Here is a 144,179-nt window from a genome sequence, read left to right on the forward strand (position 1 = left end):
AAAATAAAAAAAAGAGAGATAGCCATTGCAACAATAATAATTAAAAACCTATGCTTTTTAAGTAATAGGTAGAACATGTATCCACAAAATTGTCAAGTATATAGAATACTCTACAGATCAATACTGTTCATCAGCTAGGTCTGAGATATCTTAGACCCTTCCCTCTCACAATAGAATACCTATTCTCAAGCGCACATTGAGTGTTTGCCAGTAGAGACCATACATTTTAGGCCTAAAATAATGTATTTTTAAAGACTGAAATTACATAGTACATTCTCTGACCAAAATGAAATGAAAGTAGAAATCAATAACAGAAGGAAATTTGAAAGCTTCACAAATATCTTGAAATTAAGCATCACACTCCCAAATAACCAGTAACAGGAAAAAAAAATCACAAGGAAAAATATTTTGAGATGAATGAAAATGAAAGCACAGAATACCCAAAGGACATGCAGTTGAAGCAGTGCCAGAAAGAAATGTGTTGCTGTAAATGCCTAAAACATAAAAGAAGACACCTCTCAAATCAATAACTTTCCACCTTAAGAAACTTGGAGGGGAAGGAAGCAAACTAAACTGAAAGCAAGCAGAAAAAAGGAAATAATAGAATACAAGGAAAATAATGAAATGGAGAACAGGAAAAGAAATAATAGAAAACACCAGTCAAAACAAAAGTTTGTTCTTTGAAAAGACCAATAAAATTGACAAATTCTTAGCTAGTTTGACCAAGCAACAGATAAATCTTAAATTATAAAAGCAAATGATTAGAAAGGAGACACTACTACTATTTTACAGAAATAAAAACAATTGTATGGGGAATACTATGAACAATGTTATGTCGATAAATTAGGTTAGGTTACTTAATTTATTGACATAAAATCAACTTCATTACTGGAAGATAGGCAGCAAGAGTCAACAGAAGCTTAATGGTTAGCTGACCCCCAATGGTCAGGAGGGTTAGCCAGTGTGCCCCTCATTGTACTGTAGTGGAGGACACTCTGAAGTACACATTGCCCTGGGGGCACCTGGAATCGCTGAGCCACAGCATAGTAGGACATGCTCTTCTAGGAGGGACTTCTATAAAGCCTGAGCTATTCCAGCCAGTTACCCCTTGTCGAGGGCATTGTATTGCAAGCATATTCTATATTTTGTGAATTACAAGTGAGAAAAAGGAGGAGGAGCTGAGTCACCATGGCTACCTGGGGACTTATCTTGCAGAAGTATAACAAAAGATTGAATTTGTTGTTTAAAAACTTCCCACTAAAACAACCCCAGTCCCAGATGATCTTTACTGGTGAATTCTACCTAGTGCATAGAGAAGAATTGACACCGATAATTCACAATCTTTTCAAAAATAGAAAGGAGAAAACACTCAGAGGCCAAAATTACCCTTCATCTTCAACCAGATGAAGACATCATGAGAAAACAAACTACAGACTAATGTTCCTTATGAGCATAAATCCAAAAATCCTCATTTAAGTACTAGAAACTGACTCCAGCAACATATAAGATGGCTATAAAACATAACCAAGAGGGACTTACCCTGGGAATGTAAGGTTTTTCAACATAAGAAAATCAATCTGTGTAATATGCTATATTAATAGAATAAAGGACAAAACCCACACAATTAATGGGCATGGAAATGGCATTTGACGAAATCCAACATGATTTCATGATTAAAAACACTCATCAAACTGAATAGAGGAGAACTTCCTCAAACTGATGATGGGAACCCATGAAAAATCTTTATCAACCATCATACTTAATTGTAAAGACTAAACCTCGCCTTAAAGTTCAGAAACAAGACAAAGATGTCTCTGCTTACCATTTCTTTCTAATGTAAAAAAGATATGAAAACATTCTAATTGGGAAGGAAGAAGTAAAACTAATTCTATTTGCAAATGACATGCTTTTGTATATAGAAAATTATAAGGAATACATTAAAAACTGCTAAAAAGCAAATGAATGAATTCATCAAGTTTGCATGATATATGAATAAAGTTATTAAACAAAATCAATTGTATTTCTGTACACTAACAATGAACAATCTGAAAATGAAGTTTAAAAAATCAATAACATTTATAGCAGCACCAAAATAATAAGATACTTTGAAATAAATTCAAAGATGTGCAAGATTTTATTTTGAAAGAAGTTGAAGACCTAAGTAAATAAAAAGATTCTTCTTAAGGCTTAGTATTATTAAAATGGCAACACTCTTCAATTTCATTTAGATACAATCTCTATCAGTTCTCCAAACTAACTTGTTGCAGAAATGGACAAGCTGATCATAAAATTAATATGGAAGTGCAAAAGGTCTGGGAAAAACCAAAGTCGGAGTATTATTTACAGTTTTAAAACTTACTATAAAACTGCAGTAATGAAGACAGTATGGTAGTGGCTTATAGGTCAGTAAAACATTCTAATACAATTGAGAGTCTAGAAATTTAACTCTTACACTTATGAATTTTTAATAAAGGAGCCAATGGGATAAAAAATAAACTTTTCAACAAATTGTGCTGGTGCAATTAGATATTCACATAGTAAAGAGAGAAGTTAGGTTCCTTTGCTCACAGCACAAACAAAAATGGTCAAAAGACCCAAATGAAAGAGATAAACTATAAAGTCTTAGAAGAAAACATACGTCTAAATCCTTATGATCTTGGATTAGTCAATAAAAAGGCAAATAACCAAATTAAAAATGGGCAAAGGATTTGAATAGATATTTCTAGAAATATGCCCAATTAGCATAAGAAAGATAGTCAACATCCATAATCATAGAGAAAGGCAAGTCAAAACCACATGAGAGATGGCTATGATTGAGAAGTGCAGTCGTGACAAATGCGGGGAAGCATGTGGAGAAAAGGAAACCCTCAGACATGGCTGGCAAGAGTAAAAAGCACAGCTGCCCCTTCAGAGACAGCGACAGAGTCCCAAAGGGGACTGCATACGACCCAGCAGTTCCATTCTTAAGTCGTGCCTGAAAGAACTATAAAAATATGGCTCCACAAAACTTGTACACAAATATTCACCAGAGCCTTATCATATTTGCCTCCTAATGAAAACACCAAAGTCCATCAGCGGTGAGTGGATAGACAAAATGTTCTGTAATCACACAACGGAATGTTATTTGTCAATAAAAAGGAATACAATACCTGACACATGCCTCAACTTGGAGGAACCTGGAACACATCGGGCTCCAGGAAAGAAACCGGACACCAAAGACTTTGTATTATGTAATTCCATTTATATGAAGTGTCCAGAGTAGACAAAATCATAAATAAATAAAGTTGAATAGTGGTTTAAAACTGCTGAGACAAAAGAGGGTGGGTGTGATTGTTATGGTATGAGATTTCTTTTTGGAGTGGTAAAAATTTCAGGTGAATATACAAAACACTAGTGAATTGTGTACTTTAAAAGGGTACGTGTGGGCTGGGGTTGTGGCTCAGTGGTGGAGCACTTGCCTAGCATGTGTGAGGCACTGGGTTCGATTTTCAGCACTGCATATAAATAAATGAATAAAATAAAGGTCCATCAACATCATATATATATGTATGTGTGCATATATATATATATATATATACACATGTATGTGTATATATATATATTTGAAAATAGTAAATGTTACAATGCAAGTTATATCTCAACTTAAAAAATTCAGTATGTAAAGTTCACAGATTTCAAAATCATTATCCTAAACAGGGATTTGACATTGTCACCTATACTTTGTTTTGCTTGCTCTTAATGTGATATTCAACATCAGGTATTGTTATTAAACCAAAATGTTTAGAAGATTAATCTCCTTTGTATATTGCAGAGAAGATCTACCACTTCTTGCAAAAGATGAATTTCTTCATTCATCTTTGCTTTTTTATGCATTAAAAATATATCCCTGTATAAAATTAAAAATAAAATTGTGATATCACAACTGATAGGCACTTTCAATAATTCATAATTCTGCAATGGTAAATGGCTCATTAGTGATAGTCAATCATTAATGAGTTTGACACAGGGAATAGACTTTCACATCCCCTCTGTTCTTTCTCACTCCACAAAACATTTCTGGAAAGGTGTTTCCGGAGATGATGTTTGTATAGGGGTGAACTTGAAATGGTGGTTTGTCATCAAACTTTGGACCTTTGATACTAAAAGCAAATTGATAATAAGACACCAGGGCTGAGAACTTGAGGACAGTGCAGTTTTAGATTATTAAAATATTTGCATCCTAGGAATAAGAACTCCTTATTGTATCATCATGTTCTCATTGTTGCTCTCTACCATTATTCAGTCTGCTTTTTCCTTCAATCAGGGCTGTCTTGGAGGTACAGGGGCTACCTTAGGGAGGCATACTGAGCACTGGAGGCCTTCTTGATATCAAAGAGTATATGCAAGGACTTTAAACTCATTGTTTTCATTGCATGCTGTTAGGGGTTGCTAGAATAGTTGTTAAACAAGTGTTTTTTAGACAAAGCATCAAAGAGGATGCAGAGCCCCTGAGCCACTCTGTTCTCTCACTGAAGCCTCCCCACCTCTTCACTCCGAGCAAGGAAACTTACTTCTGTCACAGAAGCAAAGGTCTCTCCAAGACACCCCACTATTTCCCAATCCCTATTTATTCCAATGTTTTCTGCACATGAACTCACCTTTACTCCCCTTCCTTGTTTTCTCCCACAAATGGTTATTCCTACTTGATTTCCAAGTTGATCTCGTCTGCCATCGCTCTGGCTTCCATCTTTCTCTTCCACTGTCTAGGAGAAATTTGCTGCACCAGTTGGTATTTCTTGGTCTGTAACATTAAATTCCATCTCCACACTAACTTTCTCCCAGCATGTAAATGACTGTCTTCTCAGTCTTAATGTCGACAGAAGCCTCACTTCCTCCATCGCATCATACCTCTTGGCTCTTGAAGTCAAGCTCTTTGAGAGAGTGATTTACTCTCACTCTTTCTCAGTGCATGTCTAATTCACCAGCCACTTTGAGCAATTTTAGTTCCCCTGCATAACAACAAAGAAAGCATCTTAGCAAATTGGTCTTTTGATTTTCCAATTCCTTTGGGATATTTTTCTGTCCCTATCTTACTCAATCAAACACCCTCTGACTCTCAAAACTCTTGATTTCCGTATCTCCCATTACATTCTCTCCCTTCTTAATTTCCCTTTTATTTTGGGGGCTGCTTTCCTACTGAACTTCTCAAGGGCATGGACCACACCTTTTCTTACCCAGGTTCATCTCTCACTCCCATTACCACGTTCAGTGCATCACAGAGAACAGACATCTGCACAAATATTTGTTGAATAAATGTCCTTTCTCAGCCTCAGGACTCTTCAATGCTATAGCTCACCAGGGCTTTCTCCCTGGCTCTTTCTTCTACCCATTCTGACAATTTAACTGTACAATTGCATTACTTTTTGTCGTCAGGTAAACCAGATTTGATGACTTTCAAGTCTAAACCTCTGCTAAATTCTATATTGATGGACCCCATTGCCTTCTGGTTAAAATCTTCCTTAGTTCAACGTGGACAAGGATTTCTCCAAATTCCCTTGAAAAGCACTCCTTTGTATCTATGAGAAGTTAGTTACTTGCATCATAGATGTTGAAATGATACCATCCCTGTTCCCATTTAGATATGTCCTTGAAGACATTTAGGCCAGGGTGCTTTAGTTCCTGTAGTTCCCAAAAAGAAACATAGAGAGATGGCAAACCTTCATCTTAGTAATAGACTGTTCTTTGGAGCATAAACCTAGGAAAGTCTCTGAATCCTCTCTCTGCTTTGCCAAAGCCTAAGATTTCCTCTTGGTTCATTTTAGTTTGGGATGGATCTAAGCCAAAAGGGATCAGTAGGAAAGGTGTGTGTGTGTGTGTGTGTGTGTGTGTGTGTGTGTGAGATAGAGAGAGAGAGAGAGAGAGAGAGAGAGAGAGAGAGAGAGAGAGTTAAGTGAAAAAATTTAAGGAGACAGGAGAAGAGAGAACATGCCATTTTGCCACAAACAGAATGTAACAAAAAGTATGTGCCTTTAACATGCCTTTTTGTTTATCTAGAAATATCAATATCTAGGTATTGAGCATCAAAATTATGATATTTATCAAACACAAATGTAATATGTTTATGTTACAATCGCATTGCTAGCTTCTAACAATCGACAGTTGCTAAGTGATTTCGTTTTCTAAGACTTAAGTGGCTGCATGTCATAAGCTGGTCTAGAATTGCCTGAGATACTGATTAAAAATAATCTATTTTTTTTTGCTATTGATAAATTCAAGGCTTTACCCTTAATACCTTTGGCTACAAAGTTAATTTGTTCTCAGTTCATATATTTGTACAATTAGAAGTTCAAATGAACTTGGGTCAGCCATTTCAAAACAAATTGCTGGGAATTAAAAACTAAGACCAATGAAAGAAGGGAGGCCAGAGGGTGAGAAGATTAGAGCAGAGTGGAGATTAATGTGGGGAAGCTGGCGTGAAAAGACAGACGGAAGGCAGAAAGCAAACCTTAATGCAAAATGAGCAAGGAGAGGAGGAACAACAAAAAGAATAAGTTAAAAATCTTCTTCCAATGCATCTTGAAACAGGTGGCAAAGGGGCATTTTCCCAACGATTTCAAATTTTCTGCTTCAGAAGAATGTCACATTGAAAGATGAGCTAAAAATTAATCCACCAAAATGAACTTTGTCATAGCAAAAATTGTACAGACTTATGAGGCCACCAGAAAACAAAACAACTCACCTGTGAGAATTTGGGGGTTCAATTTATGCTGTTTGATAATGTGATTATATTAATTGAAACATATTTCATCCTAAATCAGCATTGTTTAATTTGACTTTTCAAGAACCTGAAATTCAATATTTACTTTAAAATAGTATCTTTTCTATTTCTTACATTAAGTCAGACTTGAGTTTTTAAAGAATTTAAAATTATGATCATTTTTAGTGTAGTAATAAATTTTCAATGAAAGGATGCCTTGGGTTTCTTAAGAGGATCCCCAAATCTCCATTTAACTCACTTTGAATTATTATTTTCATAATCTGACATCTTTAAGCCTTGGCACTATCTTTGCTGTCTAGATTAATGTCATTTGAACTATAGCATTTTTGTCGTTTTTGTTGTGAGGTAGTAAATAAAATTGAAACCTCACACTATTTCATGAAAAACGCTAAGGTTTGGAGAGTCCAGTCATCCTGAGTTCAAACATTGGCTCTAACTGACTTGGAAAGAGGAAGAATTTATATACTCACTTGAGCTTCGTGATCTTAACTGGTAAAATAGGATCATGATTTTCTAGTTCAAAAAATTGTTAAGGAGATTTTATTAGATAACATAACCAAAGTAGGAAGCCCAGTGACTGTCACGAGATAGCTTTCATTAAGTACCCAATTCTATTATTATAACCAAGCTACTTACTTGAGAAAATTCAAGTATCTTTGAGGCAATTAGAGTTTTTTCTCCCACTTCTCTTTTTTCTTCAGATGTTTCACTTATCTAAACAATGAGATGTTTGATAAACTGGTCTACAAAAACAAACACTAACCCTGTGAAATTTCTTTTTGCCTAAAATAGTTTTGTTTTTGCATATTTTTACTTGTAGAAAAATGTCACACTTCTAACTTTCCAAGTACAAATTGTTGAACAAGTCCTATGTCAAAGAGAGTTGTTTTCTGGAGTTACTAAATTCAAAGGAGGTTAGTAATGTTTTCCTTATTTTACCTTCTTTCCCATAGTTACTTAGCAACCAGCTAATACTTTTGAAAAATCTCCTTTAAATGCTAAATTACCCTGGAGACTTGTGCCTTTTGCTAAATTGAGGAGCAAATAGGCAGTCATCATTTCCCTAAAGGACACAAGTGAAACCTAGCTAATGTTACCTATTGTCACTAAGAGACTTTTTTGCCCTTCCTGTCATTACCTGCTGTTACTTATGGATAACAAATTCCTAATGAAGTCTCTAAATAGGAGTGTGTTTTGAGGCCAACCACTTCCTTTATTCTTTAATGTTGAGCCAGTCTTATAAGCATTCTTTATTGGCGTTGAGAATACACATATAAAGTGTGATATGAATAAGAAGACAGTCCACTCTGGTTTTCCTGGGGTGGATATGCCATAATCAATAACACTATTAAGTCTGACACTAGAAAGGCAATATGTCAATCAATGGAAGGGTAACTGATGGGATACAGCAATCTGTATATGGGGTAAAGTTGGGAGTTCATAACCCGCTTGAATCAAACTGTGAAATATGATGTATTAAGAACTATGTAATGTTTTGAACGACCAACAATAAAAAAAAAAAAGAAAAAAAAATAACACTATTAACTCTCTTAGCACTTCTTTTCATTCCCCAACCTGGCCTGGTTTGGACAATGAATTCCGCGGTGACTATAGACGTGAAAAATTTAGAGGGACTTCAAAAAAGATCAGTGGAAATAATTAGAGACATTGGAGAAATTCCTAGGAAGAAATAAATAAAGGAATTGGATTTATTTGTTGAAGAAAAGAGAAAACAGAAGACTACACTCTTCTGTTTAGTAAGGTACAAATACAGAAGAAGGTGTTCCAAGAGGAATCAAAAGCCCCTGCCATCTTTCTTACCCAGGGCTGCTTAGTGTCAGAAGTCACACACAACAGTGGGCATGCCCCAAAGCACTCCTAGTAGAGGTTATTGTTTCTTGTTTTGAATATTCTTTTTTGAGGGGGTGGGTGGGTACCGGGCATTGAACTCGGGGGCATTTGACCACTGAGCCACATCCTCAGCCTTATTTTGTAGTTTAGAGACAGGGTTTCACTGAGTTGCTTAGCCCCTTACTTTTGTTGAGGCTAGCTTTGGACTTGGGATCCTCCTCCCTCAGTCTGCAAAGCAGCTGGGATTACAGGCATGTGTCACCGTGCCTGTCAACTTTTCACTTTCTTGATAGGGTCCTTTTTTCATTTTGATGAAGTCTAATTTAACTATTGTTATGGTCTAGATATGAGGTGTTCCCCAAAAGTCCCTGTGTTAATGCAGGAATATTTAGACCTGCAATGATTAGATTATGAGAGGTGTAAACTGATCAGTTCTTCCTAGTTTGAATAAACTATCTGGTGGTAATTGTAGGCAGATGATTTGGGATCCTCAGTTCTACACTATTGGTCCAAATAGCTATCTTTTCCCCCATTCCCATGCTGTCTCCATCACTGTAACTTTGTATTGCTTTTAAATTATGCCATGCATATCCTACAACTTTGTTCTTTTTCAAGATTGTATTGGCTATTTTGAGATCCCCTAATTTCCATAAGAATTTTCGGATAGGTTTGTTCATTTTTGAAAAATAGATAGTTGGAGATTTGATAAGAATTGTTATATCTGTTAAGCAATGTGGGGAGGGTTGCCATCTTGACAATATTAAATCTTGCAGTCATTGAACATGGGATATCTTGTCAATTATTTAGACCTTCTTTAATTTCTTTTAATAATTTTTCAATAATATTTTGTGCCATTATTTGGTTAAGTATTGTTAATGTATATAAATGCAATCTATTTCCTGAATTTAATTTTTGGATCTATTTTTGTGCCTGTGTGTGTGGGGAGGGGGACTCACGCACGCATGCATACACACAAGCATGTGTATTACTTTATAGAAAAATTAGGACCACATTGTCTGGTTTCCACATTTTTACCTCATCTCAATTAAACAAAGAGGATGTGGTTTGCTCTAAGGAATAGAAGAATGAAATCCTTTCTTTCTATCTCTTTGGCCAAGAACTAGATGGCTTCTTACCACTTCACTTTCCATTCTCTCTGGTGGCTCATGAGGCACTCAGAGGCAAAGAAACTCAATTAAATTTTCTATCTGTATTATTGAGCATATTTTATAAACAGACCCCCCCCCCCAAAAAAAAATTCTATGTTCTCTTGAAGGTGACAAGTTAGCTGTAGTTTTCAGAGGATTAAATTGTGATAAGATCATATAAATTAGATCTCTGAAGTTCAACAGAGCCTGCATCTATGTTAATTAAATAACTAAATGAACCCAAGTCCACTCAAGATAAAGGAAAAACAAGGTAGAAATATGAACACTGAAGAAGAAACAGAATTATAAAAACTTTATTGTGAACTTGCAGCTAAGTCGAGTCTAAAGAAATGCAGGAACCTGAACAACAACACAACAACAACAACAAAAAAAAAAAAAAGAAAGAAAGAAAATTATCTACATTTACCTTTTAAATTCAAGAGGATAATAAAAATGTAACTTTTATACCAAATATCTCATTTCAAATACCAATTTAAGAGCTCAATGTCTGTGAATTTCTGGTAATGTAAGGGTCTGGCGAATGTCGGAGGAAGAGACCACTAAGAGACCGGCTCATGCAACAGCAAAAGGGGTTTATTGCAGATCCAGCATGCTGGGGCTCCGCGTTCACTCAAGAAGGGAGAGCAGCCCAGAGCCTTGAGCAGGGGTTGAGCAGTGCTTAAGTACACTTTTTTAGGGAGGGCAGGAACTTTACATACGTCATGGTCCCCTTTAACAAATCATCATACACCGAGGGAAAACCAAACAACAATTCTTAAACATGATTAGCACATTCATTGGTGGGAACAGGTCGGGCGGGGATGATAGGTCAATCCTAAGGAGGGGATACATTCAAACTGATTGGGTTGGGCCCTGAATGCCTACGTGCCAAACTGCACAGGGTCCAGGTTATTTAACAACTAAATGGTCAGTACTGGGCATTGTCTTAACTGCCTCAGGAATTTCAGGTTCTGTGTGCAGTTAAGAAACTTTACAATACCTAGTCCTTTACATTTTAACTCAGGCTTTGCAGCTTAGAAACTTTACCCTTTCAGTTCAAAAATGGAATATAAACTTGAATCTAAAATAACATGTAGAGTGAGTTTTTAAATTAGTAGGTATGTTCTTTCTACCCACCTCTCCATCATTCTAGCTGTCAACCTGCCTATTTACTTACCTAAAGTCAATCTCAAGGTGATTAATAGATGTTATGCTTAGAAAAAGCCACCTCTTGCACTCTGCATTTAGCTTTCTCTGGCCACCTAGGGTTGGATTCAAGCCCTTCCCCCTTCCCTCCTTCAGAAAGGTAAATAAATGTTTTTCATCATGGTTCTTAGCGCATCTGAAGCCACCTCCCATTGTTTTGGGTTCCCTGATGTGAATGATTATTATGATTCGCAAACATTTGCTGCTCCTCTCTGAGAGAGCTCTGTTTTTCCTTGACCATTGAATGATAATTGGCTGTGTGACATGAAATATGAGTGAAATTGCCTTGCATCATTTCAAGGCAAATCTTTAAGAACCATTTTCTCTCTCTACTCTTCTGTCATGAAGACCCACAGAATTCCAGATAGAAGTTTCTACCCGGGGCTGGGGATGTGGCTCAAGCGGTAGTGCGCTCACCTGGCATGCGTGCGACCCGGGTTCGATCCTCAGCACCACATACCAACAAAGATGTTGTGTCCGCCGAGAACTAAGAAAAAATAAATAAATGTTAAAATTCTCTCTCTCTCTCTCTCTGTCCCCCTCTCTCTCACTCTCTCTTTAAAAAAAAAAAAGAATGTTACTGCATTGCAAAGATATTTACTTATAAAAAGCAATCTCATGTAGCTACCTTAATACTTCAAAAATTTGATAATTTCATGAGATTATTAAGTGTGTATTAACTTCACCACAATTGATAATGTTTGTTGGGAAGAGAGTGCATGTGTTACTCACATATTTAATCCTGAAGGTAATATCAAATACAATATAACAATTTACAAAGTGCTGATTTCTGCTGTTGTGAAATTGCATGATTGAACTCATGTCTTTGTATTCAACTGATATGTGTGAAATAGTTAATCTCTTAATTTTAATAAATTTGAGATTCTATCTTTTAATATCACATATCCAAGATAAAATTTTCTCTATTTTTCTGTTTTCTTCTTTATAGAGCTACCATAACATGTTTATCTCCTCATCCATTGTCTTTATTATACATTGTGAAATGTGAAACATAAAAGTGAAAGTGCACACTTGGTCTAAAATGTGGTTGAGTAAGGCAAAATATCTGTTTGCCATGTAATTATCTCAGTATAACAATTTCTGGGATCCTTAATCCTTTGTTAATTAAAATTACATGCTCTAAGATTTTCCACCTCCCTGCCTTTGTTGATGCCCAACTTAGAAAGTAGCTCCCACCACCTGATCTCTGTCTTGTTTTCTGGCTATCCTTAGTTCTGGTTGCAGGACTCCTCGATGTGTTAGTGGACCCAACTTGTCCATGTCCTTATTGTTTTGATCTTCTTCTGACCTTTAGGGCATTTGTCACACTAGGGATCATCATTGCACCAGGACAAGTAATTTAGTATTGTTAAATTTAACAGATTGATATTTATGCAATTATCCACTTTTTGTGTGTGTGTGTGTGTGTTTTAGGGGTGGAAGATAATTTTTTTTTCTGGTTCTGGGGATTGAATCCAGGGGCACTTAATCTCTGATCCACATCCCCAGCCATTTATCTATCTATTTATTTATTTATTTTTGAATCAGGGTCTTACCAAGTTACTTAGAGCCTTGCTAAGTTGCTGAGCCCAGCTTGCTAAATTGCTGAGGCTCCTGCCTCAGCCTCCAGAGTTTCTGGGATTACAGATTATTAATTATTACAGATTACAGGGCAGGTGCCACCATGCCCTCAAGTGTTTTTCTCTCCAGCAACTACACTTAAGTCCTGGAGGGCAAGAATCACATCTTATATTTGTGTGTTCCAAATCATTGAGCCCAGTGTCACATCCTTCAAAAAATACTTGTAAATTATTTTATGATAAATAGCTGTCATTTGGGGAGAATTGGAGAAAATTAAGGTTATTCTTCCCATCTACCACTTCAAAGTACAAATCATTATCGTACTGTAGGTTAATGGGAACAAATTGTCCTCTTCTAAATTCTTGGAATCAGGTTTATAGGTATGTTCTGTTGAAAGGTAGGGCTTGCAACTCAAAATAACTTAAATGGGTACAGTTTTGTTCAATAGTTCACATGATTTTTTATTTTCCTGGCAACAGTTTTATTGAAACATTGTTGTTATACCATCCATATCATCCATTTAAAGTAGATAATTCACTGACTTTGGTGTATTCAGAGTTGTGTACTTATCAATACAATTAACTATAAAACACTTTCACTACTTCCCTAAAGAACCCTATACTCTGTATAGTTGCTCCCCTTTCCCTCAAATCCTCACTCCATCCCCACACCCAGTCCTAGGCAATACTTTTGCTTTCCTATTTCTTCAGATTTGCCTATTCTGGACATTTCATATAAATGGAATCATAAAATATGTGGCCTTTTGTGTCTGAATTATTTCATCTAGCATAATGATTTCAAGGCTCAACCGTGTTGTGGCATGTAGTAATACATCATGCCTTTTATTGCCAAATAACATCCCATCGCATGGATATACTTCATTTTGTTGATTCAGTCTTTAGTTGGCGCTATTATGAATGATGTTTCTGTGAACATTCACATACAAACTTCATGTAGACATGATTTCATGTCTTGTAGAGGAGTGGTACTGATGGATCATGTGATAACTCTTTAACCTTCTGAAGATGTATCAAATTGTTTCCCAAAGTGACTGCTGTTTTTACATCCTTGCCACAAGAAGACGAGGGTTCCAACATTTTCAAATTATGATACTTTTAATGTATTATAGAAAAAAGAAAAAGTAAAGAAAGAGAAAATGAAACAAAAAAAGAAAAAAAAACCAAACCAAGACAAAACTCTCAAAGTAGAAGGATGAATAGCGATTTGGCTTTGTTTTCAGGGAGGTAACTCGAGACTAGAGCATCAAAAATCAAGTTACCTGAGCTCCAGCCCAGTGTGCCTTGAAGGTTGTGGTTCTTTCTTGGAAAATTCAGTTTTTTAAGTAAAGGTAAAAATTTGTATATTTGTATAAAACTTTCCAATTTTTAATTTAGACATCTAACGAAATAGAAGTTCGTGTTCGCCTGTTACGTTGACCTAATATTTTATGTCTACGATAGAGAGTACCAGTGGTTTCTAAGATCACAAACTTAAAGTTAAAGCCTCTGAGGTTACCCAACAGCTGCTGTTACAACGCCTCCAGCCAGTGGAATTCTCTCCTCTTGTTAGCCAGGAAAAGTTGACTTTGGGCTCATGGTTTTAGAAGTTCTGTCCATGATCAGCTAACTCCACTGCTCTGGGCTCAAGGTGAAACAACATAGAGAAAGGGCAAGGTTGAAGAAAGCTAGCCAAAAATGCAGGGGGTACAGGGAGCAAGACATAATCCCCAAGGGCATGTTTTCCGTGACCTACTTTCTCCAGCCACATCCCACTTGCCTACAGTTACCATTCAGTACAATAATCCTTTCCAATTGTTAATTCATCAGATGGATTAATCCACTGATGAGGTCACAGCTCTCATAATGTAATCATTTCACCTCCTGCATTTACCCAGGAGTTTTTTGGGGACAATTTATATCCAAGCCATGAAAGATCCATAGTTCCATTCTCATTCCCTCCCCCGCACCCCTCTGATAATACTGGAGATTGAACTTAGGACTTCATACATGCTAGGCAAGTAGTCAACTGAGCTATATTACCAGGCTTTTTCAATTTTAATTTTGAGACAAGAATCTTGTTAAGTTGTCCAGGCTGTTCTTGTGATCCTCCTACTTCAGCCTCCTGAGTACCGAGATTACAGATGTGCCTGGCTGGTTATGCTCTCTTATCTGTGTCTTCCCCATAGGAGAGCTGAGTCCTTGTCTGGACAGGCTATTGTCTCTGACATCCTGACTACAAATCCTAGCTCTGTCTTATTAGCTATATGGTCTTCAACAAATCAGTTAATGTCTCAAAAACTTGCAGGTACTCTTCTATATAAAGGAGATAATAACTGTTATAGAAATGTTGAGAGGATCAAATAGGATAAGGTAGCACAGTACCAGCACATACTAACATAGGAGCTCCATAAATGGAAAATCTTTGTTATTACACATTATTAAGAAAAAGTATTCAACCTTAAACACAGGTTCCAGGTTGTTTGCAAGTCTTATGTACTGGTACTAAGAGACTCACTTGAGAATCATTTCATCTTTTGCAAGATTTTTTGGTGCCTTCATTCATTTTACTGTTTACTATTGATTAAGGCCAGTGTCTAAAGTTATAAATGAAATTTTGTAGATGTTTACATGTTAAAGATGCAAGTGATTGTGTCACAGGTAAATGGGGAGCCAAAACTCCCAACTGTGGTTCTTGTGTCCTGGCTAAAGAGAATTTAAAGTCATGAACATCCAAGCAAGATAATTTGATCCTAAGTGATAGTAAGGCTAAAGCAAAGAACACTCTTAAGAGAGAAAGAGGGGTCATCTCTAAGCAGAGATTGACAAAGGAAATGTAATACTGCTTACAAATTTATTGCTGTTTGATGTTTGCCTTAAGCCCTGGGCTCCACATTCTGCAGTCTTCACCAATATGATGTTTAATTTCTCCTTCATGTCAGCCAGGGGAGTTTTGATCCTCTTTGGTCCTTTTGGAAACTGTCATGGTGACCATATCATTCAGGGGGACTTCATCTATAAGTCAATTCTATGTTAATGCAGTTGCTGGGGTCAATAACTGGGCAAACTTTATCTTAGTGTGTGTGTGTTGTGAAAGAAATTTCCCTTCTGAGGACTGGGACTGTAGCTTAGAAGTAGAACACTTGCCTTGCATGTGTGAGGCACTGGGTTTGGTCCTTAGCACCAAATAAAAATAGACAAATAAAATGGAGGCATTCTGTCCATGTACAACTACAAAAAAAAAATTAAAAAAAAGGAATTCCCCTTCCAAATACATCGAGAAACCTATGACCATAAATCCTAACTTTACTATGATCCCAGTAGACCCTGTGAAGAGTTAACCCCATTAATCTTTCCTTATGATGTTTTTTCTAAATTGGTTCCCTTTATTTCTATCTGTTTATTCTTAGGGTTAGTACACCTGTAGTTTTCCTACAAGTTACTGGATTATTCATCAAAGGCAATTTAAAGAAATCCCATGATCCTGCTACACTATTGGTTTTCATTCCACTGTGCATTACTAACCACTACCAATTTCTCTCTAGTAGGATAAGTCCAAAGGTTACAAGCTTGATTGCTCAGTAGAAAGTTAATCAGTTTTGCATTTAACCTAGGGATTTTCATTCAGCATTCTTTCAGTACTTCTTGAATTCTCTTCAAACCAATTCACCAACTGGCTCATTCTCTCTTTAATACATGAGATTCATTTAGGAAAAGTATACTTTAACAATTTCCTTAGTTCTTTTTGGAAAAGTATATATCTCTGAATATGTGGCTGATTTCACAATTAAATATGCACACATTACCTCCCCATACATATTTTTTGCATTTCAGAGAATCATTGAATTCCTAGAAAAAACTACAGTTTTGGGGAAAGCCCAGCATCCATACTTGACTAGTAATTAATCCTTTTTTTTTTTTTTTTTTTGGTACTGAAGGTCAGTAGGGTTTCACTGAAGACTTCTCATTTCTGGTTACCACCAACACTCACCTTCCTTCTGGACTGTCTCCAGGTGAAGGTAAAGTAAAAGAATATTTTCAATTCATGTTTTGCCAGCACCACAAACAGCTTCCTGTTTCAAACATGTTCACTCTTAATATAACATGCAGACAACAGTTAGAAAACACAAGTGAAGAATGAGTTACAGACAGTTCACATTCTTTTTTTTTTTTATTGTTGGTCGTTCAAAACATTACATAGTTCTTGATATATCATATTTCACAGTTTGATTCAGTTCACATTCTTAAAAAGTGATTTGTCCCCCACCACATCCTGCCCAAGATCCTCATTATGTATTTAAGTGTAAAAGAACTAGCTCAGCTTTCAGCCACCTTCTTTCCTTTTTCTCACTCTTTAGAAGTTCCCTTAGGAGTTTCAAGTCATCCCTTCCAGCTAACTCTAGCCTTTTAAAGAAAGGTGTTAACTAGCCGGTCATTCAAGTTACCTCAGACCTAGGGGATCTTTTTACATCTGAAGGAAGCCTAAATGGGTGTCTCTAACCTTGAGGTCTAGCCACTTGGCTTGGTCCTCTGCTGGCCACAGGAAGTCAATTTAGGTCACTGCCCAACAGAACCCTGGCTTGAATGACTTGCTGAATAGGGGTTCTCAACTGAGAGGTGAGAAGAAGTGTGGGTTTTAAAACAAAAAGGGTGGGAAGGGAAGTGCTCCTGAAGGGGCAGGTCAAACATTTGGAAGGATACATGCTCCATTGGAATGTCACACTTGGGACATTTTAAAAGTAATATTTTTATAGTACAAATTGAAGACAAAATAGGCAGGTGGTGGTGTACTGAGAAGTCTACTTCTCTGTTCTGGGATGGGTAGAAAGTGCGATTATTGGAATCTACTCCAGATAGGAGAATTTGCACGTATCAAAAAAGGACATGAATTTTAAAAATAGTTGAGAAATGTTTTGAGATTTTTAGACAAAGTCTTGGTGTAGCTTTTATGTTTCTATTGTTCCACATTCCCAAAAGGGTTTCAAGGAGCTAAATCCACAATTTTCTACGCCCCCCCCCTCCAAAGTTAGCTATAACATGCCAAAGTTGTATTTAAACTTTCTTTGGAGTATTTTTTTTAAGCTACAAAATAAAAACAAAGTGTGTGATACATTTAACTTTTAGATATGTTCTGTCTAGTAATAAACTTTATTGAAGGTGGGGACAGGGATTGAACTCAGGGACACTTGACCACTGAGCCACATCCCAGCCCTATTTTGTATTTTATTTAGACGGGCTCTCACTGAGTTGCTGAGGCTGGCTTTGAACTCACCATCCTCCTGTCTTACTCTCGCAAGCCACTGGGATTACAGGCATGCACTACCACACCCAGCATAAACTAATACTTTTAACAGCCCTTGAACTACGTGGATGAAATGTGCTTTATATCAGTGAGCATGTATCTACATATACAACATTATAAGGAAATATAACTCACTGACTAGTGAAAGATTGCCTTAGAAAATAAATCGCTACTGATCCAGATGTGTTAATTTTCTTTCACTGTGGCAAAATACCTTGAGAAAATCAACTTAAAAGAGGAAAGATTTATTTTGGCTCATGGCAACAGAAGTTTCAGTCAAAGGTCACCTGTTTCTTCTGTTTCTGAGCTTGTGATAAGGACGATGGGCATGGTAAGAGAAAGAGAGTGAGTGTGCTGTGTGTGGGGGGAGAATGGAGTCCCAACATTCCCTTAAAGATCACACCCTCCGTGACCTCCTTCCTTCATGAAGGCTCAACCTCCTAAAGTTTCCGTCACCTCCCTCCCAGTAGTGCAACTAGCTGGGAACCAAGTCTTCAACACATGAGCCCTGGGGGGAACTTCCAAACTATTACACCAAGTCATAGCTTCCCTGAGGGGATTTTGAAAAATAAAAATCTTTATAGACTCATTGATTAGTTCATACTGCACTCATGATTCTCTATTCCATCATTTCTAAGGACAAAGTTATGGAAAATAATTACAAGAAGTTCATTTTAAAAAATTAAGAGCCCATGAAGAATAACATTTAAATATTTTATAAAAGTTTTTCCTTATCAAAATACACATTTATCTACATATCTTGAGCTATGAGTCGAATGATGTCTTTTTAGCATGTAACCTGGCCCTTTCCTTGCTGTGGGCTATATACTAGTCCCTTCTCTACTTCAGTTTTCTCATCTGAAAATGAGCATAACAATTATAGTTACCTCAATTATGTTACCTTGCTGAACCATTACCAGGTGAGGGGAAAAGGGTAGTTTCTACTCACTCCTGGTACTCCACAAATACTCAACATGCTCCACAAATACAGATTGGCAGGAAAATAGGTTTTATTCAAAGCCAGCTTTGAAAGAAGATAGAAAAAATTTTTATGTTTCAAATTTCTATCTTCAGAAAACTAAATGGTCAGGAAAGCATTTATATCAGAAGTGGCGAGGAGGCAAAGGGTCATCATAAACAAACATACAAACACAAACATAAAAGGCTTTAGCTAGGCTTGTGTTAATCAGACTTGTGTCAATCTTACCTTCCTTGGCCTCCATCTTTCAGGCCAGGAGGGTGTTTTTACTTTCAGTATAAGGAAGTGCAAAAAAAGACTGTTAACAGCAAGTTTACAAGTTAAAACAAATTCTTTTTTCTTTTGTTTGTGATACCGGGGATTGAAACTAGGGCCTTCTGCATGCAAGGCAGCTGCTTTACCATTGAGCTGTATCCACAGCTCTAGAAGTTAAAATAATTTGGAGCTTTAATTCTTTATAGATTTAATTCAGTATAGGGAAGTTGTCCTTAATATTTTGAAGGATTCCCTTCAGCAGTTTTTAATCTTTTCAATAGGATTCCTAAATCAAATGAGGTGATATGAGTATGAAAACCACATGCCCAACATACAATAAAGGTTCAATGGCTGTGTAACCAAATGATTGGCAGTCAAAATACTGTGGTAAGGGATCTCCGGGATCCAAGAGAGAAGGACGTGTCACAAAGCAGCTATGTCACAAAGCAGCTATGTGCGCATGCGGCCTCCAGAACAAAGACAGACAGGGCACACCCACTGCGCATGCACAACTGCTGCAACTGTCATGCGTAACACTGTTGTAATTATGTTAAAATTTGATGGTATAGAATATCTAATTAACATGTATGTTACCATATAGGGAAGACAAAGGAACTAACAAGTACTGTTGCATGGAAGACAACCCCACTGCGCTCCTGGTCTTTGGGTCAGAATCCCACAACAATATGAAATGAAAACATATCTTTGAAATATATCATTTGCCTCATATTTTGTATCAGTTTCCCTTCCAGTTCTATTTTGCTTGCTACACAATGTAACCACCATATCTACACCATATTGAAATCCACAACATAAGAAAGCTTGTTTAGGGGCTTAAAGGGATACTTCTTCCAGTGGTTAAAATTATTCACTTTCTTTATGAAAAGGGCAGAAGAAAGAAAGTAATGTTTAACAAGTACATTGTTTTCCTTTTCTGTTATTGTTTCATCTATGGGATGTGCAGGACTCACTTTGGAAGAACTGGTGGGAAAAAACAAATGATATTTGGAAAGTATAGGATTCGGACAGCACAATGGAACACAAGGGAGTACTGAACTGTTGGCTCCTGAAGAAATGAGAAGTCATTGAAATCAGAATTCCGTCGTTGCATGGCCAAATGACTCTTATTTTCCTAAAATTACTCCAAGAATATTTTGTAACAGCAACCTGAATAAACCAACTCACATGCGACTGTGAGTTCATGTCTGTTTTGCTACGGAATCAGCCATGTTTGGCCAGCCTTGCTGTCTTACATTTTTTCTTGGTGTTTACCCTTAAGCTTAGCAACCAACCAAACTTTGAGTGGAATATCAACATTTAAGAATGAAATGTATTATTAGTGTACTAATTGTTCTATAGAGAGCGTTTGTGTAATTTACAATATTTTATATCTTTTTCTTATGATTTTCTGCATGCATAAAATTTTGTTTTTCCCCTCCTCCTCACTATTGACAAGTTTCCAAAAACTGACAAGTAAGTACTTTGTGTGACTTTAATTCACTTAAAGGATGTGTTATTATGTTAAATGTTGGTGAATATAGAACAGTAAGGCGTGAGACTAATAGAGTGGAAAAATCAAAAAGGAACAAACATAAACAGGACATTCTTTATCTATGACAAGGACAAATTGAAGTGCCACCCCCACCAAGATTTAAATAGTTTTCTCTTGGCCAAATATCTTCAAGCCTCTGGTTTTTGACTTCAAATGTTTTGAGGTTAAAAAGTAGTGATTTTTATTAGAAGTAAATTTTAAATAAAGGGTTTTTGTTTCTATACCATTTTTAAAAGAAAAATCATGAAAGTCATAAAAGTTTTGGTCTTGTTTTGATCTTGAAAATATGTGCTCCAAACCCATTTCCACATTCTAAAAATAGAGTGTTTTCAAAAACAGAAAGCGATCCTGGGTTTCTCCAGGCATCTAACAGGAGTAGGCAGGGGAAATGTATGAGATGTGTTTGGGTCAGCTCTAGGCCCTGAGTAGGGCGTCCTGTACCAACTCCAGACCCTTTAAACCAGGTGGATCCCGTAAGATCACGGGTTTACACCCTCATTTTACAAAAACCCAGAGACTCAGAGTGGCTGAGCCCCGCCGCTGGGTCCAGGACCCTCCTCCAACTGCACTATTTGGGGCCCCATCTAGATGCGGATCCTTTTTGACCTTCGCAAAGGCAATTTCGAGTCTCTTGGAAAGACGTCAGGACAGTCACTATGTTTAGACGTTTGTCGCCTCCGTTCGCTGGGTCCCCGGTGCCCGGCGGCCGCGGTGCAGCAAGAGGCCTCTGGTGGCTCCGCTGACAACTTCCCGAGGTCGCCAGCCCGGGCGTGCAGGAGGCCAGCGCTGCCCGGCCGCGTGATGTAGCCCAAAAAAGGCGCTGCCCCGCACGTGTCCCCGCCGCCCCGGGCCGCCCGCCCGCGCCGCCGTCCAATCGCCGAGGCCGCTCGCGCGGGGAGCCCGGGTACCCGGAGCCGCGCCGCCGCCGCCATGCGGTTCCGCTTCGGGGTGGTGGTGCCGCCCGCCGTGGCCGGCGCCCTGCCGGAGCTGCTGGTCGTGGGGTCGCGGCCGGAGCTGGGGCGCTGGGAGCCGCGAGGCGCCGTGCGCCTGAGGCCGGCGGGCGCGGCGGCGGGCGCGGGGGCGCTGGCGCTGCCGGAGCCCGGCCTGTGGCTGGGGGAGGTGGAGCTGGCGCCCGAGGAGGCGGCGCGCGACGGGGCGGAGCCGGGCCGCGTGGACACCTTCTGGTACAAGTTCCTGAAGCGCGAGCCGGGAGGAGCGCTCAGCTGGGAAGGTACGGCCCCCGCGCGCCCCGGCGCGGAGAGGGCCCGCGCGCCCGCCTCCAGCGCTGCCCCGGAGGGCGCCGTCCCCGTCCCCGCGCGCCTCCCGTCCCCTGTGGTCTCTGGACCCTCCGACCCCGCTCCCTCTCCCAGCCCACAAGGCGTCGCCTTCCTGTCGCGCCAGTGTCGCGGGCCTTCGTCACCAGGGCCCGGCCTCTTCGCCCTCCGTGGCCCCGCTGCGCGGTCCCCGGGCCGGCCGCTGTGGGTGCCAGCGCCCAGCTCCGCCTGGCTTCCCTGCCCTCCTTTCCCGTCCCAGTTCCTAAAATATATACCTATCTATCTCCAACCAGTGACAATTAGCCTTTTCGCTAATCCGAGGCTACAGTGTCCTACTTTGTAGAATTTGCTCCCTGGAGTTGGAGAGTGAACTAATGCAAAAACATCATCCAGTATTTACCATTTTCGATTTTCAGAAAAGATCTCAGATACATGACAGTTGAGGCATGACCGGATTTCTTGAAATATAAAAATACATATTGGTTGTAAAAGTGAAACAATAAAAAGTACGAATTTAAATGTACAGTGTCTTCTATAAATGTAAATAAATTGCCTGCACACACACACTATATATGTATATATACATATACATACACACATGTAATATTTATTTAGCACATACATATATTTAGTATACATACTTATAAAATAAAAATTGTATATATGTAATTCTGAATCTGCCTTTTTTGTTTAACCATGTTGTGCATACCTTTCAGTGTTACTGCATAAAAAATATATATTTTTTTAAGTGGAAAGAGAATTCTGCATCCTCCATTGTATATTAAAGTTATTTCTAGTTTTCAGGTTTCCTCTGTTACAAACAATAATGGTTTGATTGGAAGTCCCTATGCAAAGTTATCTTTGAGTATTTTGGAGTTTTTCCATAGGGTGGATTTAAAGAAGTGAAAATATTGGTGAGAATGTAGCCATGTTTTACATTTCAATAAGGGTTGCCAAATTATACTCCAAAAAGGAGATTCCATGGGCTTCTCCCCAGACCCCCAACAATGTCTGAACTGAGACAACAACCCTCCTCCTCCTCCTTATTCTTCTAGTTGGTGCAAATTTTATAATTTAATTTATTTTTAAATTTCATTATCGTTTAGCTTTTTATTTAATTGATTTTATTTTTTTAAATACAGACAGCGGAATGCATTACAATTCTTATTACACATATAGAGCACAATTTTTCATATCTTTGTATATAAAGTATCATTTAATTTTTAAAAACTTTTTATTGATTCATAATACTTATGCATTAAGTAGGATTTATTTTGACATAATTATAAATGTATGGAGCATAATTTGCTCCAACCAAGTCCCCATACTTACACTTAACCTCTTCTTCCTCCTTCTTCCTGTTCCCTTTCCTCTACTGATTTTTTTCTACTCATTTACATTTCTTTAAAAAAGTTAAGTTTCCTGGCTGGGGATGTGGCTCAAGCGGTAGCACACTCACCTGGCATGCGTGAGGCACTGGGTTTGATCCTCAGCACCACATAAAAATAAAGATGTTGTGTCCACCAAAAACTAAAAAATAAATATTAAAAAATTCTCTCTCTCTCAAAAAAGTTAGTTTCCTGTGGATATACATAATGGTGAAATCCACTGTACTATATTCATACATGTACATTGGAAAGTTTGGTCAGATTCATTCCACTGTTTTTCCTTTATTCTGTCCAGTCTCCCTCCTCCCAACCGCCTTCTTCTACTCACCCCATCTTTCTTTTATTTGATAGAATCCCCTTGATTTCTTTTCTCTTTTTTGTCCTAATTTTAGACTAGCTTCCACATATCAGAGAACACACTTGGCCTTTGACTTTCTGAATCTGGGTTATTTCACTTAGCATTATAGTCTCCAGATCAATCCATTTACCAGCAAATGACATAATTTCATTATTTTTCATGGCTGAGCAATACTTCATTCTATGTATGTACATGTGTGTATATCACATTTTATTTACTCATTCATCTGTTGAAGGGCACGTAGGTTGGCTCCACAGTCTGGCTATTGTGAATTGTGCTGCTATAAACATGATATAGCTGTGTCCCTATAGTATGCTGAATTTAGATCTATTGGATATATACTGAGAAGTGGGATAGCTGGATCTTATGGTGGTTCCATTCCAAGTTTTCTGACTTGGGAAACTGCTTTCTCCATACTGCTTTCTAGAGTGGTTGTACCAGTCTGTGGTCCCACCCACAATGTATGTTTATACCCCCCCCCAGATCCTTGCCAGCATTTATTATTATTTGTATTCTTGATAATTGACATTCTCACTGGATTGAGATGAAATCTTAGTGGAGTTTTGATCTGCATTTTCCCGATTGTTAGGGATGTTCAACATTTGTTTCATGTATTTTTTTGGCCATTTGTGTTTCTTCTTTTGAGAACTGTCTGCTGAGTTCTTTTTCTCATTTATTGATCAGGTTATTTTTGGTATTAAACTTTTTTAAAAAATATTTTTATTAGTTATTGATGGACCTTTATTTATTTAATTGCATATATGTGGTGCTGAGAATCAAACCCAGTGCCTCACACATACTAGGCAAGTGCTCTACCACTGAGCCACAACTCCAGCTCCTGGTATTAAACTTTTTGAGTTCTTTATATGTTCTGGATATCAATGCCTGTCAGAGGAGTAGCTGGCAAAGATTTTCTCTCCCTTCTGCAGGCTGTCTCTTGATGCTCTCAGTTGTTTCCTTTGCTGTGCGGAAGCTTTTTAATTGGTTGCCATTTCACACATTGATTCTTGGTTTTATTTCTTGAGTTTTAGGGGTTCTGTTAAAAAAAAAGTCGGTGCCTGTACCAATATAACCAATAGGATGGAGTGTTGGCCTGTGTTCACCCTGTGTTTTCCTCTAGAAGTTGCAAGTTTCTGCTCTAATTCCCAAGCCTTGGATCCATTTTGATTTGACTTTTGTGCAGGGTTTCACCCCTCTTTTTCCAGTTGAAAATAGCACTGGTTATTTTGATTTGTCAGCTTTAGTTGCAAGTGATAAAAACAGAATGTGAACCAGCCTAAAAACATTTGAAAAACAAGAAAAAAAAATATTAATTCATGTAACCACATGAAGAGAAGCATGGAGTGCAGCCTCTCTCTCCTCACTTGTTTTCTAACTTCGTTCTTTCTTCCTCTGGGGCTTGCTTTCTTTAGACCTTGCCTTCATTTCCACCAGGCTAGATTCACACTTATATGCTTCAATCCAGAGAAGAAAAACATGTTGGATGTCAGGTGAGCTACCACACTGCGCTCTCTTGGCTTCCCCCAAGACCCACAACTCTAGTGCATTCAGTGGAATAAATACGGGATTGTGCAACAGACAGCCCTGGGCATCCGGGGCATCTAGAAAGCAAGACTGTTACCAAAATACTCCTCCTTTCCTTTTATATTTAGAATTGGCCAGAATTGTCCTTCTTGACTATGTATTGCAGAATTTAGCCTAACACATTACTAAGCTGAAGAAAATTAGGATTTTGTTCACTAAGGAAAATGAGGGGAGTGAATTTTAGGTAGGCAATTAAAAAATGTATGCTACATCTTAAAACAAGACATCAAATACGGTATTCGTTTGTTTAATGTGTGATATCCCACTAGACGGATAGGGACTGTATGCAATTTGTTCATTTAAAAAAAAAAAATTCCTGCACTTAGTTGGTGCCTAGCAGCTGCTCAGTAAGCATTGGTTGAATGAATGGAGCACAGAGCAGAAAGGAATGGATGTTTATAGTACAGACCCTATAAACTAGGGTCTGTACACACTTCACAGATTTCAGTTTTTTAAATCAGACATACTTTTTTTTTTCATTTATAATTTCGTCCATATGACCACATTGCATTTAGTCCTTATGACTGCAGTGGTCTCTCATACCTGCCATGTTTCTGAGGGGACTTTGACAGTTTTGAATAGCACTTCTCAGGTATGTTGTAGACTGCTCCTGTTATTATTATTATTATTTTTTTCATTAGACTGGGATTATGGGATTTGGGGAAGAAGATCATAGAAGTGGAAGGCCTTTCTCACCACATCCTATCGAGGGTATGTGGCACGACAGGACGGACTTCTGTTGATGTTAACCCTGACCACACCACGGAGGGAATGAAGGTTAATTTTCTCTGTGGCAAAGTTACTCATTTTTATTGGTTTACATACTGTATACCAACCCACACTTAAGGAGTGGGGAGTTATGCTCTACCTCTTTGCAGGCAGAATGTCTACATAAATGATGATTCACTTGCATGGGGGATTGGTCTCTATGTATTTATTCATTTTTAACATCAATATGTAAAAGGTTTCATTGACATGATTTGCATAGCATAAAACTCACCCTTTCAAAGCATATAGTTCTGTGGTTTTTAGTACATTCAACAGTTGTATAATCATCAACAAGAAAATTCTACAACATTTTGACATGACAAAAGGAAATCCTGTGCTCATTAATAGTCCCTGTCCTCTCCTCCCCCATCATCTGGCAAACAGCAGTTTAGCACTTCCTGTGTCTATGGGTTTGCTCATTCTGGATATTTCATAGAGATGGAGTCATGTAACATGTGCCCTTTGTAACAGGCTCCCTTCACTTAGAGTGTTTCCGTGGATCATACATGGAGCATTTCTCAGAACTTCCTTCACTTTTACTGTAATATTCTTTTGTCTGGATTAACACATTTTGTTCATTTATCTGTTGATTGACTATAGGTCATTTTCACTTTTGGAATAATGGTGCTTAGAATGTTTGTGTTCAAGTTTTTGTGTAGACATATTTTTCCTTCATTTGGGTTTGTACCCAGAAAGGGAATTGCTGAGTCACCTGAGGACTGCACATTTAACTTTCTGAGGCTTCTTGTTTTCTAAAGAGACAGTACCATTCTATATTCTCACCAGTCTGTCTGGGAGTCTGTCTCTCTGCATCCTTGTCCACAGCTACTATGTGCATATTTTGTTTTAACCATTCTGGAGGATGTGAAGTGATTTCTTACTGTGACCTTGATTTGCATTTCCTTTAATGACTGATAATGTTGAAGGTTTTTTATTTGCTTATTGACCATATATCAATTTAGAAAAATCTATCCAAATCCTTTGCCTGTTTTTTCAAAAGAACATTTTTCTAGTTGTCAATGGACCTTTATTTTATTTATTTACATGTGGTGCTGAGAATTGAACCCAGTGCCTCACACATGATAGGTGAGTGCTCTACCACTGAGCCACAACCCCAACCCCTTTGCCCGTTTTTTAAGGGGATTATTTGCTTTTAATTGTTCTGTTGCAAGAGTCCATGATTTAAAAATGTCCACCTCAGGTGATATTGAAGCAGACCATCCTTGAAATGGCAACAGGAATCGTGCATTCAGCTGTTGATACACCCGCCTTGGGCTAAACATTAACACTTTCACTCTGATTAGCTTTGCATAGTGTTCTACTTTATTGTGAATATGCAAGCTGATGTGGCTGAATGCTAATCTAATGGAATTATCTGCTGAACCCACTATGCTTCCTTTTCCAATCTTAAATTGTCATCTTTCTGTGTCCTGCCCAGAAGTGTAAGTGCTTTGTTGAGCTTCTGTCCTCTGATAACCTCTCATGTTAAGTCAAGTCTCTGGAAGCTCTCTTCCAAGTTTAGGAGATGTATCTCTAGTTCTAATCTCTCTTCTGAACTTTCAGTTCAATATATCTTATTGTCTGCAAGGCTTTTGCACCTGAGTGTCCTGTCCTGTAAGTACTTTAAAGTCAGTATATCTATACCTCTTCATCCTTTGCAATGCTTCTTTTCCTGTGGTTTTGATTTAAAGACCCCGTGGCTAAGTCACTCAAGCATATGAAGCATAAGAACTTTTGAGACAGGGTTGCTTGCATTCTAAACCCTGGGGGATATAAGTGTTTCCTAGGTCACATTTTTTTAGAGATCTTGATTTAATATTTCTGGTGTTGATCAGGGAATAGAAATTTTATAATTTTCCTAGATACTTTTGAAAATGAACTGGTTTGGAAGATCATGTTGGAGGTTCTGCCATTGAAATGTTTCAATCCCTTCGCACAGACTTTTTTTTTTTTTTTTTTTTTTACCATTCTGCTGCCTTTGCCCTTGGTGGGTTTCTTATCATTACAGTGGCCTTCAACCTGCTCTGACTCCTCTGTGTCTCTTCCCTATTCAGTCCTTCCTTCACACTACTATCAGAATTATCTCCCTAAAATACAGATGGGATAATCAACTTTCTGATGATTTCCCATTCCCTAGAAAATATGTCTAAACCTCTTGGTCTCGCCTTTCTTATTCCTCACAGTCTGGCAGTTATTTCCTTTCTCCTGCTGTTCTCCAGCCATGTCCTAAAAGCCGTCTATGTTCAGCTACTTAGACCGTTGTTTTTGTCCATACTTATGCAACTCTTTCTTTGCTCTATCCTTTCCTTGGATTGCTGTCTGTACTAGGAGTCTTATTTCTACAAAGAACCATCCTATATTCATTCATTGGCTTTGGTATAATAATGTGAAAACCAGTCAGAGGTAGTATCTGTGTCAGTTTGGGCTGCTATAACAAAAGAACCTGAGACTGAGTAATCTGTAAATAACAGAAATTTCATTCTCCTACTTCTGGCAGCTGGAAGTCCAAGCTCATGCTGCCTGGAGGATTTGTTTGGTAAGGGCTTGCTGTCTGCTCCCAAGATAATCCTCCCATGGAGGAAAAAATGAACACTGTCTTCACAGGACAGAAGGTAGAAAGGGATGAACTTGTTCCCTCAAACCCTTTTATGACGGCATTAATCCCATTTGTGAGGGCTTTAACCTCATGACTTCATCACTTGCCCCAAAGGCCTACCTACTTCTTAATCCTGTTGCATCAGGATTCAATTTCAACATGAACTTTGGAGGGGCACAGACATTGAAATTACAGCAGGCAGCCTCTTCAAATAACTTATATTTATTATTTATTTATTAATGATAAAAATTATACAACATAAGACTGGTAAATGTATTTAAGCAAAACTTTTTTTTTTTATTAATACCTAACACTCATACATATATTCTCTTGGGTTAGGGCACAGTGTTTTAGTCTCTATGTGGTATGTATTAGTGGCATTGCAGGACTTTGCTCTTTCTCCAGTTGCTGGATTCAGTGTGGAAGTTTTCATGGGTGCTTCTGGTCTGAGACTTAACCTTCCAGCATGAGCAGAGGGAAGGAATAACATGGTTGCAGTTGGAGCCAATGTTATTGAGCTTGAGAACATCAGGCCTACAGTTTAGGGAACTCACATTTTTCATCACTTGTATGGTTACTGCACTGGCTGACTTGGTTTCCTTGTGCTCAACTCTTTGTAGGTTTTAGGAATATATAAATTAGGTAAGCCTAATGTGTTGATTCTACTTAGAATTTGCATAGTCAAGTTCTGATACCTGCAGCTGTCTGGCTAGTTTTGTGCATGGGTACAGTGAACCTCCCTGCTGTGTTCTGAAATGATGAGTATCCTTCACTTGACAGAGCAGCTCCCCTGTATCCAGATCTGGGATTTCAAGTCATGCTTCATACTCTCATTCAAAAACCTTCTCTCTGTCTTCTTGTCTAATACTTACTCATTTGTATTTCAAGTCCTCTAGGCTTCCATGATAGCTTCTTTTAACATTTAAATTAAAATTTTAAAACGCCTAAATAAAATGACTTTATTTTCCTTATACTGAGAAATATGATCTCTTTCCTCTATGTTACCCAGAGCCGTCTTTCCTAAGCACATCTTGGAAAGTGGCAGATCATTACTGTTCACCAATACCCAGAGCCTCTCTCCACAGGAAGACTATTCTTTGCTTTGTTGAGGGAGTATATTTTTACCATATAGCTAGCTTTGGAACTTTGAGAGAAAGTACCATGTCACTGCCTGTTGCTTTACCTCATTCTCTTTTCTCTCTGCCAAGAGATTACTTTTGTTGTTCCAAATAGTGATTGCTTTTTTTTCTTTCTCTTTTTTTGGTACCAGGGATTGAACTCGGGGGCACTCGACCACTGAGCCACATCCCCAGCCCTATTTTTGTATTTTATTTAGAGACAGGGTCTTACTGAGTTGTTGAGGCTGGCTTTGAACTCGTGATCCTCCTATCTCAGTCTCCTGAGCTGCTGGGATGGATTACAGGCTCTGTCTGATGTTCCTTTGTAAATATGGTTCCCGGCCTTTAATCAATCTAAGATGAACTCTACTATGGGAGAAAAGAAAATCTTTGCTCTTTTGTACTGCTGATAACTTGGGGTTCTTTGTTATCACAGTTTTGTCCTGTGACCTAAAAGAATGCCTGGTTTGTTAAGTATTCGATGGATGAATGAGCTTGAGTAAGTCACTTTCCAGGGATCTCAACTGGAAATTCATGCTCTCAGTGTGAGTTTGCAGAACAGCCATTGTCTTAAAGAATCAGGGTTTTGAAAGGTGCTTGAAAAAAACCCCAAATATTTAAAAACTAAGACAGGTAGATCCTATGGAACAGAATACAAATCTCATGTGAATTTTAAAGGAAAAATACAAGTCTTCCAAGAGTTTCGTGTCTTACATTCCTAAGATCCTCTGGACATGTTTGAGATGCCTTGATAATCTCTGTCTCAGCTTTGTCCTCTGTGAAATGCCTGCAGTGTTTAGAAGGGGCCTTTTAGTGTGAACAGCAGCAGACCAGGAGCCAGAAGCCTGGACCCCAGCCCTCCTTTTGCTAATAAATAAGCACAGGACTCTGTCAGATTATTTCATCTAGAATCTCAGATTCAGAAAGCATACTAATAATTCTGCTGTATGTACCATTGGATATTTTTGAGGAGTAATACAGGTGAAATTACTTTGAAAATTATTAAGCTCTATTTTTCTAACTGAACTATGATATGAAACCTTGCAATTTTTTAAAATAAGATTTTATCTACATTATATTTCCACTAGGGGGCAGCATGTCACTTGTTTTCTACTATCATTTTTACAGTTTGTGTGTAATCTCAGAAAGTAATTGACCCTCATTTTAAAACTTTCCCTTTCTCCTTTCTTGTTCCATATGCCCTCTTTCCTCCTAAACAATTTTGAAAAACCATTCTTGTTCATTTAAAAAGACGAATGAAGTAAAAGTGAATCCAATCTCCCTAAAACTAAGCATTATTCTGGGACTTCTACTTCATTTGGCAGGAATTATTAGATAGCTTAATTTTGTTCTGATGTAAGCAAATTGCTTTAATGTAATTTTTGATATTTAAAGTAATTAAAATCATGAACGATTGCTTACAGAAATCTTGCTCTTTTCTTTTTTTCTTTCTTTATTTTGCCGTACTGGCATTGAACTCAGGGGTGTTCTATCCCTGAGCCACATCCCCAATCCTTTTTATTTACGTAATTTTGAGATAAGATCTTACTAAGGTTTCCAGGCTGGTCTTGTACTTGGGATCCTCCTGCCTCAGCCTCCTCAGCCTCTCAAGTATGTGCGCCACCAGGCCTGGCACTTGCTCTCAATGAATGCTTAATTTTTTTTTTTTTTTACAGTAAATGTATGCAGACATTTTTGACTATGATGCCTGCTTTTTCTGTATATCAGAGGATCATCAGGTAATTGTTATGCTGAATCCTTTGATGTTTATGACATGTTTGAGAAACACTTTATCGTGGTTCCATATCAGTTTACTTTGTTTCAGGAGTTCTTAAAGAATTAATTCTAGACGATTAATTAAATAAGAAAAGGTCCTTGTGAAGCTTGATAAATTATTCCTTTCTGACTTCTGTTTATATTGAGGATTCAATGTAAGTGATGTCAGAGGTATATTAGAGGAGTCTTTCCCTATTGCAAGGGATAAAAAAATCAGAATTACTCAGCAACACAATGTATTCACTTGTTCAGGGGCCACCAATGCAATTTTTAAGCTGCCGTATTCACTATATTCTGTATAAGAGAAAGTAGCTGCTCTGAAAAATTAGGCTATTTAAACTTGTTTGTAAAACTTGATGTAAACAGAGGAGATATTTATTTTTTAGTTGGTTAAAATTTGACAGTAAAATTTAATTGCTTTGTGTCAAATAAATCTCGCTGTTTTCAGGGAGAAAAACATTTATTTTTTTTTATTTTGCTTTAAATGTCTGAAATTAAATTGATGTCACTGGAAAGTTTAACATCTTTCACTTATGGTTATAATTATGAAATTACATAATTTTATAATTATGAAATTACATTTTTTCTCTTTTATAGTATAATGGTGAATTGTGAGCACTGTGTGCATAAGTATTTAAAGCTTTTTTTTTTTTTTGATATTTAGCTTGTCCCTGTCTTTTGCAAAGGAACTTAACCACCACATGAAGTGAAAAACTTTTGATGTTTGATCATTATTATATATTTCTGATCAAGTTTAAAAATTGCTTGAGAAATTTTATTTGGTCAAATAGTCCCATTTGCACGAGGGGAAAAATGGAAGAACATTGTATCTTAGTTTCAACAAAGGATTTTAGAGAAATCCCACAATTTTATTTACACAAATTAGAGAGTGGCTAATGGATCAGTTAGGCAGGTTCACTGCAAGTTGAGCAAGTGAACCTAAGTGTTGTGATGAATAAACCTGTGGCGAGAGCTGGCAGCATGCCCAGGCTCCCTGTTCCAGATCCTTCCCTCCTGTGTCTTTTCACTGCTGACTTAGGAATTCTGCTTAACAAATTTGTTGATAAGAGAAAATTGGGAGAGTTGGTTTTTTGTTCAAGAGGAACAGTTTTCAAAATATGTTGTCCCAAAGTGGAATAAATAAATAAGAACAAACTGATAAAAATCAGCACTCATATTCGCATTAGTTAGTTATGTTATAAAAGTAGAAAATAAGGTAATTGTTTTCCTTGAAAGAATTTTGAAGAGAAAGTTCTGTTTTAGGGGAAGTTTGCATGGTTCGTGCAGGGATTTGTCAGAATCTGTAAATGAGGAGAGTTATTGAAAAGATTGCTGATCCGGTCTTGGAGACACATGAACCCATGATGTGAAATTACTGTCATTATGGTCTTGTCTTGAAATGTAGCCGCCTGAACAAAGCTGTTAAAACTATTTGAGCATTGAGGAAAAGTAAGAGAAGAGTAGTAGTTAAGAGCTGTTATTGAGTTATTGAACACCAGTTGTGATAGTTCTTGTGTTAAATCCTTTTAATGGACTACCTAATTGAATTCCCTTACAACATCCTATGAGTTAGATCATACCATTAGCCCATTTTTTTTTTTCTTTTTGCAAATGAGAAAACAGGTTTAAATGATCTTCTCATTACCATGTACAAACAGTAAATAATACAGGGACTTTCTATACCTTTGGGTTCCACATCTGTCTGTGGATTCAATCAACCTTGGATTAAAAAAAATTTTTTGAAAAACTAATTGTGTCTGTACTGAACACGGACAGATTTTTATCATTATCATTCCATAAATAATATAGTATAACAATTATTTATGTCGTGTTATGGTTGGGATCTGAGGTATCCCCCAAAAGTTCCTGATAATTCAGGAATATTCAGAGGCGACGTGGTTGGATTATGGGCTCTATGACTTATTCAGTGCATCTTAGTTTGAATGGGCTAACTCGGTGGTAACTGTAGGGAGGGAGGGCAAGACTGAACAAGGTGGGTCTCTGGGATGGGCCCTGGAAGGCAGCGGCTTCCTGTGGCCCCTTCCTCTTCTCTCTGTGTTTCCTGACCTGGCTGGCCCTGAGCTGAGCGGCTTTCTTTGCCTGGGCCCTTTCCCCATGCCGTTCTCTCTCACCTCGGCCCTACCCAGAGCAACGGAGATGGCCTTCTACAGACCGAGACCACTGAAACCATGGGCTCCAGATCAACCTTTTGTCCTCTAGGTGGTTCTTGTCATGTATTTTGGTCACCGCGATGACAGGCTAACTAAAACACGGAGCCTTTGCATCATATTAGGTATAATTAGTAATCCAGAGATGACTGAAAGTCTATGGGAGGATGTAGGTAGATTAGCTACAGATCGTCTTGTCATTTTACACGAGGGCACACGCATCTGTGGATCTTGGTGTCTGAGGGTGATACTGGAACCCACCCTGCACTGACACGGAGGGACGGCGACAATTTAACTGGGAATGGAATCTGAGTCAGAATCCTGAGGCCATGCACTTGCCTGTTAGAATACACTGCCTCCAGGAGGAGAGGGTCCTGGAACCCACAGAGGAAGGTCTCCACGGAGAGTAGCCATTATTCAGTGCTTCAGGCAGGTAAGGAGAGAGGAAAATTTAATATGGCAGCAGGTGGTTTCATTTAAAGTCCTTTTGGTGGGGGTGCTGAGGGTAGATGTCATAGCACACTGAAGAGAGAATAGGGAAGTGAGGTGCTCAGTGAGGAGAGGCCAGAAAAGGGAGGACAAGCTAATAAGAGATGATCGTGGGCAGAGACAATTGGAGGACTGGAAGAGGAGGGATTTGGGGGAGATTTAAGGCTTGGATTAGAAGGTGGAGTTTCTGTGTTATAACAAGGAAGTTGTAAAAGCCAAACACAATCAAGAAATAGGCAAATAACCTGTTCCTCCTCCTTCCCTCTCTGCATTGAAAATGTTTTTTGAAGTATGTTAAAAATGCTGTTACTGTCATTGTTGATTTACTTAACTAGAAATCACATACAATTAAAAATATAATATAGTGAATACTTTGGAATCAAGTTTCATGGGGACCTGTGATCCCCAAGGAGATCTGGTTTATTCTCCAAAATTATTTGCTGGAGAAAGATGATGTTCCCGCCCATCTGTGTCACCATCAGTGCCCAGCTGGCTTTCCTTTCTCACCTTTCCCCTCAGCTGGCCAGACCTTGATTTGTTCAGGCAAGTGCGAAGATGAGTCGCCATTGTTCCAGGACAATTATCTCATCCCCCTTGGATGTCAATTGATCTCCAGAGGTTGGTGTCACCTTGTTTTGGATAATGAGAAGGGGAGTCCTTTGTGTGAGTCTCCCTGGAAAACTTTCACTTTTCTCATCAAAAGAAACCAAAGCTTAGTTGGTATGGCCCTTCACCCTGCTCATGGCCAGGACTCTGGACGTGATGACCAGAGGTCATCCTCTGAATGTGAGGCAACAAGCCTCACCACAAAGTCCATGTGTGAAGGAAGGCAGAGGGCACCTTTAGAAAGAACTTGGTGTTGACCTGCTCTGGGCACCTGGCTTTCCATCTCTCATTACAGGAGACAGCCTTTATCAGTTTAAGTTACTGCAAGTCAGGTGGGATATTTTTTTTTGTGTATGTGTGTGTGGGATCTGTTGTTGAATTGTTGCTTACAGGAACAAGTCCTTTCTCACCTGTTTCTTATACATGAGCACTTCATGGCAGATTTTAAGGTAGAGAAGCACATTGTTTAATGATGGGAATACCTTTTGAGAAATGTCTTGTTGGGCAATTTTGTGCAAACATCTGGAGGTGTACCTAAAGAAGCTGAGATGGCTTCAGTGACACGAAGGGGATGTCATCTTATGGGGTCACCTTTGTAAATGTAGTACATGGCGAGAAAAGTGTTGGTGTGAGTGTATGTCCTTAATTACTAGTGTTAAGTGTGCCCTCTTTTACTTTTGCAGCATTCCATAGCTCATCAAAAGGATCTAAAATGACTTGGAACAATTTCAAATTCCAAAAACAATTTAGTCTTTAGATATTATATCGGATCACTTCATCATCTATTTCAGTGAGGCATGCATATCTAGTTTCTTCCCAGTAACTAGAGCAGCATCTTATGATATCCATGTCAGCTCCATGTCCACAGGATTCATAAAACATTTTGCTGTGGAAGAAACTGAAGCACAAAGCCATCAGAGACAGTTTTCACAGCAGGACTACATCAGCTCAAGAGAGTATTTTATTAAATAAGCTATTTAGTCTACATTCTAGAAAATCTTAATTGAAGAGATATTTTATGCCAAAGTGTTTACTAATTATGAAACTGCCAAAATGTACATTTGCTGGGCTAGCTGTGTTAGGATGGAGTTAAATAAAAAATAAACCGCCCTATTCTGAAGGGTTTCTGGAATGAGCATGATTATTCTGTGTTCTCAGCATACAGATATTGGACATAACTGAGACACGAGTACTGGGTAGGTGTCCTCTGCCCCAGCGTTATTTGTGTACTTACGTACGCAAGAAGCAAGAAGGTAGTGCGGGATTTTTCTCATAGATTTCAAAGTATGTCAAATGAAGTAGCAAAATCTGGTTAGAAGTGTTTGCTTTATACAGTGAGATAAATGCTAATGCAGATGTTTTATCTATTTTTACAGTATGATTTTGATTTGTGTGTTTATGATATGCAGGTTATGATATGCAAGGAAATTTCTAGTCAATTCTGAGAGTGCTGTGGAGAGAAAAAAAATGCCAATTAAACACCACCACCAACAATAAAAGTCTAGACACTACTATAAAAATCACCTTAATGACAATAGGAAAAACAACATTAAAGTTATTGGAACAATTAAATCAAAACTTATCAAGCACATGAATAAACATCTCTGCATGCAACACAGAGAGTAAACACAGTATCTCGCAAATATCTCCAGTTATGTGGAGATGGAGCATTTTAACAGCTGATCTTTTTGTTTCATCCCTTGAGTCATGGCTTAATTAACTACTAAAAGATTCAATCATTTCAGATCATCTGGTCAAATTTTTTTGCCTCTCTTTAGTTTATCGTAACATTGAATGAAGTATTAATAATTAAATGTACTTTGAGTCCAACTTATTAAGAAGGATTTAAGTTTCAGACTTCTATTAGAAATTATATAAGTGGAGCTTGGTTATTGGTTTTAATTTCAAGTGGATGCAAAATTGCCTACCATTTGTGCCATTGTTTGGAAGGCATCTTTGCTCACCACTATACCACCAACGCCAATGCTATTGTTTGGAATGTTTTTCAGGAGAATTTGTAATATTTGAGGTACATTCCATTTTGAGGTGTGTCTATCATCATGAAGCACTAATCAATGGAAGTTTTGGCATGTAAAGATATGCTGTTGTGGTGTGGATGTTGTGGTCTGTGTGTTAAAGCTTTGGTCCCTGGGGTGGCACCACTAGGACTGCTCTGGACCTTCAGGAGGCAAGGCCCTATGAGAGCTCTTTAGGTGGTTAGGGTGTGCCCTAGAAGGGGGTGTGGGATTCTGGCCTCTTTCTCCTGCTTTTCACTTTCTGGTTCATGATTTCTGACACATGCTTTCCACCATTGCCACGTGCCCCTTTTGCCGAGGCTCAAGGCAGTGGGCCTGCCTGATCCTGGACGGGAACCTCTAAAACCATGAACCAAAATGAAGCTTTTCTGTTTATAAGTTAATTTCTTAGGTATTTTGTGGAGTGACAGAAAGCTAACTGACCCATGTGCTTCTTAAATAATGGTTAAAGATGTGTGTGATTCTGTTCTCTGCTTTTCAAAGTCATGAAATTTAGTTGCTTCATAGTGTTTGTTTTATAATTTGGTGAGTGCTATGGACATTCTGTGGGCCATGAGATTGTCATCCACCACTGAAATCAAATGTGTTGTTATCCATTGGCTGCTTTGAATCACACTCATTCATAGGTGATTGTACTATTTGTCATGTTTAAAGCATACCTTGTTGACAATCATAGCTTAAGGCCTGTCCCCTCTGTCATTCGGTCTTTTTTTTTTTTTTTTTTTTTTTAAATTCACTCACTGACGTAGTCTTCTCTAATGAACCTCATTTTCAGTCTTTACATTCACAGAAGAGTATCATGGTTTTCCTTCCCAGGGAACCAGCTGCTCCTTAGAATGTATCTTGACATAGCATTTCAGTGGGGATATATTGAAACTGGCACTGAAGCTGGAACCTATATATTTGCAAACCTTGAATATCCTGCTCATGCATCAGTTACATAGTTTTAAAATTATTTTTTATAATTTAGTTTTGCTTACTTTACTAATTGTTTTGTGTAACATTTGTCTAATCAACAAAGATTTGTTCATGGTAGGGGTCATGTTTTAAAATTCCTGTGTTACCTCAGGACCAGCCACAAAAAAAAACTCACCGTGATACTTCGCTAGTAGACTGCATTAAACTTTGGAATATTTTGCACATAAAATTGTTTTGGTCTAGTAGACATGACAAAAGACCACAGGTTTTAGTTTAACCATCAGACAAGTCTGATGACTGGAAACCCTAGATCAAGATGCTGGCAGGTTTGGTTTTGGGTGGGATCTCTCTTCCTGGCTTGCAGATGGCTGCCTTCTTGCTGTGTCCTCACATACTGTGTCTCTCTCAGTGTGGGGAGAGGAAGAGGGAGAGGTGAGGAGTAGGAGGAGGGGAGAAGCAAAGAGAGACAGAGATTTTCTGCCTCTTACTCGTTTCCTCTTGTAAGAACACCAGTCCAGATGGATTAGGACATTTTACCTTACTTATCTCCACCAAGGCCCTATCTCCAAATACAGGTAGGTTGGGAGTTAGGGTTCCAACAGATGGCTTTTGGGGGAAGCTCTCTCAAGGAAAGAGCTTCCCCCCTAAGTTTTTACCCCACCATATTTTTTCAACTCAGCTTTTACTCACTTCTTTCTTGAATTATGGAACTTTCCTCTTCTAATATTTTCTGCTCTATATGTTTCGGCAGGTGCTAACAATGAAGTGTTTTCTTAAAATTCCTAACTGGAACGGCTTAAGGCTCTTCTGAGGGTTTTCCTGTGGAGATTTCCTGTGGAGGCAGCAAGTGCTCCAAGGCCAAGCTTTATTAATGGCCCCCTGCTCCCCTCTTCGGTGCACCTTGGGCTTCCCTTTGAGAGGCCAGCACATCACACCAGGCTGCCAGACAACTGCCTCAAGGACTTTCGTTGATTTTTTTTTTCACAAAATTTGGAGCGTAAGTGAATAATAAATAGCCTACAGTCTGATTGGTGGGAACCTATCACGTACAGAGGTGTAAGCCCACCAACTTTAATTCTATCAAGTACTTGTTGTAGGCTGTGTGGCTCATTTTTGACTAGAAGGGTTGAAGTTTTCATGTACAGATGCACAGAAAGGCCAATGCTCACGCATCTCATATTTCAACTTACAATTTCCCACAAAAACAACAATCATCAATGATAAGTTTTCTACCTTTTTTGGGGGGTGCGAGTGGGGGTGGCAGGGTGGCATGGGGTGGGCAGGACCGGGGATTGAACCCAGGGGCACTCGACCACATCCGCAGCCCTATTTTGTATTTTATTTAGAGACAAGGTCTCACTGAGTTGCTTAGCACCTTATTTTTACTGAGGCTAGCTTTGAACTCTCAATCCTGCCTCAGCCTCCCCAGCACATGGGATTACAGGTGTGCACCACCACAGGTGCTTCATTGTGTGTGTGTGTGTGTTTTATTTACTATTTAGATTTTTTTTTTAGTTCTAGTTGGACACAATACCTTTATTTTATTTTTATGTGGTGCTGAGGATCGAACCCAATACCCTGCTTGTGCTAGGTAAGTGCACCACCACTGAATCACAATATCCGCCTCCATTGTGTTTTTAATTTGAATTTCCATAATGATTAAGGATGTTGAACTTTTTTCATGAACTTTGTTGGCCATTTGTGTCTCTGAAACATTTGCCCAATTTTAGTCAGATTATTTGTTTTTTTGCTAAAGTCTATGGGTTGTATCTTGACTTTGCTAATTGTTTCTTTGCTATACAGAAGCTTTTTAGTTTGTTGAAATCCCATTTGTCTGTTTTTGCTTTTGTTGCATGTGGTTTTGGAGTTAAAATTAAAAAAACCCAATCATTGCTCAGACTATTGTAATGGAGGTTTTACCCTATGTTTTCTTCTAGTAGTTTTATACTTTCAGGTCTTAAATCTTGTTTTTAAAAACCTAACCTAAAAACATAAAAATTATGCATATTAATGGATACCATGTACTGCTTGATACATGTATGTCTGTACAATGTTTAAATACAGCTGAACATATTCATGTCCTCAAACGTTTATCATTTCTTTGTGATGAAAATTTTCAAAAACCTCTCCTCTAGCTTTTTGAAATGTATAGTACATTATTGATATCTAGAGCCACCATACTGTGCAATAGCACCCAAGAGCACCTTGCTCCTGTCTAGCTGTAGCTTCTGCCCAATGATCACCTTCACTACCTCCTCTACCTTTACTGCCCCAGCCTCTGGTAACCACATTGGAATTTTGATAGAGATTATATCGAATATTTGTTATGTGTAGGATGGATATTTAAAAATATGAATAACTTAGGATATCTTTCCATTTATTTTGTCTTCTTCACTTTCATCGTCATTTTTACTTTTCATTATACAAATCTTGTGCCTCCTTTATTAAACTTTTACCTAGGTATTTTATTTATTTTTTGTTGATATTATAAATAAAATTGTTTTCTTAATTTCCTCTTTGGTTAATTTATTAATAGTGTATAGAAATGCTACCAATTTTTCCATGTGGATTTTGTAGTCAGTGATGTAGTCATTTATCAGTTCTAATAGTTTTTGTTGTGGGATCTTTAGGGTTTTCTATATATAAAATCAAGTTGTCAACAAGTAAAGACAATTTCACTTTGTCTTTTACTATTAGAATGCCTTTTATTTCATTCTGTTGCTCAACTCCTTTGCTTAGGACTTCTGGTACTGTGTTGAAAAGAAGTGATGACAATGAGAATCTGTGCTTTGTTCCTGATATTAGAGATTAAAACTTGCAATATTTTACCATTGAAATCAATGCTTGCTGAGAGCTTTAGGGTACTGAGATACAGTCCTCATGGAAAGACCTTATCATGAAAGGTTTTGAATTTCATCAAATACTCTTTCTGCATCTAGTGAAATGATTATACATTTTTGACCCTTCATTCTGTTAATGCAGTATATATTACATTTATTGATATGCATATGTTGAGCCATCCTTGAATATCCCAGGGATACATTTTACTTGATTGTGGTGAATGATTGTCTTAATGTGTTATTGAATTTGAATTCTAGCCTGTTGTAGAGCATTTTTTTTAAAATGTATGTTCATCAAGGATATTGGTTTGTGATTTTATTTTCCTGTAGTATCCATGTCTAGCTTTCATATCCAGGTAATGCTAGCCTCCTACAATGAATTTGGAAGTATTCTCTCAACTTTAGCATTTTGTGAGGGTTTCAGAAGCACTGTTATTCCTCTTTAAATGTTGGTGGATTCCATGAGTGAAGTTTTCAAGTCCTGGGCTTTTTTGGGGAGAGATTTTATTTTTATTACTTTATTTTTTTGTGGTACTGGGGAATGAACCCAGGATCTTGCACATGCTGGGCAAGGGGCTGTGCCATCACTACCCCCTCAGCACTAGCGGGAGATGTGTTACTGCTGATACAGTTTCTTCTTCATTGTTCTGATCAGAGCGTCTGTTGAGTTGTGAGTCAGCGATGGTGGGTTGTTTGTGTATGGAAGTTCACTCATTCCTCTGGGTTCTTTGTTGTCAAATAGTTATTTATAGTAGTTTCTCATGATTCTTTTGTATTTCTGTGGGATCTGGTGTAATTTCTCTTCTTTCATTTCTGATTTTATTTATTTGAGTCATCTCACATTTTTCTTAAGTCCAGCTAAGTGTTTGCCAATTTTGTTTATTCTTTCAAAAAACCCAACTCTTGGTTTTTCAATTGATTTTATAGTCTCTATTTCATTGATTGCTGCTCTAATTTTTGTTGGCCTTCTCCTAACTTTGGGCTTTTTCACTTTTTCTAGTTCTTTGAAATGTTATATTACTTTTGTTACTTGAGATATTACTTCCTTTTGATGTAGGCATTAATTGAAATAAATTTTCCTCATAGAACTGGTTTTTACTGCATCCCTGAAGTTTTGGTATGGTGTTATTTCCATTTTTGTTTGTCTCAGGTAATTTAAATATTTTTCTTTTAATTTCATTCGACTCATTTGCTTTAATTTCTTTTTGATTTATTTGTGTTGCTTAATTTCCACACACCTGTGAATCTCCCAATATTTCTCCTGTTATTGAGTTCTAGTTTTATGTTATTATGATAAGAAAATATACTTGATATGATTTCAGTCTTCTGAAATTTGTTAAGACTGGTCTTATGACTCTATCCTGGGAAAAGTTCTGTGTGCATTTGAAAAGAATGTGATTTTGCCACCACTGTATGGAATAGTCTGTGTATGTCTATTATGTCCACTCTGTTTAAAGTTAATTCAAATGCTTTCATATTGATTTTCTCTCTGTATACAATCTGCCTGTTGTTTTAAGTGGGGGTATTCAAATCTCCTACTATTACTGAGTTGCAGGCTGTCTTTTCAGATCACTTAATAACTGCTTTATATTTTTATATGCTCCAGTGTTGGGTGCATATATATTTATAATTTTGATATCCTCTTGATGACTTGTTTTCTTTATCATTATAAAGGACCTTGTTCCTTTTTGCAAACTTTGACTTACGTCTTTTTTGTCTAATGTAAAGACAGCTACCCTGCTCTCTTGGGTTTCATTTATGTGGCATACTTTTTTCTATTCCTTCACTTTCACTCTATAAGTGTCCCTACAGATAAAGTGAGGCTCTTGTAGGCAGCATGGAGTTGTATCTAAGTTTTAAAATTCATTCATTTAATTCATGTTTTTGATAGGAGAATTTAGTCTATTTTTATTCGAGATAATTATTGATAGGTAAGAACTTGCTAATGCAATTTTACGTTTTTTTTTTCTGGTTGTTTTGTAAGTCTTTTGTTTCTTTTTTCTTCTTTTGTTATCTTCTAATCATTTTCTGTGGTGGTATTCCCTGAATCCTTTCTTTTTGTTTTGTGCAGCTACTATATTACTGTTTTAGTAAGTCTCTATGCTGCTGTGGCCAAAAGACCTGGCAAGAACAATTTTAGAGGAGGAAAAGTTTATTTGGCATTCACAGTTTCAGAGGTCTCATTCCACAGAATCCCTCTTCATTGCTCTGGGCCCGAGGTGAGGCAGAACACCATGGCCGAAGAGCGTGATAAAAGGAAAGCAGCTCAGAAAATGGCACCTGGAAGCAGAGAGAGACTTCTCTCACCAGGGACAAAATACATACCTCAAATGCACACTGTCAGTGATTTACCTCCCCAGCCACACCCTACCTGCCTCCAGTTACCACTCAGTTAATCCTTATCAGGGGATTAATGCACTGATTAGGTTAAGTCTCTCATAACTCCATCATTTCACCTCTAAACTTTCTTACATTGTCTCACACATACGTTTTTGCTAGTTAACTCCTATTTAAACCATGGTGTTGGGCTCCTGGACCCCAAAAGCTCATGCTTAGCTCACAATGCAAAATATATTTACTCCATTTCCAAGAGTCCCAATAGTTTTGACAGTTCCAGTATTTTAAAAGTCCAAGTCTAAAATCTCTGAGACTCAAGGCAAACCCTCAGCATGAGCCCCTGTAAAAAAAAAAAAACAAAAACAAGTCACATACTTTCAACATAAGTAAATCTTTCCATTTGCATGGAAGAAATAGGGGCATAGAAAGAAGGGATGGGACCAAAGCAAGACGGAAATCCAGATGGGAAAACAAATCCTGGAGTTCTGTGTCCTGCATCTGAAGCACATGGCATCATGATGTCTTCTCCAAAGGGCTTGTGTAGCTCTGCCCCTATGGCTTTGCTGGTTGCAGCCTACGTGGCCTCTCTATTGGTTTGCTTCTGCCCAATTTCTGTAGCCTTCCCCAGCAGATGTTCCATGTTACTGGCATCTTTTAGTCTTGGAACTCTTCACTGCTGCTTTGCCTTCCTTCCCACGTCTCCACACATTGCCTACTCAGAGATGGCCTGCAGGGACTCAAACCTTGCTGCACTTTGCCTGGCCTCCCAGGCCTTCCTTTGAAATCTTGGTGGAAACCTTTGTGACTCCCTAATTCTAGCATCCTGCATTCCTGCAGAACCAACACCACATGGTTGCCGCGAAGATCTGTTTTTGCAACCTGTTTGAGCAGTTGCCGAGCCTCCAAGGACCACAGCTGCAGCAGTCTCTGAGTATCTGAGGGCTGAGCATGGTGAACACCTTTCTAGGACCCTCTCTGCAATGGTCTCTTCTCAAAGGAATACTTTTATATCTTTGAGCCTGAAATGGGTGTGGTCTTGCCAATACTGAAATACCCTCAAGCCATCTTTTCTGTAATTTCTGGGCAAAATACTTAGGAGCATCTCTTTAGTGGCTGTAATCTCTTTAACTACCACAACTTCCCAGTTGTACTTGCAGTTTTTTTTTTTTTTTGCCAAACTGCAAATTTTCGAATCTTCCTGCTCCAGATTATCACAATATATATGACTAAAAACTGCTATCAATATACATGCCACCATCTGAATATTATGCTGCCTAGAAATTTCTTCTATTAGGTTATTTGGTCCATCATCTTTAAATTCAGCCTCACAGAAAGTCTTAGAACAAAATGCCGACAACTTCTTGGCCAGAACATAACATGAATGGCTTCTAGTCCAATTCCCAATAGAGTCCTTCTTTTCCTCTGAAACCTCCTAAGCGCAGTCTTTATTGTCCACAGTCTTATTAGCATTCTGGTCTTCTGAGCTCCCATAAGAATCACCCATTAAGCTTTTCCAACTTTTCAAAATTCCTCCCACAAATTACAAAAAGCTCCCAAAGCTTCTGAATCACACGGTCAGTTTAGTCACCATGATGGCCACACTCTTGGTACCAATTTCTGTTTTACTCATATTTTTCACTGCTGCGAACAAAGGAACTAGCAAGAATAAATTTAGAGGAGGTTTATTTGGTGTTTATGTTTTCAGAAGTCTCAGTCCACAGTCAGCCAGCCCCCTTGCTCTGGGTCCTAGGTGAGGTGGAACATCATGGCAGAAGAGTGTGGTAGAGGAAGGCAGCTCATAAAATGGCACCTGGAAGCAGAGAGAGAGACTTCTCCTCTCACTAGGGACAAGACTTCTCCTCTCACCTTACCTGCCTCCAGTTTCCACTCAGTTAATCCTTATCAGGGGATTAATGCACTAGTTAGGTTAAGTCTCATAACCGTATCATTTCACCTCTAAACTTTCTTACATTGTCTCACACATGAACCTTTGGGGGACACCTCATAGCTAAACCATAACACTTACCATGGGGCTCATATATAACATACTTACACCAGGCTATTCTAAGCTGAAAGCAACTTTAATTATCTACAAAAACTTTACACTTTTACTCCTTCCTCACAATTTATCATTTTAGTATCAAAATTTGCATATCTTTGTAAGTGGTAGACCTTAACAATTTATTGAAGCTATAGTTGTTTATAATAGTTTCCTCTTTTAACTCTTATGCTTGAGATAAAAATGGTTACTATACAACCCATAGAGTATTAGACTATTCTGAATTTGACTATGTGTTACTTATGTGATAGAACATTATACCTTCCTAAGTTTTATCTTATTAACTAGCAATATTTTGCATTAGCTTCAGAAATTCTGATTAGAAATGATTAAGGTAGGCCTACTGGTGTTGAACTCCCTTACCTTTTGTTTGTCTGTTAAAGTCTTATTTCCACTTCATTTATGAAGAACAATTTTAATTAGTAAAGTATTTATGGTTGGCAGCTTTTTTTTCCCCCCTGCACTTTGGATATATCAGCCCACACTCTTGTAGCTGGCAAAGTTTCTGATGATAAATCTGCTGACAGCCATGTTGTCATTCAGTTATATATGATATGTTATTTATCTCTTGCTGCTTTCAGAATTATTATTTTTTGCCTTTGATTTTTGATAGTTTCATTACAATCTGCCTTGATGAATGTCTCTTTGGGTTGCATTTTATTGAAGTATTTTGTGTTTCCTGTACCTGGAGGTTGATAATTATCCCTAAGATTTGGGAAATTTTCAGCCATTATTTTCTTAAATGTGTTTCCTATGCTCATTTCACTCTCTTGTTTTTCCTATTATGTGTGGGCTGGGGCTGTAGCTCAGTGGTAGAGCACTTTCCCAGCATGTATGAGACCATGGGTTCAATTCCTGGTACTTAAAACAAGACAAAAAAGTGCAAAAATGAGAACAAATCCTCCTAATATGTGAATGTTAGTTCTCCTGATGATGTCCCATAATTCCTATAGGACTTTCTTTCTTATCTAATTGAAAAATTTCTATCTTCATGCTCACTGATAAGCTGTTGAAGCTTCCTGTTGAATTCATTTTAATTATTATGCTTTTTCTCCAAAACTTATTTCTGTTTCTTGACTGAACTTCTCATTTTGTTCTTGAAATTTTTCCCAAATTTTATTTAATTTTGTACTTGTATTTTTCTATAGTTCCCTGAACTTCTTTCAGAAAATTATTCTGAATCCTGTGCCAGTCATGTAATAGATCTCCATTTCTTAAGTTTCAATTACTGAGGTTTTATTAGTTTCTTTGGTTGAGTCATAACTTGTTTTTTAAAATCTTCCTAGGTAGTCCTTGATTTCTAATTTTTATTAACCAAATTTGTTTCTTGCATTAGCATGAACTATTGTCTACTTATATTTTGCATTTGAGATTAATTCATCAAAATGGTTCAGTAAACCAAAAAAGATTTTTAAAAATCTTTAAATAATGTTTTATGAAATTCTTATGATTTTCTTACTAGACATCATTGTTTTATTTCTTAACACTCTATTCAAATCTTTGTGTGCAGATTTAGAAAGCTTGTAAATGGTTCTATAATTGAATCGGGTATGTTTTAACTATGATCTTCCTCCTCACAGTATATATAAAGATGGATTAAATCTCTAATCCTACAGATTAGGAATGATGGAAACTTTGTCTGGATACCTGTGTAGCTGGAAAGAATTACATCTTCATGGTAATTCTTGACTTTAGTTTCCTGATTTTGCTCAACTTGGCAGATGTGTGTTTTTGTGGCTCTGCCTGTGTTGCTTTGTTCAACATCAAGTCAAGAAGTTTCATTTCAAGTAACATTTTCATTAGTGGACAACATTAGTTAGCTTTTTGTCTCTGTGAACAAAATACCTGACAAGAACAGCTAAGAGGAGGAAATATTTATTTTGACTCACAGTTTCAGAGGTCAGTACATGACCAGCTAACTCCATTGCTTTGGGCCCATGGTGAGGCAGAACATCATGGCAAAAGATTGTGGTACAGAAGTGCTGCTCCTTTCATGGTGGCCAGGAAGCAGAGAGAGAGGGAAAGGGATCACAGGGAAATTGCATCCTTCCAGGACATATCCCCTGTGACTCACTTCCTCCTGTGCCTCACCTGCCTACAGTTACTACCCAGTCATTCAAATTAGGTGACTGACTAGTTTCTAGCTCTCATAATCCAATCATTTCACTTCTGAACATTTCTGCATTAGCAAAGGAGTTTTGGGGAGATACTTCATTTCCAAACCATTACATGGACTATATACTCTCCTTTTACACTAGAATTCTGTGTGTAAATGTAGTAGGTTATATTAAAAGTTGGAGAAGAGAGGAGCGGAATATTATAAAAGTGCAGACAACTTCTAATTAAATATTAAAATGCCTGCCCTTAACTGTGCTATTACACAGTTTGCTACCTGGATCCTCTCCTCTTTCATTTCTTTCTGCATCTCACCTTTTCTTCTCCTCTCTAATATCTATATCCCTTTCATTGTCATCTATTTGCTTAATTGTACCTCAGATTTCTATTCCATTATACAAGATAATTAGATTGAATCCAACTCTACAACCACACTCAGTTGTTTTTTGCTTTTGCATTTATAGTTTATCAAATTTTTAAGCTGGAACAGGGTCCACTTTTTCAGAGAGACAGTTGCTAAATAAAATCTTTGTGTGTGTGTGTGTGTGTGTGTGTGTGTGTGTGTGTGTGTGTGTGACTTTGTTTTGTGTTTTGTTTTGCCATTAGAACAGAATATCAAAATGCCCAAGAGTTTGTAATGCTGCTTCAGGTTCCTGAAACTTTATGTACTAACAGTTTCTGAGGTAGTAACAGATGGGGCAGCACGAGAGAGATCAGATTTGAGTGAATTGGTAGCTAAAATTAGAGATTAATGTGTTAGGTTTAGAACTTATATTCATATGCTAGAAATAAAAACTGTAAAGTAATTAAACTCTGAAGAGGATATATTCAAATAAAATAACATGAATTATAATTAGACATTTTATTTTGCTTAAGGAAAGTATACTTATCCAATAGATATTACTTATTCAATATAATTACAAAATTTATGACTATAAAAATAAACTTATTTTAACCTGAATCTTCAAATTCAAAGAACTATTTAATGCATTCTGAGTTTTTAAAAATTCTGGATTTCTTTTTTTTTGTGGCTTTAATTGGAGTGCTAGAAAACATGCTTCTTACTTCTTCATATATTCTATTTTGTTTAACTCAACTTTGTCTTGATGAACAGATAACACCATGGTCAAAGCTGCTCTCTGGAAATGATTATTTTTGCTTAACTAATTCTTTTCTGCTTTTTAACCAATAATGCAAATTGGTTTATTTCAACTTAGTAAGATGCTTGTATGTTCATTTTTATTTTAAATGAATGCTAATAAATAACTGACAATGGTTAGGTGCAGTTTGGATTGAAAATTCTCTCCCCTCCCTCTCTGCTAAAAATTTACTTGTTTAAGTACTGTCACAATAAATACAAGTGACTCTTTTTTTTTTTTTTTTAATAAACAGAGTGCTACATATTGTCCTTTTAGACCAGTGCTCTGGGACAGAAACCTAAACATCTGCTAGTATGTATGAAAAAAAAAAAGCCAAGATTTGTTTAATTATTTATTTTTGTGGTGCCAGGGATTGAACCTAGGGCCTTGTGCATAGAAGGCAAACACTCTACCAACTGAGCTATGTGTCCAGCCCAAGCCAAGATTTATTTTTTAATTACACTTTTTATTCTGATGAACTGAGGGTTCACGTGCAACTGGAAGAAGTGATATGAATGCTGTGTCCCTTTACCCGGTTTCCTCCTTCTGGGTAAAGGGACATCTTGAAGAGCTATAGTACGTTATTACAGCCAGATGTGTCTATTGATCCAATCAAGAGAGTGTTTTCACCACCACAAGGATCCCTCATTTTGTCCTTCTACAGTGAGACCCTCTTTCCTCCTTCCTCCCCCTTAATGCTGGGCAACCTCTAATTAGTTCATCTCTATCAATTTTTCATCTCAAGAATGTTATATAAATTGAATAATACAGTTTGTAACATTTTGGAAATGGCATTTTTGGTTGCATGTATTAATAGTTTATTTCTTTTTAGGGTCTAATAATACTTCATGATATAGATGTACCACAGTGTGTTCATCTACTCACCAGTTGAAGGCTCTCAGGGTTGTTTCTGTATTTTGGCTGACATGTATAATTCTTTTATAAACATTCATGAACAGTTTGTATGTGTGTGTGTGTATGAATATGTTTCATTTATCTGGGAAAAATGCCAAGAATACAACTGAGCTGTATGGTACTTATAAGTTTAGTTATTTTTTTCAAGAAAACTACCTAACGTTTTTCCAGGATGACTCGGCCATTTTACATTCTCTTCAGCAAAGTGTGAGTGATCCAGCTTGTTTGTATCCTCACATCCAGCATTTGGTGTTGTCTATTTTTATTTCAGCCATTCTCATAGGTGTGTGGTAATGTCTCATTGGAGCTTTAGCTCACATATCTCTACAGGCTTGTGATATAGAACATCTTTTTGAAGCCAGATTTAAAGTTAGGTAGTCAGTGTAGTTAGGTAAATGGGGTCTAATATCATATCAAGTGAAATCTAAAATGGAGGCCATGCTGAGAATGATTCCTGAAAGCAGGACAACTCATGGAATGTTAATGAAGTCCCAAAAAGGCCCTAGGCCAAAGTCCACCCCAAAGAAATGTTAATGGAACCCAGGAAACAGCCCCCAACAGATTTGGAGATAGCCCATCCCAAGAAGTGATAATGAAGTCCTTCCTGCCCAGATTTCTTGTTTGGCCCACCTGTGTCCCACCCCTCGGGCCTTTCAACCCACATTCCATCACCAAAACTATAAAAAGGGGAGACAACTGCACTTCCGCGGATTCCACCTCTTGGGTCCCCTTCTTCCTCCGGGAGAAGTCTTTTCTGCTGTCCTTTAATAAACTTCTAATTTCTATTCTGACCTTGCCTCGGAGTGCTTCTTTGGTGTTATTCTTCAACATTGGGGAAGCAAGGACTCGTCATCGGTCAATAGCGGTAACATTTTCATCTGCTTGTATTTTCCCCATATTCTGAGTTGTTTGTTTTATTACTGCTGTTGTTTTGAGAATTCTTTATGTACTTAAGATACTATACATTTGTTAGATATGTGGTTTGCAAATATTTCATCCTAGTCTATAGCTTGTCTTTCTTCCCTGAACAAGGTTTAATGCAAAGTCAAATTTTTCAGTTGTGACAAAAGTCAATTAATAAACTTCACTTTCATGGATTGTCTTTTAGTGTCAATTCGAACTAGCTTTAAATACTGAAGATGTTCTTCTATTTTTTTTCTACAAGTTTTATCTTACATTTAAGTTCATATTCCATTTTTGAATTAATTTTTGCATAAGGTGTATCATTTTTTAATAAAAATAACTGACACATGCAAATTTGACAAATTAGGTGAAATGTACCAATTCAATGAAAACAGCAAAAATTAACACAATTTGTCTAATTGAATATCCTTATAATTGTTAAGGATATTTAGTACATAATATTAAAACTCTCCAGGAAGAAATCTCTAGCTCTGTGGGGTCTGTTTTCATTATATTTCTTGTAGTTTTTACCCACTCTCTCCTTTCATTGTCACTCTTGTTAGAAGTTTTTGAATTTCATTGATTGTTCTAATGAATCAACAGTCTATTTCCAATTCCATTATTTCCATTCTTATATTTATTTCCTCCTTCCTGTTTGATTTGGGTTTATTTTGCTCTTCTTTTTATAATTTCTGAGGTGGGAAGCTCCTAACTAAGCTGGATTATCAATTTGAAACTTTTCTTCTTTTCTACTAAATTCATTTATTGGTATAAAATTTCCTGTCAACATTGGTGTAACTGTGTCCCACAAACTTGGAAATGTTATGTTTTAATTCTCACTCTTTTTTGTGGGGGTATCAAAGATTGAACTCAGGGCACTTGACCACTGAGCCACATCCCCAGTCCTATTTTGTATTTTATTCAGAGACAGGGTCTCACTGAGTTGCTTAGTGCCTTGCTTTTGCTGAGGCTGGCTTTGAACTTGCTATCCTCCTGCCTCAGTCGCCTGAGCCACTGGGATTACAGGCCCTCACCACTGTGCCTGACTAATTCTAACTCAATTTGATGTATTTTTATTGCCTTTGAAACCTTCTCTTTGACCTGTAGATTATTTAGAAGTATGTTGTTTAGTTTTCTCGCATTTTAATATTTCCCTATTATCTCTTTATCATTTATTTCTAGTTTAATTCCACTGAGGTCAGAAAACACACTCTGTATAATTTAATTATTCTAAATGTTGAGGTTCTCTTTTGGTCCAGACACGTTCCATGTACACTTTAACATGTGTATTCTGCTATTGTTGGCGGTGAATGTTCTGTAAATGTTAATTAGATACTGTTGGTTGATGGTGGTATTGATTTCTTTTACACCACAGTTGATTTTCTATTTGTTCTATCAGTTGTTTGGAGTGAGGCTTTTGAGGTCTCAAACCATAATTCTGGATTTGTCTTTCTCTTTCAGTTCTCTGTTATTTGCTTTACATATAGTAGGACTCTATTATTTAATCTATATACATTTAAAATAGCTTTATCTTTTTGGTAAATTGATACTTTTAAGTCATATAATTTTCTTATTTTCTTTGCTTTGAATTCTGTTTTACATGATATTAATTTAATCACTTATGCTTCCTTTTGATTAATGTTTGTATGATATAGTGCTTCCTTTTCACCTGCCTATATAAATTGAGTTTCTTCCAAACAGCATATAGTTGGTTCATGTTTTCAAATTCCACTGTGCCAATCTCAAATTTTAATTGATGTTTTTAGTCTATTTATATTTAATGTAATTATTAAGGCTTAAGTTTGCCATTTTATTTTTTGTTTCTGGATGTTTTTTGTTTCCTTTTTTTTCCTGCCTTCATATATGGCATGAATGGTTCATACTTGAACAGTTTATTAGAATTTCATTTTTATTATTTATATTAACATTACATCAAATTTGACTGGTGTCATCCTTTTGTCAGTTTATGTGAATTGTAGAAAAATTACTTCCTTTTTTATACCTTTGTTCTTCCCCTCTTACATTGTCATTGCCTTACATATTTCCTCTGAATGTTTTTTCCCTAGTGGCCAAAGATTTCTTTTACATGTATTCAATAAGCCATAGATAACCTGGCAAAAATTCTCTTAGTTTTTTTTTTTCATTGAACATGTTATTATTTTTTTCTTCCTGAAGGATATACTCACTGGCTATAATACAATTCTTGGTTTATAGTTCTTTTCTTTTATTATTTAAAAAATATGATACTTCCTTTGGCTTGAATGGCTTCTGACGATGAATCTGCTAACATTGAAATTGTTTTACTCTTAAATTATTCTATGTTCAGGATTTTTTGTTTTTCATTTTTAGAAACTTGATTATGATATGTGTTTGTATGTATTTCTTTGGATTTATCCTGTTTAGATTTTGGTCAGCATTTTTAGGTTTATTCTTCTTGCCCAATTTGAAAAGTTTTAAGGGGTTATTTCCTCAAATATTTTTCTGCCCTATCATCTATTCTGCTCCTTCTAGGACTCCAATTACATACATGTTAAATCTTTCATTAAAGAATCACAGTGCCTTCAGGCTCCTTTTTTTTCTTTTTTAGTCTATTTTCTCTTTGATTTTTTTCTGGGTTTGATTGGGTAGCTTGTATGATTCTATCTTGAAATTTGCTGATTCTCACTTGTGTCCCCTTCCAGTTTGCTCTTGAGTGCATCCATTAATTTTTTAAAAATTTTTAATTATTATACTTTTTGCTTCTAAAATCTCCATTTGGTTCGTCTCTCCACTTTTATTTCTTTGCTGAGGCTTTCTGGGTTTTCATTTATTTGAAATGCATCATAATGGATGGGTTGTTGAGGCTTTCAAAAATCTTTTCCAGATAGTTCTAACATCTCTATCATCTTGGTATGGACGTCTTCCAAGTATCTTTTATTCATTCAGTTTGAGATCTTCATCATTCGTGACTTTCAATTGAAACCTGGACATTTTGTGTATAAAGTGACTCTGGATCTTATATAAACCTTGAGTTTTTGACTTGGTTCTTCTGACACTGTTCATCTGAAATCCAAGGGTGCTATTTCTGTGCCGAGATTCCTCACCCAGTGTCCACCAATAATCAAAGGAATTGGACTTCTCATTACTACTGAATAGGGTGGAAATTCTAAGTTTCCAATAAGCTCTCAATGATACCTCCCTGGCTGAGAGATGGAGAAATGCTTGTTACTGCTTCTAACCTGGCCTCCATTGTTGGTGGGAGTTGGAGGGTGGTGAATGTCCTGACTCTCTACTAGGTTCCTCTGACGTCTCTTCAGTGGGAAGGGGAGGTGCACCTTGATATTGCTAAGGTAAGGTGGTAGTTCACCTCCCGACCTGGTCTCCACTGATGCTAAGGAGGGTTTTGGAAATCTTGGTTCCCTACTTGGTTTTCTATGTCATTGCCCAAGTGAAAGAGTTAGACTGGTGAGCGTGAAAGTCTAGGCTCCACTCATGGCTTTTGTGGTGTGGGTGGGTGTTAAGGCCACATTGTACTGATGGTATCTGACTGGTGCAGAAAATTATTGAAAATATTTTAATTTTGTTGGGCTTCTCCTTTACTTTTCCTTTGGCTAGAGAGAATAAAGTTCCCTTTGCATTTTCTTTTGTTTGTCTCTATATATATTATCAGGTTGCTGGCTTTTCAGATCCAATTCTGGGTACATAAGGCAACAGAAAACACTTTAGTGAACTTACTATTATCTTGTTCCTTAGGTTACAATGTCCCTGGATGATTTGACTTCTCTTTGTTTTTCAAAGTTGTCTTATTTTTTATTTACTGTCTACTGTTTTTAGCTGTTCTGGAAGGAATAGAGAAAATTATATTTACTCTATAGTGATGAGTACAGAAATCCCCTAAACAAGGTTTATTTTATTATTCATCTTTGATATTTCTTTAGACTTGGGAAAAAGAAGACAATGATTCATCCTCTAAAAGACACTTTACAAAATAGTTTCTATATTCTAGGTTACTATATATGAAAAATATTTGTTGAACATTGCATAAAATATGTACATGTAAAAGTTAGTATTCAAAAACTAGTTCTTTTTTTAGTTTTATTGATCTTAATTTTTTAAATACATGACAGCAGATGCATTACAATTCTTATTACACATATAGAGTACAATTAATTTTTAATATCTATGTCTACAGAGTATGTTCACACCAATTCAACTCAAAAACTAGTTCTAGCAATCAAGAAGTCTTTGGAAAACAATGATACACAAAATATTTCTCTTGAATATTTTAATTTACGTATAATTGAATTTCTTTTTTTTTTTTTGTGGTTCTAGGGATTTAACCAATGGCCTTGTGCATGTGAGGTAAGCACTCTACTAACTGAACTATGTTCCCAACCCATGAACTCCTTAATAATTATATTTATTTAAGAGATATTATTTAAATTTTCCTTAGTTTATTTTATTGATCAGAAGGGAACATAGATATTCTTTCATTAAAATAATAAAATATTATGATATTCTTTTAATTACCAACTCTTTTTAACAAATCCAATCAATTTAGAATAGTTTTGAGTAAAATAGACCCCCTCTGTCCAGTTCTATTTCCAGATGTAACCATTGTTAATGCCAGATATGTATTAATTTGGTTTTTAATCTATGTTTACATTTTCAGTCATGCTCTACCTTTCATTTACTTCTACTTTTCCTCTCCAACTTCAACTTTTGTAAGGTTATCCTTATCTGTCCAACTCTTAAATGTAGAAATGCTTTTGGACCTTGTTTTGTGTTCTTTTCAGTCAATATATATATTTCCTTTATGACTCATCTATATCCTTAACTCAATCCCCATTTATACTCAGATGGCTCATAACTTTATTTTTTAACTCAGATGTGGTCTGAGTGTCAAGCCAGTAATTCCATCTCTATTTAACATCTCCTTTTGGACATATCACAACTCAACACTCTAAAACCAATTTCTTCCAGAATTTGTGTCTCAGCATATGGTACTACCTACTGTCTATTGATTTATATTCATTACCAGTTCAGGACTTGTTACTGATTCCCTTTCTTCTCCACTTTCCCATGTCTCATTATTCATCAAGTCCTATGGCCTTTCCTGTGTGAATCTACCTAATTCTTTCTGTTTCTACTAACCAGCTTTCATTATCCCCTCCTAGGACTAATGTAGTAGTTTCCTAAATGCTCTCTTTACTTCTGTCTCATTGTTCTTGAGCCAGTTTTTTATTCTGTAACCAGAAAGTTTTTTCAAAATAAAAATCTGGTCACACACATGCTTGATAAAATTTTCAGAATTTTAAAATAGCTCTTACTGTACATACCTAAATCCTTACCATGACCTAGCATAGTATCTCTTACTAAATGTATGGAGGAGTGAAAGTATTTACATAAAGTATTTGCTATTAAAATAATATTGGTATAAAGATGTATCTCCCTGTGTATTTTTACTCTTGATAGTAATTTTTTTTGGATATACTTGTACAAGTGGGGTTAATAGTGTGGTTTGACTATCATCTATTAAATATCAGGGTTAATGAAGAAGTGTTGTAGTGCCTTGTAGCTATTAAGAGAAAAAAAACATTAAGAGAAAAAAGAGGATTCAGATCTAGGAAGATCAGTAATTATTTATTAAGGGAGTCATATTATGACTTCTAGCTGATGAAAAAGAGTTGTATTTCAGAGAATTGCCCTGTCACTTAAAGGAATTTTCTTAGATTTTGTGTTCCAGAAAGTTGAGATTAAGTATTTTGTAAGATGGAACAAAGTAGCAAATCAATTAAATTTTTATATTCATAGAAAATGTGATTTTGTTCCTATAGACCACTCAGACATTTATTCTGTTTATAAGTTCTTATTATAATCTATGGCAGTAATGAAGAAAGGAATGATTGGATATGGGATGGTCACATAAGATTTAACAAACAATGTATAAATTTTGGAATTTTCCTAGTAACTAAGGCTATATAGATCATTTGGGATGCTATAACAAAATACCACAAATAAAGGGCTTAAAACAACAGAAATTTATTTCTCATAATTCTGGATGTGGAAAGTCTAAGATCAAGGCACCAACAGGTTCAGTGTCTGTTGAGGAGTCACTGTGGGGTTCACAGATGGTACCTACTTCCTGTGTTCTCATAGGGCACTAACAATTCATGAGGGCTCTGTCCTTATGACCTAATCTTCTCACAAAAGGCCCAGATCCTAATATTTTCACCTTAGAGGTTCTGATTTCAACATGGATTTGGGAGGAATTCAAAACCTTCAGACAACGACATCTAGTGTAGTTGACATGGGACAGCATTGTGAAGCAGGCAAATGATGTTGTCAGAGATATGTTCTTCTGTCTCTATCTCCTATGGTTCATGGCCTTAGAAGGAAGATGGTGCATCTGTGTGTATGACATGGGTAGAAAATACACGATGATATAAATTGCCTTCACGGAGAGTATTAGGGGAATCAGGTTGCTACTCACTCTTCTACTGGTAGTTCCATGACTTTGGGCAAGCTTGTTAATTTCTGTGAGACTTAGTTTCCTCATCAACCCCTATTTTACCTGCAAATTAGATTGGATGTGCTCATTTAAAACTTTATTTTAAATGTATTTATTTATATTTATCCATTTATTATTTAAACTTTATTATGATTTTAGTCATAAATTTGTTTACCATGAAGACAAAATTATATAACATGGGAGCATAAATGGATTTAAAAACCCTTTTCAGCAGGTTACCAGGCTGCAAAATAATTGTCAGTTGGGCTCTTAGGGCACTGAAAAGTACCATGAAGTTCTGAAAGAGTTAATATGTATTATTTGTTTAAACTTATGTACTCAAAGGAAGCTTAAAATCCTGTGATTTTCATAAGTAACTCTTTAAAAATTCCAGTTGCTCTTTTAGTCCACTCTATTTTTTTTAAATTTTTTTATTGGTTGTTTACAACATTACAAAGCTCTTGACATATCATATTTCATACATTAGATTGAAGTGGGTTATGAACTCCCAATTTTTACCCCAAATGCAGATTGCAGAATCACGTCTGTTACACATCCACAGTTTTACATAATGCCCTATTAGTAACTGTTGTTAGTCCACTCTATTTGCAGCTTTGTGTTTATTTTCACCTTTCTATTAATCTTGCATCAGCCACTTGGAGGTTGTTTAAGCAAAACACTGATTTAATTGGTCCATTTGTCATTTGTTCTTATTCTAGGCAATGGGCCTCACCATGACCGTTGCTGTACTTACAATGAAAACAACTTGGTGGATGGCGTTTATTGTCTCCCCATAGGACACTGGATTGAGGCCACTGGACACACCAATGAGATGAAGCATACCACAGACTTCTATTTTAATATTGCAGGCCACCAAGCTATGCATTATTCAAGGTAAAAATACTGCCATGTTTGTAATCGTGAAAGTAGGGCAAGAGGTGGCACTAGGACTATGGGAATATTTGCTGTCCTGAAACTGCAGTGTCTTTGAAGGGGTTTATAGGCCTGCGGTGCCTTCAGGAGTTACAGTGAATCAGGGTGTGAGCTCTTTTTATTCTAGATGTAAATGAGTTTTTATACTATTATTTTACTAGATATGTATGCTAGTATAATATCTGGACAGGACAGTAGTTAGCCAATTTCTGCTCTGAGATAGTGAGGAAAAAAAGGAAAACGACACTAAAATAGCCCAGATCAGTACTTGTATCCTTTATGCCGTCGACTAACAGTGAAATACAAATTGCTGTCTCATAAAAGTGTATTCAAGTGAGTGTTTGTGGTAAGCAAGACATAAAAACTAGATTGGATGTGATTATTTGCTTTATTATTTATTAATATTTATGTATTGTTCATAATAATGGAAATATATACCATAGTAAAAATTCAAACACTAAAGAGGATGCTAAATGAAAAGTAAGGCTCATTGCACTTTCCTCTCTCCCTACTCATCAGAAGTGATTATTTTTAACCTCTTTATGATTGTTCTGGTATCTTAAATAAGATTCATATACTTTATTTTCATATATTAATTTAAAATAGCTATTGATTTCCCTTTATTACATGTGAGAAGTTTCTGTCTTTTATGCTTTACCCTCCCTTATCACTCTAATTTCTATAGACATAATAAAATAATTCCATTGTTACATACCTTCATAAAATTTCTATTTTGTGACCCATCAATTTTTGACTGTGCCTTGTGATTTTCTACTTTTTAATTGTAGAGATTTATTTTTCATCCTAGATTGTTTTTATCTCTACTTTCAGCTAACTTTCTTTACTTTCATGTTTTTAAAATTAATAGACTGTACATTTAATTTAGCAAATAGAGATGTCTTTTATACTTTGATGATTTGAAACATAAAATCAATATCCAAAATTTAAAACATTATGTAAGTTTATTTACAGTAGAATATGCAATGTCTATACCTTCAGCAAGGAAATGAATTCTCATTCTTAAAAAAATGTTTTGCTTTGAATTAGAGATATAATCAATACAGAACATAATAGGTAGAGAGAGAAAATGCAATTTCATCATAGTGTTAAGGCGTTCCTATTCTTCTTGAACACAACTTTCCTACAAATTCATGTTTGATGCTAACCTTGCATAGTATGAGGAAGAGAGGAGTTAAAGGTGACTGTGGTTTTATGGGGTAAGGAACAGAATTAATGGTGTTGCTGCCTACTGAGATGTGGAAGACTTTATGGTAGAGATTTGGGTTAGACACTGATATAAAAATTCTATTTTAGTCATATATTTTAGTCTGTTAGATGACAGAAAGAAAATAATTTTGATATCAGGAATTTGAGGGAGAAGTTGGAAATGGAGATAAAAAACACAAAGTTTTCACTATATAGATAATATTAAAAGTCTACATGAGATCAAAAGAGGGAAATATAGAAGAGGTAAAGAGAAGCAGTGAAAGTACTGAGCTCTGGGTCCATACAGTGTAGGAGTCAAGCAGAAGCAGAGGGTCCAAGAGAAGAATGAGGAGCACCTGTTAAGACACGCTGACATTAGTGAGCATGTGTGTACAGGATGTTTTTCATTTTTCCTGAATGCATTCACTGAATCCTTTTATCTGGGAGAGGCATGTCTTAGACTCTAGAAACTTCTACTATATGATTATTTTTTTGTCCTTTCATTGTCTTTGTTCTTTGTTATTACTGATGTTTCTTAGTTTGTTATTGGACCTGTTGGATTTATTTTTTATTCTTCAACTTTTATATTGAAGAATATTATTTTATTACTTTACATTTTGGGGGCTTTCTTCAATTTTTCCCCAACTGGAAAATACAGAATATTTTCTTCATTTTGGTAATTATTTCTTAATTTTCATGGACTCTTACTTAGTGTCATTCCCTTTTGGAATGTTGGTATGTTCCTGTTTATGAATGGCTATATTCATGCATCTTTCTTAGAATACTTACAAGAATTAAAGATCTCTTCTTTTTCTTTCTCTCTCTCTGTCTCTCTCTTTAATTTTGAGACAGGGTCTCACTAAGTTGCATAGGGTCTTGCTAAGTGGCTGAGGCTGGGTTTGAACTTGCCATCCTCCTGTCTAAGCTTCCCAAGAGGCCCAGATGACAGGAATGTGCCACTGGCTAAAGATCTCTTCTCTCACTGGAGCAATCTTGTTTTCTCCTGAATCAGGTTTTTTTTTTTTTTTTTAAATTTTGAGCTTTTTCTTTTGTGTCGTTAGTTTATAAATAGCTGGTAATTCTTAGATGTTCATATTTATTGTATGAAAAGATAAGTGGATTATTACAGGTGGCTGCTGTGAGTTTCTCTACTATTGTTGGTTTCTCTGCCTCTGAGAGTAGTGCCTGCAAGCGGCGGTGTAGGAGCAGATCTTGTCTTCCATAACACCTAGCTCCAGGCAGTCTGCCTGGGCACTCCTCCTTCCACCGGGAATGAAAGGACAAAGAGGATCCATTGTAGACTGTGCCCCTTCAAATAGATATTTCAACTTTTAAAGGAGATTTTTTTTCAGCTTCCATGGATAGTATGAAAGCTATATGAGGTTAGAAAGAATCGTAGTTCATACTAGTTTATGAAAGAAAGTTTGCGTTCATTACTTTCTTTAAAGCAACTTGGTTTTACATCCAAGTCTCTATCCTACTGACTTCTCAGATAATTCAACGTGTTGTTTTACATTAAAACATGTAAAATGCATTCATAATTTGTAACAAATTATGTGTAATATATAATATGTATGCTGTCAATCCTCCATATATGTAGTATCCACATCTATGGATTCAAACAACTGTGCATCAAAAATGTTTAGAAAAAATTGGGTTAGTACTAAATATTTACAGGCTTTTTTTTGCCATTTTCCCCTAAATAATATAACACCTGTTTTAATAGAGTAAGTAATCTAGAGGATTGCAGAGGATGTTATGTGCAAATACTGTACATAAGAAACTTGAGCATCTGCAGATTTTGATATCTAATGGAGATCCTGGAATGGTTCATTCACAGATATGGAGGGAGGGATTGGTATATAAGTATTTATATCTGGAGTTTAATGTATATGTAATACACCTTATACACACATGCCTATGTACATATGAATGGACAAGATATCAAACTTAACAGTTTTAGATCTCACAAATATTCTTTGTTCCTCTATTTAGCTCTGTAGTGGAAACAATCAGGAACTTGGTAATTAAATAACGATTCTTAATAGTGGACCTGTGCCATGTCTTTACAAAGGAGTCCCATCACATTTCAGTGTGTCTCGCAGTTCAATCTTGAAATCATATATATGGAAATCAATTGGGTGGTATGATTTTTTGTTGTTGTTGTTCATAATCTCCTTTTATTCAATATTTCCATAGAATAAGATCTCACAACTTTAGATGAAATTAAATGACTATAAAAGTTAAATATCATCAAATATTTTCAAAACAATTCAGCATTAGCACTTTTTATTTTTTTTATTTTTTATTTTTTTAATTTTTATTGTTGGTTATTCAAAACATTACATAGTTCTTGATATATCTTATTTCACACTTTGATTCAAATGGGTTATGAACTCCCATTTTTACCCCGTATACAGATTGCAGAATCACCTCAGTTACACATCCATTGATTTACATATTGCCATACTAGTGTCTGTTGTATTCTGCTGCCTTTCCTATCCTCTACTATCCTCCCTCCCCTCCCCTCCTCTCCCCTCCCCTCTTCTCTCTCTACCCCCTCTACTGTAATTCATTTCTCCCCCTTGTTTTCTTCCCTTTTCCCTCACTTCCTCTTGTATGCAATTTGGTATACCCCTGAGGGTCTCCTTCCATTTCCATGAAATTTCCCTTCTCTCTCCCTTTCCCTCCCACCTCTCATCCCTGTTTAATGTTAATCTTCTTCTCATGCTCTTTGTCCCTACTCTGTCCTTAGTTACTCTCTTTATATCAAAGAAGACATTTGGCATTTGTTTTTTAGGGATTGGCTAGCTTCACTTAGCATAATCTGCTCTAATGCCATCCATTTCCCTGCAAATTCTATGATTTTGTCATTTTTTAATGCAGAGTAATACTCCATTGTGTATAAATGCCACATTTTTTTTAATCCATTCGTCTATTGAAGGGCATCTAGGTTGGTTCCACAGTCTTGCTATTGTGAATTGTGCTGCTATGAACATCGATGTAGCAGTGTCCCTGTAGTATGCTCTTTTTAGGTCTTTAGGGAATAGACCGAGAAGGGGAATAGCTGGGTCAAATGGTGGTTCCATTCCCAGCTTTCCGAGAAATCTCCATACTGCTTTCCAAATTGGCTGCACCAATTTGCAGTCCCACCAGCAATGAACCAGTGTACCCTTTTCCCCACATCCTCGCCAGCATTTGTTGTTTGACTTCCTAATGGCTGCCAATCTTACTGGAGTGAGATGGTATCTTAGGGTGGTTTTGATTTGCATTTCTCTGACTGCTAGAGATGGTGAGCATTTTTTCATGTACTTATTGATTGATTGTATGTCCTCCTCTGACAAGTGTCTGTTCAGGTCCTTGGCCCATTTGTTGATTGGGTTATTTGTTATCTTATTGTCTAATTTTTTGAGTTCTTTGTATACTCTGGATATTAGGGCTCTATCTGAAGTGTGAGGAGTAAAAATTTGTTCCCAGGATGTAGGCTCCCTATTTACCTCTCTTATTGTTTCTCTTGCTGAGAAAAAAACTTTTTAGTTTGAGTAAGTCCCATTTGTTGATTCTAGTTATTAACTCTTGTGCTATGGGTGTCCCATTGAGGAATTTGGAGCCCGACCCCACAGTATGTAGATCGTAGCCAACTTTTTCTTCTATCAGATGCTGTGTCTCTGATTTGATATCAAGCTCCTTGATCCATTTTGAGTTAACTTTTGTGCATGGCGAGAGAAAGGGATTCAGTTTCATTTTGTTGCATATGGATTTCCAGTTTTCCCAGCACTATTTGTTGAAGATGCTATCCTTCCTCCATTGCATGCTTTCAGCACCTTTATCAAATATAAAATAGTTGTAGTTTTGTGGATTGGTTTCTGTGTCCTCTATTCTGTACCATTGGTCCACCCACCTGTTTTGGTACCAGTACCATGTTGTTTTTGTTACTATTGCTCTGTAGTATAGTTTGAAGTCTGGTATCGCTATACCGCCTGATTCACACTTCCTGCTTAGCATTGTTTTTGCTATTCTGGGTCTTTTATTATTCCATATGAATTTCATGATTGATTTCTCTATTTCTACAAGAAATGCCATTGGGATTTTGATTGGCATTGCATTAAACCTATAGAGAACTTTGGGTAATATCGCCATTTTGATGATGTTAGTTCTGCCTATCCATGAACAGGGTATATTTTTCCATCCACTAAGATCTTCTTCTATTTCTCTCTTTAGGGTTCTGTAGTTTTCATTATATAAGTCTTTCACCTCTTTTGTTAGGTTGATTCCCAAGTATTTTATTTTTTTGAGGATATTGTGAATGGGGTGGTTGTCCTCATTTCCATTTCAGAGGATTTGTCGCTGATATACAGGAATGCCTTTGATTTATGCGTGTTGATTTTATATCCTGCCACTTTGCTGAATTCATTTATTAGCTCTAATAGTTTCTTTGTAGACCCTTTTGGGTCTGCTAGGTATAGAATCATGTTATCTGCAAATAGTGATAATTTGAATCCTTCTTTTCCTATTTTTATGCCTTTAATTTCTTTGGTCTATCTAATTGCTCTGGCCAGTGTTTCGAGAACTATGTTGAACAGGTGGTGAGAGAGGGCATCCCTGTCTTGTTCCAGATTTTAGTGGGAATGCCTTCAATTTTTCTCCATTCAGAATGATGCTAGCCTGAGGCTTAGCATAGATTGCTTTTACAATATTGAGGTATGTTCCTGTTATCCCTAGTTTTTCTGAGTTTTGAACATAAAGGGATGCTGTACTTTGTTGAATGCTTTTTCTGCATCTATGGAGATGATCATATGGTTCTTATTTTTAAGTCTATTGATGTGATGAATAACATTTATTGATTTCCGTATATTGAACCAGCCTTGTATCCCAGGGATGAATCCTACTTGATCATGGTGCACAATTTTTTTAATATGTTTTTGTATCCGATTCGCCAGAATTTTATTGAGGATTTTTGCATCTAGGTTCATTAGAGATATTGGTCTGTAGTTTTCTTTCTTTGAAATGTCTTTGTCTGGTTTAGGAATCAGGGTGATATTGGCCTCGTAGAATGAATTTGGAAGTTCTCCCTCTTTTTCTATTTCCTGAAATAGCTTGAAAAGTATTGGTATTAGGTCCTCTTTAAAGGTTTTGTAAAACTCTGCTGTATACCCATCTGGTCCTGGGGTTTTCTTAGTTGGTAGTCTTTTGATGTTTTCTTCTATTTCCTCCATTGATATTGGTCTGTTTAGGTTGTCTATATCCTCCTGACTCAGTCTGGGCAGATCATATGACTTAAGAAATTTATCGATGCCCTCACTATCTTCTATTTTATTGGAATATAAGGATTCAAAATAATTTCTGATTATCTTCTGTATTTCTGAAGTGTCTGTTGTGATATTGCCTTTTTCATCCTGTATGCTAGTAATTTGAGTTCTCTCTCTTCTTCTCTTCATTAGTATGCCTAAGTGTCGATTTTATTTATTTTTTCAAAGAACCAACTTTTAGTTTTGTCAATTTTTTCAATTGTTTCTTTTGTTTCGATTTCATTAATTTCAGCTCTGATTTTAATTATTTCTTGCCTTCTACTTCTTTCGCTGTTGTTTTGCTTTTCTTTTTCTAGGATTTTGAGATGAAGTATGAGATCGTTTATTTGTTGGTTTTTTCTTTTTTTAAGGAATGAACTCCAAGCAATGAATTTTCCTCTTAGAACTGCTTTCAATGTGTCCCATAGATTCCGATATGTTGTGTCTGTGTTTTCATTTATCTCCAAGAATTTTTTTAATTTCCTCCTTGATGTCTTCTATAACCCATTGATCATTCAGTAACCTATTGTTCATTCTCCAAGTGATACATGATTTTTCCTTACTTCTTTTATTGTTGATTTTCAGTTTCATTCCATTATGATCAGATAAGATGCATGGTATTATCTCTACTCCTTTATATTGTCTAAGAGTTGCCCTGTGACATAATATATGATCTGTTTTTGAAGGATCCATGTGCTGCTGAGAAAAAAGTGTAACTGCTTGATGTTGGGTGGTATATTCTATATATGTCAATTAAGTCTAGGTTATTAATTGTGTTATTGAGTTCTATAGTTTCCTTATTCAACTTTTGTTTGGAAGATCTGTCCAGTGGTGAGAGACGTGTGTTGAAGTCTCCCATGATTATTGTATGGTGGTCTATTAGACTCTTGAACTTGAGAAGGGTTTGTTTGATGAACATAGCTGCACCATTGTTTGGGGCATATATATTTATGATTGTTATGTCTTGTTGGTGTAAGGTTCCCTTGAGCAGTATGTAGTGTCCCTCTTTATCCCTTTTGATTAACTTTGGCTTGAAATCTATTTTATTTGATATGAGTATGGACACTCCTGCTTGTTTCCAAAGTCCATATGAATGATATGATTTTTCCCAACCTTTCACCTTCAGTCTATGTATGTCTTTTCCTATGAAATGCGTCTCCTGTAGGCAGCATATTTTTGGGTCTTGTTTTGTGATCCATTCTACTAGCCTGTGTCTCTTAATTAGTGAGTTTAAGCCATTAACATTTAGGGCTATTATTTAGATATGGATTGTTCTTCCAGCCATATTTGTTTATTTATGTTACTAAACATGGTTTGTTTTCCTCTTTGATTATTTTCCCCCTTTTACTGTACTACCTCCCACTGTTGGTTTTCATTGTTATTTTCCATTTCCTCTTCGTGTAATATTTTGCTGAGGATGTTTTGAAGAGATGGTTTTCTAGCTGCAAATTCTTTTAACTTTTGTTTATCGTGGAAGGTTTTAATTTCATCTTCCATCCTGAAGCTTAATTTCGCTGGATACACAATTCTTGGTTGGAACCCATTTTCTTTCAGTGTTTGAAATATATTATTCCAGGATCTTCTAGCTTTCAGAGTCTGTGTTGAAAGATCAGCTGTTATCCTGATTGGTTTACCCCTAAATGAAATCTGCTTCCTTTCTCTTGTAGCTTTTGAAATTCTCTCCTTATTCTGTATATTGGGCATCTTCATTATAATGTGTCTAGGTGTGGATGTCTTATGATTTTGCACATTCGGCATCCTGTAGGCTTCTAGGATTTGGGATTCTGTCTCATTCTTCAAGTCTAGGAAGTTTTCTCATATTATTTCATTGAATAGATTGCTCATTCCTTTGGTTCCTTTGGTTTGGACCTCTATACCTTCCTGTATTCCAATGACTCTGAAGTTTGGTCTCTTTATGTTATCCCATATTTCTTGGATGTTCTGCTCATGGTTTCTTAACAGTCTTGCTGAGCTGTCTATGTTCTTTTCAAGTTGAAATACTTTGTCTTCATTGTCTGATGTTCTATCTTCTAAGTGTTCTACTCTACTGGTAGTTTTCTCAATTGAGTTTTTAAGTTGGTTTATCGCATCCTGCATTTCTAGGATTTCTGTTTGTTTGTTTTTTATAACCTCTATCTCCCTGTATAGTTGATCTTTTGCTTCTTGGATTTGTTTATGTAAATCATTGTCGAAGTGATCTTTCATTTTCTGATTTTGCTGTCTAATGTCTTCCTTGAGACTCCAGATCATCTGAAGCATGTGTATCCTGAATTCTTTATCTGACATTCCATCTACTGCAGCTATTACCTCTTCTAAAGTTGAGTTGATCTGCATTGCTTGTGGTCCTTTCTTTCCTTATCTTTTCATACTGCTCGCGTTTCTTTCTGCTTGGTGAAACTGTTGTGTTATTGAATTTCCCCCCTATATATTTATATTGCTCTTGTATAGTTGAAAAGTCTCCCTTGCAGGGGTGGGCGGCGGCTGTGCTCCTCCTCCAATTGGGGTGATCTGTCTACCATGCTGACGGGCTGCTGGGCCTCTTCTGCCAGCCCGTCGCAGGTCTGCCTACCTTGCAGGCGTGGGCGGCGGCTCTGCTCTGCTCTTACTCCAATTGGGGTGACGTGACTACCACGCCAGCAGGTAGCTGGGCCTGTTCCGGGCGTGGGCGGCGGCTCTGCTCTGTTCCTACTCCAATTGGGGTGACGTGACTAACACGCTGGTGGGTCGCTGGGACTGTGCCGTGTCGGGTGGTATGATTTTTAAAGATAGAATTTTGTGTCCCACCAAGTCTTGGGAATCTTAATTTTCAACATATTGTAATTCTTATGTACACAAATGTTTGAGGACACTGTAATTAGTCCAATAAAGACAGTAGTTTAAAATAGAAAAGGAATATTTGTATGTACCATCAGTCATTTAAAAAAATATTTTGTTTTTTAGTTGTAGTTAGATACAATACCTTTATTTTTTTTAATGTGGTGCTGATAAATGAACCCAGCATCCTGCACGTGCTAGGCAAGTGCTGTACCGCTGAGCCACACCCCAGCCTCCCCATCAGTCATTTAATTCTAGCTCCCCTTAAATATTCCAGCCACAGTTCACCCTCAGTTGAAACTGCACAAAATAAAACTGTTCATTCTGTTTAAGAGACAAGAACTGAGAAGACATTCATGCATTTTACTATTAAATTGAAAACACCTAATTGCTAGCTCCCTGCCATGTTCATCTGTGTGAATTTATCTTAGCTACTGATATACACATGTTTGAGCATATGTAATAATAGTTGCTACAGCTTATCTAAGAATTTATAAATGCAAACTAGCACTTTTTTGTATACATTTAGGCAGGGAATTATGCCTAGAAGTCTTCTATGGTTATATCTTTTATGATATAAATCATACCAGAATTGAATCATCCTTTAACATGCCAAGCCTTTCAAGAATACAAATATCTAACACTTAAATTTTATATGATAGAGTATATGATAAATTCATTCATTCAGTGGGAATTGTGTGCATGATTCTCTGTGGCCTGTGTTGAGTGCTGGACAAAGAGAGAGAGACACTAATCTCTGTTCACAAGGGACCCATGCCCTCATGGAAGACAGGCATATACACTGTAATACAGTGAAATAATGGCTGTAATGGAATTTTATATGCAGTGTAATGAAAGACAGAAGTCATTAGTAGAAGGAAATCTTTATGAGGAAATCGAACTTGAATGCAAATGTGAATGATTTTTTTTTCCAAGAGAACATTTGGAAATGAGAAATCAAGGTCAGACTATCAAGTATGAATGTACAGAGGTGTGAAAGAGCATCATTAGGGTGATCAAGTGATTTTGTCAAACAAGATACTTTTGAGAGTAAACAGAGGTATTTTCAGTACTGCTAAGAGCCACAGCCAAGTAAAATGATGCATGGCATTTTTGGTTGAAAGGTGACGCCAGCTAACCATTGAGATGATATGATTATGTTAAGATTTACATTCATATGGATATTGGACTCCTGCTGTTCACCTTGGCCTGCTGCGGGACTCCTGGAGAGTTCCCATTGGTTGGGGAAGTGCAGTAGGAGGGAATTCCGGGGGAGGAACTTGCTCTGGGGTTCTGGGAGAACTCGGGGGAGAACGCCGCGTGTGATCTTCCCGGGCGTGTACCGGGCATTGGCGGCAGTTTCAAAAAATAAAATTTGTTCCTGCTTGAGTGGCTTGTGATTTTGTGCCCAGCCAGACTGCGGCACAGTACTTGGCCTGGACAACAGGTGTACCATTGGAATATTCCAAGCACACCAGGGCTGCCAGATAACGTGTCATTTACAAGAGAACATTTCACTACCCCTCAATGTTCAGATTCAGGGATTTTGGCAGTCAATGTACACTTCCATATTCAGGCCTTGCATAGTACCAAACTAGACTTCTCTCATCAACAGAACTTTTGTCATACTAAAAAATGAATTTTCATTAAAGACACAGATAACTAAGTTTAATGAGACATTAGTGGTAAAGGACTGCAATTTCTATTTCTTGAAAAGGTTTATTACCTATTGAACAACTTCAAGAGACATAAATTAGACTTAATGAACATTGCATTTTAGATTCTTCAAAAATGTTACAATTTAGAAAATGAATTGTAAAAGCTTGCTTATATTTCATAGCCCCTGTAGCTGATAATGAAAAGATGTACAGTGATTTTTGAAATTCAAAATCACCTTGAACTCTGCAGAACAGTAGTTTTGCACATTTTAAAATACTGTTTTATCTGGCACATCTTCTGAAGTGAATGAAATTAATTGCTTTGGAGACAGAATAAGGAACTTGGGTTTTGGCCCCAGTTCTCTTATTTCCTCCTGGGTAACCTTGGGACAAACCTGTTAATAGTGCTGGAAGTTTAGTCCCTAATTTGCAAAGTGAGCTGGTTGAGCTAGATGACTACTGAAGGCAGTTCTGGAAACGATTAAAGGTTAATGCTAATTTCGAAAGCTTAGGCTTATGTGACATTTGCCAACATGTTATATTGACCTAAAAATGACTACACTCTGTGTCAGCTTCTCTGGTTTCAGATCGAGGGACCAAATGCTTAGTGTTGCTTCTATGTGCTGATTTCCTTCAGTTTTATTGTCAGTCCAATTCTATGGGATATTATATTTAGAAATACATATATTTTTAAGTCAGTATACAATAATCTTTAATAAGATTGTATAAGCTTCTTATATAATGACTTTTTTAGCATTCTATTTATGATTTTTACATTACATTTATAATCAAACTTTGACAAGAATTCCTTTTGGGGCTACATAGAAAATAGCCACAAAATTCGAAACAGAACCTATTTACTAATTTTATATAATATAATTTTATATTTTCCTAATTCTATAGTTCAAAATTAGGATATTATTGATCGAAGGAGAAAGAAAGTTTTTACATTTAAAAAAAATTTTTAAACTTGTTCTAATTAGTTATACATGACAGTAGAATGCATTTTGACAGATTGTACACAAATGGGGCACAACTTATTTCTCTGTGCAGTGTCATACCGGTAGTGTAGTCATACATGTATACAAGGGAGAAATGTAGTTTTGATTGGTATTTGCATCTGACAGAATGATTTGAAATTCTTTTAAACCTTGAAACCAAGATTGTAATTGTCCTTTCTAGCATGCTCCTCTTTCTTGTTGAGTTTCTCTGATGAGGCCACATTTATTTTTTATTGAATATTAATTGGTGTGTGAGAGTTTCTTTTCCCTACCTAAAGAATGCTGTCCATATTTTATAAGGTCAATTTAGTTGGTAGATTTTCTTCTTATTCTTTAAAAATATATTTTATATAAAACATTTAAATATTTTAAGTAAATATATTATGCATATAATTATTAGGGATGATTTATTTTCAACAATAAATCCAAGGAAAAATGTTAGTGATAGATATTAGTATTCAAATGACAACATGGCCTAATGTAAACATAGTCTCATTCTTGTTTTTTAGGACCTCTTTGCTAAAGCATAAGAAGACATTGGTTTTGCTAATAGTGCTGTTATGGAACCAGTACAATTATAAAGGAAGCAGCTGGATTCTGTGCTGCCTCATGTATTTTCAGCGGCATTGTTATTTAAATTGTGATTGAAATGTCTTGATCACTGGTGAATAAGAGGGAGATGGGAGAGTCTGATTGTCAGACCTCAGGTGTGCCTATAGGCTTGATAGCAAGAAGAAGGACTATTTTATCACTAAATTAAGGCAATTAGATTCAAAAGTCATTATGTAGGTAAAAAGATTACTATAAAATATGGAATTTTACTACAAAAGAGAACAAAGCAGAGAAATGAGGGTATGTAAGATAGGGAAAAGTCATTTATAAAAAGAGTGCTATTGTGGACACAGAATGGGAAAAAATAGTGATTAAGAGGAGAAAGTGGAGAACTATATGTGCAAAATTTATCAACAGTGAACTGAATCCAGAAGAACAAGCAGATTCTCCCCTGGGCATGGGAGGGATGAGGAGAAGCCAGGTGGGGATGCACTAGGCCTCTGTGGTAGTGAGAGCACATGGAAGTTCATTTTGTGATTGTTTCTGTGAAGTAGGAAGCAAGGTCTCAAGGAGAGTGAGAAGAGAGTTTTAGGTTTGAATGAGAGATCTAGAAAGGGTGACTAATGGAATGGAAATGTATTGATCATGAATTTCAATTTTTATAAGATTGTCCCAATTCCAATATTTATTACAATATTATAATATTATAGTTGCCATGACAACCAAAAAAGTTATTTTCTCACATGAAATGAATACAGAAGGTGGACAGGGTTTTTTTTGTTGGTGTTGTTTGTTTCTTTGTTTTTTTGGTATGGCAAACTCACATAGCCTTTATCTAGAGTTTTGTATGTCACTGTAGTCAGATCATTACGAAGTCTTAAGTAACATGCTAAAAAGGAATTATGAAAGGTTGGGATTTTGTATCCTATTTTTTGTAGCTAGAATTAAAAATATTATGGAAGGTCCGCTTCAGGAAGCCCTATCTGTCTTTTTTGTGTTAAGAGTCCATGAACACATCAGAGGATGCTTTTATCTTATTTTCTGAGGGTTGGTATAATTAGGAAACATTGCTAGTTATTGATTATAGCTTTTTAAATTGTCTTAAAATTACTAGTTTCTTAGATTACAGTCTCCTCTTTGAACATAGTACAAGGATCATCAAACTTAGGGAGGAAGGATCAATGTTATAAATTACTCAAAATGTGTATGTTACTTCCTATATATGAGAATCAGTTTTGAACTTGGCTATTTCTGTATCATAAGGCCTTATTACTTTTCTGTTCGCAACCTGTTTTTTTTTTTTAATGGAAGATCTTTATTTTTGTGTTTTGATAAGTTTTAAAATGCCTTTTACATCCTTCTTTTCCTAAATCCTTTTTATTTTTATTTTTAAATGTCACACAGACTTCTTGTTCTTGATAAGTGAATCAATAATGATGACATGTTAGCTTAATTAACATGTGTGAACATCACCTTGAAAAAATATCAAGTGTATCAAAACACACACACACACACACACACACACACACACACACACACACTACTTGCACAGGCTCTCCTTTCCATCATGAAATAGTTTTTTTCTATCCCTGGTAACATGATACGTGTTACAGGATGCTGAGGAAGGACCTTAGGATCCAGAGTCTTGAAAGCAGGGAGTAGATTAGATTTTATATAAGAATTATATCAGGGAAGTAAAGTCATAGTAGTGTGTTAGAACCTTTGACTAGTTCTCCCTCTGAGAGACAGAGAACATTGCTCAGCATCCCCTCCATATACGGTTGGGCAAAGTGGAGACCAAGAGTGCAGAGGATTTGCCCTGAGGTCAGAAAAGCTGAGAAGCGGCAGAGCTACGCTTTCCAGATTCCTCTTGTCTCTTAACTCTTGACCTTCATTTTCTTCTAGAGCATTAAACCATCAACTTCTGTTCAAAATACAAATCTGACTCTAAATAACTGACATAAAAATTCTGGTTACTTTCACTAGTCAATTTTAAAGCTCATGTAGTTCAAAGTTCAGAGATGTATTTGCTCTAATAGGAGAGTTTATTTAAATGGTGACCTCACTAAGGATTAGGCCCATCTGTGGGTATCCTTATAAAATCCAGTTGTAACAAAGAACCCTAAATCAATTTAGCAAAAACTTCCCACCCTAGTTAATTGATCACCGGATATGATCAGGTTCCTTGTCCTTCTTCACCTCCAGGTAATGTCTGATCACCCTGGCCTGTCTTTAGCAAGAATCCTGTTAGGTCAGTTCGCCAGAATCCCGTGACCCCTGAAATTTCCTTTTTAGTCATTTTTCCTTCCACTCACCCTTTATCTGCTTCTTGGCTATAAATCCCCGTTTGCCCATGCTGTGTTTGGAGTTGAGCCCAATCTCTGTACCCCACTGCAAGGTCTCATTGCTGTGATCCCTATACCTGTTACAATGGTCCTCAGTAATGTCTCCTTACTGTATTCAAAAAAATATTGAATGGCTTGTTTTTCTTTAACAATTTTTAGACTATTCTTTGGTCTAATTTTAGGAACGAAGAGAAACCTCATGCTAAAATCAGTAAAGAAAATTAAGCAGCTCATAAATGATAAATTGATTGAAAACACGATGATTTGTTGCAAAAAAATAGGTTTATACAAATGATCAGAAATCATTTTTGGACTAAGCAAAGCACATTTTTACCTATAAAGTGACTTGTATATTTACAGTTGATTTTTAGGAAGTAAAAAGGACCAAGGACAGAAGAAAGAAACATGCTGCAGAAGGAAGGAACAGACTTCTTTTCTGGATGTGGCTGCTTTTTAGTAACTCTTTTGTGAAAGTAGAATGGACAATTTTTAAAAACCCATTTCCTTCTAAGTATGCTTTGTTCCTTAAAAGTTCCCTCTGAATAATCTGTGATTTCTGATGTAAGCAGAAGTTTGAAAGTATGACCTTTTGTGTGTCTCATTGTTTATAACCATAGCAATGAGTTTTTATTACTTCGTATGTTTCCAAAGAAAACAAAGCCCAGGATGCAGCGAATGTGAAAGAACCATTTTGATAGAGGTCAGTGATTACATTCATCCATCAGTGGTCTTCGACCAGAACAATCGCTGTTTAGAGTTGATGAGGTTTCCAGAGCTGTCTTATAATTCAAGATAATCAAATCAAATATTTTAAATTAAATCATGGAGGAGGAAAAGGGAGGATACAAATGGTGTCATAAAATCAAGTGTTGTGTAGTCAATTGATTATAGAAATAGATGTGAACATTACAGCATCCCATTTCAAAATGTCCTTTCAAAATTTCATGAGATTGTTTAACAGTATTTCCTACTGAAAAAAAGAAAACTTGGAAGTGATATTTTGATTATATATCATGTGCCCAGTATTGTGTTAAGTATTGTTCAAAACTTTCAACTTACATAATGAGGCAGTAGTATGGTATTTATTTATATCACAAAGGCATTCTTCAGTTTGTGAAAGGACTTCTTCCCCTTTGGGCAAGTAGACACAGTCAGGAAGGAGCCGCAGGACAGGATCTCTCTCCCCTAAATGAGTGATACCTGAGGAATGTTTTTGGTCCCTGCTGGTCATTGCTGCTATGACTTAGAAAAATAAAGGGTAGGAGAAAGAAACAATCTCAAAACAGTGAATAATAAGAAGTTTAAACAGCCTGTGAACCGTAGATTATTGGGTGGCTCATATAACAACTCTACCTAGCAGTGCACTCCTATCCATCTAATTTGTGCATACTTGATACCAACCTTATTCTTCTATTTCTTTGCCATTTTCTGTACTTCTAGTCTACTCTCTCTCTGGCTCCCACCCCAGCTTTCCTTCTCCCTCTGTGTCTGTGCCCTGTCTCCCTATCTCTGATAACTCCCTCCATTTCTTCCTGTCCCTTGTTTTCTATCGTATGACTCTTCCCCCCTTTTTTTCTCATTGTCTTCTTAATACTTTGTTAACTGGATTCAGTATAGCACTGAAGTACTTATCTAAAACATGTGAAACATTTTCTACTTTCTCTTCTTAATATGGTAATGAGGTGACTGACCTGGTTTTATTCCATTCCTTCGTTCATTCATCAAATATGTTTGGAGTGCCTATTGCCTGTTTTCTGCCAGGAGCTAGATAGGAGGGGTTCAGAATTAAGCAAGACCTAGTGGCTTTCAGAAACTATCAGTCCTGTGGTAGAAGAAAATAAAATAAGCATTACTATGGAAATCTTAATGCAGTTAAGTTACCTGTAAATGTAACTTAAAAAAAAAAAACTCTGTGATTTTCCAACTTTTTAAAAGTAAGTGGTCTTGAATTAATCAAGTTCTTGCATTCTTGTTTAAATCTCACTACATTTAAAATATGACTTGGCTTTTAAAAATTTAGTGAATATTTAATTGCCAGAAACAACTTTATTTAAGGAATAGAAGATCATGGTACTTAAAAATTTCATGAAATAGGAAGTTAATAAAAGTTTTATTTATCTCACCTTCTTATTTTTTCATCCTAATAAAATCTTTTCCATAATTATTCTATTGAAGTACAGAAAAAGGTTTCCAGGTAAAGAATAACACTATCTGAAAATTGTGTTTTAGAATTTCGTTATTATTAAAAAACATAAAATCTCACTGATTGTTGAATAGTGTAAGAGTGTCACCTTGCATGACACCAGAGCATGATTTGTGTGGAGGTTTACTTGAACCCCCCCTGCCCACCCCATCCTCTGTGCAGTGAAAAGCCTGTCCTGCTGTGTGTTGGAAGGCTGGTTGGATAATAATCTCAGGTATCATACAGAAACCTAATTGATGGGCATTATGATCTTTGGATCAACATAGCCTTAAAAATTTTGTAGTAGACTTTTTTGACCCAAGACATAGTAATAGTTCCTAAGAAATTACTTGTATTAATCTTTTTAGGTTTGTAAGTCAAGTGGTTGATATTCTATCACATCTCCATTGGAAGTGTTCAAGTTAGTAAAAAGGTCTCTTATGTTATTTAATTTTCAAAGATATCCAACTTTATGGTTTGGGAAATCTTTCTGGAATTTATATAGGGAAAAGGAAGCTCAGAAACAAATAATTCTGAACACTACAGGAAAATAGAGGTCAAATACAGGCATTTATATGAAGGCACCTAATCCACTGGCAAGATCAATAGGTGACATTGCATATTCCAGTGGCATGATCATGTGTCACTCAGCAATGCATGTGCAGGTGAGGCCAAGGCTGGGAGTCTGAGCCTCACAGGGAGTGTGTTTTCTCATAAAGGAGTTTATTTAGCTATCAAAGTAATGATGTCCTGTCAGATGCAGGAAAATGTAGAGAAACAGAGGACATCATGTTAAATGAAATAAGTTGGATGCAGAAAAACAAATTCCACATGTTCTCCTTCATATGTGGGTGTTTTAAGAAAAAGATGATCAGATTGGGTAATAGTGACTATTAGAAGCTGGGAAGGGTGGGGAGGAGGAATAGTGGGAGGTTAGATAATGGGGGCAAATGGGTAGAAGTTCTTACAGTAAGTTTTTGTGTTCTGCAGAAGAATGGAGGGCTATGGTTCATATTGAATTAGAATATATTTTATGAATAACCTCAAGAGAGCTGCTTAGGGGCTCCAAACAAAAAGCAATGGGAAGGACATGGAAATGCAGCTTGCTCAGTTCGTGTTTTGTACATGTGATGGAATATCACACTGAACCCCCCAAAATAGGAACAGCTGTTATATGTTATTAAAAAGCTAAGGAGATGGAAATGTTAACTACATTCTATAATTAATTGTATACACGTATTGAATTAACACACTGCACTCTGTAAACTACCACAATTAAAATAATAATTTAAAATAACAGTTAACTAATTCAGTTAAAATCAAAGCCACTTTTGAATTATGAAATCAGAAAACTATTGCATGTGCATGCAAACTAGTTTTTTTAAAATTGCTTAATTATGAATTGAATTTTAATGAAAACAACTTAATCTGGAATTCAGTACATTATGCCATTACAAAATAAAACTGAAATAAAGGCTTTTTGGTAGTATTTTAAATGAAAAGAATAGGAAGGACATCTGCTGGGATTTTTGCTTTTAGAAATAAAAAGCAATAATAACTAACTTTCAGGCTGAAATCATCTCAAAGTTGTAGTAATAGTAATGAGAAGGAGAAATAATGAGTTTAGGAGCAAAAGTCAGCTATTGTGTTGTAAATGGTGAATCTAAACTACAGATCCTCATTAAAAATAAGAAGCCCATAAATTTTAAAAATGTTATAGAGTTCAGAACAGGTCAGTCATTTAATGGAACATATCTATAATTAAAATGCAAAATAAAGAGAGGGTAAAATATGACTGCATGCTTGGATAGATGCAGACCGTATTTGCTCTCCAGCTTGGGCATCATGTATTTTATCTCATTGGCTTAACTAATTTCTTCAACTTATTTAAAGATATTTGTCTGGCTGCTTTCTGGCTAATGTAAATAGGTTTTTAAAAAATCAAAATGGTAAATATGGAGTGCACATAAACATACCTAGTGTAACTCAGAGAAAATAAAGAAGTTTTACTCCAGACATGTAGGAAGTGAACACGTATTTTGATGAACTAAGCTGATGGGAATTCAGTCTTCTTAGTTTAGGACGAAGTTGAAGGGCAGTCCAAAGAGATGTATCACCTGAGTGCTGGACGCCTGAGTCTGGCAGACTCTGGGGACAGAGATTGTAAATCTTCTACTGTTTTAAGAGCTAAATGACAGTCTTCTGATTAGAGAAAGAAATTGATCCTTAGGGTGAGCTTGAAAATCTTTAAAGGCTGCACTCTGCTCCTAAAATTCTAGTAAAAATCTGGCCTGTGATAGCCTCAGATCCCAATTGACCAAACAGGTTGTTACAAAAATGCTGCTTGGAGTAAAAGTCAGATCCATTAACATGGATCAAATTTTTAAGAGAGAGAGAGAGAGTATAGAAGAAAAAGGAGCAAATTAAAGAACAGGAATAGAGAAGAGTATAAGTGAAAAAAAGGCTAGAGCCCCCAAGAAAAGCTAAATACGCCCTAATGGTGAGAATAAATCCCGTCCATTTCATAGGAAGGAGGGCATCTGTAAAAAACTTTACAAGTCCTTTCTGGAAAGAGAAGAAATCAGAAGGATTAAATTCTCAAAATCCTAAAGAGAGAGAGAGAGAGAGAGAGAGAGAGAGAGAGAGAGAGAGAGAGAGAGAGAGAGAGAGAGAGGGAGAGGGAGGGAGGGAGGGAGGGAGAGGTGTATACCTTCATGGGTACATTCTCTTGTTTATTGTGATTTATCTTCAAATTTTTTTGTTGATTACAAACTTATTATTGAAATTCTGTACAACAAATCCTGTCTTATTTTATTAGTAGGCAAAAAGGAAAAAAAACCCTAGCTTTTCCTAAAAATAAGTTAATAAACATAAATAAGAATAAAGAGAATGTTTTACCTTGAGCAGTGCAATATTGAGTTCTGCCTATTTTTATTTATAAGGCTGGGTAAATTCCTTGCTGCCAGACTGTCAAACAACTTTAAAAGAGTCATGTAGTTCAGAGATTTTTTAAACCTCAAATACTGTGCATGGCATTATGACTTTAATAGCATAAATAGACACATTGGATTGGGGAACCACCCTATCCAGCTGCATATAGATCCTTTGACCTTAGAACCTTGTCCCCTATTCTTACCTGTTGCTATCATGTCACCATGTTGCTCTGTTCTGATATTGACCGGCTCCATCTCTAATGCCATCATCTCTGTGAATCCTTTTCTGGGAGTGAGGGTAGAGACCTTTCCCGTTTCATTGAATGTTAAATTCCCAGCCTCGGTACCTACACATTGCTTACTTGATTTTAAAGTTCAGTGATACATCTTAATTTTCCCTTAAAAAAAAAGAGTATCTACTGCTACAGGGAAGAATATACATCTGAATTTAGCTTCATATCTGTTTACTGCTTTTAGCATGCTATTTGTATATAAAAAATGCTTACGTGTGTAGATAGAGTGGTGAACTTTGTGAAGTTTAATGTTTTATTATTCTTTGCCATCCTGGAACTTATTCAGAGCTTTTGAAACTCATCAGTAGGTCTTGTGTGGTGTCACAGGGTGGAGTGGAAGAGATGACAACTGAATTGCTACAGAATTGTAGTCTGGCCACCATCAGGCACAATGCCCTCTTCCCTTTTGAGTCTCTGGGCTGTCAGAATCTACTACATATTGTTGGAAACTCAAAGGCAGTGATGTTTCCAGGTGTAACTAATTATGAACAGTAATTTTTTTGTGGATAATTGGACAGTAGGGAATGGAGAAGAGCAAGAAATCTAAATTAAAAGAAAATTAGAAACATAGAATTATAGACTCTTATAGTCAGTCAATCTCAGATCATAAGGGAAACTCAGAGATGAAAGTGGTTGAGTGCTTCATGTTCACTCTGAAGAAAAGAGCAGGCCTGAAACTGCCTATTAGAAAGGCCTGCATACAACGGAGGCCTTTTTCTGCTCCCTGGTATTTGACTGGTAAATAGCTCCCTACACAAAACAAAGCACATTCCCTAAATGACAAGGGTGGCTCTGTGTACCTAACCTGTGCAAAGAATGTGTTGGTGTCTAACACCTGCCTGCCTTTCAGAAGTCTAGAACTTTGGCAAATGCTAGTAGAGGGTGCCTACCTACTTGCCACCAGCGAAAACCATTGGCAGAGAGCCTCCAGGGAGCTTCTCTGGTAGAAGCACTTACCCCGTGTTGCCACACTTGGAGGAGTTGAAAGCGCTTTGGGCAGTTCCCCTGGGATGGGACTCCAGGAACCTTGCACCAGGTTTCCTCCAGACCTCTCCCCGTGTCCTTTTCTCCTTTGCTGATTTTGCTGTGTATCTTTTCTTTGTAATAAATCTTTGTTGTGAGTACAACGTTATGCTGGGCCCAGTGAGATCTAGCAAATTGCAGAACCTGACTGTCAGTCCATTTGGGATGCTACAATGAAATATCATAAATACTGAAGTTTGTGAACAACAGAAATTTATTTCTCAGTTTGAGACAACTTCTGAAAGCCTTCCCTCTTAACACTACCACCTTGCAAGTTAGGATTTCTTTTCTTCGAATTTTTAATTGGTGTATACTATATATACTATGCTATATATCCTATTATATACTATAGTCATATATAGTAGTGAGATTTGTTGTCACATGTTCACAATACATGTGCACAATATATAATATAATTTGGTCCATTTCTTCCCCCAGTTCTTCCCCATTCCATCTCCTTCTTTCTTCCCCTGGTCCCGCTTCTGCTCTACTGGTTTCCCTTCTATTTTCAGATATCTCCTCTCCCCGTTTTTCCCTGTTGCTTCTTCATATGAGAGAAAAATACAACCCTTGACTTTCTGAGTTTGGCTTATTTAGTTCAACATAATGCTCTCAAGTTCCATCTAGTTTTCTGCAAGTTACATAATTTCATTCTTCTTTATGGCTGAATAAAACTCTGTTGAGATATTTCACATTTTCTTTATCCATCCATCCATTGAAGGACACCTAGTCTGGTACCATAGTTTGGCTATTATGAATTGTGCTGCTATAAACATGGGTATGCATGTATTGTAAAGTGTGCTGAATTTAATTCTTTAGGATAAATACTAAGGAGTGGTATAGCTAGATCATTGGTGATTCCATTTCAAGTCTTGTAAGAAACCCTGAAGGCTACAATGTCATATGAATTTTTTAGGGGGACACAAGCATTCAGGCCATAGAAGCGGGGGTAGTCTTGGGGAACCTTGGCACATTCACTTTTGTAGGATCCAATCCAGCTAATGTCCAAAGTCAATTCTGACCAGGACAGACAGGCTCAAAAAGCTCATCACCACCAGGGAATGGGGCTGTAGGTAACTATTTTACTCTAGCCCCATATCTGGTCAGGCCATGTGAATCCAGAGTATCTGTGTGCCTATTCTCTATGAGTGAATTTTTCCCCACCAATTTCTGCTTGTATAATGTAGTTTTCTAAAAATTCTGTGCTCTGAGTTGGATTGCCAGGGTTTGAATCACAGCTTTGCCACCTCTAGCAGTAAGATTTTGGGTAAAATAGTTAACTGCTGTCTATCATTTGTTGGATAATAACAATAAAACTTACCTTATGAGCTTGATGCTAGGATTAAATGAATAAAACATTATCACACTTATGAAGTATCTGAAACATGTTTAATTATTATCATAATAGGTTTTATAAATAAGCAACAATAATTTTTTATTATTTTATCTTTCAGAACTTAGCAGGGAGGTTTTCTCCCTGAGGATGAAAATCTGAATAGCTAAATAATAAAATCTGTATACTCAGTTGTAAAATGAAATCTTCATTTTCTTCTCAGAAGAATCACTATTGTGGAATAGTCTAAGTTTCAATTTTATTTAAAATAAAATATTTTTTCTTTGGATTAATTATTATTTATGTTGTATTAAAATATTAAGCTTTGATTTATTTTATAAATAATTTAAAGGTAAATAAATTAATGATAAATTTTTATGTAGCCACTTGTTTTACACATTTTGAAATTTCTAGGTCAATTACTTTGCTTATAGTATGCCTTTTATACTTAACATGTAGTTTGTTTTGTTCCTTGAATCACTGAGAAATTAGTTATTTTTAATTTATTGTTGTTGTTTGGGCAAATCCATTGATATTCAATGTTATAAAATTCTTGGTCTAAATTATACTATTTAACTTTCCTATTTTTAGTGCTTTTAAAGTATTTCCTTTTCGTTTGTTTGTTTGTTTGTTTTGGTACCAGGGATTGAACCCAGGTGTGCTTAGCCAATGAGCCACATCCCCAGCCCTTTTTATTTTTATATATTTATATATTTTTTCATTAAAAGATTTTTTTTCAGTTGTAGATGGACACAGTACCTTTATTTTGTTTATTTATTTATTTTTTATGTGGTGCTGAGGATCAAACCCAGTGCCTCACACGTGGTAGGTGAGCACTCTACCACTGAGCCACAACCCCATCCCCTATTTGAGACAGGGTCTTGCTGAGTTGCTTAGGGCCTCACTAAGTAGCTGAGGCTGGCTTATGAATTTGGGATCCTCCTGACTCAGTCTCCTGGGGTTACAAGTGTTTGCCACTGCCATCCAGTTTAAATTATTTTCTTTTCTTTTTATATGATTATCTTTCTGATAAGGTATATAGAATGCTTCTTGTTCTACTAAAGGTCCTCTTTTAGGTGATAGCATGTTATTGCTGCAAAGACCATAGATATTGTAACACAACTCCTAGCCTTTTTGGCAATTCCAATTTTATTATTAGCTGGGATTTTTCTCTGTTCCTTATTTTTATTTTTTTTTACTATATAGTTTTATAGGCAATGAATTGTTTTATAATATTAACCAATTATTTGGACTGAATCATGTTTTAACTAAGTTGCTTGCTAGTCATGTTTATTTCATACAATGACACTACCTATCCTAGCCCCCTTATTAGTTTGACTGGATTAATTAGCTAAATAAGAAGTTTTAAAGAAGGATTCATGAGGTAATATTTTCTAAATTTTCCACATATTTAATATGCCTTTATATTATCTTTATACAGGAATGACAATTTGGTTTGATACTGAATTTTTGAATTGACTTCAAGTATCTTTAGCTATTGCTTTTTTAGCTCCTGTTTAATTATTGCTATGGTCAGGCTGACGGTTATTTTTGTCCTTAATAGGTGACTTAATAATTTCTCCTAAAATCTTGAAAGTTCACTTAATTTTTTCCAGGATATGCTTTCTGTTTTTAATTAATGTTTGTCCTCCCTCCTCTGTGCTATATACAGGTCCCATCCCCGTCTGACCGATCTGGGTTAGTGGTCAATTAATAAGTATTTATAGAATTTAGTGCACCCGGCTTTGATCCTATGAAATGGACACCTTCAGGATCAGAAGTATTGTGCTGATTCTTTTAGTTTGGCTCAAATGGTTTTACATTTCGACCATTTCTTGAAATTAGTAGTGTAACATTATTATTTGCAGACTTGGTGATATATTGTTGACTATTTTGACTTTGTGTCTAGTTTGGAGAGGAAGATTGTTTCAGGCCTCTGTCTATACTGTCATTTTTCCTATAAGTAAATTTATCTTAAGATGTTAAAATTTGTTATAAATAGAACTACAAGATGCTGATATTCATTTTTTTCTGAGTTCACAAGTAGCAGAACAGTAGAAAACAGCTACTTCATTAGTAAGAAAGGAGATTAAATTTCATTGAGCATCTTTTAACTTCTAAGTGCTGAGCCTATAAGTATTACCTCTAATTTCTTGCATTACATTTAAAGGTATTACATTTAATTCTTTTAACACTTTATAATATAGGCATTAGTCCCCCCTTTTTAATGATGAAGAAACTAATACACAGATAAGTGAAAGTTACTAACCACGCTTATTTAACTAGTAAGTTGCAGGATTGGAATTCAAACCTAGGACTGCTTGACTTTAAGGATGTTTGTCTATGTAACATACTATCTCATCAAAATGTGATAAAAATAAACACCAATTTTCGAAAATTAAAACAAGTGGTCAGGGGAGAAGACTCTTATTTACTGAATATAATTTTTTGATTGCATAAATATGGCCAAAATGTGAGATATTTTTCCAGCAGAATTTGTTTTCTGTGGTTTCATTTTTGTTCTCATTATGGACTTTTGGAAACTAAAGCTTTAACTTACCTTTTCTGCACTCTTACATATTATTAGACTTCTGGGTTTGCTCTGAACATTTCCATTTTAAATTGTGTAGGAAAAATAGGTCTTAGCTGAATGCTCAGATTGTATTTTTGTGTCAAACATTTAAAGATATTCAGTAATAGCAATATTTAGAAACATATTCATCACTAAGAAGCAAGATTATATCCTGCTTTGATACTGTTAATGTTTGGGTCATACATTTATGTATGTGTACCTTAACTTTAAAAAATAATAATTTTTTAATTAGCAAATTCTAGTACTTTTTTTCCTTTTTTCCCCCCAGTACCTCCTTTTGTTTCATAAGGACTATTTCAGCAGAAACACCAACCAAAAGATTTTTATGTCAATCTCTAAAGAACTTCTTTTTTAAAGTTTTAGGGAAGTCTAAAGCCAACAAGCAAGATCCCTATCAAGTACTACATTCCTCATGACTTTGGGTCTTTTCAATATTAAATCTTTAAATATTTTGAAGTCATTTTGCTTTGTAAATTTGAAAATAAATTATGACTTCTAAATCTCAAATATTATTTTGGAGGACTAATATCACTGGGGAGATTTTCAGAGTTAGGAACTGTATTTTCTTTACCTTTGTATCCTTGCAACTTATTTCAATGTCTGGGTGCAGAGTACATTCTACATTGTTTCTGAACATTTCTTTGGATTGATTTTTTTTGTTTTTGTTTTAGTTACAGAAGTTATTCATGAGTAACTTTCACATGAGTGACTTTGCACTTCTTTAGCTCCTTGGACAGTACTCCAGATATACAACAATAGGTAATTAGGCATTTAAGTAGAAATGATAGAAGAAAATGATAAGAGATCATTGGGAAACCAACCTGTTTTCATTTCACAAAAAAAATATTGCTGTTTGAAATAGCAGGTTCCTGAAACTTCCAAAAGTTCAAATTTGCTCCAGTGTTAGTGTGATGCTTATTTACTTGTGCACATGCACATACACACACATTCATACACACACACATACATACTCACACACATACATGCATGTACACACAGGAACCCTGGAAACATGGGACTATTAGCCAAAACATCAATTTTGTTGAAATATAAGATTCAGACTAAATAGAATTGGTTTTAAGTTAAAACTAGCATCTCAGCTGCCAGTTACTGACCTTTATCAGTCAAATCTTCTGCTTTATTTCACATTAGCAGGGAGTGATGTCAATAAGAGATTACTTATGCCGAAATGAAGAAATGAGTTAGGCCCTAGGTCAGGTGTAGTGACAGACTTAGTAGACCTCTGTAGTTAACTTGGAATTTCTGTTGTATTCAGTATGGCAGATCAAAACAGTTTCTATATTTCTTAGAATCAAGAAAACTTTTAGTAACAGAGAAGGTTAAATTATTTTTGTTCTTTTGGTTACTACTTCCTGGTCCTAAAAGATTTTCTGCTTGTCTGTCTTTCACACAGTATTAGGATTACATATGTTATGCAGAGAAAGGTAAAACTGACACTATAAAAATATCACCATGTTGACAAATATTTATAATGAGACCTGAGATTAGAACAGTGGAGATTTATGAAATTTCAAGAAAATATTTCTGCTCTACTGTCCATTGGGAATAATAAGGCATCAATTCCTGGTAATTTTAGTAGCAATGTATAAACTAAACAAGCCAAGACAAGATCAGAAAAGCACCTGAAAGACTGCCTGAGATACATACTTGTGATGGTTAATTTTATGTATCAACTTAGCTTAGCCATGATGCTCAAATATCTGGTCAATGTTTTTCTAGATATTTTTGTGAAGACATTTGTATTAGTTAGTTTTTTTATTACCATAATGAAAGACCTGAGATAAGCTAACTATAGGAAGAAGAGAAGTAGATTTAGCACATAGTTTGAGAAGTGGAAGCCCAAAGAGCCACAAGCTCTGGAAGGGCCCCCCACTTGACTGTTACCGGAGGTGAATAGCAATGGTGGGAATGTGTATAGGAGGTGGGCAGGTTCTTATCTCCATTTGAAAAGTCAGAGAGAGGCTGCATGGGGCCAGAATCAGACTTTTATAACAACTCTCTTAAAAGAACTACTGAGGCCAAGGGGTCCTACAAGGACTATATTAATATTTTCCAAGACCAGTGCCCCCAGTGACCTAAACACCTCCCCAAAAGCCCCATCACTACTACTATTACTACTACTACTACTACTACTATTACTACTACTACTACTACTACTACTACTACTACTACTATTACTACTACTACTATTACTACTACTACTACTACTACTACTATTACTACTATTACTACTACTACTATCACTACTACTACTACTACTACTACTATTACTACTACTACTACTACTACTATTACTACTACTATTACTACTACTACTACTACTACTATTACTACTACTACTACTACCACTACTACTACTATTACTACTACTACTACTACTACTACTACTACTACTACTACTACTACTATTACTACTACTACTACTACTACCACTTCTTCTTCTCCTTCTTCTTCGCACCAGGGATTGAACTCAGGGGCACTTGACCGCTGAACCACATCCCCAGCCCAATTTTGTGTTTTATTTAGAGATAGGCTCTCACTTAGTTGCTTAGTGCCTCACTTTTGCCGAGTCTGGCTTTGAACTCACCATCCTTCTGTCTCAGCCTTCCGAGCTGCTGGGATTATGGGTGTGTGCCACTGTTCCTGGCTAGCCCCACTTCTTAAAATTTCCATCAGCTTCCACACTGCATCACTAGGAACCAAGCCTCCAACACATGGACCTGTGGGAGACAAACCATACCCAAAGTACAGCAGTAAATTTTAGATAATATTAATATTTAAATCAGTAGACTTTTGAGTCAAGCAGATTGCCCTCTGTAGTTTGTGTAGACCTGAAGAGAAAAGACTGACCTCTCTGGAATAAGAGGGAATTCTGCCCCCTAACTGCTTTTGGACCTGACTGCATTGTCAGCTCCTCCCTGAGTCTTTAGCCAGCTGGTCTACCCTGCAGATTTGGACTTGCCAGTCTCTCTAATCAATGAGCCAATGTCTCTTTTCCTAACACACACACACACACACACACACACACACACACACACACACACCCTATTAATTCTTTTTCTCTGGACAAAGCTGATTAACACAGAGCCAATGGCAGCTGAGTGTGATGGCCTAAGCAGAGAACATTGGCTAATGACGTGATTATCATATATCTCTCCTCTTACTTTCTTTTCCTGTGCTTAATCTTCTTTCCTAAATGGCGAGCTGCTAGAGGTCGGTGGGAATAATATCAAAGGTCTGGTATGAATAATGACTTTGAAGGAGAAGATCTTTTAATCCTTATGATTAAAGCAGTCAGAAGGAACTTGAATGCAAAAGAGGTGGCCTTGTCATACGGATTCCCATCTCCACTGGTTATTAGAAAGGCACTTACAGACCGCAGACATCCCGTGGAAGCACACTAGATGGTAAGTCTAGACTTTGCTCTTCAGGAGGTGCATGACATTACATGGCTTTTCCCGTTTCCCCATGCCTCCGTTTCTACTTGTTGATTAATCAAGATAATAGAATTTCCTGTGCCTAGGAAACTGGGCAAAGCTAATCTGTGCCATTGTAAGCTAGGATAGTGGTAATCCGAAATAATGAGAAAGGGGCATGAGAGGAGAAGTTTAGGGTTAGTGAAAGTTCTACTTCTGGGACTGTGTTTGTAAAAAAATTCTTGGGCGGTGTGCCTATGGGCCCTTTAAAAAAAGTTTCTAAAATTTGTTCTAATTAGTTACAGAAGACAGTAGAATGCATTTCAACATATCCTATATAAATGGAGTATAATTTCCCATTCTTCTGGTTGTACATGATATCGAGTCCCACCACTCGTGTAGTCATACAGGTACATAGGGTAATAATGTCAGATTCATTCTACTAGCCTTCCTACTCCTATGCCTCCTTCCCTCTCTTCGCTTCCGTCTACCTAGTCCAAAGTAACTCTAGTCTACCCTAGCCCCTCCCCCTCATTGTGAATTAGCATCCACATATCAGAGAAAACATTAGGCCTTTGGTTTTTTGGGATTGACTTATTTCATTTAGCACATTCTCCCAGCTCCATCCATTTACTGGCAAATGCCATAATTTCTTTCTTCTTTAAAGCTGAGTAATATTCCATTGTGTATAGATACCACATTTTCTTTATCCATTCACCTGTTGAAGAACACCGAGGTTGGTTCCACAGTTTAGCTACTGTGAGTTGAGCTGCTGTAAACATTGATGTGGCTGTGTCACTGTAGTATGCTGATTTTAAGTCCTGTGGGTATAAATAGAGCAGTGGGATAGCAGAGTCAAATGGTGGTTCCATTCCAAGTTTTCTGAGGAATCTTCATACTGCTTTCCATAATGGTTACCAGCAATTTATGAGTGTACTTCCCCCCCCCCCAAATCCTTGCCAACATTTATTATTGCTTATATTCTTGATAATTGACATTCTGACTGGAATGAGATGAAATCTTAGAGTAGCTGGACATTGCATTTCAATAAAATGTGTTTTGAAAGTGCATATACTCAGGGTTTTAAATATTAATATTTTTTTTCAGTAGGATGCTAAAATCTTGCTGTGTCCTAAGAATAAATAATGAAAACAACTTGTTGTGAGCAGTTCCCTTCACTAGTTTCCATGAGAAAATTAGATTCCCATTAAAGGCAAACAGAAAAGGTGGCAAAGATAGGCAAAAGAAAGACAAGCTTTTTGGTGGTGCATTAACTGATTTTCAGTACATCCGCCTAAATTGTATTTTAGAACTTTGATGCTAATGCTTATCTCAGGACTGTAGTGAGGTGGAAAGGTTATATTTGTGAAAGTGCTTTTTGATATTTGTAAAAACTTGAAGGAAAAAGTCACATAATGGTTGTACTGCCTCTTTATAGACCATAAAAGGAACAAATAATGTCTTAAAAGTGCAGCTTCCCAGGTCCCAGTCAGAAGACGGAATCATTTAGTGTTTTAATGAGGCATTGGGACTTCCCTCTCTTTACAGATCATCCACTTGCCTACTTTTAATATCAAGAAGAAAAGGATAGATAGAGTTTCACATACATAAATGGGTATTGGAAACAATAAAATATATAACATGTCCTGCAGATCCCCTTTGACCAACTATTTAACAAAAGAGCCAAGTCCTAAATTAATGAAGTTATTTTTTTAAGTACCCAAGTTGCTGAGGGGCCTTTATATTGAAGATGTGTTGGTCACTAGGGCTGGATATCAGTATATCTCAGTATTCTTTTTTGGCCATTTCATATTCCTGACATTTTTTTTCTACTTTCCTTTTGCAAATATAAAGAAATACACCATTTAACTCCAGATTTCTATTGCATGAAAATGCTGGCTAGGGCTGGGGATGTGGCTCAAGCAGTAGCGCGCTCGCCTGGCATGCGTGCGGCCCGGGTTCGATCCTCAGCACCACATACCAACAAAGATGTTGTGTCTGCCGAAAATTAAAATAAAAAATATTTAAAAAAAAAAAAGAAAATGCTGGCTAGAGAAGGCAGTTCACTGGTAGCTCCTTCAGTATTTCAGGTTGCAGAAATGCTGTGCACTGCCTGCAGAGGAAGAGGCTCTCAGGAAGAGCTTCCTTTACATGGATCGAAGCAGGTGTTCTCTTTCAGTCGTCAAGTCAGCTCCCTTCTGAGAATCTCAGATAAGTGGTCCAAATTACATCTAAGGAAAATTCGCCACAGCATAATTACTTTTCATCAGGGTGCCACAAATAATGAAAGGAAAGGAACACTGGGAGTACATTGTAGTCTACTTAATCACCATCATTTTAAAGAGCTGATGTAGAATTCCTTACTTCAAGACAAATTGTATAGCTTTGGTGGTAAATTAGGCATATTTTCCAAACACTAAATTATATTTCTTCTAATTTACATTTGGCTAAGAAAAGCTGACTAGCTTTGGAATATAAGAGATAAGGTTTGCAGCTGCCATTTTCAAATAGTGCATTTCTGTCTATTCTTCAATAGCTTCCTGTGTTTCTATTCACATTGAATGAATCCCCTTCTTTATCTTTCTTGGTGAGATAAATTTCATGGGGCTGCTGTCGTTGCAGGATGCTGGCCGATTCCTTACTTCACCTTGCCTCTCCCTCCTGCATTCCCCCCACCCCACCCAAGAGCTAGACTTGCAGAGAGCAATAGATGATTAGTATGGGTAGAAATAGTAAAGATTTGCCTGATGATAAACCACTGTCCAGCCTATGAAATCCTCATCAACATAATTTTATGTAATCCTTCTCTGTATTTAGAATTTGGGAGGAATTCTAGAACTGGATAATTTCAGTTGAGACACAGTGGTACTTCTGAGACTGATAAATTGAGGTTTGACTACAAGTGCAACCACTGAATAGATATGGGGAACATGCTTAAACTCTGCATGCCTTGGTTTATTCCTCTATAAAATTAGGAGAACACCAATCCTATAAGGATCAAATAGCTTAGCAAGAACATTTTCAAGGATCGTGCTTGATTAATAATAGTAATCATAAAGGAAAGCGAATGTTTTTGAGAGGGTACATAGATTATTCCCCTCACATGGAAACATCTTTTAACCAGGGTTAAGACCTTCAGCTCAGCTGTTTCTCTTGTTGATCTCTATTTCTTCCCCACCAGTGGCTCTTCTGCAGTGCTCACTGTTGGTCCTGAATCATCAAGAGCCCCCCACCCTGACAGTGTCTTGCTCTTTGCACCCTGTATTTAGTGATTGTTCCCTTTCTTCCTACAGGCAACTAACTCGATGAAATAGAAAAGCCCATTCATAAAATAGGCCTCGAAGGTGACATACTTTTTCAACCCTCTGAGGCACACAACATACTGATTCCATTTCTAGTAGAGGAATCCTGGGCACTGAGAGGTTAAGTAGCCTGCCCAAGGTGACAGAGCCAGTGGAGCTGGGATTCCAATTTAGGCATCCTGGCTCCAAGTTGTTGCTCTCAGCCACCTCCCACCGCCACATACCATCTGCATGTCATTCTGCAAGAGCTGAGAAGGTTACTATTTCAGTCCAGTTATCTCTGTATGCACATTAGAAATAAGAACCCAGGAGACTCAAGTGACTTTGCTAAGGTAATGGGCATCATTGACAACTGAGATTATTCTATAGATCACTTAATCACTGCCGCTACCAAGGACTTAATGAAATGCTTCAATTTATCCTTCACAAACACATAAAATTCTTTTAAAAATGAATAATCACCTCTAATCTCTCCCTTTTAAATGTATATTTCTATAACCAATTTCATTTTAATGGGACAAATATAGAGTTTGATTTTTAAAAGGTAGAATTTTAACATTCTGTTAGGCAATCCCCTATCAAGCTGCCTTTCTATCTTCAGCTCTGACCTTTCTCCCAGGCTCTAAATCAGTAATTCTTAAGCCTCAATGTACTTAGAATAAGTGATGCTGCCACCACCCCACTATCTGAGAAATTCTCATTCATTGAGGATCTGGTAGAAGATTTCAAAAGGAAACTCCAAGATCCTACTGTGTGGCCAGGGCTGTGAAGCACTGCTTTGCAATGTCATTTGATTTTGTCTGCCTAGAGTGTCTACCTGCATTAACAGCTCAGATTTAAAATACACCTGGCAGGAAACCTAACTGATGTTTATGATACACAGGATATAATCAATAAAGATGTGGCCACATTTCAACAGAACTTGATAATTGCAGACAAACTGTACTAACAGCTATAATATTCAGTCATTTTCACATAGTGAGAACTTTGGATTGACCTGCAGAGCTGCAGAACCAAACTGACCAAGAGTCCAGGATTCTATGAATCTGTATGGCTCAGATAGAGGTGGTTTGTTTCCTTTTATGTAGCTGTCATGCTGGGAGGGATGAAGATGGAAGAAACAAGTATTTTGAAGAATTAGGTTTGCCACCATTCTCCACCTACTTACAAATATATAATTATTTAAAATAGAAGACTTTGGAAAAGCAATCATGTGTAGAATAACTTAGGATAGAAAGAGATCATCTACCTATGAGAACAAATAGAATAAAAATTACCAGGGACTTGAGACAGTCTAATTACTAGTATTGCACACTAGATTCATCTGTAAGTTTTCGGGCAGTTAAGGCAAAAAAGGAAACATGTTGAGTTTAAAAACAGCTTTCACATTTGTCTGCAGATAAAATTGTTATTTTTTTTAAAGCTAAACTCAACCAATGATTTAACGCAATTATCCTTGAGATAACACAGTTGAAATTGTCTTCACCAAAATTTGCTGAAGTCATAGAAGTGCAGTTGGTGGATGGTAGATGAATGGATGAGCTAAAATATCATGAGCTAGTAAAGCCATTTCTGCAGTGGATCACTCATTCTTTTAGTCCTTTAATCACTTATTTGCTTTGATACAATGTTAAGTTGATACAATGTTAAGTTCTGGGGAGATGGTGGTGAATAAGGGGCTCTTCTTTTCAGGGAGCACTTTAAAGGCAGAAATGCTCAGGAAAACCAGCAGTTCAGAGCAGAGGCAGGAGCCTGAACTAAAGATGTATGATTGTTTGAACATACTTTTGTCAAAGGTAGGTGCTAAGTTTAAACTTGCTAAGTTTAACAAAGATAGGTGCAGTTGATATGAGATGCCATGGGAAAACAAAGAAGGAGCCACTGGGGGATCAGGAAAGATCACAGACTTAATCGGATACATAAGCAGTGCAAATGCATGCCAAGAGTCAGAAGCAGAAGAAGTAGGAAAACAGAGTGTGTGGAACTTTTGGAAAATTAAAAATACCCCCCCCCCAAACTGAACGGTGGGGTTTATTTGGTAATGTGGAGTTAGAGATTCCAAAGGGTCCAAGGGTTAGGTCGAAAAATGGGAAAAATCACTTCTGTATTTATGTAGTGGAATCCCATGATTTGTGTTTTAGAAAGATCACTGTAGTTAAGTGTGGAAGGAAAACAGACTGGGAGTCACTTAGGAGGCTGTGGGTGGGATTCACTGCTTTCGTGTTAAGGACCCAGAGGAAAGCATGAGATTAGGGAAAGAGCCTACAACTAGTTTGGAGATTGGCTTGTTTGACTAGGTTCATGACTATGGGGAGGGGGGAGAGAGGAGCCAAGTCAAGTTTCCCGGCTCTGGTGCCTGGGTTGCTGGGGGCACAATTCATGGAGATCAGGAACAATAGAGGAGAATCCCATTTGTGGGTAGGGAGCAAAGAGTGGAAGGTGGTGAGATGAATTCAGTTGATCCTTATGGGACATGCAGTGAAGAATTCCCATACAGTTGAGATCTGAGCAGAAGGCAACTCACCAGCATGTAGATGGCAGCTAAAGCCATGTACGTCAGTGATCATCTAGTGATATGTAAAGAAAGAGAGCTGGGAACTCTGAGGAACACTCACACTTGGAAGGCATAGAGGAACACAGAGTTTATGAAAGTAAAAATAAACTAGGAGTATGCGGGGGTAATAGAAATGGTAATAGGATGTATATAAACCACCTCCTAATGTAATTTGGAATAGAAATAGAAAGAAAGTGTGCATTAAACTGTCCCTGTGAAATGGCAATCATGCCAGGAGAGACTTGGTAAGGTGATGGGTCTCTGGCTGGTATGTTCTGATTTTCGTTCATTCTTTTCTTTTCCTTTTTTTTTTTTTTTTTTCTGGTGATGCTGGGAATTGAACCTACAGCTCTGAACATGTAGGACAAGCAATCTGCCACTGAGCTACATCCTCAGCGCTTTTTATTTAATTTTGAGACAAGGTCTCTCTTTGTTGCTGAGGCTACCCTTGAACACACAATCCTCCTGCCTCAGCCTTCCAAGTACTTGGAATTACAGGCGTGAGCCACCATGTCTTGCTGAGAAATTTCTTAATAGGGACCTAAAATAGTTTATATGGTTCAGTGGACAGATTTAGATATCAGATGTATTTCAAAATTTGAGATTCAAACTCTTCTAACTTACATGTTATCTTTACACACTTGAATCCAGTTGTGAATGCAGAATAAATTTCCTCAAAAATCTTGAAAACAAGCACTTGGATAAAATGAGGTGAAAATGACAATGTCCCAGGCTAAGAAACATGGAAGAGATGATTTTAGTTGACAAAAATTTGAGGCTACTTTTTATCAATTAAGCACTTCACTGAACAGAAACTAAGTGTGCTCAGCAGAATGTATGATCTTAAATTAAACTATCCTGAAGTTCTTGCTAGGATGAATTAACTGCTGATAGGAGCACCATGTAACTGAATGCACCCTCAGGGCGAGTAGGGTTATTTGAGGCTTACCAATTTAAAAATGATGATTTTTAGTTTGGGTATGGTTAGTGCTTAATTTTCCAAAGGGAATTTTATTAGACTCTATGTTTAACTGCTTCTTAAAGACCTTTTCTTGTTAGGAATTACATAAATCAAGTTTCACTGATAGCTTGATCTTTTTTGCCTTATCTGTGGACCCTTAGCTTGCTGGGTAACCTTTTGATTTTGTACGTCCTTGAAAGCCATAGTCAGACTGTGACTTCTCTCTGGACACCATGGAGTGTACCCTCTGTACCCTGACTCCAGGCTGAATGGCAGAAGCAAAGCTCCCTGGGGGACTTTGTCAGTCCCAGGATTATAGTATTCTTAGTTATCTCTCCTCTGTTTCTGCCATCATAACTATTCACATTTCACAGTGGGGAGGACACATTATTGTTTGTTTTACTGGAAACTTATCCACTTTCTGACATCCCTGACCACAGCACCACTAATTGCATCAGAGTTCCCAACCATATACATTCCTTGGTGCCCCATAAATTTCAAGCATTATGTGTAGTTTCCCCAATTTTCAACATCCACATATAAAAAAAATCTTAAACTGAATTTTTTATACAACACAAAAGGGAATTTTAGGTCCATATCAAAATGCCAGTGTGTACCATAAATAAGGAGAAAAGAGAAATATTTTACAACCAAGGAAAGTCATTATATAAACACAACCATTTTGTTTCTAGCAGATTCTTCAATAAGGAATCAAGAAAGAGGACTGAAGAATTTAAAAATTTTCCTGCAATTGTAGAATTTTTAAAAACAGCCTCTGCATGATTAATGTTAGACCTGTAATATTAGTATCAACAATGGAGATGTGATGCTTGTCTCTTTGTTTGCTGTAGAAGCAGGATCCTGTTTCATTGACTTCCCCACTGTACCTGAGCATTTTGAATGGTATCAAACCACTATGACACATATTAATAGCCTAATCTAGAGTAAATTATTAGAATAGTTGTTGCTCTTCAAAGTGTGGTTCACAGGCCAGCAGCACTTCTATTACATAGAAACTTGTGAAAATGCAGAATCTCAGGCTTCCACTTAGGTTTGCCGAATCAGTATCTGCATGGTAATGTGTTCCCCAATTTGTCTGCACATTAATATTTGAGAAGCAGTGGTCTAAATGAACAATAATCATATTTATTTCTAGAAAATTATAATGAAAAAGTCTATTGCTCAAAATATTTAATAGAATCTTTACACCAGGCATTTCTTATATTTCATTGAATCAGATAATTAGCTGTAATGAAGAAGACATTAGCATTTTTTTTACAGAGAAGAAAAATCGTGATTTTATTTCCATTTTCCAACTGTTTCAGTTTCTAAATTCATTTTTGTTCTACAGTTGATTTAAAGATCCATAGATCTAAAGAATTAATTTTTAAAATGTCTCTTTAGTGACTTGATTAAGTAAATAAATCTCTTTAATTGTGTACCATTTTGTCTATAGTAGGTATTTCCTTGATATGAGTTAAATTTAATTGATGAGCTACACATCCCGCATACAAAAGCTCTTAAATTAATAAAATTCCACCTTATTAATATTTCACTAATAGAAATAAAGACTGATGGAAAGGAAAGGAAGTTTAAAATACCTTGATATCATCCTGCTTTGGGGCATATGGATGCCATTAGCAAGATGCCCAGTAAATACAATGTTGAATGAGTCTAAATTTTGTAAAGATACGTAGTAGAGAAACAGATATTGGCTTTCTTGAATGTGAACCTGGCTGGAAAATGTAGATTATAGTGTCACATCAGTAGATGCGGAATTGCTTTTGACTTTTCCCTCTCCCTTGGACATTGCACAGTTAACGTGCAGGTACAAGGTTTGGAGGGGATGAATACAGTGAGGGTGCAAATAGAGAGGAGTGGACACTACCCATGGTGTCCACCTTGAAAGTGTCCACTCCTCTCTATTTGCACCCTCACTGTTTTCATCCCCTCCAAACCTTGTACCTCTTTCTCTGTAATTTCTACTGCATCTCCTGCCCAATCCATTTTCCACATAATACCCGAGTCTCCTTTTAAAACTCTAAATTTTAAAGTCCATGTCACTGTCTTCTTAAAATTTTTTCAGCGCTTTTATATTAGTATGCGGATTTCCTAGCATGTCCCTAAGGTGGTAGACATTTTAATCTGTCTGATCCCACATTGTTCATCATTTGTCTTGCTCCATGTCTCTAGGTTTTTTTTTTTTTGCAGTTCCTGAAGTATACTTGACTCTCTCACCATAAGGACTTTGCCTATCTCGCTCCTTTTCCTATGCCCTAACTCAGTTATAATGTCACCTTTTCAGAGAGGACCTTTCTAATTGAAATCTTGCCTCCACCTGGTTCTCTTCTTTACCCTTCTGCTGTTGCCCTCAAGAGCATGTTACTGCCGCAGTCTGGCTGCAGCAAAATAACTGGGGGGTGACGAGCAACTTGTATATATTGATACAGCAGGAGTGGGAGCCGTTTATTGTAGGACAACAGAGGTATTTATACATTACACACAGCTTATCTTAATTAACATAAACTAGATACAGTAGTCAACCAATAAGGAATCTCCACACTTAATAGCTCGCTGGTGTTACTTCAAAAACCACTCCCTCTGGCAAAATGCCAGGCGCCATCTTGACTTGTTTACAGACCCTAACATGTTACCAATGAACTCTATAGATTTTGTACATTTTGTGTATTTTTCCTCATCCTCCTCAAATGATGTGGGCTTGGGGGAGGATTGTCTTGCTCGCCACCAATGGCTGAGCACCTGGCAAGAAGCAGGCATCGCTCCATGTTTGTTGAACGGGCAGGATGACTTTAGGACAAATATGAAAATTCATAAGTTGAATCTTTTATTACTTCTTGGATCTCTTGTGGTTCCAAATTCATTATGCAAGTGATTGATTTTAAACAAACCCTTCCAAGTTCATTATGTGAAAAAATTTTAAAAGATGGCATTTTACTCTTTTAAGGAATGCTCAGTTCTAGAAACAAAATAACATACCAAAAGGATATGTTAATGGGATCAAAAAACATATCAAGGTTACCAGTTGAGGCTGCAGGCCTAGTTATTTGTCTCAATATTTGTATCACCTGTAGTTGACCTTCAGCAAACAAAGTGTGCTAGTGGTCCTCTTTACCACCATAACTTCTTAGTGTGACATATAAATAAAATTTCAGGGCAACAACTACTTGAAAATAAGAAGGCCTCTTTGGACTCAAGAGGCTTACAAAGTTAGGAGCCTAACTCTCAGCTATGAATTTGGGATGGGAAATTCCTTTTATTTACATTTCAGATGATGTCTCAATTGAGGCCCATTCTCTGAAATCCCATGTAAGGGGCTCAGTCAACACTATAGTCTATTTATTAAAACTAAAAACCGGGGGACTTGAGAATTGAGTCATGAAATCAAGAAGGAAGCCTGAATGGGTTAGGGCTTCAACCACATGGGAGGTGATCGGGGACAGGTTGAAGGACATGAATGAAGGACAGAAGGAGGGTACCATTGTGACCAAGAGAACAGTTGGGGCACCACAATCAAATGGTAATGGTATTTGTAGAATTACAGGCATCAAGACAAATGGTGAAGAATATCTGTTAGAATGCTTCCAGTACACCTGATCTACTCATCCCGAAAGAGTCTGGTTGGGTGCATTTTAAGCCTGGATGTTTAAACCTACTAGTCTGCTTGGACTGCCATAACAAAGTGGCTAAATGGTTGGCCTACATGGTAGAAATATTTTGTTTCACATTTCTGGATTCTAGAAGACCCAGGTTTCTGCAGGGCTGAGGTTTCTGAGGCTGTGAGAGAAGAATCTGTTCCAGGCCCCTCTCCTTGCAGTTGTCTTCTCCCTGTTGTCTTCACATTATCCTCCCTCAGTGTCTTTATCCCAATGGACAACTGTCATCTTAGGATGTCCTGATGACCTCAGTTTAACTTGATTACTTCCATAGAGACCCTACCTTTAGATAAGTCTATACCCTGCAGAGCCGGGAGTCAGTTTTCAACACATGAATTTTGGGAGATGCAAACCATAAGAGGGCTTCATGATTAATTTAATTACATGATATTTAATAATATAGAAAGTAAAAGAACAGTATGTCAAAAATTGTTTATTTCATTTGGCTATAAACTACATAGCATATCTAAAAACGATATAAAGTAACTGCATTTATAGAAATTAGCGTGTGCTTTATATACACCGTAGTCTACCACTATAATAGAGCTATGTTTTAATAAAGAAGCTAATTAGTTGGGCTGGGGATGTGGTTCAAGCAGTAACACGCTCTCCTGGCATGGGCGCTGGGTTCGATCCTTAGCACCAAATAAAAAATAAAATAAAGATGTTGGGTCCACCAAAAACTGAAAAATAAATATTAAAAAATTCTCTCTCTCTTTTTTTAAAAAAGAAGCTAATTAGTATAACTCTCTAAATTGGAATTTGTCTTGGAGCAGTTAATCAGCCTTAACCATAGCCTGGTAGAAGCACCCTTTTAACATTAACAACTTAACTCTTGGTGTTAAGAGGACACATTTTTAGCAGAAGGTGCTATCTAATGTGTGCTAATGAAGCTTGGAGTTTACTAGAGGTTGATTTTAATGTTTCTTTTGCTTTCCTACTAATGGGATCTAAATTATAGGACTGATAGACTTTTTCTTTATTCATTATTTAACAGCCAGTTCACATTTTAATTTTATATTTAATTGCCCATAATAAAATATTAAGTAAGGTAAATGTAGCAAAATGATCCAAATTAGGAACTGTGCTTTAAATTTATCCGTTTTAAAAAATCGTGGTCCCTTGGTGTGATAAGTAAACAAAAGCCTATGTTTGTGCATTGGTTTCATCAGTTCTGTGAGTTTCCTAATAATTTTTCTCCTATGGACACACAAGAATGCTAATTTTCACCTTTAGGAAAAGGTTATTCTGCCACTTCTCATGGTCATTAGTGATGGCACCTCTGAAGCAGAGTCCATGTAATGGAGTTGTCTCCTGGTATCTCTTGTCGTTTCCACACCAGCTCCTCCTGTCAATACCCTGCAGTGTTTTTTGCAAAGTGCTTGGCTGCTCATTCTGTCTGATGTCCTCATTATTGCCAGTGAGTCCTCCTTTGACTGACGGCTGAGGTGGAGCAAGCAGCTCTGATTCATATGCCTCAGTAGCTGTGGTACCACAGGCCTCTGCCTGACAGGCGAGGCAAACCGTGTAGTATTGTGATGTGACTACCTGCAACCACAAATCAGGATTCACTCAAATGAATTAAATTGATTTTGATTTGCAGTTCAGGAAAGTAAGGTTCCGCAATGTCAGCCATCCATTTCTTTCCCCTGGTCCTTAGCTTAGTTTTAATATTACTAAGATGGATTTTTACTTCAGTCTAGATTGGTTGAATCACAGCAGACATAGTAAAAATTCAAGCTTATATTTTTGTTCTACAAAGGTTTATGCTTTGTTTTGGTACTGGGAATTGAACTCAGGGACACTCTACCACTGAGTCACATCCCCAGCCTTATTTTGGATTTTATTTAAAGCCGGGGTCTTACTGAAGTTGCTTAGCACCTCACTTTTGCAGAGGCTGGCTTTGAACTTGCAATCCTTCTGCCTCAGCCTCCCAAGATGCTGGGATGACAGGCGTGCACCACTGTGCATGGCCAAAAGTTTATTCTTTATTATTATTATTTTTGTAGATGGACACAATACCTTCATTTTATTTATTTATTTTTATGTGGTGCTGAGGATCAAATCCAGTGCCTCACGTGTGCCAGGCAAGTGCTCTACCACTGAGATAAAACTCCAGCCCCCCAGAAGTTTATTCTGAATACATGTAACTACATTAAATATTTCTCATGGTTCACAGGTAGATTTAGTGTTGACTTTTTAGAAGACATGAGTTCAACACATGGATACACATTTTCTCTCTTAGAACTTTCTCAAAACAGGTTCCCATTCCTTACTCACTAGGAATCATTTGCAGCCTTGAAACTATTTTTGGAGAAAGGAGTGGACCTCACTTCATATGCACATGTGTAGAGCTAAGCAAGTCCATTTCCTCTCATCTCCAGATCTTTACTGCTTTTAAAAGGTACTGATGTCCATATACTAAGCTTCTCTGACAGGCTTTTTGGGACCTGCCAGGCTAATGGTCCTGAAATCTGTCTCTATAGGTAAACTGGTTTGTTTCTAAAAACAACAAACAAACAAATAAACCCAAAAGACAAACAGTCCACAGAATCACAGACCTCACTACAGAGCTCCTTTAACAATATCTCTTGGATGGATCCCGTTAATAGATGCTTTTATACAAGTACCTTGTGTGACCTGAATGTAAAGCCAGGTTTGGAAACTTGTGTCTGGATTGACAGTGTCATTATCCATTTGGTGCAGTGGTTCTCAGACTTTTCCAAATAATCTATAGTAGAGCAGCCAGAAATCTCTGATATAACTCATAATCTATGGTAAATTATCCATAAAATAATTCTCTGGAGGTTTTATAATATAATTTGCAATAAAATTGTAAGCTATAATTTTTATTCCTTTATTACATCTTTGAATTTTGGTGTGTCTTGCATTAAAACTACTTTAACAGAATTTTTATTCCCTAAATCTCATATTTCAACAAGCTTTTTTTCATCTTAAAAATCCTGATATTAAAAATTGTTTAAAGTACTGCTGATATCCAGAAGAAGAAATAAGTAAAAATGGTTTTTCAGTGGTGTTAAATTATTCTCTTTTCAATGGATAAGTAAAAATTAATTACTGTTTAGAAAGTACATCATACATCCTGCTACCTCTAGCATATCATACAACTAGAAATATAGTCCCTTCCAGTAGAGAACAGACTTAAATAGGATGCACAGAAAGGGCACTTCAGCTGTCTGTTAAGCAGAATCCACTGATTTGTGAGTTTCTCACAAGCTCCGTTGTTATCTCCATGTTCCATGTAGTAGCTCAGTACAATTCCCTTTATTAACTCTCCTTTCTTGAATAGAGTGTTTTATTGGGGTCTGTCTTTAGTTATCTGTCTCCTAGGTTCATTGCATTTTATTTTAGAAAATCACTTTATATTTGCTAAGTATGGTCTGAATTCTAGTAAATGTGGAGGAAAAGTCAACTATGTTACGAAAAATCTGGAAAGACCTGACACAGAAACTGGAGATTTTTTGTGACGAGAATATGTGGTTGTATATTCCAAGGCTCTATTTCCCTCAGAAACGGCATGTGGGAAGTTCATGTGTTAAGGCACCACGTTTGAATTGTTCTAAGTTTCTCTATCATTAAACAAACAAACAAGCAAAAAAAAAAAAAAAAAAAAAAAAAAAACCATTTCAAGACCAGGGTAGAACAAGGTGGCAGAATAATACCTCTTTTAGCATCAACTTGTGACTGATTCCATGTGCTAACTCTGATTCGGGATTATGGTTTCTTACTTTAAAGACTCGGCTGTCCCAATTTATCCTTTGTGTATCTCTATAAATTATTCTTTAGCTTTTATGTAAATCTTATGTGATAAATCACCCTGCCACTTTATTTTTACATTCATTGACTAGTTAAATATTAAGGGCTACCCACTCCAAGAGTACAACATTCAAGAGAACCCTTGAATAACATTTGGAATTGAGCTTGCCTGTCATGAACATTCACTTTTAACATCTTACCAATTCCCTTTAAGATTTTTCCAGCAAAACACCCATTACTGCTCAATAGGTTATATTGCTTGGCTATCTGAGGCGCCCATTTTTCTTTATTCCAGCATAGGAGACTTTAGTATGCTCAGTTAAACCTCAAAGTATACATCTGGAGCCCAAAATCTCCACCCCACTGGCATTCAGCAGATTCCTGGAGAAGTAATCTTTAAGGGATAATGGAAGGAGAGACGGACCATCTAGATAGAGGCAAGTCCTGTTTTCACTCGAAGTTTCTACTCTGAGAAGACTAAATACTCAGATAACAATGTCCTGGTCAGTCACAGATCTTGGACACTCTATAAATGTTCTTGCTTGTGGGCTTTCAGTTCACTGAGTCCAAAGGAGTATCTGAGAATTCTTTGGGGTCAGTAATAAGGTGAAAAGGCCTCGGGATCCCATGCCCTCTTTCTAACACCATTACGTCTTTCCTGTGTTTCTTTTTTCTTTTATTCCTTTATTTTACCACAGTAATCTGCAATAAGGATTTTCACAAGGAAATTTTAAAAAGAAAAAAAAAACAAATCGTCTTCTGTAGGACAATAAGGACGAGGCTTTGGAAAGTAGTGCTAGATCTTATAATTTCCCTGAGGATGAGTAATATGCACAATCAAAGATTAGCCAGGTGGCTTCTTATGTTGACATCATCACCACCACCAACAACAACCCAAAGGAAAAGGGCAAAAAACCAAAACAAGTTAGATTCCATACTTTAAAAAAGTAGGGAGTGTTCTATACCTTGCAGCCTTCGAATGGAGAATATAGACAACAATGGAAAGTTACCCAAAGGGTCAGTATAATACAATACAAAGTAAATGACCCAAACCAGTAGATTATTGTAAACTCACATAAACTCCAATTGTGTTGCTTGTGCATTCATGATGGTCAGTTCTATCCAAATATATTATATATATTATATATTTTAATTATATATGCATATATAATTATATTTATTCTTTACAAAACTCCTAGGTATTAGTTATTCTTAGACTCTTTCTAAAGATGAGCACACCAAAATCTTAGAGATGACAAATACCTTGGCTTGACATCAGACAGGTTTTTCCATTGAAAATGTCATGTGAGAATCAGCATTGGAACTGTTTTTCTGGCTGTGTTTATAAAAGCATTATAGTGCTGTTTAGTATCTAATATTAGGCTTTTGATTTACTCTCTAGACCCTCTCTTATATACATTGTATACATATTTTAAAATATGACATGAGCTGTCATATTACTGTCAGAACAGCACAACTGATGAGTCACAGACTCTCAGGTCAGATTCCTTCTCTCTTTAGAAATTGTTGGGAGCTCTACACTATCTTATTTTCCCATATATCAAGTTTACATACTTTGGTTTACTGACATTTTGGATTAGATAGTTTGTTATTGTTGGGGCCTGACCCACACATTGTAGGATTCTATCAACATCCCAGGTCTTAATCTAGGAGGTACATATAGCATCACCCAGTGTGATGATCCAAACTGTCTCCATAATTATCACCAAATGTTTATAGAGCAAAATTTTGCCCCAGTCAAGTATCACAACTCTAAAGTCAGTATGAAGGAACTACCTGAATAATCCTTCTGCTCAATTTCTTTCCTGCATATTAAGAATTTCAAGAAATAAATTATTCAGGCATTGTATTTGTTAGAACAAGACAAATCATGCTGTGTAACAAACAAGGTTAAATGGCTTAACACAAGATGCCATTAACTTTCTAGGGAAGCTGTCCTCCTGCAGTAGTTTGATGATCCAGGTAGCTACAGACTTTCAATAGCTCAGTGTCCACACGCACTCACATATCATTACAGCAGTGAAAGAGTGTGGAGAACCATCCCAACTGTCTTACACAGGAAGTGGCACATCACTTCAGCTCACATTTTATTGAAAAGAGCAAGTCACATGTTTGTGTGTAACTTGAGGCAGAGAGGAAGTTTGGTCCTCAATACTTGAAAAGGAATGTCTGGGAATACTGGTGAGCATCAATCATATGTACCCGTGTTCTCGGATAACTATTGTCTGATTGCCTTGAGTTCCTGACAACATGATTCAAGTAAAATTTGATATACAGGACCTAACCATTGGTTCTGGACAGAATGTGTACATGTGAAACAATGAATAAACAAGATGATATGTATTACATGCAATAAATGATATGCATTAAATTTATGAATTAATTTATTAAAATGCATTTTTGTGATTTTTTTAACTTTATGATATTAAATCTTTCAATTAAAGAGTGTAGTAATTCTCTACTTCGTATTTTTTATTTATTTATTTTTTAATATGTATTTTTTTAGTTGTACACAGTTCCTTTATTTTGTTTATTTATTTTTATGTGGTGCTGAGGATCAAATCCTGGGCCTCACACATGCTAAGCGAGTGCTCTACCACTGAGCCACAACCCCAGCCCCTATTTTGTGTTTTTTAAATGTTCTCCAATAGATTTCATTGTTCTTTTTGGTTAAATGCATTGTTATTATTTTTAAATCAGAACTGCCCCTACCCCATTTCTTCCTGGCTATTGTTCATACGAAGAAAAGCTACTTGATTTTTGTACATTTTCCCTCTCCCAGGTGTTTTAACCTGAATAAGTTAAATACCTCACATATCTTTTGTAGTTGGATCACCTGGGGAGGTGGTTCTCCAGGTGTAGCTCCTGAACTGGCAGTGTTAGCATCACCTGGGAACTTGTTGGAGTCTCAAATCAGACCTACCAACTCAGAAACTGAGTGTGGCATCCAGGCATAAGGATTTTCAGGTATAGGATAATACTTGAAAAAATGATATTCTTGTTTTTGCTCATGGTAATACTACCTTTTCTCAGCATTTAATGAAATAGTCCAATGTTGGGTGCTGATGGAGTTAATTTTGATTTTTATTTGAAAGAAATTTGTCTTTTGTTAGTTTCTGGTGTTTAGCATATTTGAAATGTCCTAAACTATAAGAATTTTATATAGGGGTTTACTGGGGTGAAATGAAATCTTAGAGTGGTTTTGATTTGCATTTCTCTAATTGCTAGCAATGATGAACATTTTTTAGAGAGAGTGAGAGAGAGAGAGAGAGAGAGAGAGAGAGAGAGAGAGAGAGAGAGAATTTTTTAATATTTATCTTTTATTTTTCGGTGGACACAACATCTTTGTTTGTATGTGGTGCTGAGGATTGAACATAGCGCCGAATTCATGCCAGAAGAGCGCGCTACCGCTTGAGCCACATCCCCAGAACATTTTTTCATACATTTGTTGATTGATTGTATATCCTCTTCTGAGAAGTGTCTGTTCAGGTCCTTGGCCCATTTATTGATTGGATTATTTGTTTTTTTGGTTTTTAGCTTTTTGAGTTCTTTATATACCCTAGAGATTAGCACTCTATCTGATGTGTGAGGGGTAAAGATTTTCTCCCAAGATGTAGGCTCTCTATTCACTTCACAGGTGGTTTCCTTTGCTGCAAAGAAACTTTTTAGTTTGAGTCCGTCCCATTTATTGATTATTGATTTTAATTCTTGCACCAAAGGAGTCTTATTAAGGAAGTTGGGCCCTAATCTCATATGATGGAGATTAGGGTCTACTTTTTATTCTATTAGATGCAGGGTCTCTGGTTTTATTCCTCGGTCCTTGATCCATTTTGAGTTGAGTTTTGTGCATGGTGAGAGATAAGGGATTAATTTCATTTTGTTACATGTGGATTTCAAGTTAGACGAACTCTAGATAGGGCAGAGGGGTTGGAGGGGAAGGGAGAGGGCACGGGGTTAGAAATGATGGTGGAATATGAAGGACATTATTATCCAAAGTACATGTGTGGAGACACAAATTGGTATGAATATACTTTGTATACAACTAGAGATATGAAAAATTATGCTCTATATGTGTAATAAGAATTGAAATGCATTTTGCTGTGATATATAAATAAATAAAGAGAAAGAAAGAATTTTATATTGGGATTTAAACAGGAATGAATACTTTTAGCAAATGTTTTTCAGAATTTATTGAGGCAATTATAGAAGTTTTCACCTTTAATTTGCTGTCATTTGAAATGTTTTAATGGATTTGTACACTCTATGCATTCATGGAATAAATACGACTTGATGAGCTTATTTTAATATATTGTTAGATTTGGTTTGCTAATGCCCATTTCCTGACATTCTTGTTAATTGAATTATTTGTTTTTTCCCTACAGTTATATCAGTATTCCTTACCTTATAATAATAATGATAATAATAATAATGATAATGATAATAATAATAATAATATTGATCTCAAATCCTTAAAAATCCAGTTTCTCTTGTGCCAGATTAAGAGGTTAATTGCTTTTTAATAGTATGTGTTTTATGCAGTTACTTAGAACTCAAATCAGAACAATAGTGACAGTTGACCTCATATGTTCTCATTAGAATTTTACCAAATATCTGGCTGGGAAGTTGCCCCCGCCAAGTGGAACATGTAACCATCAAACTGAAGCATGAGTTGGGGATCACAGCTGTCATGAATTTCCAGACGGAATGGGATATTGTCCAGAATTCCTCCGGCTGTAACCGCTACCCCGAACCCATGAGTCCAGACACTATGATTAAGCTGTATAAGGAAGAAGGTTTGGTCTACATCTGGATGCCAACACCAGACATGAGCACTGAAGGTAGGGATCAGAAGAGCTGCTCTAGCTTCTTGTTGAATGTGTCTCAGTTTGTCTGTCCTTGTGTCTATAATTGAATGTCTTAAATATGAATGGTATAAATGTATAAATATAAGGTTTATATTTATAATGGTATAAATATATAAATATAATGGTATAAATGTATAAATATAAGGTTTCAGATTTAATATATTTAATGTGTATCTTTTGGTGCTTTGGCTAAGATTCTGTTTAACTTGGCTTTTTAAATTTGCTTATTTATTAAATATATATTCATTGTGTATCTACTATGTGTGTGACGTTATGCTGGTTGCTGGGAACATGACATAGAAAGAAAGGCAGGTACAACTCCTGTCTTTGTGAAGGTTATAGTCCTATAGGGATGTTGTACATTAGTAAGTAAAAATAAAAAATGAAAAATATGAATTCCTTTGTTAGGAAGATACATAGATGATACTGTGAGAGCGACAGACAATCCAGGAAGGTTTCTCAGGAAGTGATGTCTGAGCTAAGGTCTGAGGGTAGACTGGCGGAAGAGTGAGTGGCAGAGAGACTCCCAGGCAGAGGGGCCGATTAGGATCCCTGTGGCAGGAGAGAGCGTGGAGTGTTGAGGGAACTGGAAGACCCATTAATGGGGCTGCAAATGTGAGAAGGAGGGAAGACCTCTACCAGGATTTGGGCCACAGTAAGGACTTTATACTGTCCTAAAGCAGTGACAAGCAGATGAATGATTGGGAAGCTGGGAAATGCCAAGATTCATTTTTTTTTTCTCCAGAAGTGCTCTTTGATTATAGTTGGGAGAATGGATTGAAGGTGAAGCTGGGGGGTCTGTGAGGGGGTGAGTGAAATGGAGAGAGTGTGAGAGATAACGCAGGGGAGCCAGGGTGTTGATAGGAGTCTTTATTGATGGCACAGGTGCTTGCTGAGCAGGTCTTTGTGAAAAAGGAATTGTGTGTGGCTAGGGTGCGGCCAAGGAACCAGAGACAAATAAGGCATGATTTGGACTGAATGGCAAGAGGCAGTAAGACGAGTTCAGAGTGTAGTGCAGACGGAGGTGGATGTGAGAGGGAATGAGGTACATGCTCTGGAGGACTATGGCTTTGCAGCAGCCCATTCTGTGGAGGAGCACAAGGAGGCTTTGTGAATGTCATGGCATTTGGCGTAGGCATGACCTAGACAGGCAGGTATGGCTGGAGAAAGGGCAGGCTTGGGGAGATCAGCAAGGTTCATAAGCAAGGGATTTTAAAGGAATGATCTATATCTCTCAGCCTGGTTGGAGAATGAAGTAATTGTTGCAAAGGAGCCCAGGCACCTGTAGCCAAGAGAACAAAGTAGCTGATAGTATCAGCATCCTGTCAGCAGGGGGCAGCAGAGAGCTGTGGAGATGGCATGGGCTAAGGGAATTTAGGGAAAACCGGTTGTTCTGAAGAAGGAAGGCAGGGCTGCCTAGACAGGAAACCAGGAAGTGTTTCCATCATCAGCCCTCTTCCCTACAATGCACATTAGGCATCAAACACAATACTGAGAAATTTGCATACATTAACTCATTTAATGCTTTTTAACAGGACTCTGGTTAGATGTTGTCATCTCCATTTTGCAGAGGAAGAGACAGGTACAAAAAGTTAAGTAACCTGGTCAGGCCATAGAACTAGAAAGAGGCACAGCCTGGATTTCAAGGCTGGCAACCTGACTCAGAACATTGCTCCAAAAACCAGACTACAAAGCTTCTCTCTGTATTCTCACAAATACTCTTGCAGATCCTATGGACCCACTAGTTTAGTCTCTGACACTCACGACCAACTGTTGTTATCCACAGCCATGACTTGTAGGGAAGGTAGCTTATCTCCCCCAATGTCAATGGTATGCAAGGTGGGAAAACCTATCTCCCTGGCCACCTTGATCCTGCATCGACCTCAGGTGGTGCACGTGGCCAAACTGGGCCTCCTGTGGGTCTGTGTCTGAACGGACTATCACTGAGGTTGGAGTGTGATTTTTGTTTCTGAAGGTGTGGAGCATTATTGACAGTTTGTTTTTATTCCCCCTTGGTAATCTGATCCAAGGGAGCCTGATTTAGTCTTGAAAGTTTGGCCCTTTCTTAAGGAAGAAAAACATATCAAAAAAGAAACTTCATTTACATAGAAGAGCGTTGGTTGAATATAGGTGATCCTTGCCCTGCCCAATTTGTTTCTCTGATTGCAAAGCAGAGAAAATTGTTAGGGTAGTATGACTAGTTCCCAGGGAGCATTTTAATTTAAGTTTCTTTGATTCTGACCTGATAATATTGTTACCTGCTGAGCAACACGGTGGGGGGACAGACTGGGAAAAGTTGAGCTAGCACTATGCAGAGCCTCCGTTCCCTCCTATGCACTGATCATGTGAAGGCCATGCTGCTAGGAGGTAATTTGCTTGATATCTTGGAGGTCTGCGGAAGCCTGAGGGAAAACAATCCATAAGCACACATTTTTGTTGTACTCAAATCTTTTTTGGAGGTCATTGGGTCACTAGGTCTGGTGCAGCCATGACCATCTTTCACACAGAGGCAGTCGGTGGCAGCAAAATGAGACCTCCCACCGGAAACAGGTGAAACTCTTAAGACTAAAAAAAAAGAGTTTCTTTGGTTCACTAAACCTGAAAACTGCAGGAGTAAATCAAAGAGTTAACAACCATTCCTGAGCACCGGGAAACGTTTTACCAGTAGATTAATCTATGTGGCTTCACAATATTAGCACAATGAAAGTATAGATTAGTCCAGCTGAATATTTTTAGAACTCTAGAGAAAAGATCCACTTGGAAGCATTTTGCGCCACAGCACAATGCTGTCAGATAAAGTCTGAGAAGGGAGACAGGCTGTTAGGCTGTCCTGTCACTACTGGCTGTCACAGACCTGTTACAATCAATGGTGCTATTGATCTTACTCTGGTATACTTTGTCATATGTGGAGGGGTCGTTTAGATTGCTCTTTCATATTTTTTAAAATGTAGTTTGCGTCTTTCACTTGAGAAATGAAAATCCCCCCCACCCCCCGTATCCAGCACCCACTTGTACAAAACAAACCAAATCTACTCATTAAAATGTCCCTCACATAGAAAGGATTCAGGTTGAGTCTTGACCTCTGTTCCTTCAGTGCTGCGTATGACAGATGGTCTTCCCTTGCCTCCCAGATGAGTTAATGTGTCTCCCGGAGTCCTCAGCTACCCCCCTGTTATTTCTTCCAGCCTGAGTTCTTTTCACTCAGCAGACTGCATTCGGCTCTGCCGTTGTGGGAAGATGCTGACTTTGGAGCCAGAACATCTGGTCGCCAGCCCCAGACCTCCGTGTGGCTTGTGATACCAGCAGGTTAGTTCCCGCATTGGGAAAGGGGAACAGTAATTTCTGCCTTCCTGGAGGGTCACAATAGAATAAGATGAGTGATATGAAAGGGCTTTGAAAGTCAACAAGTTGGGATTATATGATTAGTGCCTAGTTGTAAGTTTCTACCAAAGAATGTTCTAGACGAGCTGAACCTTCTAATCCAAAGGTGGAAAAGAAGATGTGCACAATATAATAATGACATTTTGTGTGTCTGCCTCTGGAGTAAGAAAGGAAATGTGTGTGTTTGTGTGACTGAGGAAGGCTGAACAGTGTGCCATGAATAAACTCTTCAGGTCAACCTCAGGTAAAGCATGCCTTTGGGGTTTGAGACCCTCCCTTATCTCAGACCCTAATGCCCCAGGCTGCTCCACATTACCTGCCCAAATTCTCTCTCTCTTCTCATTCTCACAAACTTGCCTCACTCAGTGGTGCTCTCAGGATGCTATTTTAATCATTTTAGAATTGGGTTAGTCTGGAGCAGGTGCAGGTTACAGTTGGGAGAGAAGGGTCTAGCTCTGTCTCAGATCAAATAGGTACTTCTGTCTTCTTCTGTTGTTTCATTTTTGTTCACGGTTTAATGAATGTTTATTGAGCATCTACTGAGACCCAAGGCTCATTTTAAATTCCAAAGTGTGAAACACAGATGGTAGTGTGTTTTGTTTGACCTACATAGGGTTTACAGTTTTTCAACTTTGTTGCCAACACTTAAAATATGGAACATTTTAAATGAAAAGATCTGGAATTTTGCCTTATCATGAGGTATTACTGTCTTTAAGAATGGAAACTCCTTATCAGATTAAGTTCTGCATGGAGATTATATATAGGAAACTTAAAATTTATCGACTCTGACTGATACCAACTCTAAATTGTTTAGGGTATATTATGGTGAGCCCTGATCTTATCCATCTTCTTTTTGTTCCATGGTGGGTTTTGTATTACTCTGGGCTCCCTTGGATGGGTTTTCAAGCAGGGAGATGGGCCTGGGTGCAGAGAGTTTCTCTAGGGTGGGGCAGAGGTGCTACATCCCACGGAGGGTGCTGCTCTTCAACTGGATAAGAACAGCATCATGACTGGGTAAGTAGGGTGGGAATTCAGACTCACAAGATGGGGGGGGGAGGAAAGTATCAGAAACCAGGTCAGTTAGAGAAGGACCTCAGTTGTTAAGATCAGAGGCTCTGAACTGTCTTGGCTGGAGTGGCCACTTAGGGAATAACTTAGGGCAACCTTCTGTGACTCTGTTCCTTCATCTAAAATTTAAGGATAGGAATGGAAGTGGCCTCATAGTTGGTAAGAGGTGGTTATAAATGAGCAGTATCACGCAGAATATTTAGTGCAGAATGCTTGCCAGGTAAAAAGGGTTCAGTATGTATTATCTATAACTAGTCAGGGCAGGGTGCAGTCTCTAAAGGTCAAACTGAAGTAGGGCTCTGGCTGAGGCCAGGTTAGGATGGGAGAGCACTCTGCACTGGCTACTTCTCTGAGCTGCTTCCAGTGACTTATGTTTGTTATTTAAATATTTGACAGATCTTAAGTGGGATTTTTCAGTGATTCTGGAAGAAGGCTTCCGGTGACTGTTACCCCATGTTGGTGAAGCCCCTGTGAAGCTGGGCACCTTTGGTGCACATGGCAGCTGACACACACCCCTCAGAAGGATGTGTCTGAAATGAGAGAGCCTCAAACTCACACGCATCCCTTTTTAACTTCTGAACAGAGCACATGCTTCTTGATAAAACCTTTCACAGATGAAAAGGAAGGGGATGGTATTACATCATTTGGGCTCTTTGGAGCAGACCTGTCCTTGGGGAACCTCTGGGCAGACGGAGGGAAGAGATCCTGACTGGGTCTGTTGAAGACTTGGTTCAGCAGGCTGGCCACACTGGCGCCATGCAAGCTGAGCACTGGGGCTGGACTCCTGGGTTCAGCACCTTCTACTGAAAATGGCCACTGTAGTCTATTTATAGATTGGGCAATTGACAAAAACAAAACAAAAACTAAATTAACAACATTCTTTTTTATTTCCTCCCAAAGAACATAGTGTCTGGAGAAGCAGCCATAGCAAAGAACTTGTCACCTGATGCTAGTGGTGTCGGGAGCAGGAACTACAAGTGGGATTCCATTCCCACCCACCCAGAATTTCTTAGAGCAAACCTCCTTCCAACCCTGAGTAGGACACAAGCCCTGCGGTTAAGCAGGACACACGTCTCAGCAAGATCAACCCAACTAACCTAGGAGGCTTTGCCACCTCTGATCCCCTGACTCAGATGGTGAATCCACCACACAGTGCTTTTCCTAAGACCGCAGTGAGGCGCCTCACGGGCTCATCAGATGCTCTCCACACCTTGTTGCATCTCCAGGACATTTAGTACCTCTGGGAGGGGACCACAAGGAACTATGGCAGCCCCGCCCAGCTCCACCTCAGAATACCTGAAACCAGGCCTGCAGCATTTCATGAGTTAAAATTCATGGCTCAGTTTGGACACTGGGATCAAGATAGAGCCTATGTCAGGGCAACAGGCCCTAAGGAGAGTGATGCGGCCTAAGGCACCAACACAGGGCAACAGGCCCTAAGGAGAGAGTGATGCGGCCTAAGGCACCAACACATTCCTTTCAGACTCGTTCTAAACTGCTGGCTGGTGCCTGTAGCTTTGAATCTCTTCATTAGGAGACTCACAGAACATGGTGGCTAGGCTAGACTGTTATCCTGGCTTCTCTGCAGGGTCTCCCACTCCTGTCTCAGTGTGGTGGGTGTGAAGCTGAGGTAGACAGGTGACTGAGAGGACTTTCAAGGGGAGGGCGGTGTGTGTGTGTGTGTGTGTGTGTGTGTGTCCGTCCAATTCCATTGTGTTGTGTTAGCTTCTTCAGGGCACTTGTGTTTCAAGAGGGCATCTAAAGAGGGAGGGCTAAATTCACTTGACTGCATTTCCTGGGGATTCTAGACCTTGGAGCAGGTCAGCAGGTGAGATCAGCAGGTGAGGGAGGGGCTTACCACATCTTCAGTCATTCAGTGGGATGGCAAAATGTAGGCGGGCAGGGCTCATCGGTGTGATCCTGAGAGGATCCTTCTGGGGCCGTTGTGTCCTTCTGTGGAGGACAGAGAGCACCTAGAGAACATGGAGGTATAAGTATCCATCTATAATCCGGGCTCTGTATGGTTTCTCTGTTTTATTTCTTCTTGATTTCATTTACTAAAAAACTTCAACTCACTATTAAAAATCTCTCTAGTGGGAAGCTATGAGCAGAAAGCATCCAGTAACTCCTCGGATGGTTTTGGGGGGCGCCTCTGCTTTGCAGGATAAGAGGAGGGAGTCTCTCAGCACTCAGCAGGGCACAGGACATCTTCTCTCCGAAGGAGAAGACATTTGGATAACCTAATAATTGAAGTAGCCAGCATAAAGTGGTAATAGCTATAATCATAGTTGCCCAATAACATAGAAATTGAATCAGTTTTAGTATTCACTGCATCATGGTGAAGTAAATGATTGGTTATTCCACATATATCAATTATAAGTTTGCCACTCCATTTGACAAGGGAAAATTAACATGAAATTCTAGTTCAGGTTTCATCTGTCTAATTAATGGAAAAGATTGATTCTTTCACCAATGTGGACCAGTTCTGTGTTTTACATTTATATGGAAGAACATTTTATGTTAAATGAAATTCAGGTGACAGAATATAACATGCTTTCTTTGAAATCTTCCCAAACCACTGACCAATCTCTGTGAGCCCTGGTAAGAGATGTACATATCTATTTTGACCGTGGATGACAGTTAACTTTTCTTTGGAGGGAAATTTGCATTGATGGTAAAGCCACTGGGAGGAGCAGCGACATTCAGTGAAGGTTCAAAGGGACCCACCAGGTGTCTCTGGAATGCTCTTTCCACTTGGTTATCGGGCTCTAAGCTCGCCTCACCTCTGCCTTCCAAGCAGAGCCCGTGCTCATGGCCGTGCCTCACTCTGCCTGGCCCTGTGACGTGGCGGTGTGCTGGGGGAGGTAACAGTGACATACGGAGGTCTCATGTTCACTTGTGTGTGCTGTGCTCTCTCCATCAGGCCGAGTGCAGATGCTACCGCAGGCAGTGTGTCTCCTGCACGCGCTTCTGGAGAATGGACACACTGTGTATGTTCACTGCAACGCAGGGGTGGGCCGCTCCACCGCCGCGGTCTGCGGCTGGCTCCACTACGTGCTGGGCTGGAATCTGAGGAAGGTGCAGTACTTTGTCATGGCCAAGAGGCCAGTGGTGTTCATTGATGAAGACGCCTTGGCCCGGGCACAAGAGGACTTTTTCCAGAAATTTGGGAAGATTCATTCTTCGGTGTGTAGTCTGTAGCTGGCCAAGCTGCCTCCCCTTCCTCCCAGTTTTCTTAAGGATCCTGGAGTGATGTTAGGAAAATGACCTAGAAACAAAAGCCCCACTTGAACTGGGAGGACTATGGTGGGTGTTCCTCCAAGCTGCTCCTGTGCTGCTGGGAGTGGCTTTCCATCAGGCGTTGGGCTGTACTTTACAAAGGAAGCTATGATTGACACAGGAGAAAGGCCAAAAGCAGCTGGGTTGTGCAATGTTGTTATAGCATCAGACACAAAAAGAATGCATGCAGTCCCGGCTGCCTGCGGGCAGAAGAGTCTTTTGCTTCACAGGGACTGCGTGGGCTTTAGCATAGATTTGTAAGGGCAATTTCTCCTTGCATTGTGATTCTTTGACATGCAAAATTAAAGATCGCAGGTTATGTGGCTCTCATCACTAGACTATTATATGTGTGTTTACACATGCGTACACACACACAGCTTTTCTCCTGAACTGAACTAACATTATGGTCATTTGCCAAAGGAGGGAATAAGGGTAGAAACTGAACTATGACAAAAGAAGAGCTCATATAGACAGAAAGCAGTGATTTTCTTGGTTTTTATATCCTGTTTTGTAGTGGTATAGTGTACTCCTAGGCATCTCCTTCCCTATGTACCCGAAGACCCCATGTGATAACCAAGGTAGACTAGGCTCTCTATTTGTTTTAATGAGTTTACCCAAAGTCTCACAACCAGTCAGGGAGGAGCAGGAGTTTGTAGCTCATGTTTATGTGATTCAGTGCTATTTTCCATCCAATTTCTTTTCCACCATAGAGTAGTGACTTCAGTTTTGTTCCTCTCAGAATAAGGTTGTTCCCCTGCAGAAATTTCTACAGCGAGAAATGCAACAGTGTTCAAATCAATTACTAAAGAATTTAGGTAAGTATTTCTATTTTGTACAACCTAATTTAAGACATAGTGGGCTGTCTCAAGACTTGAGCCATAACTCAGGAACTGTATCACAAAACAGAACTATATGAGAGGAACTGTATTACCAAAAAAAGCCCGAAGAGCCAAAATCTTTAGGTCATTGTTTCACAGCTTGAGTCTGATCCTGGCTCAACCACCAGTTTAGTGCAACACAGTTACTGTGCCTCCAGAACACACAATTCATTCCACTAAGTTCTACAGGAAACAAAGATGAGCAAGATGTTGCCTTCAAAAGTGTACACCTTGGAAACAGACCTGCGTTCAACATCCTAGACATTGACCTGTGTTCAACCAGCCATAATACAAAATTGAGTTGTGCTCTCGAGGTAAGAATACAGGAAGAGAAACACCTTTCCATTGAGTACCTGTATGTGGTGTGTCTACCATTTTATTCAGTTGCACCTTCATAATACAGCATGAGGGAGGCTTCATTTTCTCCATTATTTAAATGAAGAAGCAAAAGCTAAGAGAGGTTAAATCAGTGTCAGTTGCCGCATGCAGAGTAAATGGAGTGAGAGACAAAACTAGATTTGTTTGACTCACAGTTCACACTTTAAAAACTTAAACTATAATGCTTATTTATTTTTCTGTTTCTTCTTTCTTCCACAAACATGTATTGATAGATAAGAGAGATTCTCATTCAGGAGGTATAAAAGGGGATAAGAAGGACCCAGGGTGAGTTCCAGTAGAGCTCAGAAGAGGGGGAGATGTCTTATAACCATGACACTTCAGGGGAGGTGACATTTTGATATTTGCTTTGGGCAGAGGAGGCTAGATAGGAAACATTTTCTTTTTCTGACAGATTTACAAAATTCAATTTATAAACCAGCACTGGATAGTGGGAAGTTCAGTTCTCTTGCTAAAAATAGTTAGAAATAGTCATTGTATCCAGGAACCCATTTATGTGTTATATAAAATTTAATCTTAAAAATGGAATATTTTTAACTAATATACATAAGTGGTGTGTGTGTGTGTGTGTGTGTGTAATAAATTTCCTTAATGCCTAAGAAATACAGCTGTATATTTCTACTTTATAATGGCCTTTTGGGATAGATTTCTTCCTTTTTTGCTCTGATAAAACCATTTTAAGACTATTACAGAATGTTTTAGAATAACCTTTTTTGTCCTCAGTGAATGGAATGTCTAATATATTTTGAAATCACCAGGATTTTTGGTTAAATAAAAACATTAGAAAAAGACCTTTGTCTCTCGAATTGTTTTAATGTTATCAACTTAGTCTGGAATCTAGAGAAATCAACTGGGTTTTTTTTTTTTTAATTTTTTAAAGGGGGCAGTGAGCTGAGCTAAATTGTTCTTTCTTTGTTGTCCTTACTCTGTCATTAACCTAGCAAAATTGGCAGTTAAATGATAGAGGAAGTCAACAGCAGGGCCACCACAAAGAAGTGATGAAAACGTGTAAGAATGGGTCTGACAAAAATCGTGTCACATATGGTGTCCTTAGCTGCTTGTCATTGGCATTAACTAAATTTTGTGGGGGAGGGTGCTGGGGATTGAACCCAGGGCCTTCCACATATTAAGCACTCATCCTACCACTGAGTTATACCCCAGGCCAGCAAACTTCAATCACAGGCTTCTCAAAGAAAATTGTATTATGGTAAAGAAATATCCAAGTAGGGTTGTCTTCTTTCAGACTTTTAACATTATCCTTGTTTTATTTTATAGACAAAGAAATCTGAAAGAATACACACACTCTCTTCTGGCCAACATTAAGGTGTAGGTGAAAACCACTTGGTTGGGCCTAAGAAATAATGATTTTAAAACGTGGTTAGGATTTTGAAAATGACAAGGAGGTAATGGAAGGAGAGATTTGCAAATGTGTTAGAAAAGAAGTGAAAACTCGCCACAGGTGAAAATAAAAACACCGACTAGCTAAACATGGAGTCAGATTAGAAGTTAAAACTGAAATTATCTTAAAGATTTATAAACCATCACTGGATAATGTAATTATTTTACAGAAGAGCAAAAGGCCCAGAGATATTAACTCAGTTTTCTGTAGCAAAAAATTGTACTCCAGAGAAAGAGGGTACCCCAGGTACACAAGTCAGAGGAAGAGGGTACCCAGGTACACAATTCAGAAGTAGAGGGTACCCCAGGGACAGGTCAGGAGATTTATTGTGGTATTGAGGAATCCTAGAAGTGGTGGGAATGAGGTCAGATAGTATTTGTGGGGAATAACTGATAGGTGGAAATTGGGATAAGTAGAAGAAAAATGATTAAAATGAGAAAAAGCAAAGAACATTTCCAAAAAAGAGAACAAATATGGCTTCTGGGGAGTTTGAGAGAGAGGCTTGACAATGAAGGCAGAAGGGGAGCATCAGGTGATTTGTTCTTGGTAGGCATGCTGGGCATACTCCTATTTCTCTGAGGGACTAGATTATATTTGAAAGAAGGACCAACTAGATGTAGTGTTGGCCATGGAGTGTGGGTGTATGGAGGTTTATTACTTTGCAGGAGATAAAAGAAAATCTGATGGGTGACAGAGCTAAGAATAAAGGAAAAAAAAAACAACTGAGGATGCTACCTCTCCTTGTAGCAATAATGACTATAATATAGTAAAAGAAAGAGGAGCAACAATAGTACAACTTTGTTGTTTCCTTCCCTAAGCCATTATTCCAAAAGTCTTCCCCAATTCAGTTGATGGAAATGTACTTCCAGTTGCTCAGTTATTGTCTTAGTTATTCCTGTTCTTGTTGTTGTTGTTGCTATAACAGAACACCTGAGATTAGACTTGGTAATCCATAAAGAAAGGAAGTTTATTTTGTCTCATGATTGCACAGACTGGGAAGTCTAACACTATGGTTCTAGAATTGGATTGGCTTCTGGTGAGGGCCTCAGGCTGCTTCAATGCATGGCAGAAAGCAGAAGGGCAAGCAGAACATGTGAAAGAGGGGGAAGGGGGCCAAACTTCCATGACAGTTTAACCAATTCCTACAAAAGAGGCATTACCCCACCCATGAGGGCTTTATCCCTATGACCCAAACACCTCTTACCAAATCCCACCATGCCCCCCTCCCCAATTCTGATGCATTGAGGAATTAAGGTTGCTGAGGGCCATTACCAAGTAGGAATGACGCATTGAAATTTCCTTGCCAAGCGTACCCCATGCTGCTTAGAGGACATTCGATGGGACATTGCATGCATGCTTTAATAAGGTGACCTTGCTCAAGGACCAAGGCGGATCCGGGTTTAGAGCTGATCAGGTTTGAGGAAGTAACCGGCTCCTTGAGTTTAAGATAATGGGTTTTAGGGAAGTTGGAAGTTGAAGATTATTGCTGGGATTAGGGTGTTCCTGCTGCTTGTTCCCGTTGAGTTCTCGTGAGATTGAAATGGGATTTGGAGATAGCCTCGTGGAGTAGGTGAATTGTGCGGGAGACGGGAGAACATGTTTGCCCCTGGACCGGTGTGGAGGCGGTGTGAGAGCTGGAATAAAGAATTGCTGTTTGAACCTACAAAGGTGTGTGGTGGCTCGTGATTCTGGTGCCAAGCCGAGACCTTGGCCTTTGGCATAAGGTCACAACACTTTTGTGGAACACACTCAAACCATAGTAGGTCTTAATCCTTGGAGTCATCCATGACTCCTCTCCTTCTTTCAAATACCTCATTTAATCCATCAGGAGAGCCTGTTATATCTATAGTCTCTATGCTTTTCCTCCTGTATCAAATAACTAGTTAGAGTCATCATGGTCAGAAAACTGGATTCCAGAAGTAGATTCCAACCTAGGATTTCTGTTCTTGTTCTTCCTTCTCTTCTAGTTCCTATTACTATCAAATCTATAACCACATAATGGCAGGGATGGTCCTGTAAAAATGTACCCCAGACCATGTCACTCTTGTGCTCAAAACCTCCAGAGACCTCCCATGTGACTCAGGGCAGAGGCCAAAGCCTTTCAAGGACATATGCCGTCTGCTACCATATTACCCCTTGGGACTCATCTAGTGCCTTCCGTGTCGTCCATTCTTCTCCACCCATGCAGGGCTTCTTGATGTCCTTTGAACATTGCAGGCTTTGATCTCAGGGCACTTGTGCTTGCAGCTATTTCTGCCTGTGCTGTGCTTTTGTTCATGTGTTGGAAGCCTGGTCCCTGAGATGGAGCTGTGGAGTGGAACTTGAAGAGGCGGGGCCTAGCCGGAGGAAGTTAGTTCATTGAGGCATCTCTTCAGAAAGGACTAATGAAGCTCTGGTGGGACCCAGGTTAGTTTTCATGGAAGTGTGCTCTCAGGTGGGTCCAACCCATGCACTTGGCCTCTAGGGAAAAATCATTTCTCTACTTCTTTTCCACCATGCTGTGACATAGTCAAAGGTGTCCTCACCAGAGGCTAAACCTGGGGAACTGTTTGATCTTGAACTTTCAGCTTCCCAAACGGAGAGCTAAATTAAATCCCTTTTATTTATAAAGTATCTCGTGTTAGGCAATTTGTTGATAAAGCCTGTAATGCTCTTTTCCCAGGAAGCCCAAAGCTTACTCCCTCAATGATACTTCCCTAATTTACCCTGTTAAAAACTGTCTGTTCCTTCCTATCCATAGTCTCTGCTTTATTTCTCTTCACAGGACTTAACATTGGCCAACATAGGGCATATTTTGCTTATTCATTTCATTGTCTGCATCCTGTCACTACAATATAAACCTCATAGAGTGAGATATTTGTGTTTTGATTGGTGATGTACCTGTAGTGTCCGTAGCAGAGCCTGGTGTATAGCATGTAGTTCAATGAGTGAAGCACAAGAATAGCTAATAGCTACTGAGAACATACAATGTTAAAGGTATTGTTTTCCATCTCTCTTTCTCTCAATCTGTATACATATGTGGGTATATATGTGATTATATATACATTTATATATGATTTTACATATGTAAGCTTATTTAACCCCTCCAACAATGTTGTGAGATATTATTATTCTTATTTTATGGATAAGAAAACTAGAGATAGAGAATGCGAAATGACTCCCAGGCAAATAAGACAGTTTCACTCCTGGTTTAGTGGTTTAAGTTTCTAATCAACCACTTTTATAAACTCTGAGCATTTTAAATATATTAATTCTCTAGATCAGGAGGAATAGTGCACTACAGACATAATGGCTTAAAAACAGAAATTTATCCTCTGATAGTTCTAGAGTCTAGAAGTTCAAAGTGTCAGCAGGGCTGGGTCCTTCTGAGAGCTGTGGGAGGGGATCTGTTTCTTGCCTCTTTCATTTCCAGCCATCTTTGGCATTTCTTGATCTGCAGAAACATCACTGTGGTCTTTGTCTTCAGAGTTCTCCCTGTGTAGGAGTCTGTGTCCTTTTCTGGTTTTTATAATGATACCGACAAGTCACACCTGATTATGTTTCTCTTTTCCAATAGGACGTCATCTTAATTGATTACATCTGCAATGACTTATGTTCAAGCATGGTCCCATTCTGAAGTAATGAGATTATGACTTCAACATATGTTATAGAAAGCTACTTAAAGTCATGGACACTGGGAAAGAAAACCAGGCAGATTGGAAGGAGTGGAAATTTGAAAGAAAGGAGCAAGTAGGATGGGATATTTCCAATTTTCATAGGTTTATTTTGTAAAAGAGTACTACTGAAAAGTATTCAAAGAGAGATGGAAAATTGGAACTGTTCCAATAAAAGAAGATGAATTCCTGTACTGTGATTATATTAGGTAATATACCAATATTATTAAAGGAAAGACTTAGGTCAGTGAAAAATATTGCTTTCCTTGAAAACCAAAGTGGATTAAGGACTGAAGCATAAAGTCTGAAACCATAAAAACGAGAAGAAAGCATAAGAAAAAAGCTCCCTGACATTGGTTTCAGTTACGATTTTTTGGATACTGAAATTACAAACAACACAGACAGAAACAAGCATCAAACTAAAAAGCCTTTTCACAGCGAAAAGAAAAAAAAGTCAACTTGCAGAGTAGAAAAAAATATTTGTGAAGACTATGTCTAATAAGGGATTAATAACCAAAATATATAAGGAACTCAAATCAGAAGCAAAAAGACAAATAACTCAATTAAAAATGGACAAACAACCTGTAAAGACATCTCTAAAGACGTATGAATAGCCAATAGGTGTACAAGAATATGCTCCACACCATTAATCACCAAGGAAGTGCAAATTAAAATCACAGTAAATAGATCACCTCACGTGATAGATGGCTACTACAAAAACATAGAAGTAACTTCTGTTACATTTCGACTTGTTTGCATTTATTTAGTTTTTATTTAGAAAAAAACTATTTTGATTTCTTGGTTTCTTGCTTTTATTTGTGATTATTATAGCTTCTCCCTCAAAACAAAAATAATAGTGACTGTATGTCCACTGGCTTTTACACCTTCTTCATATTGACATTATTGCAATTATAATTATGACTTAGTTTTTCACATTTGTCATTTATTTTCTCTTTTTCTTTTTGTGATCCTATTTTTTTTTAATGATACTTGGGATCAAACAGAGGGTATTGTGCATGCTAGGCAGGTACTGTACTCCTGAGCTACATCCCCAGCATTTTTAAATTTTGTTTATTTCTGACACAGGGTGTTGCTCTTAGCTCAGGCTGCCCTAGAGCTTGTAATCCTCCTGCCTCAGCCTTTGGAATGAGTGGGATCACAGGTGTGCACCACTGAGCTCAGGATCTTTTTTCTAAAGTTGTTAGGTGAAGAAAATGTTGGTGGGGACCAAATCCTCATTGCTGGACCTACAATTACCACCCTGCCTCGTTTCTCACTTTCAGTTTCCATCATTACTGAGAAATTTAACCCGGTATTTCTCAAGGTTTCAGTGAGTGCATTAATGCCCAGCTCCCCTGCAGTCCTGTATCTCTCGTGAGATATGCTGAGCCATATATGATAGTGTTCATCTATCAACATATTTCTAAAAACACAATCATGCTGAAATATCTTATCTGCTGGTAATCCTTCTTTACCGTCTCTTCATCATTGCAGGTGAATTTCTATCTTCAAGTTTTATATCATCATTTTTATTCATATGTCAGGAGGAACAGTGTGGTTGCCATTTTAAACCAGAATTTTCTCAATCATCATCTATACCAATGACATCCAAATCTCAATCCTCATTCTAATTTCTTTTCTGAGTGCCAGGCTCATATATCAAAAGAAAAAAAAATTTTCCCCCTGAACAGCTCTCAGGCCATCTCCCAACTTCAATATTCCACAAACTAAAGTTCTCTTCCTTTGGTCAAACCTCTCATACTTTTTCTGTTGATCGCGCAGTGGCAACCTTTCTCCCTCCCTAGTTTCCCCAGTTGGAAACCTGAGTGAAACTTGAATGTTATTTTTGCCACCTGCCTTGTGTTTATCATCCTCCTCACTCCTCTGTAATTCCTTTCAATTACACCTAAATACCTCTTACCTATGTTGTCTCTCCTCTACTAGAGTTTCCTAACTAGGCCTGGGGCATGTCTGGGTATGGAGAGTTTAGAAATCAAAGACACTGCCCTACTAAACCGAAAGGCACATTGCACAATATCCTTGTGCAGGAAAGAAGCTGATCTCTCCCTGCTGCTTGCAGAGGAGAGAGGATGGAACCATTTTGCAGCCAGTGTGTGGGGGCCAGCAGCTGAGGGAGCTAATTCCTGGCAAAGCTGAGTCTGGCCCAAAATACAGGTTTGGCAAACCCACACTGCACGACATAGAGTGTGCCTCAGTGACCAGGAGAAAATCAAACAGAAAGATGTTTACACAGGGGAGAACTTGCTTTGGAAACCCACCTGGCTCTACACTTCCCCCCTCCAATCTGGCCGCTGGTAGGACCTGCTGGGAGAGAGATACCTGGCTGGGAGTTCCAAAGGGTGGGAGAAGGAGAGATTAAGTTTGGAGACTGAACCTGAGACCAGGAAATGTGGGGTCTGCAGGTGACACAGTGGACTAAGAATTGGTTTCTCCTTCACAAGAGTGGAACCCAGGGGAGATGCTGGGGTGCAGTCTTCTAGCATGGACCAGGAATTGCTGGGCCCTGGAGGTGCTGATTTAAAATTTCCAGACCAGGGAACTCCCAGGAGCTACCTATGCTTCAACCCCACCTCAGGCATTCTCCCTGCAGGATTATCTCTCTCACTCCTACAGCAACCCCACCCTGAGAGTGGAGCAAACATCATGCTCCAGACAGCTCATCTAGCAATGCTCAGAAGAGAAGCTGAGAATCTTTGACCTCCAATAGAAACAATTCTCTTACTTTTCATTGAGATTTTTTTTCTCTCTTTTTCTATTTTCTGTTCAATTATGATCTTAATGGCTCATGGACACTTATACATATTCGTACTTGTGGGGATTGTGTTTGTCATTTCTAACATTTTGGAAGCCAGTTGTTTTTTCGTGGATCCGTTTTTTTGGGGGAATTGGATATTTGAATAGTATATTTCAGTTTTGTTTTTTATTCTTTTATTTTTTAATTTTTAAAACATTTACTTTATATCTAAATTTTTCTCTCATCTGTTCCCCTTAATTCTCTTTCTCTCTTTTCTTCCACCAAGAGCCAATCATTACCGTTCCCTCATTCATTCTTCCTTTTAAGTTTTTACTTCTGTCTTCCCTCCTCTTCCCTCATAATCATCTCACCCTAGATCACTTCTGTTCTCTCCCTGTTCATTTGAAATAGTAAACCCTGTTTATTACAGGCAATTGGTCATATAATTTCTGTTTATTGTGACAGTGAACATTGTAGACGTCATAGTAGGAACTGTTTGTTTTAATGCTGTATATTATTTGCATTGGTTGTTATTATTTCTCTCCCCCAAATTTGGTGAGGCGCTAGACACCTTCAGGGACACTATAAGTCTACAGAGTCTGCTGCTTCGGATCCATAGTGTTAGACGGGTAGACGCACAAACAACATAAAAAAGCAAGGGAACAAATCACCCCAAACAAACCAGGATCCTCCAATAACAGAATCCGCTGACAGACACCACAGTAGGAGAAATGTCAGAGAAGGAGTTTAGAATGTTCATGGCTAACCTGATCAGCAAGGGGAGGGACGATGTAAGGAGTGAAATCAGAGAGAAAATACAGGAAGTAAAATATCACTTCAATAAAGAGAGATTTTGAAAAAGCTTCCTGACTTATCTTCCTATTGCTCTTTTTTCCCCTCTCTGGACCACTGGTTATACTGCTACAGAGAAACCTTCCTGAATTTCAAACATGGTACTCTCTCTTCCTTGCTCAGTACTCCTCAATGACTCCTCCTTGTTCTCAGCAAAAAGTAAGAACTCCTTAAAGGGACATAGCAGGCACTTTATGACCTGGTCTATCAGGCAATGCCTCATGATGACACTTACCTGGAGAGTTGATCCCTGCAGGCATTTTCACAGGATCCACCTTAAGGTGCTGCACTCTGATACACTACATGTGACCCCAATAGGAAGGGATTTTAAGAATGCTTAGTAAACACAGACTTTGGCACATTCTCTGGTGTTTAAGCCAAGTTCGTTTTTTTGGATTCTGTGCTCAGACCTAGTGGGTGTTTTTTCCATGTTTGGAGTAATTTATTCAATGGAAGTACTATCAAATCCCTTCTGTTTATTCTCTTTTTGTTTAAAGCCTTTTAATAACTATTTCTTTTGAAATATACAATCTGCATTTAATGATATTTTCATGGCAAGAATCAGATGTCAACATAACCATGGTCCTATAAACTGTTTCATTACATTTTCAACAGATCTTCTTGAAAATTGCGTTTACTTAATCCCTTTTTAGCTTGCCATCGCCGGCTAATACTGATGTCCTTTAGAAAAGAATGGTCAATGTGTTATAAATATATTGTGGATTATATTATATTACACAGTTTTCTCTCAGTGAGTGATTTCATGGATGATATTTCCTTTTGGCTAAGAAATAAAGCCCAGCTGTAATTCTTGAGCAACAAAGGAATACTTTATGTGATTATAAAGCTTAGAAATAATTGTTTTCCTGCTCTTCATAATAATTAAGATTTTGAGTACATATTTCTTGAACTGACTTTACTTCTTGTTCTCCCTTATATTTTGACTCATTTTACTCCTTTAACTCATATTTCTTACTTATTTTAAATTTTATTTCCATTCTGTCCTGTGACTAGATATAAAATATTATATTTGACCCCTTTTGAAATAAAAAGATAAATAATTATGTGCCTAAAATATTGCCATGTTGAAGAACTTGTACAATAGAGGCTGACATATTATTGGGATAAATGTTGAGAAAGTGGAATGTCATGGGATGTCGTATATGTTTTAGGATAAAATTCCATATTTTCATGCAGATGATCTAAAAATAGAATTGTTCTTTATCCTTTGCTGTATAGACACAAATATCAGTAACCTGTTTCAGAGGTGCAGAATGGCCTCAGACCTGTGTGTTGATTTGATTGAAAGATGCAATTAGCAAGGAAGAGCTAGAATTCAGGCCATCGTCCCAAGTTTCATCCTGACTAGAGACTTTACAGGTAGAGGAATGTGTATCCCTTTTCTTCTTCTGACTAACTCAGTTTACCTCATCATACTTTCTCCATAATTTATCTTAAAATCAAAAGAACAAATAACCAAAATTGACCCACCTGATCTCCCTCTATTGATTCTGTTGTGATACATAAACATCGGCAGGTTTTGGAAAGTCATAAATAAAACTCAGCCAAAAGAGTCAACACACCTAGTGGCCAGTCACATTTTTGAGGTGTGAAGAATGGAATTATTTCTAACAGAGAAAATTGCAGACTTGATAGTACTAATTAGGACTATCTTGGCAGAACTCCTTCTTGAAGTTAACACCAAGATTTAATATTATATTGTTTCCTCCAAGGTAAAGAAATTTGGTAATTCATTACTTGAAAAGATTTCTATTCCTGAACATGTAGGAAATTTTGGAGTATTATTACTACATTAGGTTGATGTTATGGTTTGCATGTGAGGTGACCCTCTCCCCCAAAAGCTCACTGTGGGACAAAACAAGAAGGTTCAAAGGAGAAATGATTGGGTTGTGAGAGCCTTAACCCAATTAGTGAATTCATCCCCGGATAGGGATTAACTGAGTGGTACCTGAAGGCAGGTGGGGTGTGGCTGGAGGAGGTGTGGCATTGTGGCACTGGCAAGTGGAGCTGTCTCCCTGCTTTCTGATCATCACGTGAGCTGCTTCCCTCTGCCACATTCATACGCCCTGATGTTCTGCCTCAACTCAAGCCTCAAGGAATGGAGCTAGACTTCTAGGGACTAAGACCTCTGAAACAGAGCCCTCAAACAAACTTCCTCCTTTACAACTGTGCTGGTTAGTTCTTTTAGTTGCAGCAGTGAAAAAGCTGATTAAAACAATTACAAAATGGAAGAGGCACTCTTTGGAAGTTGTTAGGTCATTATATATGCAAAGCAACTGGGTGAAAGATCCATGTGTAAAATCAAGGGCGAGTAGTTATTGGAGCTGTGTGAAGAAAAATTATTTAATTATTTAGGTATTTAAATACTTTGGGTCTACATGAAGAATAATAACTGACATGAATCAAAATAAGTCTATTTGCATGATGATTTTAAAGTCTTAATAAGCAAATGTCTTAGTTTACTTTGAGGTGTTTGCCAATTTTTTTCCCCAGCAATTACTTTCACAAAAATAAATGTTCTCACTAAAATATATTTTATCCCTCAGTGGCCTGTTTTTTTTCAGACCAAAGAGAACTCTTTGACTTATGACATAATTTTCAATTACCAATTGCTTTTAAGGACAGCAATGGAGGATATATAAACTAAATCTACATTTTCATTATGAATCAATTTTCCCATTCACAGCTCATTATAGAAATGTTATAAAATATTTTGAAAAAATAAAAAAGGAGGAAACTGGGCTTAGTAATAGCTCAAGTGAGAAAAATCTAGGGCATTTAAATGAGCAAGCCACTTGCTGTTTCTGCTAAAAAGACTAGTAAAATGATAAACTTATTTATTACACACATAATTTGATCACAAAAAATACAGCACAGAACTTCAGTTCTGGGTACTATCCAATAAATCACATTCAATCTGTTCAACAAGTTTGAGGAGAATATTGATATTAAATTAGTGCTCCAAAGATATTTCTGATGTTTTCAGAAATATAGGTAGAGAAATCAAAACCCAGAGCTCTTTCTGTCCTAGTAATTTCATCTTCTGACCAATTGTGAAATTACCTAGTACCTTCCATATACTGTGGAAGGCTTTTACTAGGTACTCACTATAGGCTTTGTTAAATGGGTGCAAGTATCAAAACACATAGAATGGCATGGAGAAAATACGACTATGAAAGCAATAATATTCTTTAAATATTTTGATGGACTGGTATATAAGTAAGGCAATTACCTTGCACCAGAGAACAGAATTAAGATTTGTGGCTATGAGTTAGTAGCTGTAAACTATTTTTTAAAAAAGGAACTTTCTAGGTAGAAATGGAAAATAATAAAATACATTGCTTTGTGATATAAAAAGATTCCTACCAGTAAATATATTTAAATCTGAAGTTGAAAGTTTTCTCTTCAGAAAATATACTAAAGATCGATTAGTGAATGAAAGACTTCTTCACGTGACTTACTAGATCTCTTCCAAAGTTAACCGTCTATACTTCTAGTTGTTGATTAATATCAACTTTAAAAATTATTGATTAATATCAACTTCCTCCCTCTTCACTGGCCTGAACATTAAAACTACGTATTAGCATTTACCAACCCATCTTAAGCACATTGAAAAAGAGTACAAAAGTCTGCAGTGTTCTAAGAGAAAACAGAATGCTCTGATGTCTCTTGATCATGTTGGAGAAGATAAAGAAGATGTACAGTCAGAATAGGGCAGTCCTTCTCTACCTGTGCAGGGGTTCACATTGCATGTGTAGGGAATCGTGAAGTAATTTATCTGGAGCCAAATGGAATGAGTCATATCTCCCCCAATAAGAACTTTAAGAGAAAGAGGGTCACCACCTACAGAACCCAAGAGACAGTCACAATGATCAGTCCCTAAAACCATTTGCTGTCGACATAACTGTGTTGATTGAGTACAAATCATTATCTTCAGGGGGTTTCCATGTAACATTTTCATTCAGAATTCTATGTGAAAATAATTCCTTAAAAAACAAATCTGATGAAAATCCAATCTGGTGATAATAAAACAAATTTAAATTTGGTCATTCCTAGCCTAATTCTGGTTCACTGGCTGGCTTAATTCTATGGACCAAGTTATAGTGGGTATATTGGCTAGTTACCATTTGTTCCCTTGTTTATTTTTTATTTTAACTTTGAGCCAAGCATGGAATCAGATCAAATGAATTGATCCAGAGCACTATGTAGGTAAGGCAAGCCTATTAGATGTGCCAAGATTTTACTAATTAACAATCTCTCTCATGGAAAAATTTGATTCCTTTTACCATTTGCTAAGATAATGTCCTAACCAAGTACATTAAAGAAAATCACATTTGTGCTTATGATCACATTTATCAAATGATCTCCTGAGTATTTCTCTCCCCATTTCCACTGATATTTAACGTCTTCCCTTTTAAGAAATTTGGAGCCTGTCGGATTATGGCAATTAGATATCTGTGTTAATTACATATTTATTGTCTATACGAAAGTGGATGCACAAAATTCAATGTTGGGAGCTTGCTCTTAGGTGCTCATTCTGAGATTAACTCTTTGCTTTATTATTTTCCACACTACACACTTGCAATTCTGTCTATTCAGTACTCCTTATGGCTCTCTGAGAGTACATCCAACTTCAATGGGCCCCCAAAGCAGCACTTATTTTCACTGTCTGTTGTGTAAAGATGTGTTGATATGATTGTGCTGAGAAGAGGGAATGAAGAAGGAAATATGAACATTTCTTCCCATTTATCAAGATCTTGAACAGTTTATGAGATAATATGTGTAAAACAGATGTAAGAACTTTTCCATACGACGAAGTGCAGAAAGAAAAGTTCATTTTACAAAAACAAAATATCATGCATGAAAAGGGCCTGAAGGAAAGAATTCACGAAGTTTAATTTCTAGCTTGTGAAGGTGTTTATGCCATGCTGTACTTGAATGTGTGTACACAACACACTGTGTTTGAGTCCTATGCATGGACTCCCTCTGCACTTTGAAACAACTGTCCAGGTGACTCACCTCTGGGCAATCAGGAGGGATCAGACATAAAGGACAAAAGGGAGCAGCAGAGGGCCAGTGCTGTGAGTGCTGACCTCCCCTGAGAGCAGGCCTTCAAGGCACAAGTGGACTATTCCTTTTAGGCTCTCCCGGTCGGTGTACGACATAACCCTAGAACTAGCTGGGATGGAGACCCCAGGGCACTGAGGATGAGAGGAGCGGTGGTATGCCTCTGATCCAGGTCCTCTGCCCTGCTCTCCTGTCAACCAGAGCTGCCCTGTCATCTTCCGACAGCCACCAGTGACTGTCATTTTTACCTCCTCTGTAATCTTCATTCTATACATGGATTTTTTTTCACTAAACTTCCTCTTTTCCCCTCATATCTCTCCCAGTTTTACTAGACTCCATATTATTTACTTCACCACCCTTTTGCTCCTTAAAGTTCTTCCCAGAGCCTTTATTATTATTTGCCCTCAAAGCTGTGCAATGTCTCCTGAGAGCCACGTCCTGTACCTCAGAGCCTGAAGGAACAAGCCCTAAGCTCTGTTCTTGGTTTCTGCTTTTTGGTTCTTGATCTTCAGTCATGTTAGAGAAACCTGTCCCCAATACAAATGATGGTCACTTGTGTCCACAGTCAAGCCTTTAAGAAAACAGCCCGATGAGCCTCGATTTATTTCTCTTTCAAGCCACTGAAAGGTAAACTGAGGCATAATAATTCTTTTAGGACTTTATTTGGGTAGCTCCAAACCAACAGCTCCATGGCCTCCATTGAGGTAGCACAAAGAAAAGGATATTGTGAGGGTAAAACCAGAAGAAAAACAAAGAAGATATCTGGTTATAGTTATATACTGTCTTATTTGTCTATGTTGCTAGAAAGTGTCTAGTTATGTAACTACAGGTTAGTTGATGGCTTCCAGTTTGTTACCCTTAGGTTTCATTTTTCTCTAACATCGGCATTCACAAGAATTAGTTCAAGTTAACCTTCACTTACGTGTATAAATCAAGCAGATTAAGGCTAACTGGCTTGCTGCTCAGGGGTTGTCCAGGAATGGGTGCCATTTTAGTTGATTTTAACAAAATTAATCAAAAAAACTCCTGTCATTAAACTGCCACCAAAGTTTTTGCTTTTTCATGAAGCCTTTCTGGGGTAACCAGAGGGTATCTGAACTTAACTGAGTGCATATGGGATTCCCAGATGCTCCTACCGCTATTCCAGCAAAATATCCTATTTGGATTTAAATAAACTTTTATTTGTTCTTTTTAGTTACACATGACAGTAGGATGTATTTTGACATATTATACATACATGGAGTATAACTTCCCATTCCTGTGGTTGTATATGACTGGTCATGTGTTCATATATACATGAATATAGGAAAGTTATGTCCAATTCATTCTATTGTCTTTCCTATTTCCACCCCTTCCCTTCCCTTCATTTCCTTTTGTCTAATCCAATGAACTTCTATTCTTCCTCCCTTCCATTGTGTGTTAGCATCTGCATGTCAGAGAAAACATTAGGCTTTTGTTTTTTGGGGGACTGTTATTTCATTTAGTATGATAGTCTCCAGTTCCACCCCTTTACTGGCAAATGAAATAATTTCATTCTTTTTTATGGCTGCATAATATTACATTGTGTATATGTACCACATTTTCTTTATCCATTCATCTGTTGAAGGGCACTTAGGTTTGTTCCATAGCTTAGCTATTGTGAATTGAGCCACTCTAAATATTGATGTGGCCATGTCACTATAGTATGCTGGTTTTGAGTCCTTTGGGTATATGGGAGGAGTGGGATAACTGGGTCAAATGGTGGTTCCATCCTCAGTTTTCTGAGGAACCTCTATATTGCTTTCCACAGCTGTTGTACCAATTTGCAGTCCCACCAACAATGTATGAGTGTACCTTTTCCCCACATCTTCACCAACATTTATTGTTAGTTGTATTCTTGATAATTGCCATTCTGACTGGAGTGAGATGAAATCTCAGTGTGGTTTTAATTTGAATTTGTCTAATTGCTAGAGATGTTGAATTTTTAAAAGTGTATTTGGTAACCAATTGTATTTCTTCTTCTATGAAGTGTCTCCTCAGTTACTTTGCCCATTTATTGATTGGGTTATTTGTTTTTTTTTTTTTTTTGGTGTTAAGTTCTTTATATGTCCTGGAGATTAATGCTCTATTTGAAGTGCAGATGGCAAATATTTTCTCCCATTCTGTAGGCTCTTCACATTCTTGATTGTTTCCTTTGCTGAGAAAAACCTTTTTATCTTGGTACCATCCAATTTACTATTCTTGATTTTACTTCTTGTGCTTTAGAGGTCTTATTGAGGAATTTGGTTACTAAGATGACATGATGGAGATTTAGGCTTACTTTTTCTTCTAGTAGGTGCAAGGCCTAATACCTTGGTTCTTAATCCACTTTGAGTTGAGTTTTGTGCAGGGTGAGAGATAGAAGTTTAATTTCATTTTGGTAAATATGGATTTATAGTTTTCCCAGCTCCGTTTTTGAAGAGGCTATCTTTCCCCTACATCCTCACCAACATTTATTGTTAGTTGTATTCTTGATAATTGCCTTTGTCTAGTATAAAGTAATTATTTATGTGGGTTTGTCTCTGTGTCTTTGATTCTGTACCATTGATCTTGTCTGTTTTGTTGCCAATACCATGCTGCTTTTTGTAATTATAGCTCTGTAGTATAATTTAAGGTCTGGTATTGTGATGTCACAGGCTTCACTTTTCTCACTTAGGATTGCTTTGGCTATTCTGGACCTCTTATTTTTCCAAATGAATTTCATGACTGCTTTATCTATTTTTATGAAGAACATCATTAGAGTTTTAATAGGAATTGCTTTAAACAACATAACACTTTTTGTAATATGGCCATTTTGACAATATTAATTCTGTCTCTGAAAGAGCATAGGAGATATTTCTAAGGTCCTCTTTATTTTTTTCTTCAGTATTCTATAGTTTTCAATATAGAAGGTTTTCACCTTTTTTGTTAGATTGATTCCCAAATATTTTATTTTCTTTGATACTATTGTGAATGGGTTAGTTTTTTTAAAAAAAAATTCTCTTTCAGGTAATTCATCACTAATGTATAGGAATGCAGTTGATTTATGGGTGTTAATTTTATATCTTGATACTTTGCTGAATTCATTTATGTGTTCTTGAAGTTTTCTGGTGGAGCTTTTTTGGTTTTCTAAATATAGAATCATGTCATTGCCAAATAGGAATAGTTGGATTTCTCCTTTTCCTATTCATATCCCTTTAATTTCTTTCTTCTTCCTAACTTATTTGGCTAGAGATTCCCTGACTATGTTGATTAGAAGTGGTGAAAGAGGGCATCTCTGTCTTGTTCCAGACTTTAGAGGGAATGCTTTTAATTTTTTCCCATTTAGAATAATGTTTGCCTTGGGTTTAGCATATATAGCTTTTACAATGTTGAGGTATCTTCCTACTATCCCTAGTTTTTTTTCTTTTTGAACATGAATGGATACTGTATTTTGCCTAATGCTTTTTTTCTTCATCTATAAAGATAATCATGCAATTCTTATTTTTAAATCTATTGATGTGATGAATTATATTTATTAATATCCATATGTTGAACCAAACTTACATCACTGGGATGAACCCCACTTGATTGTGGTGCACTATATTTTTAATATGGTTTTGTATGTGATTTGCCAGCATTTTATTAAGAATTTTTGCATCTATGTTTGATATTGTCCGAAGTTTTCTTTCCTTGATGCGTCTTTGTCTGATTTGGATGTCATGGTGATACTAGCTTCATATAATGAGTTTGGAAGTATACCCTCTTTTTCTATTTCATGGAATAATTTAAGGAGTATTGGTATTATTTCTTCTTTGAAGATCTTACAGAACTCAGCTGTGTATCCGTCTGGTCTTGGGCTTTTCTTGGTTGGTAGGTTTTGATGGTGTCTTCAATTTCATTGTTTAAAATTGATCTGTATAGATTTTTTTATGTCCTCCTGATTCAATTTGGGTACCTCATATGTGTCTACAAATTTGTTGATATCTTTAAGGTTTTCTATTTCACTAGAATATAAATTTTTAAATAGTTTCTGATTATTGTCTGTATTTCAGAAGTTTTCATTGTGACATTTGCTTTTTCATTGCAAATTTTAGTAATTTGAGTTTTTTCTCTCTTTCTCTTCATTAGCTTGGCTAAGGGTTTATCAATTATCTATATATTTTCAAAGAACTAACTTTTTTATTTCATCAATTTTTTCAAAGTTTTTTGTTTCAATTTCATTGATTTCAGCTCTGACTTTAATTATTTTCTATTTTCTACTGCTTTTGGTGTTGTTTTATTCTTCTTTTTCTAGTGTTTTGATATATAGGTTATTTATTTGTTTACTTTCTATTCTTTTAATGAATGAGCTCAATGCAATGAACTTTCCTTTTAGAACTGACTTCAGAGTGTTCCAGAGATTTTTGATTTGTTGTATCACTATTCTCTTTTACCTCTAAGTAATTTCTAATTTTTGCCTCTGATTTTGTCTGCTGTTCATTGGTCATTTAATAGCATATTCATTTAGTCTCCAGGTGTTAGAGTAATTTCTATCTTTCATTTTATTTTTTAATTTCTAACTTCATTCAATTATGATCTGATAGAATGCAACGTATTATCTCTATTTTTTGTATTTACTAAGAGTTGCTTTGTGGCCTAAAATATTTTCTATTTTAGAGAAGGATCCATGTGCTGCTGAGAAAAAGGTGTGTATTCAGTCATCAATAGATGAAATATTCTATAAATTTCTGTTAAATCTAAATTATTAATTGTACTTTTTAGTTCTATAGCTACTTTCTTTCATTTTTCTTTGGAGGATCTATCCAGTGGTGACAGAGTTATGTTAAGATCACCCAGTATTATTGTGTTGTGTTCTATTTGATTCTTGAAATTAAGAGGGTTTGTTTGATGTTTGTAGATGCTCCACTGTTTTCGGCATAAAGATTTATGATTATATAGTCTTGTTGATGTTGATGTATATTTTCCTTAAGCAGTATGAAGTGTCCTTTTTTGTCACTTCTGATTCACTGTGGCTTGAAGTCCACTTGATCTGATATGAGGAGAGAAACCCTTACTTATTTATGAGTTCCGTGTGAATGATTTTGTTTTCCCCATCCTTTGTCTTCAATCTGTAGATGTCTTTGCCTATGAGGCGAGACTCTTGGAAACAGCATTTTTTTTTGGGGGGGGGTCTTTTTTTTTTTTTTTAAAAAAAAAACCAATTTGTCAGTTTGTGTCTTTTGATTGATGAGTTTAGGCCATTTACATTTAATTTAGTTATTGAGATACGATTTTTATTTCTTATCATTTTGATTTATTTCTGGTTTTTATTTTGATTAGTTTCTCCTTTGATTGACTATTTTTTGAGTATAGTTCCTCTCTTTGCTGGTTTTTATTTTTATTTTTCATTTATTCTTCATGAAATATTTTGTTGATCTAGTTGTGAATTATTTTATTTATCATGGAAAGTTTTTATTTCATTGTCAATTCTGAAGCTTAATTTTGCTGGGCACAGTATTTTGGGCTGGCATCCATTTTATTTCAGAGATTGGTATATATTATTTCAAGACATTCTAGCTTTGAGGGTCTGGATTGAGAAATCAGTGTAGATCTAGATGGTTTTTAATCTTAATGTGACCTGTCATTTTTCTCTGGCAGCCTTTAAAATTTTATCCTTGTTCTTTAAGCACTTTTACATAATGTGCCTTGGGTGTGAGTCTGTTTTAATTTTGTATATTTGAGGCCCTGTAAGCCTCCTGTATTTGATTTTCCATTTCATTTTTTAGTTTTGGGAAATTTTCTGATATTATTTCATTGAAAATATTTTGCATTTTTTTGATATGTTTAAGCCTTCCTCTATCCCAATAAATCTTGGTAGAGGAGCCAATTCTTAGTCCCATACATCATCTGCAGACCCCACATTTCCTGATCTCGGGTTCAGTCTCCAAACTCAATCTCTCCTGCCTCCACAGCTAGATACCACTCTCCCAGCTGATCCTTCAAGCTGCCAGATTGGATGGTAGAAACCCAGGTTGGTTTCCATGACTAGTTGTTCCCTACCTAAAACTCTCTCCATTTTTTATTTTCTCCTGGTCACTTAGGTACACTCTATGTTGTACAGTGTAGGTTTTTCAGGCCTTTATTTCAGGCTAAACTCAAGTGTTCCAGGAATTAGCTCCCTCAGCTGCTGCCCCCCACCCCCACTGCAACTGCAAAATAGTTCCATCCTCTGTCCTCTGCATGCAGCCAGGAAAGATGGGACTCATCCTGAACAAGGATATTGTACAGCACACCTTTCAGTTTAGAAGGGCAGTGTCTTTGATCTCTAAACTCTTCATACCCAGACATGCCCCAGTCCTCCTAAAAATGCAGATTTTTAAAAATTCCCTTATCCCTCCACTTTTGTGGAAGCTGACCACTCTGGTGTTTCTGGCTGCAGAAGCATCTGTGGTGCTGGGGATTTCTTCCTTATTTTATTATATCCAAATTCCCAAGTCCCCTTTCTGCTTTGAATGTCCAGTATTAAATTCCAGTAAAGTATTCCCCCCTTTTTTTTTGTTCACCTACTTTGCTGAGAAGCTGTCTGTCTGCTTTCTTGGTGTCATGTCATGTAGCAGCCAGGAAAGGGAACTTTTCTATTCTGCCATCTTTAAAACCCTCTGTTTCTGTTTGATAGCATATCCATGTTTGTATCAGTTTACCAAAGAATTCTGTACAGGGCACTCTGTTGAGGATTGTGTGTGTGTGTGTGTGTGTGTGTGTGTGTGTATACAGAGTTCACAGATTTTGAGAGGACTCATCAATGAATGCATTTATATAGTACTTAGCAGAACATTATGTATTCATATGTTTTGCTGCTATTTGTGGACATTCTGAGCTGTTTCTCAGAAGTAAGTAAAGTACAAATTGGCACTGAAAACCATTTTCTGACTTCTGGGAATAACTTTTCTAAAATAAGTAGACCATAAAATATACAATTTTTTTCTATCAAAATCATAAATTAAATTTGTGCCACTATCTTGCTGTCCCATTTAGCAACTATTATATTTCTTTATTTTTTCCTGTACTCTCTCCACCTCCAGTGATGGTAACCAACAAACCTGAATGTAAGAGGTAATTCCCACCCTCTAACCCTTAGACCCTCAGGCCTTCTCTTCTAAGTTACAGATCCTCTGTCCACTCCTCTTAATCTAACTGATGTTTCTTCTTGCTTGTGACTTATTTTCATGATTGGACAATTGACCATATTGTGAGTTCTAGGTGGAACAGGATTGGATTATAAGAGTTTGCTCTATTAGTGCTCTCCCCAAAGTTAGACACCAAAAGAGAGAACTGCTTCCATACCAAGAAAAGCTCTGAAGAATGAATTTCAAGTGGAGAAATGTTCTGTCCTCCGTTAGTACAGGTGAGTCGATCTTTAGATGCCAGTTTTCCTCGTTAGTGTTTTTCAAACTTAGATCTTTTCCTCAAACCATTTATGTACTTATGTTTAACAATTGCTGTATCCCTGAAGATGAAATTGTAAGGAGGTAGAGGTAATATACTTTAATCTGTTTTTCCAAAAAGAAATAATGTTGACATGTCAATAACAACAGAGTTCTCTGATCTCATTTTTCCTGATAATGAGTGTATTCAGAAATACGCAGAAGCATTTCAATGTGTGACATAGTGCCTTGGGGGACTCAGGACATATCCAGTAAGGCTGGGGTCATGGGAGACTGTTAAGGGCAAAAAAAAAAAAAAAGAGAGAGAGAGAGAGAGAGAGAGAGAAGTACCTGTAATTTGTTTTGAAACAAAGAGGATATTGGTTTTAGGGAGTCAATATCAGTTCATTAGTGGAGGCAGTGTATCAGGGAAGCGACCTTGTGCTTCTTCTCACTGTCCTTGTGACTCATATGGCCTGCTGTAGTTTGAAAAGTCCTCAGCAAAAGGTTGGGTTACAGCCCTTGTGTCTTTGCAATAGTTCTTATCGTAGGCACCTGCACATGAGAGTCTCTCTTCTTTCCTCTGGCTTGATTGACTTTTTTTTTTTTCAGTAAGCAACAGAAATATTTCAATCAAATATATGCACAATTTGAAATTTTAACAGCATGTACGAAGTTCTTATCTTACAATGTACCAGGCACTATGCAAGTACTTCATAGATTATTTAAACTTCACAACAACCCTGCAAAGTGAGTTCCATTATCATTTCCAAAGTATTGACACTGAACAGCATGGAAAATCTTGCCCAAGTCTAAAGAGATAATTAATGACAAATATTAATCAGATATGTATATGTTCACATATATGTATGTATATGTAGTCATTTCTGCTATTGATATTAGAGGTCTGTTTTGGAATCACTTAATTATCAAATTTGATTGACTTTTGTTAGGGTTTGACACAAGAGACTTACTGTTGATTCTGACAACTTCAATAGCTAAGGGACAGTTTTTTGCATGAGGGTATGAGGAGAAATATAACATCTACTCAAATTACATTCTTTTTCTCTTCTGTTCCCTTGAAATGTCCTTATAAATTATTTGACTTGTAAAATTATTCTTGGGCTCTAGAGCACTGAATGCTGTACAATTTTCAGTGAACTATAGTCGTTAATTATTTAATTTGAAAATTACAATACAACTGAATGAGGGAAGGCTTCTTCATGGGAAAAACTGTATTAGAGTATTTGAAGATAATCTCTTGGGTCTGGATTAGAGCTTCTGGTAATTGTATCTTGCAGATTCAATATAAAATTTACATCCGTAAGAGTTAGCTGAAAGTTAAGACAGAATCATTCAAATATGTACAGATTCTTTACCAGAAATCAAAGTTGGTCAAATGAGTTATCTTAAATGGTCCATTGTGCCCAACTGTCTAAAATATTTTTCTTCTGTATTGATAGTAAATTTCTACAGGAAGCCACCAAATCTTTGTATTGGGTAATATTATTCAGTAGGCATAACAACAATGTCAAATTCCCAGGATACACAGACTATTTTATTTCTTAACATAATACTTTTTTTAAAAAAATGCACACATGCATTTTTGGGATTTTTATTATGGCCCCAAAAGAGCATAAACTTTTTATGGTTATCCAATTTGGCTTCCATGAATAGACAATTTTATTGCTTCTAATTCTATTGGGTAAAAATAAAATAGTCAACAAATTTCCTTCCTACGTATTTTAATGAAATGTCTCCCCACATGTTTAAATTTACCCTGAAGGTTCTCATTCCCATTTAAACTGTAGAAAATAGTGTTAAGTGTTTTGAGGTAGGAAAATGTATTTTGTGTTTAGAATCACATAACTTTCAATGTTTTTTTTTTTCCTGGAAGGTATCCTTACCAAAGTTATCTCTAGTTATCTTTCACTTGATAGATTAAAAAAAAAACCCAAACCAAAAAACTCACAGAAGTGAAGTAAACCATCTGAGATGCATGTTAGATGTACCAATTCCAAGTTCAGGCTATAGATAAATTCAACAAACATTTGCTGATTATTCAGATAATTGAGAAAGAATGCCAGTCTTTTAGCAGCTTATGATTTAATAAGGTTTATGGGTGGATACCCAGAAAATACCAATAGAATGTATTAAATATGATGATAATGATGAGATAAAAATATAAAAGAGAAATGATTCATTTAATAAATGCTTTTATTTTTCTTCAAATAACATTTATTGTGCACCTACTACTTGCCAGGTGGTAAGCATTGGTAACTAAAATAGAGATAATTCTTGAACACAGGATTGTTAGTCTTTTGGGAAATAGATGTCAATTAATTAATCAAATAAAATGTACAATTACAAATGAAATAAGTATTTTGAAAGGAAGAATGCAGATCAAGGCTGGGCACAGTGGCTCATGCTTGTCATCCCAGTGGCTTCAGAGGATGAGGTAAGAGGTTCATGAGTTCAAAGCCAACCTCTGAGTAGTAACTCAGTGAGACTCTTATCTCTAAATAAAATACAAAATAGAGCTGGGGATGTGGCTCAGTGGTCAGATGGCCCTAAGTTTAATCCCTGATACCTCTTCCCCCCGCCCCCCAACCCCCCAGAAAAAAAGAATGCAGATAAATGGCACAAAAAAATATCTTGTGGGCTCCAAGTTCAGGAAAATCTTGCTTGGCTAATTACTTTGACAACCCTTGGGTTGAAGAGATCAGGCTCACTAACTAAATGGCTAAGTACTTCTTTTTTAAGTTTAGAAATAATAGTCTTTTCTAGATAATCTAGTTTGGGCAGAAACAATTTCATAGATTTGGGTTTAAGAGCTGGAAATTACACCCAAATTGCACCTCTAGGGTACTTCATAAGAGGCTGTGGTCTCCACAGCCAATCAAAGACCATACACAGTGTCCTGCTGCCACAAGTGCTGCTGCCAACATGAAGACCACTTGTCCTTCTGATTCAGGTCCTGGGATGCCTCTGGCCACTCCACTGGAATGAAAACTGGGAGGAGTCCACTTCTTCACGCAGCTGCCAAAAGCAAAATTGAAATCTCATGAACAATGTCAGAATTGGCATGAAGCCACAGAAGCTTCAGCTCAGGAACCCTCAATTGCATGGGTCTTTTCCAAAATCCTGGGTATGGAGCTGGGTATTTATTTTATTAAGATATAATTTTGTAAAATTTGTAAAAGTCAGTATTTTGGTCTTGGCAAGTTAAGACTTTTTCTTTTTTCTTTTTTTCACTACTATTTCCTCTCTCATTGCACTCCTTCCTGTGTCACATAGTTTTGGAGTGGTTCCAGGAAGTTTGGGGATCCATCTAAGAGAAAATGTAATTGGAGTATTTAATTTGCATCAATGGGATATGTACTTTTCAAGATACTAGGGGCAGAGATAAACTTCCAGTAATACTCCTGTTGCCCACTATGCTGTATCATCTGGCATTATGATGCAAAGGTACAGGGCCAGATGTTGCCTTATAGTATGAATATCTTGCAGTGACCAACATCATATGTGTGTGTTCAAAGGAGAAACAAGTTTCAAATGCACAATCAGAGACTATTCTGGGTTATATCCTTCCAGTTATCCATCTGTGATATTGTAGACAAGTGATTTGGTTGTCATTGATAGCAAACCAAAAGGAAAGTTCTCCCTGGCTAGGTGCATATTTTATAATGTGGTATATAAAATTATCAGTGTACCAAATATCTTTATATTTTAATGGAAACTTTATACTAGACTTTATTAATATTATTTCATAAAAAGGCACAAATCTATAGTAGAACTACAAATAGCAAGCACATTTATAGGTGATATGACATAATCTACATATCCTTATTATAAAGAAATAAGAAATACTAATGAATTCTATTAGTGTTAAGACTAAAACACCTTTTTATGTTCCTAATAGATATTATAAAATAATTATGTTCACACGAAGAAACAAAGAGAATTCATCTAACATGTGGAAAAGAAAACATTATATGTATGTGACTAGAAATCATTTAACCAAAAAATTGTGTTATTTTTCTAGACTTTGTGTTATTAGAAATTTGTCAATTTTTTGCAAATTTGAAATTTGTGGTGATTTCTTTTCCCATTCTAAATAAATATTTTTTTTTTGTAAATTTTTTTTTATTTTAAGTGTTGTATTATTTTTCTTAAAAAGAGTGCCCATAAGTTGATATTATGCTTTAAAGATTGCCAATTAATGGAGGCCAGGGGAACAGGAAGTATTCTAAAGCATTTTGCTTTCTCTCTCTCTCTCTCTCCCTCTCTCTCTCTCTCTCTCTCTCTCTCTCTCACACACACACACACACACACACACACACACACCACAAACTCACTCACTCACTTACTCACATCATCTGGCCATCTTTTAAGACATAATGTTAGCTCTTCCATAGGAGTGGATTCCCAATATTGTTCCTTGATTGAATTCATTCAATTCTGTTTGAACATTAAAATCCCACTGCACTACCATTACACTGTCACCTTATTTATATATTTAGAAGAGTCCCACAGAACACCTGACCAAAAAGACATACATACCTACATAAAAAGGACAAAAACAGGTGTGGTATAATTTGAGAGATGTAGTCAACATAGATTCACAGATATGAGATATAAAGTCATATCACGTCTTTAATTAATCAGAGGTCAATCATAAGACAGAAATCCTGTGCAGCAATACAAACAGGGGAAGTTCAATATACAGAAGCATTAGTTACAATAAGGAATAAAAAAAATTCTAACGAATATAGTAATAACAGATATAGAAAATAGCGCCTACTTCTATCTCTGAGGCACAGCATCCAAGAAAGGAACAAATCCCATCATCCTTGCTCCCAGCCATGGATGAGATTCAGAGCCTACTGGAAAGCATGCAGCCACAAAGGTCTAGGTGGTACTGATAGACTGCTGTCAGAGTACTCCACCTCCTGGGGATAAGGTAGCCTTCCATGGAAAGATGCCTGGTCTTATTGAGAAGGCATATGCTGGGGTATTGTCCTGGGAAAAATCTCCCAAACAGAGAGATATAAATTTCTAGGTTGAAACAAATCTACTGGGCATACAGCATAAGAAATTAAAAAGAACCGTATTGAGATTTAATCATGATATCTTAATATTTTGACATTTTAGGAGAACTTAAAATCTATCAAAGAACAAAATAAACAGGTCACGTACAAAGGTTCTAAACTAAGAATCATATCTTCAAATCAATAGTGGAATCTGGAAAACAATGGGCAGCCAGTCTTCTACTGGGAAAATAATTCTATGCCCAGCTAAACTAATAATCAATGCAAGTGTAGAATAAGACATTTTCAGGCTCCGTAAATTTGAGAAATATTTCTTGGGAACCTATTGAAGAATGTTCTTCATCGAAACAGGCGAATAAACCAAGAATGAGGAAGACGTAGATTCCAGAAACAGAGACACAACACAGAAGAAACCAAGAGAAGCTCTGAGGTGACAGCTTGTTGAAGAGAGAGAATCAAGTACAAATGGCATCAGGAGGTCAGACAGATACAGGAGAGGTGGGGGTATGTGTCTCTTGCTCAGCAACAGAATTAATAAATTACCAGTGTGACAGATTAGAAAATTATGTTATGAGATATTCTTTTATAAAATTAGAGAGCATAGGGTCCCATCCATAGATTTAAATAAAAGAAAGCAATGAAAGAGGGTCTTCAGTATAACTGTAAAAGAACCAAATGATGAACTAGCAGGGAAATAAAATTGTAATATATACTTTAGTATAAATATATCCACCTAGTTATAATAACACAAATATTCAAATACATTACAAAACTTGTTATATAAATATTAGGAAAATGGGACAAGGAAATCTTAAGAAGTTTCATCTGAGGGAATGGTCAATAAGAAGTCTAACATTGTTGACTGTGCATTAGGTGTATATTGTTTAGAAATATGGATATGGAAAGGAGTCTTAAAAGCAATGGCCAAAACAGTAGAGAGTGAGTGCTTGTGGGAGAGGTGATGGGTGAGGTTTGGAGGCCGTTGTTGCGTTTGCGGTATACTGCATGTAGTGCAGTGTTTCCCCACAGGGTCACTATTGGCATATTGGGTGGTAATACATCTTTTCATGAGACATATACATGCACAACAAATGACTGAAAATCTAATGCTAATAGTACCTCCTGATCATTGTGAGAAATCTAAATGCTCCTATACTTTTGCTAAAGCTCTCTGAAAGGAAATAGTACTACCTGAAGCAAAGAACTATTGTTATATTACTCTAATAAAAACAATTATAAAAATAAACGGAACATGTAGGGCACAGAGCAAGAAGAGAATTTTTTTAAGAAGTGAGAATATTGTACACATATTATGCAAATACATTTGAAAATTTTAAGGAAATATGATTTTCTTAGTAAAATTGAAATTATAAAAAATTGGTGAAGAAAAAAGTAACCTTGAAAAGAAAGAAATATGTTCAAAACTAATCCTCCAACACACACATTTTTAAAAATACACTATAGGCTTACATTACATGGAGTTCTAGGAACTTTGGAGAGATGGATATTTTTGCATCATTGGAACTATTTTATAAAAAGAATTGGAAAGCTTTCTATAAAGCAATAATACTAAAATGGAAAGTGTGGGCACACATACACACATATGCAAATCCTGTGGACCAATTTTGTTTTACTTGTGGATGTAGATTCAGATTCTAAAAAAAGGTCAGCAAATTTTATTTAGCAATATATAAAAGGGCTATTAAATCACAAATTGCATAATCCCCAATCATGCCAGAATATGCTATCAGGAAATTTAATAATTAAAAAGTTATCAAAGGAGAAAACTTATTTGTCAATATCTATTAACAAACATATTTCATGAATATGTTTCATGAAATTCATATTTCATAAACATTAATAAGCATATTTCATGAATCACAACATCTCTTACCAATATGATACTTAGAGTCTGAGAATATTATTTCTTTGACTTTTAAACAAAATTATTTGTTGTCTGGTAATTTTCAGTTTTCAGTGTTGTTATTATTTGAGTTAGTTTTCTCTTGTTAATGTCCAGTTTTATACTATCCCAGGAAAAACCAGGTAACAGCAGCCAGTGTTGCTATTCACAAGTGTGATCTTTAGAATGCTGTGGAGGATGGACAGGATTATAACTGTTATCGCCACATTGTTCTGGGAGTGCTAGTCCAGGCATTAAAGATAAGAAAACAAGAAGAAAAGGTATAAAAACCTCTGTAAAAATCATTTTTTATATCCTGTAATATAACTAATTTAAACAAATCTCTGGAAAATAATGAGTTGAAATGTGACTGGTTTTAAAATCAATATGAATCAACAAATAGATTCATTTTCTACTGAGAATAATAAGTGACTAGCAAGTAAAAATTTAAATGTTTCTTATTTTAAAAAAGCAACAAAACTGTGAAATAAAATTACCTAAGATGTACATATTACATTTTATATATTTGAACAAATAAGGAGACATAATATATAGAAAGAATGTATTTTTATTAGTGCATTTTAATGATATTTAAATGGTTTCATTGTGGCAGATTTGTACACGCAAATAACATTTTTGATTATATCTATCTTCCTCATTTAGTCTCTACTCTCCCTTTTCAAGTCCCCTTCCTTTTCTCTAATAGTTTTCCTGTTATTTCATACTGTCTTTAATTTTCTCCTAGGTTTCACATATGAGGGAAAAAACGTGATGCTTGTCTTTCTGAGTCTAATTTCACTTAATATTATTAACCCTAGTACCATATATTTTTCTGCACATGACAGTGGCTTCAAATTCTTTCAGTGTCATTGTTCTGCTCTCCTGTGTTGTCTTTGGTGTTATTCCCCAAGATTATCTCCTCAAATTGAGTCTGTGCCTTGCAGCTCTTTGAGATATTTTGTATTTATTACCATTATTTTAGAACCCTGTCGAAGTGGTGGTTTTATTCTTCTTTATGACCAAAACGTACTCCATTCTGTATATATACCGCAGTTTCTTTGTCTGTTCATCTATTGACAGGTACCTATGTTGATTCCATGACTTGACTATTGTGAATTAGGCCATAATGGGTGTGTAGGTATATCAATAGTATACTGCCTTTGCTTTCTTGGTGTATGTACATAGGAGTGAGATTGCTGAATTATATGGTAGAGCTATTTTCAGTCTTTTGAGGAAACATTCTGATTTCCATAGTGGCTGTACTACTTTACTTTCCCACCAACAATGTATAAAGGTCATTTTTTTTTCACACTTTCATCAGCATTTATTGTTATTTGTGATCTTGGTGATACCTTTTCTGACTGGGATGAGGTAAGTCTCAGTGTAGTTTTAATTTGCATTGCCCCGCTGGTAAAAGATGTTGAACATTTTTTTTTTCCATATAATTCTTGACCATTTGTACTTCTTGAGAAGCATCTATTCAGCTGGCTTGCCCACTTATTGATTCGGTTGTTTGGAGTTTTTTTTTTTTTTTTTTTTTTTTGGTGTTAAGCTTTTCTGAGTCTTTTTATGTATTCTGGCTATTAATTCTATGTTGGAGGAGTAGCTGGCAGAGATTTTCTCTTCTTCTGTAGGCTGTCAAGAGTACATATTTAAAGCCATTGATTCTCTCTAAATTGAAATCCAATTTAAAAGAAATCAATATTAAACTCTTTTCTGAGGGCTTAATTAAATGATTTTGCAATTTAATCTAAAAGGATAAAGAAATCTGAAAGCATGTATATTAGTCAGCTTTTTCTCACTGTGACCAGAATCCCCAACAAGAACAATATAATTTTGAACAAA

General features: G+C 37.1%; 1 protein-coding gene across 3 annotated transcripts; it reads left to right on the forward strand.

The window, feature by feature from the left end:
• The first annotated feature begins 21,482 nt into the window (after positions 1-21,482).
• On the forward strand, positions 21,483-113,307 carry Epm2a (EPM2A glucan phosphatase, laforin). Of its 3 annotated transcripts, none has more exons than XM_078018957.1 (4): positions 21,504-21,858; positions 57,224-57,398; positions 104,981-105,222; positions 112,622-113,307. In XM_078018957.1, exons 1-4 carry the CDS (start codon positions 21,558-21,560, stop codon positions 112,897-112,899), a joined length of 996 nt encoding a protein of 331 aa, XP_077875083.1. In that variant the 5' UTR covers positions 21,504-21,557; the 3' UTR covers positions 112,900-113,307. The 3 variants fall into 3 exon arrangements, with proteins under 3 accessions (XP_077875084.1, XP_077875083.1, XP_021588598.1); XM_021732923.3 differs by lacking the exon at positions 21,504-21,858 and adding an exon at positions 54,324-54,355; XM_078018958.1 differs by lacking the exon at positions 104,981-105,222 and having other exon boundaries at positions 21,483-21,858.
• Positions 113,308-144,179: the final 30,872 nt, after the last annotated feature.

This window comes from Ictidomys tridecemlineatus, chromosome 8 (assembly GCF_052094955.1).
Source record: "Ictidomys tridecemlineatus isolate mIctTri1 chromosome 8, mIctTri1.hap1, whole genome shotgun sequence".
Classification (NCBI taxonomy): Eukaryota; Metazoa; Chordata; class Mammalia; order Rodentia; family Sciuridae; genus Ictidomys; species Ictidomys tridecemlineatus.

Coding starts and splice junctions, on each gene's coding strand:
- Epm2a (XM_078018957.1), top strand. CDS start 21,558: ATGCGGTTCCGCTTCGGGGTGGTGGTGCCGCCCGCCGTGGCCGGCGCC. Junction 21,859..57,223: donor AGGAGCGCTCAGCTGGGAAG/GTACGGCCCCCG, acceptor TTCTTATTCTAG/GCAATGGGCCTCACCATGAC. Junction 57,399..104,980: donor CAAGCTATGCATTATTCAAG/GTAAAAATACTG, acceptor TGTTCTCATTAG/AATTTTACCAAATATCTGGC.